This window comes from Delphinus delphis, chromosome 3 (assembly GCF_949987515.2).
Source record: "Delphinus delphis chromosome 3, mDelDel1.2, whole genome shotgun sequence".
Lineage (NCBI taxonomy): Eukaryota > Metazoa > Chordata > Mammalia > Artiodactyla > Delphinidae > Delphinus > Delphinus delphis.
The window spans coordinates 34,952,699-35,096,877 of NC_082685.1; the positions used below are offsets into that span (position 1 = coordinate 34,952,699).

At 37.1% G+C, this 144,179-nt stretch overlaps 1 protein-coding gene across 1 annotated transcript; it reads right to left on the reverse strand.

Moving 5' to 3' along the window:
* Positions 1 to 2,432: 2,432 nt before the first annotated feature.
* GABRA1 (gamma-aminobutyric acid type A receptor subunit alpha1) lies at positions 2,433 to 62,469 on the reverse strand. The gene is made up of 10 exons (XM_060008428.1): positions 62,320 to 62,469; positions 59,927 to 60,015; positions 56,472 to 56,584; positions 43,816 to 43,883; positions 36,302 to 36,522; positions 33,188 to 33,270; positions 25,593 to 25,736; positions 15,446 to 15,598; positions 10,306 to 10,508; positions 2,433 to 5,320 (listed from the first exon to the last, which is right to left on the reverse strand). The coding sequence occupies exons 2-10, from the start codon at positions 59,998 to 60,000 to the stop codon at positions 5,009 to 5,011; spliced, it is 1,371 nt and encodes a 456-aa protein (XP_059864411.1). The 5' UTR covers positions 60,001 to 60,015; positions 62,320 to 62,469; the 3' UTR covers positions 2,433 to 5,008.
* Positions 62,470 to 144,179: the final 81,710 nt, after the last annotated feature.

Consider the following 144,179-nt stretch of genomic DNA (forward strand, 5'->3'; position numbering starts at 1 on the left):
CTGGTGAATAAGGCTGAATCTCGTCTTTTTTTGGCAGGATCGCATCTGGTAGTGTGTTGTGGAGTGACTGTGGACTTATTTTGATTTTAGGCAAACTCTCTGCTAATGGGTGAGGTTGTATTCCTGTCTTGCTAGTTTTTTTGGCATAGGGTGTCCAGCACTGTAGCTTGCTGGTTGTTGAGTGGAACTGGGTTTTAGCATTGATATGGAGATCTCTGGGAGAGCTTTCGCCATTTGTTATTACATGTCGCTGGGAGTTCTCTGGTGGACCAATGTCCTGAACTCGGCTCTCCCACCTCAGAGGCTCAGGCCTGACACCTGGCCAGAGCACCAAGACCCTGTCAGCCTCATGGCTCAGAACAAAAGGGAGAAAAAAAAGAAAGAAAATAAATAAATAAAATAAAGTTATTAAAATAAAAAAAATTGTTAAAAATAGAAAAGTAATAAAAAGAAAAGAAGCAAAGAATGAAGGAAGAGAGCAACCATACCAAAAACCAAATCCACCAATGATAACAAGTGCTAAAAACTATTTAAAAAAAACCCCGAAAAACAGAAATGGACAGACAGAACCCTAGGACAAATGGTAAAAGCAAAGCCATACAGACAAAATCAAACAAGGAAGCCTACATGTGCATACTCACAGAAAGAGAAAAAGGAAAAAAAAAAAAAAAATATATATATATAATCATTTTAAAAAGGAAGAGAACAACCAAATCAATAAACAAATCTACCAATGATAATAAGCTCTAAAGTCTCAACTCAGATAAATATAAAACCAGAAACAAATTAGATGCAGAAAGCAAACCCCAAGTCTACAGTTGCTCCCAAAGTCCACCACCTCAGATTTGGGATGATTCGTAGTCTATTCAGGTATTCCACAGATGCAGGGTACATCAGGTTGATTGTGGAGATTTAATCCGCTGCTCCTGAGGCTGCTGGGAGAGAGTTCCCTTTCTCTTCTTTGTTCGCACAGCTCCTGCGGTTCAGCTTTGGATTTGGCCCCACCTCTGCGTTTAGGATGCCTGAGGGCGTCTGTTCTTCACTTAGACACGACGGGGTTAAAGGAGCAGCTGATTAGGGGGCTCCGGCTCACTCAGGCCGGGGAGAGGGAGGGGTACGGAATGTGGGGCGAGCCTGCAGCGGCAGAGGCTGGCATGACGTTGCACCAGCCTGAGGCGCGTCGTGCGTTCTCCCGGGGAAGTTGTCCCTGGATCCTGGGACCCTGGCAGTGGCGGGCTGCACAGGCTCCGCGGAAGGGGGGTGTGGATAGTGACCTGTGCTCGCACACAGGCTTCTTGGTGGCTGCAGCTGCCCGTCTCTGGCATCCACGCTGATAGCCGCGGCTCATGCCTGTCTCTGGAGCTCGTTTAGGTGGTGCTCTGAATCCCCTCTCCTCGCGCACCCCAAAACAATGGTCTGTTGCCTCTTAGGGAGTTCCTGACTTTTTCCTGGACTCCCTCCCAGCTAGCTGTTGTGCTGTTTTCACGCAGCCAACCCCAGTCCTCTCCCTGGCATCTGACCTCCCAATCCTGAGCCTCAGCTCCCATCCCCCACCCACCCCGGCGGGTGAGCAGAGAAGCCTCTTGGGCTGGTGAGGGCCGGTCGGCACCGATCCTCTGTGCGGGAATCTCTCTGCTTTGCCCTCTGCACCCCTGTTGCTGCGCTCTCCTCCGTGGCTCCAAAGCTTCCCCCGCTGCCACCCACTGTCTCCACCAGTGAAGGGGCTTCCTAGTGTGTGGAAACCTTTCCTCCTTCACAGCTCCCTCCCAGAGGTGCAGGTTCCATCCCTATTCTTTTTTCTCTGTTTTTCCTTTTCTCTTTTGCCCTATCCAGATATGTGGGAGTTTCTTGCCTTTTAGGAAGGCTGAGGTCTTCTGCCAGCGTTCAGTAGGTGTTCTGTAGGAGTTGTTCCACATGTAGATGTATTTTTGATGTATTTGTGGGGAGGAAGGTGATCTCCATGTCTTACTCTTCCACCATCTTGAAGGTCCCTCTCAGTGGTTTGTACTTTAACTTTGTGCTTATAGAAACATTAAGGAATGTAATAGATCTGTGGGAGGTTTAAAAACTATAATGCTGAGGCTCTTCCTCTAAAACAATTAAACCAGTCTCCCGGGAGTAGATCAGAAAACAAATCTACTGTATTAACAATAGATATGAACAAACTACTATTGTTTCAGTATGTTGACTCTTTTGTATTTATGCTTTACAAATTTTGCGTTGAGGTGCTACTAGCAGCACCAGATACCAGGTGTTTAACAATTCCTCTTTTTGAAAGTGATTCATTTAAAATCATAGTTTAGGATCATACTATTGATACATCTTCAAAACTCTTCTGAGTAGCCTAAATTCTTATTAGCACTCGGCACTTTTAGGTGCTCCTACTTGAAAATATTTTAAAACAAGGCAATGGTAGGTCATATTGATAACATGAAAAGAAAGTCAAGCATTCCATTTTTTACTGAATAATGTTAGCTTTATTATTATAATAGAATACAGTATGACATAAAGTTAAGAGCTTTTGCTAAACTCTGTAAAGCAATACATGCATCTGCCATAAACAATCTCGATTCATGTTAGGTTTTATTGCCACTTCACTGCACTAAGGTGCAATAAACATTCAGTGTCATCTTTAAAAAATTTTTCCTGGGAGTTTACAGGAACTGTCCTCTATAAGAGTGTATCTTTATTTTCAAGGAAGACTTAACTAGTATTACATGGTTTAGCAAAGCACTGTAGAAAAGCTACATAGAATCATTTGTCTTTGATAAGTTGTGCAATCAATTTATACAATAGAATACTGTCCACATATACTAACAAACTAGGAAATGATAGAAATGCAGTCATTGCATAGCAGAAAGCAGACTAATAAGAAATATTCACATCTAATGAGCAAAATACAGACCAAATGTTAGCTATGAGGAGTCTGGAAGATAAAATGCTCTTAATAAACACATTAGATTAACGCCCCAAAATAACAAGATTAACAGCAACACAGAAGTTAGAGCCATATTTTACTTTATTTCTATACATGATATCTACACATGATACCGAAGGATGAAATATCCTGGTTCACACTTTATTGGGCTAGCTCATTGAATTTAGGCAGGACCATATCAAACAATAAAGCACATTTAAAAACAAAACCAGAGTTTGTTTAGGAAAACACAACTGTATTTTCCTGCATCATTGGATAGCAGCTTTTTGAGACAAACATTGCTCAAAACTTGGGTATGGATCCCAACTGTCTTATTTGGTAATTACGATGACAGGTTTATGTCATAGTATTCTAAATGTGGTTAGACCATAGCCTGTGGATTCTGGACACTAATTTTAAATATCTCTGAAATTCTGTCAGACAAAAGGAGGCTTCAAAAATACCTTCTGCATAAATATTTATTTCTAAAACATCTGGGAAGTAATGAAACAGACTAGAATTTTCATAGGGAGTATTAATGGACCTCTTGTCATTAAAGCCCTTACGTAGTATGCCTACAAATATATTGCTACAGTATAAATGAAATGTAATATTACTCAATAAAAGCTATTTCCTGTACATTCTTTCATGTATTTTTATATTTAATGCTACATATGGTACAACACTTATTGAAATAGTTGGTATCAGCAAAGATAGCAATAATATACAGTTGATTTTCTAGCTCCCACTAGTGCTTTTCCATTTTCTTTCTATATTACAAGAGTTTAAAATAGGGAAATGTGGGATGACTTGAGCAGATAGCAACTGATTTACTGCTGTACACCGGACAATTACAAGCTTTCTCTCCATAAGTAGATTTTATACCCATATATTGGAACTTCCATCTGATTCCTTCAGGCTGTTCTGGTCTTAAATGCAGGCTCTAAAAGTATTTCCATAGCATTTAACAACATTCTAACAGCTAAGAGCGGTGAGTCCTACACAGTATTTTAAGAACACAACCTTTAAAAAAGTAAAAAAATTTACAATCTCATGCCGTATATTTACATATATAATTTATATATTCTATATTTGTTTACTAGTCATAAATTTCAATCTAAAGCTTTTAATGTACTGTTATATAAAATAATACATTCAACAATTCTAGAGCTTGCAAAATATTTTTGCCCCTCTAAAAACATCTTCAGAATGAAAATCCAGTGATTATTGGATGCATGTGCTATCTGGATATAGACAGGATGGAAAATAAATCTTTTAAAATTGTTCTATTTAAATTTATTATTTCTCTTTTTAGTTTTATTGAGTGTGTATCTGTTAAAATGACTCCTCATTGAGTCTAGTGGTAAAAGCTCAGATGATAGTAAAGCAGCCTATTTAAAGCATTTGTCTCCATTGGATTAAATGTGCTCTACAGTGAGGAACTGCACATTTGCCAATGCAATTTCCATAAATTTTAAAATAGCATTTAACAACAAAATAATGCATTAGGCATTTCTTAAAAGGAGAAAGAGTGGGGATCTTTAGCTTTGGAAACAGAATGTTAAAGCTATACATCGGTTTAAAAAACAAAACAGAAATGTAAGAAGCACATTGTAATTTGTGCAATAAAGACATAGATTTTTTAAAATGCTTCTTCTTTAAACATTTATAATTTATTCTTTTAAACACCTTCACATAAAAATATTTTTGACATATACAGTATCCTTTTCTCTAGAATATTTGGAAATATATATCTACAAATGACCCAGAGTTATAGAGTTAAGTTTGATTTTTCTTCTACTTTTTCTCATGTCTTTGGACCTACTTCCCCCACCTTTCCTCTCTCTTCCCTTCTGTCTCCTTCTGTCGTGATTTTTCTGTCTTGCTCTCTCTTTCAGAATCCTGTCTCAGCTATATGCTCTGCTCTGGACTGCCAGACAGGGGTCTGTTGTTCTTATATGAATTATGGAAATAAGGAAATCTTCAAATTCTTTAAGATAGAGGCAATAAAGCAGATGGGAATTACTGCGTTGAGAACAGAAAGCAATTCCCAGCGCAGAGGACTGAACAACAGAATGTGAATGACAGGACCTATTGATGTGGGGTAGGGGCTTTTAGCTGAGGCTCTCTGTTTAAATATGTAGCCCAATAGACCAAGTTAAAGATTCCGAATAACAGCGGGAAGGCTATTCTTGACAGTCGGTCAATTTTGCTTACACTGTTAAAGGTTTTCTTCGGTTCTGGTGGTTTTGTTTCCGTCTTGACTTCTTTTGGTTCTATGGTTGCACTTTTAGCAATGGTGGCTAAGCCGGGGTCACCCCTGGCCAAATTAGGTGTGTAGCTTGTTGCTGTTGGAGCATAAGTGTTGTTTTTCTTAATGAGAGGATCCTTCATTTTCTTTGGCTGTAGAAGGAAAGAGTAAAAGTATTTTGTTTAGTAAACTGTGGGAAGCATGTTTATAAGTTGCTGAGCAAAGGGACCTTTAGAACTCAAACATGTGCTTTATTTAAAATCTAAGGAACATAATTTACAACTGCATTTTGGGGAGAAATGAAAAACCAGATTGACAAGTGACCTTGCAGGACATTTGTTCCTGTCCAAAATGTCCATAAGACAGTTGGTCCGTAAGACATTTGGTTTACGCCAAGTCCTTGAAATGTGGTCCTATCCAAAATGTCCATGAGCATATCGTGTCCATGCCAAATGGTTTTGGACAGGATGAAATAACAAAGTCCTTTGGTGTGGACCAAACATCTTATGGATGTTTTGGGCAGGACCAACTATGACCACGTATCAGGGACTTTTTGGCATGAGCCTAGGTCAGACTAATAGAAATACCATCAGGTTTTTCCCAGCCCAAAATGCTTGGTCGTTGTTTTAGGTCACTAAGTTTTGGGGTAGTTTGTTTTGCAGTGAAAAACTGCTGAGCTAATTATTATTTGTTCCTTCTCCCCATGTTTCCAATGGGCAAATGGCAAAGCAGGGCTACGTAGTCAGGATACCCTGAATTCAATTCTTGCTCAGTGTTGGCTGCTTATCAACGTTATCTGTGCGGTAATTGACAAGTGCGGTATTTCTTAGAGTTTCTGTTTCTCAAAAATTAAGTGTATCATTGTTTAGAGCTATGTGCTCTGATAGAGTTGCCATCAGTAACTTGTGACTATTGAGCACTTGTAATGTGGCTAGTCTAATTTGAGATGTTCTGGAAGTATAAAGTACACATAGGATTTCGAAGGCTTAGTATGAAAAATAAAAAAAAGTACAGGGCTTCCCCGGTGGCGCAGTGGTTAGGAGTCCGCCTGCCAATGCAGCGGACATGGGTTCGTGCCCCGGTCTGGGAGGATCCCACATGCCGCAGAGCGGCTGGGCCCGTGAGCCATGGCCGCTGGGCCTGCGCGTCTGGAGCCTGTGCTCCGCGGCGGGAGAGGCTGCAGCGGTGAGAGGCCCGTGTACCGCAAAAAAAAAAAAAAAAAAAAAAGTACAATATTTCTCCTAAATAATGTTTAGAATTATTTATACGTAAAGAGGATATTTTTGACATATTGGCTAAAGTATATTATTAAACTTAATTTCACTGGTTTGTACTTTTTAAATAAGGCTACCAGAAATATGTTAATTATATATACGGCTCACATTTATGGCTCACTTATATTCCTGCTGGATAGCACTAGTCTAGAAGAGTGAGCCTTGTTTTTTTGTGCACACTAAATCACCAGTTAAAATTTTTTTAAGTGTAAATGTCTTGGGCACAATCTTGCATTTTGAATCAGAACTCCTAGGGAGTGAAGCCTGATTATTGACATTGTGAATAAACTACACAGAGAATGTTCATGAGCAGCTAAACTTGACCAACCAGACTCGATATACTCTGGACAATCTGTATTTTTAATATCAAATCAGAATAAACTATTACTTCTAGAAGAGCTGATATTTCTCACTCACAAGGTGCAATTTTAACAGGTTAATTTCTTTATTATCCAACTCCATGACCTATCTGCTACCTTTTCTCCTCTCCAAGTCCTTAAGCATACATTCACTGGGACTTAAAACCAAAAAAACGGCCAGATTTTTTTTTCTCCTAGTAGTACACCATTAAAAGTAAGGCCACTTAGTCCAAGTATACACCCATTTCATAGTGAAGGCAGATTTGCTTAAGCTTTAGGAGGAGTGACAGAAATTTCTATAATTATTTGTACAAAAATAAAATGAGTTAAATTGATTCTCTCTGAATGTGGTCCAAATGACTACAAGTCAAAAAGTGATATGAATTATTTCAACACAAACAGCCAGACTGAACTTGTATTGAGTCCACTGCTTAGAAAATAGCAGATCTAATATTAAAGGATACATTGAAAAGCATGTATGTCCTTTAGATAAAATGTATATGCACTCTGATGTTGAAGAGAGGCAATGGGTTCTAATCTAAACAAAATTTGTTGAGTGACAGACACCTTATTAGATAAACTGAAATGAATAATCTGCCACAGGAAGAATTCTTGGAGAAGAGTTTGTATTATTGGTAGATTTCGTCTCTCCTACTGCCAATTTATCATAATACCCTAATACTAAATTTTCTCAACTTAAGTGTTTTATTTCTTGCTTTCTTTTTGCAGCATCATGTTGAAAAGGATATTTAGAAATATCTGGTTGGCTTCTCAGGAAAAGTATAGTTTTTTTCATTTCTGAAAATATTGAGCTCCCCCATATTCATTAAGAAGTTGGGGGCTTCCCTGGTGGCGCAGTGGTTGGGAGTCCGCCTGCCGATGCAGGGGACGCGGGTTTGTGCCCCGGTCCGGGAGGATACCACATGCCACGGAGCGGCTGGGCCCACGAGCCATGGCCACTGAGCCTGCACGTCCGGAGCCTGTGCTCCGCAACGGGAGAGGCCACAACAGTGAGGGGCCGGCGTACCACAAAAAAAAAAAAAAAAAAGAAGTTGGTATTTCTTTCAACAATTAAACATATGAGGATGGATCTTGAGAAGGCTACTATATGCTTGCTTGAAAACATGATGCCCTATGTGGATTTTCTTTTTTTTTTTTTTCAAGTTATACCATGTCAGAGATTGAAATTTTACCTCTCCTGAAAACACTCACCTGGTCACAGGAAAAATATGTTATTTATTCTCTCTGAATGTCAAAATGAGACCTGGATCACACTGTGATCATGCTCCTTATTATAAGCTAATCAAACTGGCAAAGCCCTGGGGAAGATTTTTACAGAGACATAGATAAATTATAAAAAATATTCTCTTTCTCATTAGGATGACAGATATAGGCATTATGTATATGTATCTATCTATCTATCTATATATACATAAAATATATAGATATGACCATACCTATAGCTATATGTGTACACTGAATAACACGGACTGTAGATTGATAGAGATTGAAATATTTTATTTGAGACACAGCACTTGAAAGACTAACATACGGTCAGAAAGAGAGAAATGTAAACTCAACTATGAGCTCACCAATCCCTCAACCCAAATTCTATGCTTTCCAGATCAAGTTCAATTCATCTAACAAGTCATTAACCACTGATACTGATGAGCCACAATCAGAAAGACATTGGCCTCTTGCAGCATGCAAAGAAAGGATTAAGATAGAAAAGCAACTTTTCCCAGTGCTTGCATTTCATTTTTCAGTTGCATATCACCGATGTTTGCATATAATTAATTTTGAAGAACTTTAATAGAATATATGCCAGTGATTCTAAGATGTGCATTTTTAAAATGTCCACATCTATGACTTTGGGCTATGTCTTACAATTGGTAGTGTCTTATGATCACTCATCTTCAGTTTTGGTGCTCTTTCCTTTGGGACTGCCCTTTTGTTCTAGGACAAATGGAGGCCATCAATGGCTAAGGTAAGTATAGGACACAAACTCTGTCTCCACTCTCTCACCCCTTTCTCCAACTGGTAAATGCAGTCCCTTTTGTCTTGTCTCCTCTTTACTGAACCTGAGCCTAGGTCCTTGATTTGAAAATTCAGAGATTTTTTTATACTGGGCAAGGATGTTTCAAGGCAAGGTGAATTTTGAGGACTGGTTCTGGCCCATTTTGGTTGTGATAGTGCATCTGATGCAGAACCGTCTATGCTGTTGCTTGTGTACAAGATCATTGAGGTGTTCAACTGATTCACCTGTGGCTGAAAGGTAAAGCTCAAAGAGCTTTTGCTTGGCAGCATATTTTCTTTCTTATGTATACGCGTATTAGTGGTACATCGTATAAGCAGTAACGCTTTAGATTCTATTAAATGTGGTAGATGTTTCCAACACAAAGGATCCTCTTTTCAAGTATATTTGTGGAGCTATGGGAAAAACATCATTAAATGGATTTCTTTACTATACACCCTCTCAGACTCTTTACTATACTGTGACTTGGTGACAGTATGCAGAATTATTCAAGTGTATTTGACCACAGAACTGTATTTTTAGGGACTGACTCAAGACACTAGAATTCTATATTTGCTGTAGAGTGATTCCTCCTAGATTACTTCTAGATGTCTTAGAATCTCTGTGTCTCTGACTTTGCCCTTCTTTCCACCATCCCAAGGCTCCCTTGCATTTTGACATATTTTTCCTTCAAACCCCAGAAGTAGAAATATCCTCCCCAACTGTGCTTTATTTATTTACTTATTTATTTTGGCTGCATCCTGCAGCATGCAAGACCTTAGTTCCCTGACCAGGGATGGAACCCTCACCACATGAATTGGAAGGAAGAGTCTTAACCACCGGACCGTGGGGGAAGTCCCTCCCAACTATGCTTTAAAATTCACTCTAAAGTAGGTTCTAATTGAGAAGAACAGTGATATTCTTGACTTGATAATTTTCTACAGTGAAGAATTTTTCTGTGAATTCTGTGTGTTATGATTCTTAAAGCAAACCTCTATTTTGGAAAAAGAAAATGTGTTTCCTACCCTTGAGTGAAAATTAGAGATAATGCATTTTGCAAGCTCAATTCAATTGAGCCATTAAAGTAATAACATTTCTGACCAAAGTTATTAGGTTTGGAAAACAACCAGAAGACTATAATTTTCAAGTTACAAAAATTATAATGGCATAATTGCTCCTAATGTAAGGTTTGTTAAAACAGTTCTCACATCAATGGGGACCATAGGAAAGCATATTTGAGGAGAGATGTTTACCTTTGTGTTTCTCCTTTATCTCATTCATTCTACTCTGAACATCTATCCACTGAAACAACCTTTGCTTAGCAATAACAAAATTCTCATAGCACTTAATCATTTGTGACATAAGAAACAAAGAATCCTCTTTACCCTTTCTCTGCATTCTTCATCCATTTCCCCAAGTCCAAACATCCCATCCTGTATGTTTAAAAAGACATAATAGTGCTATATCACAGGAAATATTAAAGCATTTACCTTTTCTGGAACCACACTTTTGCCATCCCATGCATAACCTCTTTTGGTGAAATAGTTTACTGTGGCAAACTCAATTAGAGCTGAGAATACAAAGGCATAGCACACTGCAATAAACCAATCCATAGCAGTTGCATAAGCCACCTTAGGGAGGGAATTTCTGGCACTGATACTCAAAGTTGTCATGGTGAGCACAGTTGTTACTCCTGTAAAGAAAGAAAGTGAATTTGTAGGTTCATACTACAAACTTTCATCACTGAGGTCAGCCTACTTATGTAAAGGGAAACACAGACAGAGTGTGTTTTCAAGTTTATCCCATTTTGGTCTGGGATGGATGAGTTTTAATTTAACCCCAGTGTAGTTTGCAGTTCATGGTATGGCAGTATTGATGGAGAGCTCTTGGAGGGATAAACTCCTCTGCTATTGAGAAGCTGTTAGTAAGATAGTGAACTCCCATAAATAGGTGTCTTGAACATGGTGTCCTGGGTAGGAAAGGAAATAATATTCCTTCACTGTCCCCAACTGTAGGAAAAAGAAAGCAGGTATCTTCACTGTCCTTGATCCATAATTAGTCCTGGATCCTCAGCTCTGTTTAATATTCTACCTGTGTACTTTGAATATACAATCCAAGAGACCAATAACTTTTTGATAATTCATCATTGATAGATAATTAAATTATTTTAGGATAATATCTTGTTACATTATTAACTCTTTGGCTTTTATACTATATTTTCCTGATTCTTCAAATAGATACTCTTTTGAAGATGTTCCTGAAATAAGTTGCATGTAACTTGCTTGAGGTCACATAGCTCAGAAGTAGCAAAACCAAATTTGAACCCATTCATCAGATTCAAATGTCCACAGTCTTACTCTCTCTGCTAATGCTGCCCTATCTTCCCTATTCTGTGAATCTATCCCTACTGATTAAAATCACCTACATTCAAAGCAATTTTCACATCAGTTGCTTTTAGTTTACTTAGATTATTATAAGTGTTGGTATGTGAATGATGACATCCATTAATGTTCATTTAACAAATTAATATTATCAATCTACTATATGTAATACACTAAACTAGTTAGAATACTGTAAGTTCCCTTTTAAGCCATTTGAAAATGTATGAAAAAAAATCACAGGAGCCCAGTGGGGGTGGCTTAGGTTGCATGATGTTGAAAAAATCTTAACCTCTTCCAGTAACTAGTTCCTCACTACTTAGCTCTATAGCCTTGAGTAAGCGAGTTAACTTCTAGGGCCCTCAGTCTCCATAACTTTAAAAGTGATGATTTAAACTTCATTCTCTTGATTGTTTACATCATTGTTGAAATTCTAAGAGAGGAAAAGTTCTGCACATTTACAAGATTATTTGAGGATTAAATATAATAATATGTGAAAGCATTTTAAAGATAAGTAAATTATTGCCACAGAAGGTATTGTCATCCCGTGTGTCTAAAACTCATACCTATGATTCACCCTTTTGATTAATTTTAGAGATTCAGCAGGGTTACACAGCTGGTCGGTGGCTAATTTTTCTAAGCTGCTTTAAACCATAGAATATTCCCTAGTTTCCATGATTTTCAAGATAGTTGATCTTTAACTCTATTAGAAAGTGATAGGACTAAGAAGAAACACTGAGATTTTTATTAACTCATATTTTTGATACATGGTCACAGTTGTAGGAAATAGACTTACTATGAACATTGGAGGTGTTGCAGAAAGTTCTGGGGCATTAACCATATTATGTAACCAACAAATGGTTTCAGGAATGTTGGTGGGAAAATAGCCCCCAGATTTACATATCAATATTAACCTGAGCAAAGAGCAAGGTAATTAAATGTCAGTATTTGGAAAACAGAACAACCCAGTTTCAAATCCCAGCTCTGTAACTGCTGAGTGACGTTGGGAAAATTGCCTCACGGTTCTGAGCTTCTGGATGTTTTGTAATTATTTCCTTATAAATTAATTTTACTAAGTCTAACTCAGAGGGCTATTGTAAGTATTAAATAAAATAATGTAATAAAGTGTTTAGCACTTAGCCTGATACTCACTAAGGACAAAGTTAATAACATTTTTTTATTGTTTGGCTGTGTTGGGTCTTCATTGCTGCGTGCAGGCTTTCTCTAGTTGCGGTGAGCAGGGGCTGCTCTTCGTTACGGTGCATGGGCTTCTCATTGCGGTGGCTTCTCTTGTTACGGGCTCTAGAGCGCAGGCTCAGTAGTTGTGGCACACGGGCTTAGTTGCTCCGTGGCATGTGGGATCTTCCCGGACCAGGGCTCGAACGCGTGTCCCCTGCATTGGCAGGCGGATTCTTAACCACTGTGCCACCAGGGAAGCCCCAAAGTTAATAACTTATTATGATCAACTTCAGTCCTTTTGGATAAATCCCCGCTAAAGTGAATTCCATTTTTTATTTGAATTTTGGCTTATGTGGGCCACCAACTGTTAAAAGTAATTGGGGAATGGGTGTTCTTAAAAAAAATGTATCCATAAATTAAAAACAGTTAACAATAACATAAAGAGAGGTGTGTGTGTGTGTGTGTGTGTGTGTGTGTTGTCTTACAATTCCTGCTATAGGGAAAGGGAAAAAACCAAAAACATGCTGAGTATCTATTAAGTTTCAAGTATTGAGCCCGACAATTTACAAATTTTATTTTATTTTTCTCACTTAATCTTTTAAATGGCACTATTTTATTTTAATTGTACTCTCATTTTATACGCAACTGACACTTAGAAGACTGAAGATTGAACCTAAGACTTGGGTCTGTCTGGCAGCAAATTTACATGACCACAGCCTCCAAATGAGAAAGAGCATGGAAGGTTAAGAAGATGATGTTTTAAGACATGAAATGGCTCCAGCTTTGTTGCCTTTTGGATGCCATTTACTAAACTGTTATAAGGTACAACTTTTGCTTTATTTTTTCCCTCTGGTATTTTTTCTTTAAATACCCATGACCCTCTCAGGCATTCCCCACAGCTCAGAGGAATGTGCTGAGCACAGACTAGAAAGAATAGAGACGTGTACTAAATAAATGTTAGAAGGCTGAAGGTCTCAGAAAATTGTATTTGTGATTTTATTGAACTTAAAACATTAGAAATATATAACTTGATACACAGAAACACTTGCCAGGGTTGAGTTTACAGATATGCAGTTATGTTTACCAAAAGGGCATGAGTCAGCTGAGATAGCAGACTGTTGAAAATGTTAAGAACAAGGTTTTTGACTTATAAAACATTCCAAAGTGCTTTAGAGGATTTCCAAAAAGGAAGGGTAGGATTTGTTGGGGACCAAGGCGGGGGAAGTGAGCATTTTAAAAAATCATTTTCACTACAGTGCTGGGCTCATTCTACAAAAATAAACATAAAGTACATGTCTTTTGTTCTCATTTAAAAAAAATTCAACTGAATAAAGGGCTCAAACTACATACACATATAGAAGTGAGCATCTGACAAGAGTTCAATCTTCAGTTCTAATAAGTGGTGTAAACACTAGTTAATATTTACAAATTGTGTTAAGGGAAAAAAAGAGTTTTAAATGAACTACTCTTTTGCTCTGCAGGTGAAATCATTCTGGGTCTTAACTTAGCTGTTCTCAGGCTAATGTCACAGCAAAGATTTCGTGGTTTCCACCCCAGAAGCACCTTGCTAAGTTCAGAAGAAAAGATGTTTTTCTGTGCCCTTGTAACAGAGTCTTGCTTTTTTTCCTGAGATGACTGATGCCACAGGGGTCTCTGCACAAGAATAATCCTCAGTTTAGAATGTAAGCAGCTGAAGGCTTCTGTTTTGTAGTAAAGGGTTTTAAACATAGCATGTGCCTAGTTGATATTTTTGGAATGAGCCTTGATAATTGTACCTTTCACCAATTAAATATGTGGTTATAATTTCCAGATAAATTATGTTGCCCACGACAACCCCGTTCCATGCCTTGTCATTGCAGCAGGAAGTACATGGGTAGTTGTACCTCATCATCATTAAGTGCACAGACTCTAGAGCTAAGAGTCTGGGTCTTACTCCAGACTTCTTCACCTCATAGCTTCTGAACTTGGGCAAGTTACTTAATATCTCGCTCCTTAGCTTTCTTGTCTATACCACAGGGATAATATTACAGAGGATTCTTTTAGTGTTAAATAAGATAATATAGGGTTGTTTCATAGAACAAAGCCTGATATAAAAGCATTCAATAAGTATTCTGCATGATTTTATTGTTATTCAAATTTTAAGCTCCAGAATTTAACATTCATGAAAAAAATGGTTTATGTTAAGGTAACAGCTACATTCCATGCATAGAACATAGTAGGACCTCATAGTAGATTTCAAAGAAAAAGTCAGTTATTGAATGAGTGAATGAATGAATGAATCAGTAAGTTTTTGGTGATAAAATCTTGTTTTCATCAGCCTGAAAAGTACACTTAAGACAGTGTACTATGACACAGGCAGGAAATGCCTCTTTATATGAAATACAAACTTCTAAAATTATAAATTAGGGAGTGAGTTTTCCTATTAGTAAAACGTTATTACCCTTTAAACATTTTTCCATTAGACTGACTTAAAGCATCTAAGGCATTTAAAATATTTTCATAGAAAAAAATATTTGTACCTCTTCAGAAGTGCACACATTGGGTAAAATGAGATATTCCTGTACTGGTGTCATGGTCATCAATGAGTTCTTTCTACATAAGGACCCCTTGCTCTTATATATGTAAGGAAGTAGTTCTGCTGGTACTATATTTTCTCAGATTCTCAAAAAATACACTGACACATGATTCTAAATGTATGATTTAAGTATTAATGTTTTAGAATCATTAGATTCTAAATGATTCTAAATGTATGATTTAAGTATTAATGTTTCTATGTGTGTATTTTAATCTATCACAGGCATTTCATACCTGCTTCATTCCATTTTTCTCCTAAAATAGCAAATCACGTGTTCATTAATCCCATCAATTAACATGCACTAAAACAGCTTGCTATTTTAAAAAAAGAATTTTTTTACAATCATGTCATAACGAGAATGGTAATTCCTTGAATATTCCTATTGTATTAACTTCAGATTTTAACATATTATTACTTTTTTCATTCTATCTGCAATGTCACAGATATGATACAACTTGCCCTCCAGACCCTTGCATGTGCATCTTGATTGGCACTTACCAAAGACAGTCCTTGCTGGTACAGACTCTCTGTTGAGCCAGAACGAGACTTGGGAGAGAATAACCGTCATTATGCATGGCAGGTATGTTTGAATAACAAAATAGCCAATCTTTCTTTTCAGGTGGAAATGAGTGGTCATAACAACATATTCTCCTGGAGGGTAAAACAGACAGTAAGGTGAGCAATTTGACCTTGAAAATAAATTATCTGTGAGTTTTTCCATCAGCAGCAAGAACCTGGAGGTTAGACATAGCCTTTATCCATGTGACATCTGGTTCCTGGAGAGAAAAGCTTTTATCCAGGAAAGAAAAGAGACATTTAAAAAACACACCATAACACATTACTGTATATAAAATAGATAACTAATAAGAACCTGCTGTACAGCACAGGGAACTCTACTCAATACTCTGTAATGGCCTGTATGGGAAAAGAATCTAAAAAAAAAAAAGAGTGGATATATGTATAACTGATTCACTTTGCCGTACACCTGAAACTAACACAACATTGTAAATCAACTATACTCCAATAAAAATTAAAAAAAAACAAACAAACACCAAAATGGCACTGAGGTTGAGATTGATGTGCCAGAGATCTCATCGATTTTCTTATGTCCTAATCCCGGTACCTGATACATTTAAGAGACAAATCTGAGCATATGTTTACAGATTGGCTTTAATAACCCTGAAGGCAATGTGCTAGATCCTGATGGTGTACACCAGTGGATTAGAAGACACCCGTTTGTCCTCTGCAGAAAAGAGTCAGGCTGTCTAATGGAGCAGCTTTGGTGTCCAAGTCAGGGGAGCTGAATTCCAGCTCTTGCACTTTCTTTCAGTAGCTGTCTGACCTTGGATTTGGCTTACCCTGATTATCAAGGTGAGAAGAGTGTGATAGAACTCTCAGAATTTGTTTTGAGGAACACCTTCATCACCATCACCTGGGAAGGTTTCGAAACATGCAACTCTTCAGGTCCCACCTATTCACACAAACCATTCTTTAAGGTGAGGGCAGAAAAATCCTATTTGTCAGTAGCTTTTGAACTTGTCTCAATTCCTAGACCAGTCTGGGAAATAATGGAGTAGCTAGGCACTCTCCATGGTCTTTATATATGTCAAAGTCTGATTTGATTAGAGGCCCAAAGAAATAAACACACAGCCCAAATTGTAGGAGGTGTTTTCTGTTTTTAGTTGATGTTATTTCTTAATTGCAAGTCTTAGAAGTTTTTAGCTTTACTCACTCTGAATATATACTTAGTTATCTGTGTGTGGGTAGGAGAAAAATAGGTGTATTCTTACTAAGAAAATATTGCTGTCTTTGGTATTCACATTTCTCTAACTTCCTCCTTCCCTTCAACTTCAAACTTTTCCCTCCTCAACCTGTGATTTATGTCTCAGCTCATGGCCATCCAGCTTCAGCCCCTATAATGTGGTTAAAACTGCTCACGATCTCTTAATATCCATAACTGAACATCTCAGTCTTAAAGATCTCAATCTTCAAACCCACTGACCATCTTCTTTGTAGCACTAAAAATTAAGCAATGCTGACTGCCCCTACCATCTTGATAGCACTCTCTAGACTCACATTCTCCTTTTAGCTCTCATTTTCAGTTTCTTTTGCTAACTCACTGGATATTTCAGTCAGAGAGTTATGAGTTCTTCCTGTCTCTTGGGCACTAATCTTCATCTTTCTGCAAAGCAAATGCAGAGGTTCCTGTTATAGTTCTGTCTTTAGCTGTCATCATCTCTATATTTTTTTCTTGACTCTAATAAGGAATTTTCCTTCTCACCCCTGCTCTTAATGTCATTTTTATCCAGATGGCTGCGGGAATCTACATCTCTAAGTGACATTGCTCTCAAAAACCACTGTATTTCCGAATATCTACTAGACATCTCATAGATACTGATTTTTCATTGATATCACCAACTAAATATGTTCAAAAGTGATATTACTTAAACTTTTCCATAAAAAATAATGACTAGCGTATAGCAGGGCTTCTTTTCCACTTAGCATCCATTTCTAAATTCATGGCACTCTCATCTGTCTGTTCACTCAGGCTATTGATAAAAACCTGGAATTAATCCTTGGTTGTTAGTAGGACTTCCAAAAGAGAGAGAAAGGAATCAGTTGATCATCACAATTTTAATTTCACCTGTGCAGTATCTTTCAGTCTATCTCTTACCTCATGGTCATTGCTCTTATCTCCTTTGCAGATTTACAATGTAAATCTACCATAATCTATGAACTGTCTTGTTGGTCTCCAGTCATGTCCTAAACTACACTTTTCCCTAAATTTGAGGTCAGAGTGATTGTTTTAAAGCATACGTACATACCTTAAAACACCTTGATGGACTCCCATTATCCACATCAGGGTTTGTCAACCTCAGTACTGCTGACATTTCAGAACAGAGAATTGTTTATTGTGGGAGCTGTCTTGTGTAATATAGGATATTTAGCCACATACCTTGCCTCTTGCCCACTAGATGCCACTTGTAGCCACTCTCCCTTCCCACAATGTGATAATCAACAGTGTCTCCAGTGTTACATACTAACAAGCAAACTCCCTAACCAATCCCCAACACGCTCCACATCCTAGCTCTGACACGTGTTTCAGTATCACATCTCATGTCTCACCACACATTTTCATATCTCAGTAATCTGATCAACAAAATTCCCTACTTGACCTCTTCTATAGCCGAATATTTTGTTCATCTATGGGCTGGGCTCAGTCCATAGTAGAAGAGGAAGAAATGTACTGTATGGGGACACTTTATTAGCTTTAGAAGCAAATGAATTTGGGTTCAAAACCCAGATATGCTATTTTCTTGCTGTGTAGCCTTAAACTCTCTGATCCTCAGTTTCCTCATTATAAAATAGTGATACGTATATTGTGGGGAGGATACAGAATAAGGGCTCTAGTGAAGATCATTCTACATAAGAGTTTTAAAATAAATTTTAGTTGCTTTCTCCATTTCTTTTCTTGTTTCTCCAGTCAGAATTGGTAGAATTATTGGTAGAAGAAATGCTCCCTGTACTCTCTATAGTAGGAAATCATCGATACATTCAGTTATGTTTTCATGATTGTTATTAATGATAACACCTGCCATTTACTGATCAATATTAAGTAACTTCAAATTTATTTACAGCTTCTGTTTACACTTATCAATATATTATATACTTTTAATTTTAGTTATTTATGTACTTATACACCTCCACCAAACCGAAAGCTAATTAAGAAGAGAGAGAGTTCTTTGAGTATAGCATGGCTTTACATATCCTCAATATTCAGCAACTACCTATGGTGAAAAGGGATGAATGAGGCTTAAGAATACTCATTGCAATTAACATCCACTAGCATCTCTTTTTTGAAAGGTGAATAAAATGTTATCTAATTTTTTTCTATTTTCTGTAGATAACTTGGATAATGTCTCCAAGGTCATCTGAAATAAACAAGTGATTCAAATTTGAGAAAAATGCAAAAAAACACATTTTTTTCCTGGGACTCTGCTAAAATGTAGCCTTGGGTAGATATAGTCAGGTTACATCTCACCTCCCAGGAGTACGCATTATCATTCCTAACCATTCATTCAATTGTAGCCTGCAAAATGTCATCAGCTCAAAGAAAAAATTCCATCTGTCACATAATGTCAGAAAGGTGAATGTCTATATATATTCCATTATCATCTTTTGTTGTTCACAATGTGACATTTTGGGAAGATTCTGCAAAGATTATTTTTTTGGAGGAGCTATCATGTGACATTATATTTGTTTTATAAACCACTTCCTCACTAACAAATTAGAAAAAGTAGAGGAAAACTTCAAATCTTTTGACGTCACCTTCCTCAATTAAACAAAATCTAAGAAGTTTTGGTACAAAATGTTGATGGAAGAAATTTTCACATGTTGAGGCATGGGGAAGTCATTCTGGCTTATACATGAATTGCTTGATACTTTTTGCTAACCAGAACAGCCTGTCTTGTGGCCTGTCAAGCATGTATTGTACATCGACTTTAACCATTAAAGAAAAGAATTCATTTAAAAATCTAAATGGAATAACTGAGGTTCAGGCATCCAAAATGGATCTGGGTGGCCACTGTGGATGTGGTTTCAGATATATTCCTGTATCACTGAGAATTTCAATTTTCCGAACTCTACCAGACTCAAGGACACCACCAGCCATTCTCAAAATAATATCTGCTAGCAGCTGCCAGCTGCAACCTTATGGTCTCAATTTCTCCCCATGTAACTATGCATCCATTTCGGACCCCAACCAACCCTTGCTTAATAAACATCCTTACTTCTTGCCAGCTCCATCTATAATTTCTGACAAACAGCTTATGTAATTTTGCAGTTTTTGCCTTTGTAAGCCTCCCCCGTTGTTGTAGTCTGGTAGAGCACAATTTGAGCACTTCTTGAATCTGTGTATAATCCACAGATTGGCGCAAATAAAGCTTTTATCTATTCTTATTGGCGTAGTAAAATAAATAATCCACAGATTGGTGCAAATAAAGCTTTTATCTATTCTTATTCTATATTATTTATTATTTCCATCAATAACATTTAAATAAGGAGAGCAAAAGGCGGCAAAATCAGAATCACATTGTAATCATTTAAAAATGAAAGAAAAAAAAACCAAAAAAGTCATGTAAATTGGATTGAAAGAGTATCTCTAGACATCAAGTGCTTATGTACTAAGCATGTCAAATTATTTCCCTCTGATTTAACAGTCTAGAAGAATTGTAATTCAAATATCCTTTCACATCATGTAACCCTGAGGGAAGCTTGTAAATTAGATGTGACAATATTTCTTATACATCACAATACAAAATTAAAGAGAGAGAAGAAAAGAAGCAGGAATATAATTTTGTAAAGCAGCATTGAGGGTTTCTTTAGATCTGGCTTCCATCCTTTACTTTCTTAAATGTTGGTTACTTAGAGTAAATTCTTTGCTTAACTTCATTTGACTTCAGTTTTCTCATTTATTCAGTAAAAATGATAATGTGCTACTTAACTGTTTCCTGGGATGCTGTGAGGATAATATGAAATAACAGATGTGAAAGTTCTTCTAAAAAAGTCTGAGTCACATGCAGATTTACAGTGTAAAGGTAGAAAGGATAGAAATGGATTCTCTAGCTCCATTCATTTCTTTAACAAAATTGTAGTGGATACTTATTCCATGTAAAGCTATCACTTTCCTTTCAAGTATTCTAAATTTTATGTTTTCTAAGATGCTACTTTTTCCAAAGGAATGAGGAATAAAAAATGTCATTGAGGGAGGGGCTGGTATTTTAATATCTGCTTCAGAGAATACTGAAATAGAAATAAGGAAACAATGGTTATAGTTCTAGGCCACTTAACCCCTCTGGACCTATCTCCTCATCTGAAATATGATTAGGTTGACCAGATGACTATGTAAGTTTCCCTCTCCATCCTCCCTCCTAGAAACCTGTTTTCACGTCTTACAGTTTTATTATTTCTCTGGAGATCATGTATTAGGCAGCAAAAATAGAAGTCCTGAGGCTCCTTTGGTGAATGTCGATCACCACTATTGCTCCCTGGTCAGTGAAAACTGTTGCTTTCCTCATTCATTTCAACCCTGCAGAGTCATCCTTAACTCATCCAGAGAAGACTGTTTCTAGGAAAGAGGATCCTATAATTTTCCCTGGTCATCTGTTCTAAGGATAAACAAAAGTCATTCACAAAGAAGAGACATTCTTTTTTTTTTTTTTTTTTTTTTTTTTTTGCAGTACGCAGGCCTCTCACTGCTGTGGCCTCTCCCGTTGCGGAGCACAGGCTTCGGACGCGCAGGCTCAACGGCCATGGCTCACGGGCCCAGCCGCTCCACGGCATGTGGGATCTTCCCGGACCGGGGCATGAACCCGTGTCCCCTGCATCGGCAGGCGGACTCTCAACCACTGTGCCACCAGGGAAGCCCAAGAAGAGACATTCTTATTAGACAAAACTCACCTACGTTTCCTTTGATCACACCTGTCTATTGACTTAGGCAAATATGACGACTTTCCAGTCATCACTGTGTTTTAAAAAAAGCATTTTATATTACATTCTTCTTATTTTATAGCCGTGATATTATTCTTATACCTAATGCCAAATTTAACAACTTTGCATTTCTGTATAAGTCACATTGTCATGTCCCTTAATTACAATTATAATTTTTGTGTGGGCTTTCCTTAAAGAATTCCTTAGGAAGCATATTGTGGTATATTAGATTGAGTCGGGGGCCATGGCTGGGGTCTAGTTTCAAACTGCCTTCCCTTATACTTCAAGAAGAAATGACGTCTTCTTAGGTGTCATCATGTAGCTTTCTTGTACTAACTTCATCATTACTATTAATAGTAATATCTAATATTTATTATATAATTTTTACATGTCAGATACTCTGGTAAGCAGTTTACATGCATTTTTCTCATTTCAATTTCACAGTAACTCATGAAGTAGATCCTCTGATCATCTCCAAGTAGTACAAGAGAAAAGATGAACAGAGAAAGGTCACACAGTTAATAAGTGGTAAAACCAACATTCAAAACCTCACAGTATAACTCCAGAATCCACCCCTTAAGCTCCATGCTATACCACATTGTTGCATTTTCACATGTCTATCTTGCCTATTACTAGTGTGTCATGTGTGAGAGCACACACTCTATAGCTAGACTTCCCAAGTTCAAATCCCAGCTCTGCCACTGCCTAGCTGTGTGACCTTGGAATAATTATTAAACCTCTCTGGGCCTCAATTATGTCCCATCTGTAAAATGGAGATAATGATAATACTTACAACCTCGGCCTGTTGTAAGGATTAGAACAACGCAATGCATATTAGCTACTTACATCACTCAACCATGAGCTTCTTGAGTGCAGGAACTACGGGTCCTTCACCTCTCTTTTCCAGGCCCGATCACAGTGTCAAACAGAGTAAATGAGCAAATGGTTGAAGGAATAAGCGAATAAATGAATGGATAACAGAGAATTGCATCGGATGTGAAAACTGACTAGACTCATCCTTCTGTGTCCTTGTAACAAGTTTGCTCTGCCAGGTGAATAAGTGCACTTCAAACTAAGTCTCCAACTCATTTTTTCCCCCAAACTGATGGCAGATTCCAATGAAGGGACTGTCCCTCTAATATGTTTGCACTGAGAAAAATCCAAGTATTGGATTGAGCCTCATATCTTCCCTCCTATGGCACTGAAGTGATCTAGAGGTATTTGACCTGAAAGAGGTCACTGGTAGTGTGTGTGAGTGAGTATTCACACATGTGCTGGTTGCACGCAAGCGGGGAAACACCTTCTAACCTTCTAGAAGGTGACCTGAATTGCTTCTCTCCCCACAGAGAATTTTAAGGTAAGAGAAGATGCTTTTTATCTAATCATTCTCAATGTGTGTGTACTTTTCTGCCACCATTCCTAGTCTTCTGGCAGAAACAGGGAGATAATAGCACTCAGTGTCATTTATCTTAATGTTTGCAAGGCTCTGTAGGAGTTGTGAAATATGGGATTGAAGACCTTACAAAAGATCTTTGTTTCTTCTCATAGAAATGTAACAAGGTGGATTTTTGATGAGCTAAAGGTGACCCAGAGGAAGGGTAGTTCAGGGTTTTAGTGTGGAGGGGAAAACATACGTCAAACTGAGCTCCCACATTTGAGAATTTGCTCTTTATTCTCCTCCCCACCTCCCCCCATATCCATTATTGGAATGACAAGGAAAAGCTCTTATTTTGTACAGATAAACTTGCAGCTCTAACACGAAATGATGACTTTTAATGAGCCTAACTTATGAGGTCTAGCCAGCTTGGTGGTGGTGGGTTGGACCACTCTTTCTCTCCTATTGCCCTTTTGGGACTGTATATCTTTTCTGAGTAACAAGAATATAGGTAGGCTGATTTAGGAAACCAAAAGTGAAACAGGTCTCCAAGTTCATAAGACTAAGCCACTCATTTTGCAGACATGGGAACTAGAATATAAAGAGGGATACAGTGACACACCAAGTTCACTAGCGTTAGAAGAGAATGGAAGCACTCCTTCCTCCCAGCAACCGTAGTATATATTTGTCCTATTGCATGCATGCTATTGCACTTGAATTACTATTTCCCTGATATCCTCTAACCTCCATTCTAATGATAGTAGGGAGAGAATTTCTTGAGGGGAAGTTCTTTGTCTATTATTCTGAATGTCCTGGGCCTAGAATAGTGATTACTTGGATCCCAACAAATACAGATTGACAAAATGAAAGTCAACCCCTGCAGCAATCCTTCCTTGACTACCCAGGCTGGATTCATTTATTTTTTATTCATTAATTCAAAATATTTATTTAGTGCCTCCTGTTTCATCTACTGTAGTAAATCATAGGGATACAGAAGACGGACACGTACTTGCCCTCACAAAAATGTTAATCACAACACTTACCACCCATTTTGATAACTATAGTTTGTGTTTGTCTGTCTTCCTTTAGACTTCAGATTTCATGAGAGCGAGAGATGTCTTGTCTATCATTGACTGTAGCACCTGCCACAATATCCAGTTTATAATAGCATTCAAGTTTTAAAAAGTAAGCACTGCTCATTTTAGTATCTTTTCCAACATAACTTGGTGAGGAAGAAAAATTTTCGGTATTTTTCACGTTTGGGGATATTTTCAGGACAATAGCAACAGCTATTGCACACCATTTTGAGCATCTACTGTATAACACTCTGTTTAGCGTTTTATACTATCTCATCTTTAATGCAAAATTACAGACTCGCCAATATTAGAAGAGAACAGAGTTTCTAATTGGATAAATGACCTTCCCAAAGTCACCAGGCTTCTAAGAGGCAGGACTAGGACTTGAGCCCACATCTTTCTCACTGCAAAGCCTAAGACATTCCCACTATGCCATGTGCATTTCTAAGGTAGGCAAAGCTGAGGGAAAATCTTCTCCATTTTTCAAAGCAAGAAACATAAATATTTCAACTTCTATAGTAGCCATGGATGCTATAAAGTAAGCAAAAGACAGATCCTGTTAAGCAGCAATTATCCAATAATCAAAGTAAGATATATTGACCTATTACTTGAATTTAGAATGGTCAGATTATAATGATCATGGTCCTAATATAAAGTCTGAAATGTAAGGAAGAAATTTTCCTGAGAAAAAGAGCAATTCTGCCTTTACATATCACTTAATTGTCTTTTTTTTAGGAATTACAAATCAAAGTGAATGAACTAATTTCAAATTTTAGATACAGTCATAAAATTGTTGATCCTTGCTAAGCTTTCAGTAATTGAACAATTAAAAATATTGGTATTAAGGGAGTACATTTTCCTAATTGTTAGAATCCAAATTTTATTTATAATTATCTGACCCTATGATCACATATCCCTTAGTCACAAAAGGGATACATGCATAACTAAACTCATCTTATTTCTTGAAGCCACTTCAAAAGTTTAAAATTTTAGATACAGCTGCTTCATAGTATCTGATCTAATTCTGAGTATTTCATTGGTAAAACAGTTACAGTACCAAGAAGGATGGTGGTCCATCTACTTTTAATTCCAGAATGGAGTGATCAGTGTAGATTTTAGCTGTAGAAGATCCCTGGCTAGAGTTACAAATGGATTTGTGGGGAAAAAAAGGCTTTTTGGTATCCTATGCATAATGATTGCCGCTAGAAATTTACCAAGATTTATTGAATCATGACAATAAATGGGGCCTAGATGATATTAATAGCTAACATTTATTAAGAGTTTTTTATGTGCCAGGAAGTGTGATGATTACTCTTCATGGATTTAATTCATTCCTTCCAACAACCCTGTGAGGTGACCACAATTAACTGGCAAGCTGGAGGAATAAGGATTTAACCCGTATATTCATCTCCAAAAGTTCACATGTCTAAATACAATGCTACCCTGATCACATGGAACTACTTCTTCATTTTGTAAACAAACAAACAACAACAAAACCTCCCAGAGACCAAAAGGCATTAAATGTCAAATTCAAGGTCACAGGTCTATAGAGTTTATACTAGTTCCCAGTCCAACTGTTCCCCAGTTTAGTGCAATTTTCACTCTCTCTACTTGTGTCATTGAGGGACTTAACTGAATTTGCACATTCTTACAAAAACTTTTTCTGGTCCTTCTCCCCTATCTAAAGTAACTAAATGGCACTCACCTGTGCTAGACTGAACAATTCCAGAGTCTACTGTTTGTCCAAGAAGATCGTATTGGTTTAGGCGTGACCCATCTTCTGCTACAACCACTGAGCGTGCCGGCTCTCTGGTCCACTCATAAACAACTTCCGCTCTCGTGTAAGCATCTAAAAGGAAAGAATGGAAGATGGTCCATGTGTTTTGCCGCTTTGCTTCTCCTAGTTAGTTGGTGTGTTCTATCAGTTTCATATTTTCTAACACATGGTTCCAGAGGTCAGCCTAGGAAAGGAGAGCCCATATCCCTTAGTTTAGGAAAACTGACACATTTTCCTGATTCATTCAGTTATCAGTTCACTCATAACAAATGGTATTTAAGCATCTACAAAGGACTGAGTACCTTGCTGAGGATACAGCAGTGAACATAACAAACACCTGATCTTGTGGAACATGCATTGCAGTAGTGGGGACAAAAGCAGAGAAGCTAATGAATACATAATTCAAGTAGTGTTAAATGCAGTAAAGCCATATACAACAGATATGAGGATAGAGAATGGAGGGGATGGGGCCTATTCTAGGTAAGGGACTCAAAGAGGTTCACTGAGGAAATGACATTTATACAAATACATGACAGAAATGTGAGAGGGAGCAATGTCTTGGGGAAGGGTACTCTGGATAGATGAGCTAACAAGTTTCTTCCTCCAGGGCAGGTAAAAGCTTGACATATTTAACGAAGAACAAGAAGACTAATGTGGCCAGAATGAAGAGTTGAAATGAGGTTAGAGGCAATAGCCTGGGTCCAGATTATATCAGGCCAGGGGAAGGTCATGATAAATGTGATAACACGGGAAATTTTACTAAGCATCCTTTTTTTATTTTGACATGCTTATTGGAATATAATTGCTTTACAATGGTGTGTTAGTTTCTGCTTTATAACAAAGTAAATCAGATATACATATACATATATCCCCATATCTCCTCCCTCTTGCGTCTCCCTCCCACCCTCCCTATCCCACCCCTCTAAGTGGTCACAAAGCACTGAGCTGATCTCCCTGTGCTATGCGGCTGCTTCCCACTAGCTCTCGATTTTACATTTGGTAGTGTATATATGTCCATGCCACTCTCTCACTTCGTCCCAGCTTACCCTTCCCCCTCCCCATGTCCTCAAGTCCACTCTCTACATCTGTGTCTTTATTCCTGTCCTGCCCCTAGGTTCTTCAGAACCTTTTTTTATTTTTGATTCCATATATATGTGTTAGCATATGGTATTTGTTGGTTCTCTTTCTGACTTACTTCACTCTGTATGACAGACTCCATGTCTATCCACCTCACTACAAATAACTCAATTTCATTTCTTTTTATGGCGGAGTAATATTCCATTGTATATATGTGCCACATCATTTTTATCCATTCATCTGTTGATGGACACTTAGGTTGTTTCCATCTCCGGGCTATTGTAAATAGAGCTGCAATGAACGTTTTGGTACATGACTCTTTTTGAATTATGGTTTTCTCAGGGTATATGCCCAGTAGTGGGATTGCTGGGTCATATGGTAGTTCTATTTTTAGTTTTTTAAGGAACCTCCATACTGTTCTCCATAGTGGCTGTATCAATTTACATTCCCACCGACAGTGCAAGAGGGTTCCCTTTCCTCCACACCCTCTCCAGCATTTATTGTTTGTAGATTTTTTGATGATGGCCATGCTGACTGGTGTGAGGTGATATCTCCATTTTTAAAGTGTGTGATTTTACTTTCTTTTTAATTAATTATCCTTCTCATAGATATTTACTCTCATGATGCTGAGGAAGAGGAGGAGGAGGACCGTACAGCTCTTTCTACTTCTCAGTCATTCTTATTTGTCATGTAACACTTTAACCTAGTCATCCTCCTATAGGAGAAGTTAGGTCATAATCCTTATCTTTAATTCAGGAAGGTTAGATGGGAGATGTACAGAGTGAGAGAGACAGAGAAGGAGAAAGAGAAGGAATTCCATAGCTTTTCTGATTTCTAGTCACAGAACACCCACGTCATTTAGGTTGTAATGGTGGTACCTATTCTCCTCTGTTTAGATGTAGAGAGATAAACATCGAAGGGATATCGCAGTAGCAAAAACAGTTTCCAGGGCTTCTGAGTGTGAGATATGATAGCAAAAGTTAGCCTTATGGTGAAAGCTTTACCCCTTGGCCAACTTCTCCATTAGGGACAGTAGGCTCCATACCTAGGAGGCACAGACATGTTTCACTTTCTTTTAAAATCAGAAGAAAAAAATGAATATAATCAAACTTTTTATTAACATCGTATAAAATATAAAAATTTAAAAGAGAAAATAAAAATGAAAATACATTTTTAATATATATGTTTGGAGGAATGGCCCTCAAAGGCAAACATGCCTTTGGCTCAGAAGTCTTAATGAGTCCCTGCTCGACACAACCCTCACCCCATGGTAACCTGGCTTGGATACTTTGTCCAAATTTGTATTTGTCCAAACTACAATACTATGAGATGTAAAATAATGGTGGCCTTTTCACACAAACATGAGGCTGCCTAAAACCAGATGTGAGCCCGTGCCCCTCATTCTCTGAACCACATTCTCTTTAGAGTGACCACTTGTTTCTGGGTGATTGATGCAGAAAAATGTAGCTAGTGTTCCCCAGATTTTATGTGGGTATCCTATCTGCTCCAGCATCATTCCTGAACCAACTTGCTATCAGATAGCTTTTTAAACAAATTTTTTCAGAAGTTTGAGAGAATATACAGGAATTAATTTAGTGGTTATGGCTTCTTTCAGAAACATGTAAGAGTGACAGTAGATAATTTTGGAGTTTATCGTCATTGCCTTTTTTATTTTATTAATTGTGGTGGTCCTCACTGAAATTTTTTTAACTGCAGTAGTCTTTTATTTATTAATTTATTTTTAGCTTTATTGAGGTATAATTAACAAATAAAACTGTAAGATATTTGAAGTGTACAACGTGAGGATTTATTATACATTGTGAAAGGATTTCTCCCATTGACTTAACACATCTCGTTGACTTAAAAAAAACAAAAAAAAAATTAAGCATTTCAGAATTGTATATAGTGGCATGATTGCATTTGATAGGAGGGTCTAAAACTTTATTTATTGAAAAAAAAAATCCCTTTGGAGAGGCCAGAGCACACATTTGAAAGGAACCATATCACTTAAAATTTGTAGGTACCTATATTCAGTAAAATGTTTTTCTGGTCATGATAAACTCTTGTTTGTCAAGTGGAAGGGTCTTACCAAAGAGGACATACTGGGTTTATGGTGACCTGGAATCACTGAATGTTAATGGGGAAGAACTTTTAGAGTCACATAGTTTATTTCATTTTACAAATGGCAAGCTGGGGCACAGGTACATTAAATGACTTGTTTAAGGGTGCATAGTTACTTACTGGGAAAACCAAGATAAGAACATAGAATAGCATTCATTCTACTCCACTGCTGTTAGTAAGAATTTTCTAGGCAAAGACTCTCTAATATATGCTCAAAAGCCAAGCAAAGGTAACTGGTGGTCATGTAACTATTGATGAAACCAATTCTAAACCTTGTGTCATTTCGTAAAAATTAGAGTTCTTGCTACTTTATCACACTGTCATTAGCAACAGTGGCTGGACCCTATCTTTTTTCCTCTAACTATTGTGGCCTCTCCCGTTGCGGAGCACAGGCTCCGGACGCGCAGGCTCAGCAGCCATGGCTCACGGGCCTAGCCGCTCTGCGGCATGTGGGATCTTCCCAGACCGGGGCACGAACCCGTGTCCCCTGCATCGGCAGGCGGACTCTCAACCACTGCGCCACCGGGGAAGCCCTGGACCCTATCTTTTTATACCTTGTTATGTGTTGCCAATGGGCTGCTAATTTACTTGTAGAGGGAAAAGAAAAATGTGTTACCATCGACTTCTCATTTCATATAATTCAGGGTCTCATTTCTTGCAATTTTTAGAAACTCCATTGTGTATGAAATCTACTATAAATATGCTGTTGTTGTGAAGGTAGAGATTACTCATTGTTTACATCTCTCAATAGAAATCTTCCAAAATGAAGAGTAAATTCACATGATGAAATTTGCTGTTTTAAATATAGAAGACAGATACACCTAAAAGCTCAACCTAAAGTTCCACAATAGGCGATATATCTTATTATTTCTTTGTTTCCATATCTGGAAAGTAGGTCCTATGAAAACTTTTTTGATTTGACAGTATTTAGCATAAAGAAAAGAAGGTTAGAAAGAGTCTTCAGCTATGTAGTCAAAAACGTTAAGCTCAGATTTCAAATAAATCAGTAGATTACTTAAGAAAAAAATTTTTTAAACGACGGCATAGACAGTATCAGGAGAGCATCTGTCACTTCGGTTTTATGGGCCTTTGTTTTTCCATTTGTATGAGGCAGGTACACCAAATAATTTCTAGAATTATTTATTGTTCAGAATTCTTTTGAATTTCTATTTATCCCTTTCTCCTTGTTTATAAGACACTGCTTGATAATCAGTCAGGAAATGATCATTTATTATGTCCTGACTACGTCTAGCACTTGCCTAGACCTTATTGTCAGAATATAATCTGAATCTCTTCTTCTAGAATCAAAGCCTTATTTTGTAAATTCCTCAGAAAGCAGTTAAAAGATGTCAGCTGCCTTATGTATATATACTGTGTTTGAGTTATCTGGCCTTATACAGAGGGTGTTATCCCTAACAAGCAGAAAGTATAATGTAGCACTGACAATCAGAATCTAATGGCGAGTGGTAAGGAAAACATCTGCTTTTCCAGGTTTGGTTCTTATCAACATATGGATGAAGTTGCTTCTGCACCTCATGAACACTTATTACATAGTGCTTTACTAAATTATTGTGAAATCATCTTGCTTATGTTTTCCTTATTTTCTCTGATACTTTGGCAAGGTGTTTGCTTTAAAAGTTGGGTCAAAGCATTTTTATCTCACTTTTGCCCCAGTTTCTTTATCTCTGAAATACACTAGTTAGGCCACGTTGGAGAAATGACTATACAATAAATGGACCACTGCTGCATCTTCCCATGCTACTGGCAGGCAACAGTAATTCTCCATGGTGTTCCCTTCCACTGAGCATGTGCCTTCTGAGCCTATTCTTCAATATTAAGTCTTTGATGTTGAGGTTTCATTCCCCACAGTCCTTAAACCCTCTTTTCTGAGGCCATCATTTCTGAGGCTTAAACACTGAAGGGGCGTTTAAAACCTGATTATTATCATCTTTATCCATTCAATAAATATTTATTGAGTGCCTACATTGTATTAGGCTCTGTGCTAGGAAATGTAAAACAGAATAGATTCTGCTGTCATGGTGTTTGCAGTCTCCAGACAATAACAATGTTAACAGAACTAATAATTATTTCTGTGATAAATAGTATAAAATAAATGTGTATTGTGATCAAGAAGACTGATGGGAGCACCTACAAGTTTTGATAAGGGCTTCAAGAAAGGCCCTAGGAACCGATATTTATGCTGAGATGTAGGGGATAAATAAAACCAGCCACGGGGAATTCCCTGGCGGTCCAGTGGTTAGGACTCGGCACTTTCAGTGCCGAGGGCCAGGGTTCGATCCCTGGTTGGGGAACTAAGATCCCACAAGCTGTGAGGCATGGCCAAAAAAATAAATAAATATTTAAAATATATATATATATATATAAAATAAATATTTAAAAAATAAAACCAGCTATGCTAAAAACCAAGGGGAGAGTAACCCAGGCAGAAAAAAGAGCATGTGCAAAGGCTCTGAGGTGGAAAACAGCTTACTTGTTTTTCTTTAAATTTCAGTTTTCTTATATGAGACATTATTTGTTTTCTCCTCACTGTTGATTTTCTTCAGGATGACAATGTGCCTAGTTAAAAATATTTTTCCCCAGCCTCCTTTGCAGTTAGCATTGGTCATGTGACACAGCTTTAATTAATAAGATGTGAGAAGATACCTGTTAGGTCTTTAGGGAAAGATTTTACTTTTTTGACACAGGCACTACTCTTTTCTTCTTTTCCCACTATTCCTCTTCATCTTGAAAGCAGAGGCAATGGCTGGAGTTGCAACAACCATTCTGTCATCAGGAAGAATTTCTAAGGACGTCTTAAGACAGCATCCTTGTTAAGATGCTGAACTAACCAGCAATTAACCAACAGTCACTTACCTTCATATATCTTGTATAAAAATATAAACTCCTCTTTTTTAAGCTATACTCACTGCTTAAAAGTGAGTGAGCTAACTAATATACTAAACATAAAATTAATTGTCTAAAACAATATATTTTTGAAGCCAAAAGGAGGTACTATTAGTTATACCAGGATTTAGTCATGAATCAGTACTGTTTCAGGCAAACTATGATGTATGATATCCCTAACTATAAGATTATTTTGTGGATTAGATGAGCTGATGCATATACAAATATTTAGTACACTGCCTGGCATACAAGTAACACATAATACATAATATTATCGTTAAAAATGGAACCGGTAATCAGAAAAAAATAATAGTTCATGGTATAGAACATACATTAAATTGGGGAAGAAAATGGATAGGAGGGAGTTATCATCAAAGGCCTGTTTAGCTGACAGTTTTTGAAGTAGTCTACCCTTGGGTTTCAGTATAGAATGAGATTTATAAATAGAGAAAGTTGTCTTTCCATGACTAGCGCTGCTAGGAACCCGAAGGCCCTTTGCTATTTTCTTTGCTTGCTGTCTTCCTACACTACCACTATTTTTCTTCTGTGAATCATACCTTCACCAAAATAGTTGCTCAGATTGCCTGTCTAGTGAGAACAGAAAGCTGGTTAGGTTAGTCAAGAGGTTGACTCAGTCCTTATACGTAACTCCCCTGCAGGAAACCAGGAATACATTATTCCTCCTCACTTTATGCATGCACACTATAATCAAAAGCAGAAAAGCAGAGGAAGATAAGAGAACCTAACTCTGCTGACCACCGTTCTCTGGGCTCCTCTAACGTGTGCGCCTGCATATTTTCAAGTAGCAGAAACCCTGAAAGTTATCATAAAGGTGATTTATCTAAGATAGCTTCAAAAGCATTCATATATACATGAACTTCATGAGATATCCAAACATATCTAGAACTGTTTTAAGACTATAATTAGAGTAAATTCTTTTCTAGCATCATCTTTGGGTGTAGGCTTCATTATTAAGAGGACCTAATTATTGTCCTTTGCCACCTACCAATATTTCCATTTGATAAACAAGTCAAATTATTCTTAAGAACAAACCAATGTCAGTAATGATATAAAATAAAAACAGTGACCTCCATTTATTGGAAAGAAGATATTATCTATGAGGTATAAGCATCCAAACTCCATTTGGTTTTTTATGAATACTACTTGAACAAAAATAGAATTTTTCCACTAAATAGTTAAATCCCTTCCTTCTAGTTCAACAGATAGGGAATAACCCCTTCCTGAAAAAATATTAAAAAGTGAAGTCAAAGATTATTACTTATAGAAAGCACTTGCAGTAAATCACTGTTTAAATATTCTTGATGTTCTTTATCTGTCTCTTGAACATTCATAACTAACTGGAGGTTTCTTGCTTAAAGACATGCCTCTCATAAAAATAAAAATAAAATAAATTTACTCACAGCTCCCAAATTTTAGTGGGCAGGCATGGGCATCCATAGGGAAATCCTCCAAATGCATTGGACATTCAGCTCTCACCGTCAGCCTTATCGATTAAGGGAAATATGGGATACAAACAAAAGTCCTATAGATTAGATACTTTCTGATAAATACAAGTGGGATGTTATTAACTATAGCAAATATATTAAGAAAGCAGGAGAGACAAACACAAATGGCAATGCTATACCGAACTGTTAATAATCAAACGATCTAAAAAGAATTATTGGACTTCCCTGGTGGCTCAGTGGTTAAGAATCCACCTGCCAGTGCAGGGGACATAGGTTCGAGCCCTGGTCTGGGAAGATCCCACATGCCGCGGAGCAACTAAGCCTGTGCACCACAACTACTGAGCCTGCGCTCTAGAGCCCACGAGCCACAACTATGGAGCCCATGAGCCACAACTACTGAAGCCCACGCGCCTAGAGCCCATGCTCCACAACAAAGACAAGCCACCACAATGAGAAGCCTGAGCACCACAACGAAGAGTAGCCCCTGCTCACCGCGACTAGAGAAAGGCTGTGCGCAGCAACGAAGACCCAATGCAGCCAAAAATAAATAAATAAAATTTAAAAAATAAAATAAAAAATATAAAGAATTATTTACAACAATGACTGGATTCTATCCATTTTTTTGTCTGTTTTGAGAAAATAGGTGACACCTGATTTTGTATCATGGGCCAAAGATTACCAAAGATTACCAAAAGATAATTACCAAAGATTACCAAAGTTTTCCAAAATAGGCATCATCAACTAATCCACCTACCAGAGCAAATCCTTTGAGAATAAAATGGGATGTAAGCAAATAAATACTTGCAATAATACTAATTCATCCTTGGTTGAGAAGACATGGATAACAAGGAAGAGAGGCAAATTTCTCCATTCCTAAGTGCATCTCTCCCCACCCCCTTCCCTAATACAGCACCAAATGCATAAGACAACAAAGGAATAGGTGAGGGAGGAACTGTCCTCAGGTTCTGTGAAGCTGACATTCACTTAAAGTCTTCTTTATAAGTGATTTCACTATATTCCAACCATTTAGTTTTACCTACAAATCTACTGCCTAACTGAAGCCAGTACTCTGCTGAGCTTCTTTTTAGTCCCTATGTTATGGGAATGTGAATGTGAATTCTATTTATGTTTTAAAAAGGGTAGTCAAGAAAGGAATTCACTGAAATATATTTGATGTCATTTGGTGGAACTATGGAAAATTTACACCCAAATTCCTCACATAATTTTCAGGAGATATATTTACCCATATTATTAAGTAACTCTAATGTGGCAAGATGGCTTTATAACAAGTAAAATCATGAAGTGATTACAATATTAATTAAAGTAAATATGAAATGTGTAAATTAATGATTACACTCTTATACTTAAGTCAAACTATTCAGGGAAGTGGTAACACATTAGCAAAGGTGATGAGAAATTTAGGAGAAGGGGGATATAGGTTAGTTACTGAGAAAGAATATTACACATATCAGGAACTATTAACTGATAAACTGTTCAGTATACACAAATCCCTCCTTAGATAATTAGCAGCTGGCAGGAAAGGATACTAGATTTAGGCTCAAAAACAAGTGTAGGGTATTTTACAAGGGGAGAATATTTCAAATTTCAAATATAAATAGATCCTGCTTAGATGATCTGGAAAGTTCTCAACACATCTGTCCACTGATCCTCTACTTTCTCTCTTTTCTGGAATTTTCATTCTTTCAGTCCTATTACACTTTTACTAGTTGAGTCCAACATCTATCTAAAGTGGCTCTTAAAGCAGTTTTTCTTTCATTTGGGTATAAAAAGCTAGGAATTCTGGCAGCTTTCTCCAAAGTCAAAATATCACTCTACTCCCACTCGAAACACAATCCGCCAAGTCTAGGGGTTGCCTTTATTACCTTTTCATACCAAAGGAATAATTGGATGGTCTAAATTACCAAGTGCTGGCCAGATCTATAAAAACAACATTCCAACAAGTCATCTGGATATGAAAAAACTGCATCTCTTCAGAATGAGTCCTAGATAATTTTTTTAATATTTTATTTATTTATGTATTTATTTTATATTTTGGCTGTGTCAGGTCTTAGTTGTGGTACACAGCATCTTCATTGCGGCATGTGGGATCTTTCGCTGCAGTTCGTGGGCTTCTCTCTAGTTGTGGCGTGCGGGCTTTGTAGTTTGCGACACACAGGCTCTCTAGCTGAGGTGTGCGAGCTCAGTAGTTGTGGCGCACTGGTTTAGTGGTCCCGCAGCATGTGCGATGTTACTTCTCCGACCAGGGATTGAACCCATGTCCCCTGCATTGGAAGGTGGATTCTCTACCACTGGACCACCAGGGAAGTCGCAAGTCCTGGATAATTCTTAATTTCTCATAAAATAGGAATGTTTTTAAACAACTTTTTTTCTAAAAATATTCAAACCTTTATTCAATTCATGTTTCTTTCATTCATCCATAAATGAATGATTGGTATCCAGATTCTGGGCTTACAGTAATCTCAAAATGGGGAAAATGTTTATGGAGCAAAAATATATATGTAGTCTTCAGTTTAAGCAAAATTAAGAATATTTATATTCTCAGTCTAATTAACATCATTGTGAATTAATATACTTCTTCAAAATGTATACTTCCACATGAATTGATATATAAAAATTTTGAACTTCTTCTATTTTCTGTTTTTTTTCTCCTTTTTAAATAGAAACATTTTCAGATATATACCATGAGATAACTTCTAGAAATTTAATCTAGACCTTACTGGAATGCAGGAATCCACGAGGTTAATAGTAGGGAGAAGTCCTCTATTGAATTAGAACATATTGGGGATATATATATATATATATATATATATTGCATTACTTATACATTGTAAATTTTTTTTTCATTTTGTCTAATCATTTTACTTAACGCTTTAATACTTGCATAATATTTCAGCCAATTTAGTTTTCATAGTAGAATAATTATTAAAGTTGAAAAACAGGGAAAACAGGAAACCAGATGCTCTACAATGGCCCATCAGCGTGTTGACTGCCTACACATGAAAGAGAAGGTCTAGAAAAACTCACGAACGGAAACACAGTCATCCTTACCTCATGGTGTACAACAAGGTCCCATCCTCTGTGATCCGTAGGAGCTTGTTGGGCATGGTCATGTTGTGCGCCACTGATTTCTTTCCATTGTGGAAAAAGGTATCCGGAGTCCAGATTTTACTTGCCATTAGGTTATTTAACCGGAGTACCGTCATGGGTCCTTTAAATTTTAACCTTTCATCCTTCCAGCTTTGACGGAAGAATACATCTATTGTATATTCCTAGGTAATTTTGGAAAATGGCAAAGAGTTCACTGTGCTGTATTTTGCAATGCAAATGGCTTACACAGACGATGCATAATTTTTGCAACTTTAGAAGCAAAATATGACCTAGATGATATTCCTAGAAGTAAACTTGTGGTGGCCTGTACATATTGGTATCAGGTGAATCGTTGGTTGACATAATCACTTGAAAAATATCTAAATGCCTGAATTACTTTTTGGTGAGAAAACTTCTGCTGAGTATCTCCTCAGACATGTGAAAGGAAACTAGCACCCTATTCCCACCACCACCTGCACCACAGCAGTACTCGAAGAGATAGAATATATTGCAAGTGAAAACAAAACTCATGTTACAGATTATTATATACAGGAAAATGTTTAAGTTAGGCAATCCTAGTTATAAAAATAAAGCATTTGGGGGGCCCTCTTATGGTTTCTGAAAACCCCACACCCAGTCCCAAGACATCCTTGGTGCTAATGTGAATGTGATAATCCCATCTTCTTTTTGGCTAAGTGAACATTTTTTTTCCACAAATAATGTATATAGCTTTTCAGTTCTACACAGTGAAGAAGATTATGAAAATAAGAAATTGTTTCAGGTAATTTGCATACTTTCCAAGAAAAAAAGAAAAGAATGCAGAATATGCGGGTGTGTGTGAGTGTGTGCTTGTGAATATATATATGTGTGTGTATGAGACACAGGAGAAATGTGTGAAGCTCATCATCATTCACAGCCAGGGAATCTATTTATTTGAATAAGCACAGCATTCCTCATGGCAATACCCAGAGACAAACATCTGCTAATCTGAAAACAAGCAGTGTGATTTACCAGCTCCTAAAACTGAAAGGGGTAATAATATCCATCTTCTTTGCAGGACTTGCTACACTGACACTAAAATTGGAAGTCAATGGTTTGAAATAAAGATTACCACATTCTCCATTAATCTTAGAATGCTCCAAACTGGAAGGAAGACTAACTTGAAAACATCATGCTCTGTTTTCTTAATCCCCTAAACCCTGATGCATCAGAAAGCTGTTTTTTAAAATCTTTTATACGTATCGTCTTTAGCACATGCACAATAGTGTCTGTGTTCAGGCTTTTTGTGCATGAATTTTACGACCTGTCTCTTTCCCGGGGTTAATGCAAGTTTGGGTAAAGACTGAATGAAGATTTTCAAAGCACACATTTGACATTGCTGAGCCCTTACTGATCAGGTAACTAAGAATTATTATTGGTTAGTCTATAATGTACGAGGCATAGTGGTAAGTGCGATTGAGATAGGAAAAAAAAAAAATGTGTAACAGGACACCAGTCTATCTTTGCAGGCAGGAGAAGTTACTTTGTTTGTTTTCTCTGTCTGGAAGTGTCAGATGAGAGGCACTGGGATACCTGGCATAGGAATTTACTTAGACACATTTATTAAGCATCTGTTAAATTCGACAGAGGGAGAAACTGTTTGGACTTGGAAGCTATAGGAAAAACTTGTGGAGGAGTAAACTGGTTTAGAATAGTATTTTTCTTGAGGAGAGAAATGAGGGGGGTGCCTGTGGATTATATCAGGAAAAGATCCAGAGTAGCAGTGCTTGCTAGGGAAGCAGAGCGTATGGGTTTACTCTGGGCTGTGCATGTTCTCTTCTCTGGACAATAGACAAGCTTCTGAGATAGGGCTATGATGATGATGCTATTTCTATTACTCAGGAATCAGCGCTCTATAGTTTATGCAACTGAACAACTTTAACCTGGTCAGCAGTGGAGGCAACAGTCTCTCGTAAACCAAGGTTCCAAGGATGTCTAAACTGACCATACCCCCATGAATCTGAAACATTTGTTCACTTGTTGCTTGCTCCAAGGAGATTTTTGAATCTAAAATAAATGTTACATATAAAATAAACTTAAACTATATTTATCATCAAGCATTTGACAAGATATATCCCAAAGGCAAAGATTCCAAAAAATTATGTCAAAACTTGCCAAGGTCCTAAGGTTTACAAGTTTATCATATTTACAGCTAGCTTTATTTACCTGTGATAATGGTGGACAATGAAATCCCCAAATTCATTTAAGATACTCTCTTTTCGAATACCTAGTTACACAAGCATGCGTGTGCACACACACACACACAGACACACACACACACACACACACACGCAAGTACAAGGGGCAAAATTAACTGGATTAGCTTTCATTTCCATGATTTCCTCTGTTAGAAGTGGAAATGAAAACTGATATAAAGCAGTTGATCATGATCACCTCTTGCCTAAAAAAGAGTGTATTTGGTCTCCCATATCCTGAGAATGGCCCCTGCAATATTGCCATGGTAGCAGCATGCAGCTCCCAGCAGCTACTTGTATAGTGTGACCTCTCCCCATGGTTGAAATTCATTAGACCAAGCTGGGCCAGAGCCCCTTCTTTAGGAAGTTGGAACAAGAAGGAGAGGGTAGAGCCAGAGCATAATGGTTACACATGTAAATTCTAAGTCTGCTAACTAGAACTGAATCGTCCCTCTGCCAGATGAACGGCCTTAGGTCATTTTCTTATTTTCTCTAATGCCCTAGTTGCCAATTTATAAAGTGGGGATCATGGAAACACTTATTTCACTTTGCTGTTGTGAGAAGTGTCAACACAAGTGAACAGCTTACAAGAATGTCTAGAGCAGCGGTCTCCAACCTTTTTGGCACCCAGGGGCCGGTTTCGTGGAAGACGATGTTTCCATGGACCGGGGCGGTGGGCAGAGGGGTTGGTTCAGGAGGTAATGCGAGTGATGGTTCAGGCGAGAATGGGAGCGATGAGGAGCGGCAGATGAAGCTCCGCTCGCTTGCCCGCTGCTCACCTATGCCGCTTGGTTTCTAACAGGCCACGGACTGGTAGTGGTCCATGGCCCGGGGGTTGGGGACCCCTAGTCTAGAACACAGAAGTTCTCAGTAAACATTAAAAGTTATTGTCTCTCTCTCTCTTTTTTTTTAATCAACACAAATTTATATTAGATTTCTAGGTAGCTGGGAATGGAAAAAGTGCAATTTCTTTGGAAGGGTGGTAGGACAGAAAACCTGAAGAAAGTGAGAAAGTGGTCATAACTAAGCAAAACAAAAAAAGGAGGCAAAACAGAAGACTCCACAGAAAAGTGCCTGAACAAATAAGAAGCTCTGGTGAACACTTTGTTCAGGGTTCAGTGTCCTAGCCCACACCACTTGAGTGAAAATTCTCTCCAAGTTACCCTGTTGAATAGAGTAGGACCCTAGAGAATATGAGCCTTTTTCTGAAGACTGGGACAGAACATCCATTATATTCCTAAATAAATATTGTACTGTAGCGTTCCCGCTTGCACCGTTTATTACTGTCTGCGTGTGCTTTGATTTAATACATTTTAAGCGCTATGGAAAACAGGGCTGTATGATTGTGCTGCCTGGATATTTCTGTCAGAACCTAGTGCCCTGGGAATGTGAGGTTTGATTGCCAATTAATGGTTTTTAAAATAAAGTTAAGGAGTTGTCCTAATTTTGTTTTCTATTCCAGATGAAGTCAAATGCCTTGGGAGCTATGGAGTCTCTAAGGACGGACAGGCTGAGTTCAAGCTGCTACCTAGCTGGGTCACTTTTCTCCTCTGGAAAATGTGGGTAATAATAACACTTAGCTAAAATGTGGGCAGGAGGATTAGAAGAAATATGATCTATAAAACCCTTAGCACAGTGCCTAACATATTGTAGCATTCAATCGTGTTGAATGTTGTTATGGTTATTATTATTAATTAGATATTTTATCAGCGCTCAGTTTAAAAACTACATTTCATGTCTTGAAAAATAGCTTTGTCATTCTGCCTTTTAATTTTGATAGCCTCTAAATCATACTGCTCTTTCTTACGGATAATTCCCCAGTAATGTAGTTTAAATGATTAATCTCAAAGTGGTAAGGTACAGTTTCTGCTTGTCACTTAGGAAACAGGTTGCAGGCCTATGGCTAATTTGATCCCTTGATAGAACAATTCAGATATTGTCTTGTTCAAGAGTTTTAGGCAAAACGGTATCACTGGTTTAGACTCCGTTCCCTTCTTCCTACCTGATATTTGATCAAAGGCCATAAATAAAAAGTGATTCATGATAATCTTAGGGTTAATGGTGTATCCAAAATCCTAGAGTGCATCTTTTGTCTAAGACAAAAGACATCATTGGTTCCTAAGATCAAACTTAATCTGAACCAATAACTCAAAGGTATACCAAATATTTTTAAGAGAAAACTTTTTGATTGCATATGGCTTTATTTGGGCACTGTCCCTAACAACTTCTATCGAGCATCTACTCTTTGTGAGACATCATGCTAGGTGCCAGAGATAGAGAGAGAAAAGTTATTTATTATTATTATTAGGAGTAATATCATTATCAGTATGTGCTCTTTGTAATGCTTCATCCCCTCTCTTAGTGTTTCCATCTATGAGAAGAGAGCTTCACCAGTGTAAAACTTCTGAAAGTTCTCCTTTATCTCACGCTCTTCTATTTGGGGAGGGGAGAGAGGAGGAATAATTTAATTCGACAGGAGAATTTGGAAGGAGAAATCAGTCTTGCCTATCTCAGCCTCTTCCTCTTCTGCATTTTGGATGCTGGCTGTCCATTAGACTCACAAATGCAGCTGTGTTCCTCTATGCTAGAAGTTTTACATGGACAGTCTACACCCTCGCAGAGGGAAGCCAACTCTGCCTGCTGATGGGGTGGGTTAATCTGACTGGTGTTTACTCTCTGGAAACTCACTTGTCTGCAGATATAAGCCACCTTTTGCAATACCATCATTATTAGTAATAAAGATGATATTCTCATTTTCCATATCCCTTACACTGCAGCCTTATTTCTCAAAAGGCTCAAGATTCAGGTAAGAAAGAGAGTGTTATTTACTGAGTTTCAGAAGACCTTAATTTTTAAAAGATAATATAGACTCCTCAGCCTTTCACCAAATAAGTAGAAATTCAACACTTACTGTAAAACAGCAATGCACTGTTACTGTGAGGGATGCAAAACAAGAGTGCCTTTATGTTTTTTGGCGTCACTTTAGGAAAATAAGATATTTGTGGAAGATAAATAACTTTACAAAGCAGTGTGCAAAAGCTAAATTGTACCTTACAGTCAATAAATGTGATTATAATGCAGAAAGGAAAAGTTAACTTGTTATTGGATTAATTAAAAAAAGAAGTTTTCATCAAGCATTTGGGTCCTGATTAGGGCTTTTGTGGAAATACAGAATTTAGATGGGTGGAGAGTAGAGGAAATTTCCACAAAGAGTGCATGGCTTGATAAAGGGTTCAGAGGCAAAATAATAATAGCTACCATTTATTGAGCACCATCAATAGACCATTATTTACATATCTCATTTAAAATTCCTAACAGTCTTACAAGGATAGGTAATTATAATAATATACTCACTTTAGAGACTTTGAGCCTTACAGCCTTAACTGATTTGCCCAAGGTCATGCTGCTGTTAGTGAGGAATTTGAATTCAGCCAGCCTGAATCCTAGAGCCAGTCCTGCTAACCCCCAGTGTTATGCCTCACAGAAAGTAGTACTAACGTGAATGACTAAATAGTAAATATTGGGAACAAGTGAGGTCTAGTGGTAAATCGTGTATGGATTGTATGGGATACAGGCAGAGGAGTTTAAATTTGACCTTACACTTGACTAGGATCTATTAAATGTTCCTGATTCGAAAAGTTGCATGAGAGAATAGGGTGGTGGGAAGACTGAGTTCCAATATGGGAGAATCACAATAGGTCCTCAGACCGCAATCAATTTAGCAAAAATAATTGTATCACACAGTATTTCAATAAAGTGGTCTACGGACTGACCACAATGACAAAATGAATTGCCAGAGGAATAAATCCACAATTATGGCTAACTTTTATATTTCTATTTCTTACATAGTAATAATGGCTGACATTTGTTGAGTGCTCATGATACGCCAATGATTTTTAAGTGCTTTTCATGTATTAATTTGTTTAATACTTGTGATAACCCTATGAAGTATTATTATTATTACTCCCATTTTACACATGAAGAAACTGAGGCAGAGACATATTAAGCAACTTCCCCAAGGATACACTCTTATAAATGGAGGAGCTGGGATTATAGACCCAGGCATTCTGGTTCAGAGATCTGTATTCTTACCTAGCACTCTGCTGTCTCTCATATGCTCCACTGACTCTAATTTGTACAGTTGGTGCATTTCATAACCTCTCTTAGGCATAAAGTATCTAATTATCCTAAGCCAGCATTTCCCAATGTATGCCTCACAGAATGTCAACAAGTATCACTTGAAGAAAAGGGTTTTGGACAAATATGATTGGAACACACTAGATTAAATGCAGTTAAAAAGTTTACCTTACCTCAGGACTGGTCAGAGCTTTAACCCTGCCAAGCTGGATGCCCTGTGAATTTCCACACTTTGGGAAATGCTGGTCTAAATGGATATTTTCTGTAACTTTTATTCTGAATCTTCTGAGTTACTATGAAACCAGAAGACTTTAATGTTAAGGTGGTATCAACAAAAAGGCATTTCAAAAATAGTATTTAATTAATATATCTTCAAAATATCCATAACGATGAATCTTCATGGCCTCTTTATGATTTTTTGCTTATACAGAAGCTTGGCTGTTATGAGTTCAGAAATATTATACAATATCTGCAGAGCTCTACGGATTCACCAGCTCCCATCAGATAGAAGAGAAACTCATGTTAGTTCATTTGGGTTGGGAAAAGAGAGAACAGGTATGTATTCATTTTATTCTCACTCTTGGTAATAATTTAACGATTGCCTTTTGCAATGAAGCTGAACCTTTCCCACAGGTGTTATTTCATTCTCTGTCTAATTCTGGTCAAGTATTCACTCAGCTTTTAAACACATTTCTCCTTTTTAACCAAAAATAATTCAGCAATTGCAGTGTTTATGGCTGTTTTATAATAGCACTGGCTATCCAGAAACCTAGCATTCTTCAATCAGTATGTCCTCCTAACTAAAATATAAGGTAATTCACAGTACTTGTCTCGCAGAACATAAGCCAAGGCAAAGGAATAATTTCAGGGATGGAACAAAAGAAGACTGCAGTGGTTGATAACCATAAATAGGACTGGTCTGGAAAGTAAATGGGTATTTTCTACTACATAAATATTATATGTATTACATATTATGCATACAGAGAGACACGAAGATATAGCCAAGGCATCGCGAGCTGCTTCCTAAATACCTAATCTATATTTTTTCTTTCAAAAGTTAAATTTAGAAAATACCCCAGGAAAACCAAAAATGCAGTCACTTACCATATCATGGTCTGAAACGGGTCCGAAACTGGTGACGAAGATGTCAGTCTTCACTTCAGTTACACGCTCTGATGAAGCAAGAAATTGGGACAGTGAATGTCTATCAACAGCCCTTATTAGATCTCACCACCACAAACTCACACCCAAATGGGAAATTTATAGGCTTTGATTAGCAATTTCTAAAATTGGTCCACTGTGTAGTCCTGATAATTTACTGCTTACACATGAAATTTCACAGTGAATATCTTTCAGTGGAAAAACGGAGCCTAAATATGCCACTTTGGGAGATAGATTTTATGGAGAGGTCAGATGATGCTTAATGAATTCTTTAAGAATGGACACACTTTCCTGAGTGATACCAAGCCATTTCATGTTATAATAAAAATATGTTAGCATATGGATATGGTTTGAGCTTAAACAGTCTTATACAGCTCGTCAGATGCTCCAGGTACTTAGGCTACTCTTGGGAAGTATATAGTGTACTGTAGTGAGCTTTATTAACTGTCTAAGGACTCAAGGGTATGTTTTATAAATGATTGCTTTCTGGCACTAAATCATAAGTTAATTATCCAAATTACCCCCTGGGAAAAAAAAAATCTGACAACCTATATAAGTTTCTTCAGTTTTGAGGATAAGAAGAACATATGACGGTACAGCAAAAGTTCATTTAATAGATTCCATTTCAAGCTCAATGTGATTTTATGTTATTGGTCTCTGAGGCATATATTTCAACCAATAAAACATATGTATTATAGTTTGGTGACAACTCAACACAGATATTTTCAAGGAAATACAGTCACTCACTAAAAAAAAAAAAAAGAGAGAGAAAAATGTTGCCTGTATAAAAGGAAACAGTTTGTTAAGAGGTGAAAATGAAACAAGATGACTCTGTAATTTTCAACTTTAGCTCTGAGAAATAACAGTCCAGTATTTTAAGCAATTCATTTCATTTATCAGGACATTTGTATCTTTGGTGTAGGACATTAAAAAGGTGATCCAATACATGTAATAAGAATTCTTTTGAAAATCAAAAATTTTATCCCTTAGCAATTCACTTGTAAACAGGTAATACTTTCAGTATAAATTTGGCTCAACAAATGATATAATAATTTTGAGGTGGAGAGAGTCGCCTCAATAAGCAATCTAATATTTTTAGGCCATTTCCCCCCCAACAATTTGACTGGCTCCAAAATGCTTAAATGAGCCCCCTGACATAACAGTTATGTGGGGTTTACTGTTTAACGCTTCAAAATAGAGGAGGTAGTTTGAGACAAAGAGAATAGAGATGTGTTTTTAGAACTCATTTCCAACCTCAGCTTTAACATCCGACATCCTGCCGCAACTGCGTCGCTTAAGAAGAGCAGCTGTCAGCAATAAGTCTCAGCTGTATTAAACACTTGCCTCTCATACCAGTCCCCCTTCTCACCCCTTCCAGCAGTCACTTCTGCAATGTATACGTCTCTCTATTGCACACTCTCTTTCCATATATATATATATATATATTTTTTTTTTTTTTTACTAGACTGATTCTTTTCTTTTTTTGTTGTTTTTGGGTTTTTTTGCGGTACGCAGGCCTCTCACTGTTGCGGCCTCTCCCATTGCGGAGCACAGGCTCCGGACGCGCAGGCTCCGCGGCCATGGCTCACGGGCCTAGCCGCTCCGCGGCATGTGGGATCTTCCTGGACCGGGGCACGAACCCGTGTCCCCTGCATTGGCAGGCGGACTCTCAACCACTGCGCCACCAGGGAAGCCCTGATTCTTTTCTTAGTTTAAATATCTGCTATTTCTTATGACTCCATCAAGAGCTCATACTTTATTAGAATGTCAGGAATGACCTTCAGTTAAAAACCATAATGAAAAGAAAATATATGCTATCTAGTCACAAAAGCTAGAATCTATCTTATTAATTGAGCTCACTTTCATCTTTCTCTTTCAAGATTTCCCCTTCTAGATCAAGCAAAAAACCTCATTTTGTTCCCAAGTTTGAGTTTTGGTTCTCTCCAGATTATAAACTATAAGATTTATGGTGAATATCTTACAGATTTGAGTGACACTTATGGAATTAAAATTATGTCCTTTCTTTCATTTTTATTTTTACATCAGAGATCTGTCATTAAATGCATAATCATTTGGGAAATATATACGAATCTCAGTTTGCACACTTGCAAGTGCTTGGTGGTGTGGGATGGTTCTCTTGGACTCCTTTATCACTATTATCCATTTTGGGGGTGTGAGGAGGGTATAATTTCTACACTTTAAGGTAACTGCCCAAGGTAGCTAGCTTTACACAACTTGGCTTACCAGATATTTTAGGGGCAACCAATCTTTTTTTTTTTTTAAATGCTGGAGAGGGTGTGAAGAAAAGGGAACCCTCCTACACTGTCGGTGGGAATGTAAATTGGTACAGCCACTATGGAGAACAGTATGGAGGTTCCTTAAAAAAACTAAAAATAGAGCTACCATATGATCCAGCAGAGAAATCCATAATTCAAAAATATACATGCACCCCAATGTTCATAGCAGCACTATTTACAATAGCCAGGACATGGAAGCAACATAAATGTCCATTAGTAGAGGAATGGATAAAGAAGATGTGGTACATATATACAATGGAATATTACTCAGCCATGAAAAGAATGAAATAATGCCATTTGCAGCAACATGGATGGACCTACAGATTGTCATACTGAGTGAAGTAAGTCAGACAGAAAAAGACAAATACCATATATCACTTATATGTGGAATCTAAAATTAGGATTCAAACAAACTTATTTACAAAACAGAAATAGAGTTACAGATGTAGAAAACAAACTTATGGTTACCAGGGGGTAAGGTGGGGGAGGGATAAATTGGGAGATTGTGATTGACACATACACACCACAAATCTGTTTTATCTAGCATGATAAAATGGTCTGAAGAAGTGAGCTATCCACTTGCCAAATATATGGACTATTTCCCTCTGCTGATTTTAGATTGTTAGCAGATGATTCCATCTTCAACTTGGGGGGTGTAAGATAATCAGAAGAGAACACTCACTTTCTATATTTTCCCTTCTAATATATTTCCCTTGTCACACATCCAAACAGTTTTCTTTGATTTGTCATCAGCTGTTAGTAAGTATGCAGTGGAGCAAGAAGTTTCCATTGCTGTAAAACTCTGCTTATTATGTATGCCTCCGAAAGATTTGTCTTGCACATTAGCATGCTAATGTCTCTAAGAAACCATGTTTTAAATAAAAACGTGGTCAACATCATCTACCTCTGTGTTTCCCAAACTTACTTGGGAATGCTACTCTAAAACATTACAAAAGCTTTAGGGTAAGCATGAGGCCCACATAACATATTATGTTGTTTATAAAAATTTTTTAAAGTTCATAGTATAAGTTTAAAAACTTCAGAAAAATATTTTAAAAATTTAAATTCCCTGGAATACCACCTTCCACATAAATCCACTGTTAATATCTTGATGTATTCCCTTACATATTTTTTTCTATTCAAATATACACTTAATGATTATCCTCAAACCACATTCTCACTCAGTTGAGTACCATCTCAGAGACAAGGAATAGGATCCTTTGACCAAAATGTGTCTTTCACTCCAGCTCACCAGGGAGTCCGTGAGTGGCATGTGAAGTCATTCTGCTTTAAGATAGAAAGTTTATAATCTGGAGTGCAAAGGTTCAAGACAGAGGGTTGTTGTGAATCAACTTCAGCCAAACTGTAAATAGAGACATGGTTAACTTGCTTTTTTGACAAAGAAATGGTGGTTTGTAATCAAGTGCTCTTCAGGTGTACCAGGCTTAAATGGAAGATGAGCTCATACCTATGTGCTTTGGCTGAGAGCTAGGGCAACTGCTGAGGAACCTTATTTTTTCCCAATTCGAGAAAAACTTTGTCATCCCCCCATCAACATGAAATCCCTGTTGTAGGGATATATATATATATATATATATATATATATATATATATATATATATATAAAATTTATTATTTAAGGAACATTGAAACAGAATTTAAATCACGTGCTCTAATACTAGACTTTATTGACTTAGCGTTAGACTCTAAAGTGTTATTAGAAATACGTATAAAGTACTCAAGGCCTTTCTACGGGTCACATGAGGAAAAGTCAACATATTTTTTTGCTTTGATATATTCTATTTAAGAGCATACAGCATGAGTCAGGAACTTCTGATGAAGTTCAGCTAGGAAGATTATACACCTAGCCAAAGTTAAACATGAATGAATCTCTTAGGTAATGAGGAAATTGTATGCAAGTGGAAATCAATTAAAATAACTCAGTTGGAAGAAATGTTCAGAGAGTAGATAATTCAGCAAATAATTTTTTTCAATCAAATATTTTCATCACAATAATCCTTCTCTGTCCAATGTAAAAAAATCAACAGATTCTTTCAAATTAGTATAACTGAATACACATGTTCAAGTTTTCAAAGGATAAAGATAGAATGGAATTATATAAAATGAGATTATGATGATGATGGTTGTTATTGCAGTGCCTAAGAATATCTTAATATAGTACAGCAATGTAAATGAAGTTTATGATGATAAATTAATTAAAATCAGTCTTTAAACAAGCACACTCTTCAAAGATATGTTTTACATACAACATATATATATAATTTATAAACATATATGAGCACACACACATATATGTACACAAACACACACATATATGTATACACATATATATACACACTATATTATATCCCTCTATAACAGCTAGACAGCAGTAAATCTGTTTTTTACTGGGGATTTCCTACAATGTTGATATCCTGCTGATAAGTTTTGAAGTAACAGATGTTTTGAAGTGATAATTCAAAAAGATGATTAGTGCTTGAGGCAGAAATGAGAAAAGCAGTGCAGTATAGTGAGTAATAAGCACATTGGATTAAGAGTCAAAACACTTGGATTTTAACTCTGATTTTCCTAGAGAACAAGCTGTGTGACTTTAGGTACAATCCTTTAATGTCCCTGAGACTGTTTTATCACTTCTTTAATGAAGAAATAATACCCGCACAGTCAACTCCATTGCATTAGAGTGAGGGTCAAGTAAGATTTTAATGCCAAAAACACTTTGAGATGTATTTACTGGGTACATTAATTTAGTCAACGAATGTTTACTGAGCATTTTCTATGTGCCAGGAAGGCACTGTTCTAGGTAATAATAATATCGATACATTGATGAGCAAAAGTGCAATTGCTCCTTTTCTTCTGTAGCATATCTCACAATCTTAGGTAAAACATATTTTAGGTAAATAGGTTAGAAACATAGGTAGGTAGATAGATAGGAAGAAGTACATACGTAGTTGTGTATGAACACATATGCACAAATTATACTAGTTAATGTCATCATTATAAATGTTCTGAAAGAGTGTCTTTGAAGAGATGATATTTGAACTGCAACCTAAAAGGTGAGAAAAATTCAAGGATGAACAGAGACAGGGAAAGACATTTCAGGGAGAGGAAAGAATAAGGTGAAGAACTGAGGTGAGAATAGATGCGCTTGACTTAAGAAACAGAAAGTCCAGTACATCTGGAGCTTGGTGAAGCTGATGATCACGGTACAAGATGACACTCTAGAGGAAAGAGTGCCACACCTAAAGAGCTTCTTATAGAAGCAGCTGACCTTTGTTCTAATGCAATGTCTTTGGGTATTGAAGTGAAGGAATGTTACTTGCAGTTTAAGAAGACAGCTGATGTGTGAAGAGTGGATTTTAAGAGTGATTGTAATTTTAAAAATAATGGAAGAGGGAATCAATAGTGAAGAATTGTAGGTGGTGTTTCCTTAGGAATCCCTATTACAACAATTTATTTAATATGGCATTGGCCCTATTTTCACTGGAAATGCTGTCTATTGAGGAACTCAGAATAATATTCACTGGGCCCAGTTCTGTGTACTCATAACTTAATGAAGGAGGTTTATTGCCTCCTTCAAGCTACTTTGCTTCTATTAATTCACAGAGGCAGTCACTATATGGAGAATGAATTGGCTAACATTAGTCATCATAATAAAGTATGTCTTAAAACCCCACTTTGAAATGGTCCTGTTTGGAAATTGAAAGTATCCTGAGCTCCCTACATAACCATCAATTTATACTCCTGGATTGGACAATGTTTCAGCTCCCTGCCAATCTGCCTGGGGCAACATTTTTGCTCCTTGTCCTTCACTTCCATTCCCTTAATTCTTCAGAATAGTTGGCAATTTTCCCCTCCCTGATAACGTAGAGCAACTTAATGTTGGTGATATTCAGCTACTAAACCTGGATATGGGGTAGAAAATCACATTTCGAGGTGTCTAACCAATACCTGGTCCTTTGTGTTTTCAGATTCCAAGAACTCAGATGATACAAGAATCTCCCAGGGAAAAAAAAGGTAAAGTTTATTACAGGAGACATTTATTTCTTCTCGACTGAGAATTTGCCTCCTTCCCTCCTTACATCATGGCATTTTCTATTGGGAGAGAGCAAAGCTGTAGAGAAGAATGTGATTGCTGTGTTGGAGGAATAGGTTTCTTTTGGTCTGTAGAAGTCTTGATCAAAATTGCCTAACCTGCAGTAGCTTTGAGGTATCCTACTTTCTGTTCCTATTATTGAATTTTAATTATATGAGAATAATAATATAATATCATTATATATTATATATATTATGGAGGGATATGGCGTCCACTTAGGACTTGGTTTTAAGTTCTTCAAAATGGCAGAGTCCATGACTATTAACAATAAGATTCTTACTTCAAAAACACTACAAACACTATTTTTCAAATATGGGATTCTTACCTCAGAAACACTACAAACACTATTTTTCAAATAAAGAACTCAAGTTCAGGCTGCAAAAAAAAATCATATACAGAAAAAAAAAATGTATATTTTTTAATATTTCACATTGGTTCTAGAATCAAGATAGGAAATGGAAACTATATAAAAAGTCCAAAAGTAACTGCACAAAATATAAACTGCAGCTGTTTACTAATAATTTGGCCGTTATAACTTTAGCAAAATCCAAGTGGCTACATTTTATCTTAGGAAATGCTTGGCAAGATGATTTATATACAAGAGGAAAAGATGGAAGCAGAAAGTTTCTAAATATGCTAGAACATTCCTCTGGGCATCTCAGTTGGATTCATTAGATGAGCTGGCTTCATGAGCTGACTGGATTTCTCAGCCAGTAAAAGTTAAAAGGTGTTCTCTGTTCATTTTAACAATTCCTCTTGGGTTTTTGGTAACTGCTTTTTCTCTAAAATTCAACTGAATTATAGAATGTCTAAATATAGTATTTCAGTGTAAATAGATTGCATTATGCCAAAGCCTGAGCATCTGTTCCACACCTTGCATTAAAAGCACCAGATACACCTATAGAAAATTCAAAAAGAATTCCAGAGTAGAATTTCAAAAGCTGATACGAAAAGCCATTATCTGGTAAAGAAAATGTAACAACAGCAATAAAAAAATATTGGATAAATCTAACCTTTTTAAATTTGGGGGGGGGTATTGTCAGTAATTTAGAATCTTTTTATTTTATTGAAGGTGAACACATTGTGACACGGATATCTTGCCCTCTAAATTTTAGAAATTCTGGCTTTTTAATATAAATACAAAATGTGTGTTTTAAGTTAGGTGAACATGAATAAAATGGTTGCCTCTGATCTCAACATCACACAGGATACAAAAACATAATAAAAGATCACATGAATATCAGATATCATCTTGAGATAGAACAAAGTCTAGTCACCTAAAGTTTAGAGTTGCACAAAATTTCACAAGTTAATCTGATTTTTTTCTCCAGAACACTCTTAGTTTCCCACCTTTACTTATTTTGACCTAAAGAAACATAACCCAATATCCCAAGCTAATTCCCCAAGGAGCCCGTACCACCTTGCCAGTAGCACTCATATCGAACCCAGTCTCCTTGCCTTGTTGGAGATGCTTATATCTTAAAGCTAAGATCTCTGGCAATAATAGGGCTAAATGAAGTCTAAAAGTTCTCATACAGGCATAAAAAATCAAAAATTGGGAAAATTAAGAAGATAAGGAGTAAGTCTGCTTTGAAGCATAGATTGTTTGTTAAATAGTATGTCGTGCTAAAATACCTTGAGGGAAAAATCCCAGCTACATTCCAGTCACAAATACTCACCTAACTGATAGCTTCAATTAAGTAAAATCTAAAACAAACAAAAAAATTCCCCCAAATTCTGTAACACTTATAGGAAAAAGAAGAAAATCTTAACTAAATATGTTAAGCATATAGTAGGAATAAAGCCCATTCTCTACCTCCATTCCTACCTACCTATTTACTTATTTACTTCTCCCCCCATCCATCTGGGTTTGTCACATGATGAGTACACACGTGTACTCTTTCAAAAGAAAGAGAGATGTAGCCTGTTTATATGGTGTGGCAGAAAGGAAGGGAAAACTATCACTGGAAGGGCATTACTTCTTAAAAATCTGAAAACTTTCTTCAGAATGTAGTTTTGGATCTATGTTTCTGGATTGTTCTTACTCCCTCTCCCAGAGTGCAGGGAAAGCCAAAACGATGGTGGCTGAAATTTTACCCAGATAGGTGTAATTCAGGGGGAGCATCATTTAATTTTTTCGGAAGTTGGAGAAAATTCAGGCTTCTTTCGTTTATTAGATTCAGAGTCAATAAGCAGAAACCTTGAGGAAATGAATTTTCTCAGAAGGTGATTGGTTTGGTCTTGATTTAAGGCAAAAAGAGGAATCTTGATTAACCAAGGAGCACCTGAGCCTACCCAGCCTCCTACCACACATGCCTTTTCCATTTTCTCTAAGTTGCTCTCCTTCGCCTTCTCCAACCCTCTCACTTTTCTCTGTTCTTGTTTTCAGTACCCTCTTTTGCTCTCCTTTCTTCTGTAACCTTTTCTTTTTTCTCTTGCCATTTTTTTTTTCCTGGATTTTACCTCCTCCCCTCCCTCAACCATTTTATTCTTCTCTAGTGACGATGCTTTAGGCAAGAGCTTTTCAAAAACATTCTTCAGGCCCTGATTGCAAGGAAGAACCAGCCCTCCACGTCCTGTCCTCAAAGAAAGAGATATTAAATGAGAATGAATCCAACAATCACTGACAGTTTCGATTTGTATTTTCTGACTACTGACTATTTCAATTCAAGTCTATTTAAAGCTTTCTTCATTAATTTTATACTTAAAATATGAACTTGCCAACATATTTTTCTCTTTACATCCTTGAATAGAGTATATTATTAGAATTCCACACAGTCTATCCTTTTTAGTTCTTTTATTTTATTTAAAAAGATACGTGTCTTCCAGGATATCTCTAGGTTGCCCTTTTCTTTCTACTTTCTCAGGATTGCTCTTGACCCTGAAAAGATAGCCTTTTGAAATAGTGTTACAAAATCTGCAACTGATTCCTATCATCTCGATGAACCGTGTTATATATCTGTTTTCTTAGTTATTGGATCCAGGGTGTACATCTCCAAAGAATAATGTTACACTTTTGGATTCTGTGTGTGTTTCTGAAAAACAGGTCATGATGAATCTGCATGTACAAGAGTTTCTTACATTAGTCTCAAGTCTTAGCTTATCACATTTCTATATTTTCTCAAGACATTCAGAACAAAATATCCCTGCCTTCTGCACAATGTTGTTATTTTTATAAAACCAGACTTTAATCATAATAAAGAAGAGGGTGGGCTCCTATCTCTTGCGAGAGAAGATTATCCCAGCTGTGATCAATGAACCTACTAAGAAGAAATTTTTACCGCCTTATAAGCTAATGATAATCTTTCAAGTATTGCCTCTACATAGTTTTTACATCTGAAAGCAAATGGATCATGTAAAAAAATCCATTTTTATAATGGCAAGAGAGCTACTGGAATGCATGTCATACTTAGCTTACCAGAAATCTATGATAAAGAAATAAAATTAAATAATTTTGCAGAAATATATATATTAGATAATTTCAATTTATAGCATCCAAAAATCATGGTGTTAACATTTTTCTCTATTCTGTAGCTGATTATGTTTTATAAAATATCTAAAATCTGTGTTTAATATTTAAGATGTTTTCTGAAGACAGATAAAGATTCTCAAAATGTACTTAAACATGTTAAGATGTTTTCTAAAGACAGATAAACATTCTCAAAATGTATTTAAACGTGTTAATGATTCTGCAGATATATGTAGTAAACACATGCTATATATGTAATAAACACATGCCATTATATCCCTTAAGACTGAAAAAGCATGACAAAAAAATGACAAAAATTTAGTTAGTATTAAAGTTTTTTCATAAATCTCAAATCCATCAGATTTAATTGCAGTATGCTCCAGGATGATAGATAAAATAGAAATAGAGGAAACTATTTGGGCTACTTTTTAATTTGTTTTCATGTCTATCATAATCTCAAAATCACTGTTTCCAGAAATCATAAATATCAGAAAAATCATCTTTAGCAAAAATTAGAGCATATCCATTCTTTTTGATTTTCCTGAGCCCTTGAATTCTCTATTACTGTAACATATTATATCCATTTCAATTAAAAAGAATATATCTTGTCTATATTTAGCCAACTACTATTTCTTTTCTTTAAATATCTATTTTTGTTATTTTGAGGGGATTAAGTAGGTAATAAAGTAGATTCCACCAAAACTGCAGCCTGAATTAATGTAGTTGTTTCTGTTAATAAATCCACCATTATCTTGAGTCTTGAAAATTAGCTTTTTGACCCATTCTTAGTCTATATTATACATCCTCAAGGTCTGTGGCTCTCCAAGACTCAGGTATGCATATGAGGAGTAGGTGAAATGCTTCCTGCTTATACTATATTTGATTAAAGAGTTATTACACATAATTAAATGTAAATGAGCAGTCATGGGCTTGTTATTTGTACTCCAAATAACAATACGACCAAACAGCTGATTATTAAAGAAGGGGTGTGTGTGTGTGTATGTGTAAAATTGTTTAACAAACTGAAAACTATGCACAGAACTTATAGAGGATACTCACATTCACAAGGTAAAGTATTAAATGGGATTTCCTAAACTAGAATGAAGATAAGATTTTCTAGATGTGTTATAAAATTCTGCTGATTTTCTAAGGAGATATCATGGAGAAGGAAGAATAAGAAGTAAAGAAATCAGATGCATGCCCATTAGTACTTTAAAAGTCTTCTTTTTAAAAGTTATTATCACTGTCCTGAATTTCTTCTTTTTGTACATTCTTCCCCCACCTGCAGTCTTTGTAATTTATTTCAAATTTTATGAACCAAGAACAATTTTCCTGAAACCACTCCAGAGGTTTAGATATACACAGACCTTATATTAATACATCACATACACATTTATGCACTCCATTTTGTGACCAATGCATTTTGTTCCTTAATATTTTTTCAAAGAACTTAGTAAAAGGAAACCAAGTGGAGTACAAACCTGGAGGAATTTGTATAGTGTGTCCTAGAACGAATGCTTGAGATTGATAGGAAAGGACACCTGGTAAGACCTTTGACATATATCCGAGTCATGTCTTCGATAAAGGAGTTTTCCTTAAACCTCTGAGACACTAATGACATTTGGCAGCCTCAAAACAGACCTATGATCCATATCTGTGTCATTACACTGCCCAGAGTATTAACAGGAAGACTAAATCCATGTTACCATTCTGTTTTAAAATCAAAAATTGAATTCTTAACCTTCTTATTCTTTGCATAACTTTGCTGTCTAGATGAAGAGGAGATGAATTTCTTAATATTGTCATTTCATTGTAATTTAAATATTGCTATTAAATAGTTTCAACAAATGCTCTGGAGAGAGTGCAGCGTAAGTTATAGTTGGGAGTCATAGATTCTATCTTGGTTTCCTGTGTGACTTTGAACAATAATTTATTTCCTTGCTTCACTTGTTTTACTCTGAGATCAATATTTTGTTTTGGCTTCATTAGTCTTTGTTTAACTAAATAAGATAGGTTGATTATCTTACTCAAGGACTATTTAAATAAGTGTGTAATGCCTTGCACTATTTACTCTTATTGTTATAAATACTGTATTATTAAGTGCTAACTTCTTCCTGAGTAGAAATTCATTAGTAAAACCAATGAACTGGTATACAAAAAAAAAACCAAAACATTTTAACTATAGAAAATTAGGGTTTAAGTTTAAATTCACAGTCAAAACAAAACACACACTATCATCTATCTCATTCACCTTTTATCCTAGAGGTGGGGGTAATCTAACACAAAATAGTGGATCAATATGTAATATTCCCAAATAAATGTTTAGAGCAATAGATTCAGAGATACTCTACTTGAATTCAATGCAAACATAGCTATGCCTAATGAAACAGAGATGCAGTATTTGAGCTGGAAGAGATGATATTACCCCCCTTTTTCCCTTGTAAAATCAAATCATACATGGAAAAGATTGATTGTCAAGTAAATGTAACATTTATTTCATGACATTATGAGAAGTTTGAATCTGCCTTCTACTACGTACGGGTATGTGCATGGGATGACCGTGGAAAATTGAATTAATATTGAGCAATACACTAAAAATAGGATGTCATTACACTACGTGCTTCCATTCTTATTACTTTAACATGTAGAGGGAAGCAATAATTTAATAGTAAATGTTTAATATTGTTCTGTAAAATAAAAACACGATAATGCTACCCACCTCCCAATCCTGGTCTCAGGCGATTGTCATAACCATCTAGGAGTCGGTCCAAAATCCTAGTGAAGACAGTGGTGTTGTCTTTAAGTTCATCTTGTAATGAGGGTTGTCCATAGCTGAAAAAAATGTAAAGGGAGGCAATATCTAAATTATACATTTCTACTAAAACCTTTTTCCAAATAAAACCTTCTGCAATTTTCCAACTTCCTTTCTATTGAATCTTAATTTGAAAATTTCTTCTGGTAAAGTAAAAAGATGTCATAGTTTAATTCTTACCATTTTCTCGTATTTGTTCTCATAGATGATACACTCTTTATTCTAATATTTCTAACTATGGAAGGAAAATTACAGGAAATGAGTTGTGTCTTTACATTTATAATTCTCAGCATGTATACAATGTTGTAATGAATGTTTTCTCTGGGCAAGCAAGAACACTAATGCACTTTAGTAAAAAACCTAGATCTGGGAAACTTCTTCCCAAATTAAAAAAAAAAATGTATTTCTGAGCTACCAAAATACATAATAACTTTGTTTTCATTTAATTTAACATGTAGCATAATCCTAAGATTTCACCTACCAACAACCGTCCCTTTATCCACTTCATATATATCTATGTTTTGTGTTTTTGTTGTTCTTTCTGGTATTTAGATGAGAAAAATAGATAAAACTTGTTTCTTAGGACAATTACATGTTCACATCAGTGTGTAATTTCCATTCTTCTTAAGGTTTATGAACCAATTTTTATAATTTGTCTATTCAAACCTCTAATTAATTGAATTTTGTCATTTCTGGTCTTAGAAGTAAAAGATAGCTTGGAAAAGATATGGTCCAGTATTCTTAATTTATGGTTTTACTAAACTAATGCAGGATTAGCGTTTTAGGAAAACACAGCCATTTGTAGAGTTTGAACTAGAATCCAGCTTTCTTTAACTTTTAGTCTAAAACTTTATTTTCATTCTTCTATATCAGAGTAATTGTTCCTATTTAAGTCTTTCTATGTGAAGGTCTAGTTTTTATCCCTTACCAGTCATTACTAGTCTTTGAATTTGACCACATAATGACTGCAGTTCACATATTATTTATTTATTACATCAATCACATTACTATCTATGCTCCTTGAATCATATTTTATGTAATGATTAGAATGACACCTCCAAAATCCTTTGAGAGAAGAGTATTCTATGTTAGGAGGGATCACACTTACTGATATATTTCAATGATAGCTCTGACCTTGAGCAAAAAGAAAAACAAAAAAAGAATATAGAGTGTGAACTAAAAAACGGACACAAACATATCACTTTCAATTTAATATGCTTTTGGCATCTCTCTTGTGTGTTTATATTACTGATCAATCTAAGAAAAATAATAACATTTGAAACCAGGGTTCACTGATTTGACAGAAGCAAGAAATATAATCAAAGTGTCAATTCAAAAACAAACACTATTATTTGGGTAATAATGTTATACTGGCAAAATGCAAAACTTTTCTGATAAAATTTTAATTTAATAAGCTATTATAACTAAAAGTTATTCATGATATGAAATGTACCTCTATGAAACAGTTCTCCATTCTCCTAAATTCAACATTAATACTGTGCAGATTGAGGGTTTACTCTCCTTTGGCAGAATTAAAGATCTTACTAGTTTTTGAAATCAAATTTTCAACGAGCGCTGTGTCTTCCAGGATGTCTTGCTAGCAGATGACAGCAGTAAAGCAAAAATAGTTTTCTGAATACAATTATTTATAAAAACTCATTGTCACAAAACCTACTGCCATGCATGCATCTTTCAAGGATACTGGAAGGTCATCTTGATAAAGGTGGAAAAGAAATGCTAACACACTTTGAGTTGTGACGAGAGCCTGACCAAGTAGTCTAAGGAAGAATCACTAAAATAAGAAGGGAGAAAAAGATGAGATGGTGTGATATGACAGAGCAAATTAGATTGTTAATATGATTCCCAAAATATGGGGTGATCTACTACCTACACCTGCATTCTCTTTGTTTTCATAGCTTATGTCAAATTCAGGAAATGCTTTTTTTACCCCCTGGTTTTATTTTATAAATGTTGTACTCACCAATTGTTTGCATTGGAGTACAAATGCCAAAAGAGACTTTTCCCTCCCTCCCAGAGAACCAGTTCTGCTCTGCCAATTGGAATGATAATCTTTCTTTTATGTGCTTTTCTTAATCAGGTTATGCTTCATTTTTAATTCTAATTTACTATGTAATTGTCAGACAATGACCCTAGGATAAAGATCAAGATTATTTATTTGCTATTAAATACTCATGCCAATGTAATGTTTCCTAAACTGAATATATAATTTGTAGAGAAATGTCAGTTACAGTACGTGATTTTGATTCCATATGAACCACTATATAATAAAACATTGTGCACTAACTCCATCTACAGGTCATTACAATAGCAACACTTCATACAATTTTTCGAGAGCGGTGAAGAACATTTAACTCCTCAGATTAAGAGTATCTGGCAATAATGCACTTTCTGTTCATCTGGCGGTCATTATTTATCATACACAATAACAAACAATAAAAATAGACAACTTCTCAATTTAAAAAATCCTCCTTAGTCCTTATCTTTCCAGTCTATTCCACCTCTCTGCCTTAACTCATAAGGGTTCACTTTTCATTACATTATGGAGAATCTTAGATTTTTGTAATATGTCTAAGACTTTCTTTGGGGCCACAGGAGTGGACTACACAAAAAAATATAAAAGCAGATAAAGGAGAATCTGAAATATTTGGTCATTTGTATCTTTGTTAGTATAATATGTCTATGCATTTGATGGGATCATTAGCAAATATTTTGAATATGGTTAATCATATGATTACATTTTTTTCTCATAACTTGTCTCCACAGTAGTTAAACTTAAATAGAGAAGTTCAGTTTTGTCTAACGTTCTTAAATATGTGTGTAGTATATTCTACTTCTATTGGTTACATAAATAACAGTTTCAAAACATAATGCACATGCATTTATAAAAACTTATGACTTTCAAATTACAAATGTTATTCTAACCTTTCCACTTCCACATAGTTAGAAGTTACTCTATGATCTTTGCAACTGGTTAGAAATTTTCTTGTTGGAAAATCAACTCACATAGTATGCTGACATTAATTGGGGTAACTTTTTCTGTGAATTAGGAAACCACATGTTTTGTTCAGTTACAACTGAGCAGTGAAAAGTTCAATTTAAGAATTAAATGTTGAATTAATACGTTCCTTAACAGAAGCGTGTTAAGCGTATTCTAACCAACATGCAAATAAGTTGATTATTTTTTTCATATTGTTCTTCTTTATTAGCTGGAATTTTATTGCAGTTAAGTTTTTTGAATTCCCTTAGTCATGAATTCATCCAAGGACAATTTTCTTCCCCCTGAAAGAATAAATGAAAAGTTACAGAAATTCTCATGCAGATTTAAAATAAAGGGTCCCCACCTTCTTCCAGTCAATGTGCTCAGAAGGAGGGTCCAGCCCCAAATGTAGTCAGAGAGACCCGGACTTTTCTTCATTGCGGGCTTGTGCAGCTGAAAAGTAGAACAAGTAGAGATCAATGTCTCTTGCAAGAAACATCAGGTTATAACCACTAGGGCTGACTGAGGCAGTTCAGATAAATGCTTTGAAGTCAGGAAATGACCTCACTGGGCTATGACACCTCACTGGAAGCAATGGAAACCTGGACCATCCATTCTCCACTTTCACTTGCATTTCTCCATTCAGAAATATCAGTGTCTAAATTTCTCCTGTAAAAGAATACAAGTTGAAATTCTCTCAGGTGACAATATTGCTTAACATAAAAACTGTGAGTTGTTTTTCCTCTAGGTTTTATATTTACAATGTAGTTTGCATTACTCTCTTCTTGTTATCATCTGAAAAATTTGACCTTTCTTATTTGAGTTCCCACAACTGAACTGTGCACTGACAATTTTCAGCTGGTGTCTACAACAGGGAGAGCATGTTTGGAGGCTGTGATGGGGTAGGTTCATATGCTTTGATGACTGAATTCATCTTTGGATTCTGGGTGCACCTTGATTTCAGAAGCAACTGCTATTTATCTTTTTTTAAAAAAAAATAAAATCGTAGGAAACACTCAGTTGAATGCCGAAATCATGCTTGTAATTCTCTGCCTGTGATTGCCTCGTTAAATATGCTCGCTAATGCTTCTGTGAGGCTAAAGGACATACTTTATAGTCAAGCCATGTGCTGATCTCTCACATACAAACCACACTCACATAAATGCACACAAGCATGCCCTCACATGTCTTTTAAGCCCTCTCAGATTCTGCCAGGTTGCTGCTAGAAAATGTTTCATCTAAAACAGATGGAAGCTGGAGTGCTTTGCTTTGCATGAAAAAGGGAATCTTTTTTCCCTCTTAGGTAAAGTGCAATCAATCACCCTCTGTTGAATTTAGACTTGGTAGTGGGATGTTGGAGGAATGGAGGAGCATGGAAAGCTTAGAGGATTTTTAAAATTATAATCTATTTGTGTAATTCTTAAAAATCAGAGCACTACCTGGTGAATGAGCAGACATGGTAACACTATTTGAATGTGCTATAACTGATTCCAGTCATAATATGAGAAATGTTCAAGGTAAAATTTGTTAGCACTTCCCTGAATCTGTACTCCTTAGCAGGATCAGTGATTAATGGATTGCAAGTCTTTTAAAGCATATTTTCCATTAGGCACTCTATAGTTTGATGTGGTATGCCTTTAAATACATCTACACAAATGCTTTCCGCACTCTCCAGGATCATTTATATCAGTAAAAACCATTCCAAACAGGCATGTAAGCAATGAAACATAATTAAAGTGTTTAGAGTGAAATGGTCTAGACCTAGAGGTAAGAACTGTGAGCTTCATAGTTTTTCCCTAATTGAGTGACTGCTTTTGACATAGATGAGTTGAATACGACAAGAAATATTGGGTAAATATCCTTATGTTAAAATATTGCACCTAAATTGCATAATTATAATTCACCCTTTTATTAACCTTCAACATCCGTTATGAAGGAAAAACAACTTCTCGTACCCTTTTAATATTTGTTGGTCTTTATAAAAAAGGGTAATTCCCAAAGGGGTAAGTGAAACAAAACAAAACCCCAAAGCAAGATAGCATAGCTTTTTGTCCTCCTCTGACATTTTGAAAAGAAAAACAAACCTATCATGGCACTTGAGTTGTTGAGTAAGAAAGTTTCTTGCAAATGCAAACCTAATAGTTTAAAAGAAACGCTAAGCTGTCTCCTTACCCCTTTCCACCTTCAACCTCGCCCCATCAAACACACACTCTGAACACCCATATCTATGCCACCCACAGCAAATGATAACTTGAGTTTTTCGTGTTCGGAATGAGAGAGACCCCTACACCAGACGGCATTACGGCAGCGTCCACTGGAAAGGAGAAAAGAAGCATTTTTGCAGCCAGAAAGAGAGAGTGCCTTCCCTACGATGGAACATTGAGATAGGTTTTCTATCCCAGCGTCTTAACTTTAGACGATGCACCCAACGCCCCTCCCCACCTCACCCCAGCTCCGTCTTGCAAAAAAACAAAAAAACCCAAAAAAGACCAAAACAACATGTCACCACCCACCCCGCGGAATACATTCAACTCTGCCTAAGAAAGAGGGAAAGAAGAGAGACGGAGAAAATAATAATAATGCTCCTAGATCGCTGCGATTTTCACCCTGAAAGAAAAACATTCGTTCTTTCTACCTGCTGCGGGATCAGGCTCTTGTCCTGTTCCCTCCTTCTCTGTTTTCTATTGCATTCCTGTCACTCCAGCAAGGAAAAGGCACGTTCAAAGCTTGTGTGTAGCGGTCCGATGCCGCACTTACCTCGGGCCCCCTCTGGGCAGAGGATCGCTCAAGACCCGAGAAAAGTCTGCGAGAGAAAATCGTGGAGAGCTGGGAGCCAGCGCGAGTCCGCGAGTCCCGGCGCGCCGGCAGCGCAGGGGCGTCCTCGCTCTGCCGCTCACTCACTCGCTCTGAGCGGTCAGAGCCATCATGGACTCTGCGTGCTCCTTTGCTGAAGATTTCACACCCAAATTTGCTTCCCAGTATCCAATCTGCAGCTATACAACAAAAGATTTTTCTTTACCAAGACAGTAGTAATACGTCCCAGGGCAAACCGGATGTGAAATAGGCGGTGACTTCATGCCAGAGAGATTTTATTTTAGAAAGGAAGGTGGTACCAGCCTCTGGATCTGGAGACCAATCCGCCCATTTTTTATAGGCAGCACAATTTAACTTGCACCGCTCTGGCCCTAATCCCCTTCTCTCTAGCTGCAGACTCAAATCCTTCTACAATCTGCTGCAAGCTTTCCTTTTTTGGGGGGAGTAGACATGGGGGAGGGAAGAGTAGAAAGGGTTAGAGACATAGGGACGATACTCAGAATCTTTTCACACTTTCAGTTTATGAACCCTCTATTTTAAGGCGTGCCTATTAAAAATACAACTGATGAGTATAACTATTCCACCTTTGATCAAATATTTAACCACTGCATGCATATGAACGGACGCAAGCTATGAGACAGGGAGATGCAGGGTTCCACATGTGGAAAGCGCACTCTCCTGTCGCCTGTCTCCCTCACACGCACTCCCACACACGTCTGAGTCCCTGTGTCTTGCAGAGTCACGAATGATGAGGGCTGGTGGGGAAGAGTTCTGGCCGGTGGGGAATTGGCCACCGGGTTGAGAGAGTCCTCCGCACTTTCACAGGTTGTGAGCGCTCTCCACCGGCCCTCAGTCTGCAGCTTAGAGGACAGCAAGAACACGCTCCGGAACCGGGTTTTTCATCTTTGGAGGCAACTGTTTGTTTATGTCATGATGGAGAAAACACGGCCTCCTTTAAATATGAATTGTGCTGGGTTCCTAGCACGAGGAGTATTTAACTTTAAATAAATCGCCCAGATCATTTCTAGGTTTGAGAGTCATATCTGCATTTCCGGAATCATTCCCTTGCCTGTAACTCCATCATTCTCGGGATTAGGAAAATGAGAGAGGGGGACGAGAGATTAACAGAAAGCCTTTTAGAAGTCAGGTCAAAACCCGCTTCTACTTTTTTTTTCCCTCTTTCCTCTTCTGTTACCCTCCCTGGTGGCTCTTCACCCACGAATAATTATACACTGAGGGAAGGAGGGTGTGTTTCTACATCAGTCTAACTAAATTTCCAAGGAATCAGGGACGACTGTAGTTCTCTCCTCAGATTTTGTGAATGGGTGTTTGTAGCAGACAGGAGATGGGTGTTGTGTTCCTGGGAGCGCTTACTGAAATGACCTGAGGCTCTGGGAATTGTCCCTTTAGCACTTTCCCCTGGACTAGGTAGCAGGTGCTGAAAAGAAAAGGTGGGTGCCTCCGTGCAGTGCTTCTGGTGAATAAGGGCTGAACTTTGGTGAGCTCCCTAGTCATTTTCCGTGGATTTCTACCAGAGGAGACATTTCAGATAGGGTCAGATCTTGGCTAAGGGAAGAAAAAAATCCAAAATGGCCAGTCCATACCACTCATGCGTTTTTGATTCTGCAAGTGTTCATTGACTTTGTGCTGCAATGCAGTCAGCTAACATGAATAAAACTTAAGACAGGTGAATGAAATAATAAGGAATATATAATTGAAGACCACATTTAGAATTGGACTTGTTTCTTCTGAGTTTTGAAAGGGAAGTGTCATTGGGAAGTTATTTTAGAAATAAATCTTCAAGGAAGGGAGATTTGAAGATCATTTTATAATATCCCTGTTTCGTTGCCTACTCTATTCAGACACAACAAATGTAATGTATTTTTTAAAATAAATTTATTTATTTGTTTTTATATTTGGCTGTGTTGGGTCTTTATTGCTGTGTGCGGGCTTTCTCTTCGTTGGCGAGCGGGGGCTACTCTTCGTTGCGGTGTGTGGGCTTCTCATTGCTATGGCTTCTCTTGTTGTGGAGCATGGTTCTAGGCGCGCGGGCTGCAGTAGTTGTGGCTCGTGTGCTCAGTAGTTGTGGCTCGCAAGCTCTAGAGTGCAAGCTCAGTAGTTGTGGCACCAGGGCTTAGCTGCTCCGGGGCATGTGGAATCTTCCCGGACGCGGGCTTGAACCCATGTCCCCTGCACTGGCAGGCAGATTCCCAACCACTGCGCCATCAGGGAAGCCCATGTAATGTACTCTTAACAATAACCGTTGAAGGAACATCAGAGCTTCCTTATGTGACATTACCCAATTTTTATTTATTTATGTGCTTATCCATTAATTTGCTTATTTATTGAGCAGTTCTGAGAATAAAGCTCACATTGGTAAGGTTTTGAAACCCCGAGTTAATTAGAAAACATTATTTTCTTACCTGGCAATATAAAATGCAATTCCATAGTTTTGTTTTGATTCAACAAAGACTAATAGTCCTAAAAGTGACCTTTTAGACTTTTTTTTTCCTCCTGACTAAATTGTCACAGCTCATTTTACTTCCCTTTACAAATTGAGAATGACTTTATATCCTATACCTAATGACATACAACCAAATCACTCTACTGATTGTTTTTTCGAGCACAATTGCTGAAACGTTATCATTTGAACAATAATCTCTGAAAACAATGCCAGTCACATTTTACTTGAGACTAAAAGTGTTATGTGACTATCCAACAGGATACAATTGCACAGCATTTCCATACATTTTAAAACAAATGAATATTTATAAATAGCTATGGGTTTATCTTAAAGCTATGGTACAAATATGGAAATGGAAATTCCATATTCTGATTCTCTGTTTAAGATACAATATTCACAAGGTAGTTTTTGCTAGATGATGTACCTATAATTTGTTTTGGGACATGTATGTTTTTAATAAATAAATTTAATAAATAAATTGTGGGTGTTTAAAATATGGTAATTTGACTATTCCAAAAACAGCAATTGCAAATCTAAATTATGAGTATGCTTTATTATTTTCCATCTAAGGTATCAGTAACATGCACATAACACTAGGGAGTAAACCATAAGAAATTAATGGCAAGGAAATCACTTTTTTATATGGTCTTATTAAATTGACTCTTTTATATAATTGTTGAAATTCTTGATAAATCTCTTCAAAGTAAGTGTGCATCTGATTGAATTAAGTTCTTGAAATCACAATAACCATGATGTTTAATATTCTTAAAATATTTACTGAGTGCGAAGTAATGTGCTAACAATTTGCATAAATCATTCATTTAATTCTCAAAACCAGTCTGTGATAGTCTTATATCCCTCTTTTACAAATCACTCAATAATTTGTGGATTAGAGAGAGCGAGAGATTTGGTCAAGGTTACACAGCAAGTGAGTGTTTATGCTAGCATGCAAACTCGGATCTTCCAACTTCAAAGCTTATTCTCTTAACCATGTTTCTACATTACTTTATTTCCTTACTATGTGGTTGTGAGCTCATGTTAAGATCTGTTTTATTCGTCTTATATCTATGTTCGACTATCTTAATAGCTGTCACATAAAACCTACCTCTGAGTATTTAAAAAAGGTTATTTATTCATGATGAGATTCTTCCATTTGATGATCTAGTGCATCCAACTGCAACAGGGTGTCAGGCTGACTTTAGTATTTTGGAGTTTCCTGCTGTTCTCCTTCAGTCTCATGAGGCCAGTTTTGAAGGCCCTTTGAACAGTCACTAGTTTTGGGCAGAAGGGATTTGAGGTCAAACCTGGGACCAGGGATCCTGGGGAGGCCTAACAGCTCTATTTCCAGTGTTGCAGACTGGTACATTTTGCTTTTTCTGTCGATTTTGAATGGCAGGAAGCCCTGACCTAATTGAAGAAGTGTACTGATTCTTTTCAGCAGAAATGTTTTTACTTCATCCAACTAAATGTGAACCAAATGAGAAAAAAATAGCAAGCATGTTCTCATTAATTCAGTGTGGCTTTTTAACATTTACAAAATAATTTGAGATGAGGGAGAAGAGATAAGTAAAATGATAAAATACCAAATAAGCTTCAGCTGAAATCTAGGATAAAGTGGTCTTTTTAAATGTGTTTGCATGGCTCAGATATATACACTGAAAATATATTTTAATGCTAACATTTTAATGGTTATCAATCTGTAACAAGAAATGTACACGTGGCAGTTAAATATGATTTCACCCCCATTTATGTATATATATATATATATATATATATATATATTTGGATATTTATATGGAATATTTTCACCCACTAAACTAGCTCCCCTTTTTCTAATTTACCTGTATATAATACAGACCATCTTGTTAATGAACTATACACGTGTCCAGAGGGCTAGCCCTTCTCTTATAATTGATATTGAACTACTAGTTCAGTTCATAAAAAGAAAAGAACTGTGATAAGTAATAGAGTAATTTTTGTTCCTGAAGCGAGACTTCTTTGTCATCAGGTTAGTTAGACAAATTCTTTTTCCCAGGCTGGAAGGCTAGTTTGACATCTCAGCATAGTGAGAGACTTAGTGAGTACAGTAAAAAGAAAACCAAACTTTTCGCATACTTAAGTCATAAATGTTTGACATTCTAAAGGAATATAGAGATTGTTTGTTCCAACCTCTTTGACAAATCCAAAAGATTATGTAATTTCCCCCAAGATTTTTGCAGAAGAAGAACCCAGGTTAGGATGGCACCGTGAGTCCTCATACATGGATATAGATCTGAAGTCACTGACCCCTAATAGATGTGTGACCATTGGTATGTTACTCAACTTTTCTGAATCTCATTTTCTGAAGTTTTAAAATGAGGTACTATTATTAGCTGGTTGTGGGATAATATGGGAAAACAAATGCAAATCATACAGTCCTCTTGCATAGCACCTAGTAGGTATCCAGTGAATGCCAGTTTCCTTCTCTCTTTTTTATCTCAACACAAATTCATTATTTATCAAACATTTTAGCGGATTATCTACAGCATGTTCATATAACTCGCAATACTGATTATTTTATCCACATTTTCCATAAGCTTTAACTGAACCATAAAATTCTCAGTTATCAGACAAGCTACTATGGCAAGTAGCTCACATGCCACCTTAAATCCTAGGCGCATATTCTTAATTCTAAGGTATCCCGAGAAAAAGAATGCTTCTCACTGCTCCTGCCCTAGGCATAGAGTATTTTATACGCAATCCAAGCCATACATCTCAGTTCTTCTTATTTTCTAACTCTCTGTTAAAAACTTCTGACTTCCCGCTCTATGCATCCATTCTCCTCTCATGTTCTTTGATCATTTTTGGTATCATTACTCTGAACTTTCTCCGTAGATTGCCTGTCTCCCCATCACTTAGTTCATTTTTTTAAAAATTAATTAATTTATTTATTTTTAGCTGCATTGGGTCTTCGTTGCTGTGCGTAGGCCAGGGCTACTCTTCATTGCGGTGCTGGCTTCTCATTGTAGTGGCTTCTCTTGTTACGGAGCACGGGCTCTAGAGCATGGGCTCAGTAGTTGTGGCTCGTGGGCTTCAGAGCGCAGGCTCAGTAGTTGTGGCGCATGGGCTTAGTTGCTCCGCGGCATGTGGGATCTTCCCGGACTAGGGCTCGAACCTGTGTCCCCCTTCATTGGCAGGCGGACTCTTAATCACTGCGCCAACAGGGAAGTCTCTCACTTAGTTCTTCTTCTGGGGTTTTATCTTATTCCTTCATCTGGAACATGTTCCTCTGCCACCTCATGTTTTCTAAGTTGCTATTTGTATTTTTATGTCTGTGGTAGGTTAGATATGTTTCTCGGCCTTGGAGAAGTGGCCCTCTATAGGAGGCGTTCTATGAGTCCCAGCAGTCACCCAAGCTATATGCTCTGGGGGTTCCCCCTAAGAGGGCTGCACGAGTCCTTCTATTGTGGTGGCTAACTACGTGGGCTGTCTGGTAGGCTTGGTTGGCCCCTAGTCTGGTTCGCTGCCAGGCCCTGCCTTGTGTGGCTGCTGTTTAGTGGGGCCTGGTCACAAGGGGGCCGGTTGAGGAAACCTAGGAGTCCCAGGGCTAGTGCTGGCTCACTGGTGGGCAGAGTTAAGGTCCTGAAGACTCAGGCTGTTGCACACCTAGTGGCAGGTGAAGCCAGGTCCGGGGTTACTGCCAGTCTACTGGCAGGCACAGCTGGTTCCTGGAGTCTGGCTGCGGGCTCAGGGATCCCAGAGCTCGATTCAGATAATTGGTGGTGGGAGATGGTTCTCGCACAGTTGGGTAAGGGGTAGGGGGTGTCCCGAAGGTTGCGTTGGTCTGATCGTGGACAGAGCCAGGGCCCAGGTGGTCCCGGGGTAGGGTCTGACCTGGGTTGCTGATCTTAGTTTTCTTGCTTCTGGTGTCTGCCGCCTGGTGGGTGAGGCTGCTTTAGAAGTTTGTGTGGGCTTCCGGGTGGGAGGGGCCGGAGTCTGCCCCTGGTGGGTGGAGCCGGGCCCTGGCGTCACGTGGGCTGGGCCGTGTCTAGGGGCGACTGTAGAGAGAGCGGGGGGCTGTTCAGTCTTTAAGCAGCCTGCTTGCTCACGGGGAGGGCTCTGTTCCCGCGTTACTTGTTTGGCCCCGAGGCTTCCCAGCTCCGGCACGTGCAGGCTGTTGGGTGGGACCAGGTGCCGAATCGGTGCTAACGAGGCAAACACGCAGCCGCCATGTTCACGTGGATGAACGGCCCCAGGGTGAGGGACAGCCACCCCGCCTCTCCAGGGGACTCTCCAAGACCAGCAGGTAGGCCTGGCCCAGGCTCCTATCAAATGACTGCTTTTGCCCTGGGATTTTATGTGTGCCTTTAAGAGTGAAGTGTGTTTCCCTCAGTCCTGTGGGCTCCTGCAATGAAGCCCCGCTGGCCTTCAAAGCCAAATGCTCTGGGAGCTCGCCTTCCCGGTGCAGGACCCCCGGGCTGGGGAGCATGACGTGGGGTTCAGAACTCTCACTGCTGTGGGAGAACTTCTGCAAAATAATTATTCTCCAGCGCGTGTGTCGCCCGCCTGAGGGGCGGGGGATGGGATTTGATTACTTCGCGCGTCTGCTCCTCCTGCCTTCTCATTGTGGTTCCTTCTTTATGTTGGAGAAGGTCTTTTCTGGTAGGTTCCAGTCTTTTTCATTGATGGTTGTTCTGCAGATAGTTGTGATTTTGGTGTGCCTGTGAGAAGAGGTGAGCTCAGAGTCTTTCCCCATCATCCTGGCTGCTCTCCCCCAAACCAGAAAGATTTGAGGAGAATATGGTCCAAGATAGAACCGACCACACACACTCTGCAAGCACGGGCTACTACAGTCAGCCGTAGTTTTGCCCAAAGGTACAGTTAACAACATTATTTTTCCACAAGATTGAAGAAGGACCCAACCAATAACCATCAGGAATAAAATACACATGTGAGAGTCAGATTCTATTTAATAGTCATATAAGTAGGACAGTATCCAATTCTCTTCTGTGGCAGTTTTCAGTTATCAGCAACTCATGTGTAACTTAGGTTCACCCATTTTCTTTGAGTCTTTTCTTTGCATAGATGTCAATCCCATCAATCCAAGCAGGAAGCTGCAGTTTTATTCAAAGTTAAGAGTGATTATAGTATATGCTGATTGTTGAAAGAAATGATTTTCAAATACCATATAAATATCGATAATTTCTAAAACTTTGAACAAGGGTTTTGGACTCTGTAGATTCCATTTGCAACTTGAAGATTGCAGTGTAAGCCAGGAGGGAGGTAAGGAAACATACATAGTTTGTTAAAATACTGTCACAACCCTAGATTCGATATTTTTAAATGTTATATCCTATGTGACTTGCGTGAGGAAACATGCATTCTCTATTTTTATGGCAAAATTAAGGCATTCGCGATGTCTGTGTGTTTCCTTCAGTAAGCTTTGAGTGTGTGCATGCGTGCATATGGTCTCTGTGTAATGTCCTATAAACCATTAGTATGTTCATATATTCCTATTTTTGTTTAAGATAAACATAATGAATAGATAATCAGTATCATTTATTAAGTGCAGCATGGAAAAATAAAGTTCTGAGTCAGGGATCAATTTTCAGATATTAGTTATCAGAAATAATAAAAAAAACATTAGATATGTTGGTGCCAAGAAACTGCATTTAGTTTATGCAGAATCTTCTGGCAGGATTAGGATATGCCTAGTTTGGAATATTCAAAGATTTTTAGTGTGTCCTCATTATCCTGTTTGATCACCTGTGTTTACATATTTGTTTGAAATAGTAAAACACAAAAAGTGACATGAACATTAAAGCAGCATTTAAAAAATCATTCATCATGCCCTGAATGGCCATAGGATTTGTGCAAAGGATATGAAATGGAAGGATTTACTAGACCAAAGATCAAGAATTAAGACACTAATGCCCCATCTGTTCAATAGCTCCCAATTCTTGATGTTTATAATAATTGTGTTCTGTACAATGAAATGAAAACGAGTCTGTAGATATGAACGCATTTTTATTAGGTTGTTAATAAATGTATCCAAATGTAACTTATGTCCTTGTATTAAGTGTAGAAAATAGAACTAATTAGACTTTTTTTTCTATCGTTTACAACTAAAGAATCTCAACCTAACCCATTTCCGTTTTGCTTATAATAACAGTCACCAACCTTTTTCTAAGAGAATATTTCAAAACCTCCTTTAATTATATGTATTCTTGTAATATAATATATATTCAGTTATATATATTGTGTTATACATATATTCTTATATATATATTCAATTATATGTATATACACATGTATACATATGAGCTTGGGCAGGGGTAGGGAGGAACTAAAGAGTTTTAAAGGAGAATGATAAACACTTTTGAGTAATTGTATTTATGAAACAAAAAACCCATGCAAATCTTGGAAGTGTAGGCTGTTCACCATGAGAACTAGATACTTGGCCCAGTGAGCATTACTCTTGATGAGTAAAAAGATACATCAGAAATCATAAAGTCCAATACCAACTTAAAGACTCAAGATGACAAATGAAGAAATATTTATCTGTCCTACACTTCAACTGCTTATAAAGATGACAGCTCCTAATTGCCTTTGAAAGAGGTAAAGTGCGATTCTGAAAGCAGTTGAATGGGCTTACTGTTTGTTACTACTCATATTCCGTGTTAGAATTTCGACATAAAGTAGACCTTTCATAAATTTCATTTAAGGAGATGAGAGAATGAGCTCCACAATACTATTCTCTCCCCTCACAATAGAGGTTATCGCCTATTTAGTAGCTATAATATACAAGACACCCTCAACATAATCTTTGCAACTGCATTTTCACAGTAATGCTGTTTACAGATAGAGAACCTAGGTTCAAAAAGAATAAGGGACTTTCCCAGAGACACCTGGGGTATAAATCAGAGCCTGGATTTGAACCGAGGCATAGATTTTGTGGCTTCCAAAAATTCATAATTATAAGGCAATGAAGGTAGGTCCCTTCTGTGTAGCCTGGGGGTAGAACTGCCATGAGAGACTGATGAAAATATTTCTGATCACAAATGTTTGTGATAGTGAAATGTAGTTCTTATGAAGTAAAATGTTTAAATGTTTGATACAGAGAAGCAGAATAATATATTTAAGAAAGTAGAATTTGGAGTCAGACATTTTCGTTCCCTGTCAATGACTTACTGTTTGGTCACCTAACTTCTCTAAACTTCCGTTTCTTTATTTGTATTGTATTAACGATTAATAACTTTATTTTACATGGAACATCCATGATATAATACCTACAAAATATTTTCAACAATTGGTAGTTGTAGTTAACACAGTCTTTGCAATGTAATAATCTGTGATAACATATGACTTTTCCAGTAACTTAGTTTTTCAAATATTGAAATTAAGGTTTTGCACATGGCAAACAATTAAGTTGAAGCTTTGCAGTTGAACCAATACAGCCAAAGTGTATCAAATACCAGATTGATCATTCAGGCTTTTTCCTCATATAGTTGGAGGCTGTAGTAAGAAACCATTGGCCTTTGCAAGGAAAGTGAATTCATTATTTCAGAGAAATTAGACTCAGCAGGTGGTAGGACATGAGACATAAAATGCTTAAGGCTGAAGCATCTGCAAGACTCAGCCATAACCCCACAACAGGAGATGAAAAATTCTTCCCCATCCAACTTCTGCTCAACTATTTTGCCAGTAAGACAATGTACGTTTAGTGAAAATATAAGATGGCTTAATATTGAAATTAGATGAAACGGAATACAAAATAAATGGGGTGAAAATTAATGAATAAAAGGTTGAGGAAAATTATCTATTCTTGCTATGCTTTACTCTTTTCTGATAACTGGAGTAGATGCTGCTGAGGTAGGAAGCAGTTCAGAAACTCTAGAAGGAAACATTGAAGGACAAGCCATTTATTATGGATTCAGCAGATTCTGAAATTGAAAAGCAACCTTTACTAGACAAATAAGGAATCAGGGAAAACTCTTATGAAGATCTATTTTTATACCATGCTTTTTCTTCTATTTATGTGTGTGGGAATCTTTTAGCAGGGAAGTTCATTCCTTGATGAACCAAGCAAATCATATCGATGTTCTGAAATTCAAGTTAAACACAAATATCAACTATTATTGAATTGAAAATCATGCAAAACATTTTGTTTTGTTTCACAATTTTCAATAGATCCATCTGAATTAAAAGGGTGCTTATATTTCTTCTAAACGAGCCAAGTGCTATAAAGCCAGAACTTAGAAACAGTGTCTGAAAAGCAACTTACTAGACAGAAGTTCTGTTCTTATCCTTCATTATTAGTGCGGTGAACCAGGTTAAAATACTATAGTTACACTTTAGGTGACCTTGAGAGACTCCATACCTCTAGGAAAACTAGCTATTGCAGGGATTGAACTGTCCTAAGTTAGTCTGACAGCCATATGTTTAAATCATGATTTCATTGCCTAGAGAAATTTTTGTCAGGCTCGCAAGCAAGTCAGCGAATTCAGAACTGCCCTGTGGCATTGGAAGAACAGGGCCGGGGAAGGTCAGTCAGGGTTCAGAAAGCCTTTCTCAAAGGCTTAAGGAGGATGCAAATACAAGCCCTGTTCTCAGACAGAGCAGCGTCTATAGCCCATATATATGCTCATGGGAGGCCCCATAAATTATGAAAAAAATTCCATTACAAACTGTGGCCTCCTCCCCTCACATTTCTCCAAATCAGTGTATAACTTGGCCCTGAGCAATATATAAGAGCAAAGGAAAATAAAAACAGGAGACAGGCTAATACCTTCCTTGAGAAGAGCTTGTGAGGTACCAGGAAAATGTAAGATGAAAAAAAACCAAACATTTTAGGACTAAATTTGTTTAAAGCTTATAGTAGCTCGTCTACCATAATGCAGGGATACAGGTAGAGAAAGTGTTCGTAAAATTTGAAAATGTAGCCCTTTCAAATATCATTCTTACTCTAAAGTTGCTAAAATCCCTTCTCTTTTGAAACGTTGATTAAGACATAAAGATAGGTAAGGTCTTCAGAGCTCAGCACATCAAATATATGGAAAAATAAAATTTTATATAAAAATTTAAAAAATGACACCTGGACAGTATTAAGTAGTGATTTGTTCATGTCATTTTTATTTGAAGAGGCCTCAGTAACCACCCTTTTTACAAATCATAATTTCTATTTAGTTTTCAAATTCAAATTTGAGATTTCTTTATTTAACAGCATACTCTGTTGAAGGACACACCTGCTTAGGACTACTAGTTTCACTCTCTCATGCCCATTTGCAGAATTCAATCTATATATATTACTGCCTTGGACGTTCCAGAGTTTATTTCATATAAAATCTTCACAAATGTACTAAATAGTTAGTCAGATTATTCTTAGAACTGGTGAAGTCAATTCACAAGTTCTTCTGAAGGAGTATATGTGAACAAAATCATCAAGAATTTTTTGGGGGAGAAAAAGTCTAGGCACAGAGATTGTTCTACCACATAGAAAAATATACATGAAAAGCTATAGTAAATAAACTCAAAATTTCTGGCCCAGAAACAGATTCATGCACTTATGAGAAATTTTATATGAAAAGGTAGTATTCCTAATCAGTAAAATAATTTATTATTTAATACATGAACAGGATTATGAATCGTACATTAAAATCAAACAAAAACCTTTAAATTAGATTTACACCTCCAACTGTAAATAAAAATGGATTCCTGGTGAAGGAAGGAATCTACAAATCCTCTATATCAATTAAATCAATAATAAAAGACAAACAACTCAGAAAAATGAGTACGGAGGATGAAATGATACATCAGTATGGAAATTCTGCTAATAGAAACATGACAGCAGATATTTAACTGCAATTGTGATCAAGAAAATACAAACTAAAGCAAGATAATGTCTTGGTTATCAGATTAATAAAAATGTTTTAAAGAATTTGATGTTCTTATTTAATGTTCATCTGAAATGTTGCTGGTAATAAAATTGGAAGCATTCTGTTAGTATATATCAAATGATAAATACATATATACAAAATTTAAATAAGTAATACTATTTCTAGGAATTCATTCTTTAGATATTTTAGTGCAAGTGGGAAAGGGTGTATGTAGATGGAAGTTTAATGTAGAATCATCTGTAAATACCTCTGAAATTAGAAGCATCTTAAAAGTTCAAAAATAGGGGAATGGTAGAATAAATTTTGGTGTATTCACATCATGAAATTATATGCAGTGTTTAAAAAGACCTAAGTAAATCTTTACCCATTGACACCGAAAGATACTTGCAATGTATAGCTGAATCAAAAAGCAAACATGTAAATAGTATGATTTCTGTTTTGCAAAATACATATAAAAACAAGATAAAATATAGGTCTGAAATGGCACACATTTCAGATACACAAAACCATCAACAGAGATCGCACCTTTTTATTTTTTCCTTTCCACATAGTACAATTTTTAAGTAAGTGTGTGCATCTTCTGTAAAATTTTTAATAAAACAATAACCAAAAGAAAAAGGATAAGACAAATGCCTGGATACAGAAGAAATAAATCAACAACACCTGAGTTCACTTAAAACCCCAGAAGTCTGACTCTTATGTGTTTACAGAGACAGGTTTGTTATTATAATTGTCACTCAGAAAGAGTTGGATTCTCAGAATTGCTGAGGTTTCATTCACTTCTCTTAGAAGTGGAGGAGGAAGTGGCAGCCTAGTGCTAGAAGCTCAAACTCACTTTTTCCTAATTACCTAGTTATCCAGGAGTAACAGTTCCCTTCAGAAATAAGATAACCTGTTCAGAATTTTAGGCACTGCTCCAAATAATGTGCTTATAGGTTTACTGTAAACTCCATAACAAATGATGGAAAGATAGAGGCTGTCAAACAACTGAACAGACATGGTTGAGTAGGAAAGATGCTGGGGTTCATGCTATAAATACCAGATCAGTTTACAGTATCACCAGTATGGAGACTTACAGCCCCCCAGCCTTTCTTTCTTTTTTTTTTTTTTTTTTGTTTCAGGGTTTCAGGCAGAATTTATTTTGTGCTTGCCTCCTACCCTAGAGAGTATTATGTTTAAATATGTTAGCATCACATTGACGGGAACCAGAGTTCTTTGCCTAGTTCTCTGTCTGCAGACTTTGGAACTCTTCACTAGTATGTAATTCTCATAGGCTTATTGTTAAATAAATCCCCTTTTATCCCTTACTTTGAAAGATGTTTAAGTTTGGTTCTGTGGCTTTGCATAACAGGTATGTAAGTAAACAACTCCAAATCCCTATCAAGCATGTTCTTTTCTCTCATATGGAAGGTTTTATTTTTGTTTTTGTTGTTTTTGTTTTCACATAGCCTCAGCAAAGAGAGTAAGCTTTAAAACAGAGAGTAAATTTAAATGTCTCAAGTTTCTTTGTTTTCACTCCTAAAATATGTAGCATCATAGTTCACTTCTTACGGAAATTTAAAAAAAGTTAACCTCATGGTCAAGAGAAAAGTATAATTCTGCTTTGCATCTTTGTACAGGGAAAGAAAACAATTCTTCCATAATGAACATACATTACATTTTGGGCATCTATTTTCTATGGATTGAAAGCATAGCTTTCTGTCTAAAGGATGAAAGGATCAGGCTTAATCATTGATAAATATATCTGCAGGATTTTATTGAAACACTTCTAAGTTAATGAGGATATGGGGAGGGGGAAGGGTGAGCTGTGACAAAGCGAGAGAGAGGCATGGACATATATACACTACCAAACATAAGGTAGATAGCTAGTGGGAAGCAGCCGCATAGCACAGGGAGATCAGCTCGGTGCTTTGTGACCGCCTGGAGGGATGGGATAGGGAGGGTGGGAGGGAGGGAGACACTAGAGGGAAGAGATATGGGAACATATGTATATGTATAACTGATTCACTTTGTTATAAAGCAGAAACTAACACACCATTGTAAAGCAATTATACTCCAATAAAGATGTTAAAAAAAAAAAGATGTTAAAAAAATAAATTAAAAACAAAAAAACCAAAAAAAACCCCAAAACTCTGTTACATTTTACTATTGCATTGTGGTAGATGAGATTAGCATTTCTTATTTCCCACCCAACTTAAATAAATTTGCATTTCAAAAGAGTTTAAGTGAGTAAAGCTTAGCTTGATAGTCAACGTAGCATGATCCAGGAAAGTAAGGCATGCATCAGTCTCCAGACTGGTTATAAAGAGGACTTCCCTTCTGCTCTTAGATGAAGATAGAGTAGAGTTTGCAGGTAGGGGCTAGATGTCCAATCTTGGAAGGGCATAAAGGTGACTTAGAGGTTTTGTTCAAAACAAACTGCATGAAATAAATGTCCAAGTAGAGGTACAGCAGAGCAGTTTCAGGGAAACAGGGGTCATGTCTTGGCTCAGCTAATTACTGAGCTAAATCACTTAACATTTCTGTGTCTCTGATTATTTGCCTGATAATTAGGAATAAGAGCCACTTCAAATTTTTTCCTATGAGGCCTAGATTGGATAGATAAAGTGCTTAGCACAGTGCCTAGCACATAATAAATGCTCAATAAACATTTTAAAAAAGGTAACTGATATTATTTCTATTCTTATTAATATTATTATTATCACTACTATAAGAAACCTTTCTGAGACTCAGTTTCTCTATAGACTGAGATTAATATTTGTTCCTCACAGTGAGGTTAGAAATCAATAATCTGAGGGAAATTTCACCATAGGTACCATTACCGGAGACAGTGACACTAATAAGATTTTTATTTAGGGAACACAGCTGTGTCACCATCACTTGAGAATTTACAAAATAAGCATGCAAATGCCACACATCAATGAACACATGTCTCTGAATGCACTGTACAATTTAGGATTTAATTGATGAATTCAAGATTCCTAGAAGAAGTGATGCTAATGTATATCAGCATGGGCAGTCATTATAGGCTTTAGATAACCCTATTTTAAAGACTACACTCTAGTGATAAATGTTTAGAAAGATCAAGATCATACGAACACTGGTTAGATCAGTCAGAATGCACAATTACTTCTCCTTGGCTCCATGAATCTGTGCATAAGTAAAAGTATGTTAATGTTGCAGTTTTCAAATTGTATATGCCCCCATCCCCTTCTCTACTTTTTGAATTCTAAAGGCTATGTCCCTCATTGCAATTATTAGGCAAGAAGATTGTTTTCCTGTATATCAGCCCATGTATCCCTTATGTATAAGGCAAAAGACCTTACTGAGCATTTTCAAAAACTTGACACTCCGGTATAGGTGCCTAGGCTTCTACTGGACTAAAAACTTCCCTCCCCTAATCCTGTCCTTACAAATATAGACAGATTACATTGCAAACTATGACAGGCATGTTTCCAGCTCCAAAGTATTGGAGCCATACTGATTAGGGATATTCTGATTATTACAAATATCAACAATTCACATGAGGGGATTTTTCTCAGTGCAGTCATTTTTATTTTTTTTAATGAAGCGGTTCTTTTTCGTCATTGTTGTTGTTTTGGATGTGGACCATTCTTAAAGGCTTTATTTAATTTGTTACAATATTGCTTCTGTTTTGGTTTTTTGGCCACAAGGCATGTGGGGTCTTAGCTCCCCAACCAGGGATTGAACCCACACCCCCCGCGTTGGAAGGCAAAGTCCCAACCACTGGACTGCCAGGGAATTCCCTCAGTGCAATCATTCTTAAACTTCTCCTGCCAAGTTTAATATTTCTAAGTGCTTCAGAAGATAGCCAGCCTTCTATTCTCACTGAAAAGCATTACATGACTACTTTTTGTCTAGTATACCTAGGGAGATAGCCCTGAGAAACAGTGGCCGCCACTTCAACTATTTAGGGGGCTGTACTCACGGGGTGGGGTAGGTAATACTGGTTTTGGAGCTGGAAAACCTGGGTTTCCTTACTCACTAATATTAGACTATTCTGCAAAGATGCTTCTGAGAACCAGAAGCATTCAGAGTAGACAAATGGATTGAACAAGTCATATATAAGGTAGAAGCTAGAAGAGCAAAATAGACATTGGGGTGAAACGTGAGTAAGAGTTAGAGGGGCTTGTTGGGAGACAATCCTCTGTTGTTTTCTAGCATTTCTGCACATCTTATGAGCAGAGGACAATCGTTGCTTTATTCCAAATTATTTTTTCCTGGATGTTTCTTTAGTAAACATCCTTATAAGAGAGTGTCTCTCTTCAGAGCAAAAAGCATATTTTCTTATAGTCTTGGAAGGTAGAGATATTGTTCCCATCTGGAACAGAGGGCAAGCATGCTCACTTCTCATAGTAAGAGATGTGGGTTCCCTAAGTTGAAAGTTCTTCTCCTATAATGCACCCCATTCAATTTGCAGATGTTACCTGGCCCTGTGCGTGTGACCCTGTGGAAATTGGGGCATGGAGCACTGATGCAAACGTGATGCTCGTGCTGCTTGCTGTGCCTGGAATAATAAAGTCCTTCATCTTTGATTTAGGAGTCTTATGTCTTCTGCCAGCATCCATGAAACTGCAGCAGAATAAAGTGTTAGCTTACAAGTACGATAAAGTATTAGATACTTCATGGTTCTTGACAGAACATAGAAAAATAAAGAGATACGGCATATAAAAGAACTGGATAAAAGAGCAAGGATAAAAGAGCAAACAATACCCTGTGATTCCCTTTTTTCATGCTTAATAAATGTTTACTTAGCATTAGTTCATTGATTCAAGCGTATATCAAGCACATTGCAGGTGACAGGTATTATTCTGGGTACCAGGAATAGAGCACTAGCCATGACTAACAATTTCCCTCCTCTCGCTGCATGCCTACTAGTGAACAGGGACAAATACAAATAGGTGAATAAATAGATTTTAAAATCCCAGATGGTTATAAATGTTATGAAGCTAAATGAAAAGGATAATGTCACTAGGACAGCTTCTTTAATTAGGGAGGTCGGGGAAGGCCTTTCTGAAGTGATAGCATTTAGGATAAGATCTGCCATGTAGAGTTTTGGGGAAAGAACATTCCAGGAGGACAGGGAGAAGGAGGGGGAGAGAGAGTGAGAAGGTGGGAAAAAGAGATAGAGGGAGAGAGCGAGAAGCAGCAAGAGTAAACACTGAAGCTTGAAAAAGAGAAAGAAAGGCAGTGTGGCTGGAATATAATGAGTGATTAGAAAAGGGATACAGGATGAATTTAGCCATTTGTGCAGGAGCCAGATCTTGTTGAAAATTAGAGTACAGTAGGCAGTCAGGTGGGGTAGATGCTGTCTCTGTTCCTTTGTGAAGTTAAATTGACTCACATTCCTCATTATTATTATTATTTTGCGGTACGCGGGCCTCTCACTGTCGTGGCCTCTCCCGTTGAGGAGCACAGGCTCCGGACGCGCAGGCTCAGCGGCCATGGCTCACGGGCGCAGCCGCTCCGCGGCATGTGGGATCTTCCGGGACCGGGGCACGAACCCGTGCCCCCTGCATCGGCAGGCAGACTCTCAACCACTGCGCCACCAGGGAAGCCCCCTCATTACTTTTAAAAAGACACAAAGTCTATTGATGCCATGAGTTTTCTGAAAATAAGGAATACATTTGCACGGTGGAATGCAGGTGTATGGACTGTGAAAAAAATGAGAAAAAACATTCCTTTACCTGAAAATGTTTGTAGAACAGGATGAAGTATATTTGCAACTAACTTTCTATTACTACTAAAACACTAATACTTCTACTGCTACTAAAAATAGCAATCTAAAAATGAGGAAAAGGATGACGAGGGGTAGGGAAGGAATAAGAAGATAAGGAAAACAACAAATTATGGAGGAACACGTGTGCCAAGAACCATGCTCAACACTTTACTGGCTTTTTTCGAAACCTTGAAATTACTCTGCAAAATGCTTTGATGCTCCTTTCAGAGATGGAAATTCAGGCTCATAGAGGTAAAGCTCTTTGACTGAGATTTTTCCATCTACCCAATGGCTGAGCCAGGATTTGAACCTTTGAACAATTTGGCTCCAGAGCCAGGATCTTTGCAGAATAAGCAGCCTGTATTTTCATGCATCATCTTTTATGCTGCAGATGTTTCTTCCCTTATAAAGCAGGCAGCTTTGTCATCAGTTGATAGAGAATTGTAGTATCCCAACGATTGTTAGGTTCAGTCATGGGACAAGATGATTGGTGGTTTTTATCTGCATTGTTTGAAAAGCCTGGCTCTATACAGCAGCTGAAATACAGCACATAACAGTTTTTCTTCTAGTGGATGCCATAGCAGACAACAGATTGTCTACATAATAAGATGGGCAGAAGTGCCAAAACTGATCATCTAGCATGAGGAAATAGCTGACCCATGCTTTATTCCAGGTGCTTCTAGACTATGGTCCTTTGGAAGAAAGATGATGCGTTTCTGGAAAATATCTCTAAAGAGAAAAGATCATTATCATCCTAGAGAAATGCTTCACAAATGCACAGAGCCAAAGGGAACACAAAAATTTATCTTAACTAAAAAGGCAGGTTTTGATCTAATAGAAGAGTAGAATATCAAATCTGAGGGGATCTGAAATTCACTCCTTGGGTAACTAGTAATTAATGACATGTTTTTACACTGGGAAAAGTGTTTAAAAGAGATTACCTAGACCATTGTTTCCAAAACTGTGTTGCAAAGAATGCACGTTTCTAGAAATGCTAATGTTTTATGAAATTAGGGTTTCATAGTTTGAAACACCTCTAGCAGAATTTATTTATCCACATCTCTTCCTTCTTAGTAACAGAACACCGTTTTTTATGTTTTATTTGGAGAAGGAGTAGAACTAGGGTAATATATATATATATATATATATATATATATATATATATATATATATATATAATAACCAGGTGACTATATTTCCCAGCCTCTATTTCATTGAGGAGGCCAATGAAATGTAAATCTAATTTCGGATTGTGTTATGAGAAAAGTTCTTTAGAGAGGGCTGTAAGTAAGATTGGAAGGGATCCATTTTGCCATTTTCTTGTTTTACTTTTCTGGTTGGTAGTTATATGTGAAGGCTGGAGTTCCAGTAGTTCACACTCTTGTGACATTGGGTTGTTTTTAGGATAAAATCCAAGAAGTTAGCATGATACCACTGTTTTGTGCCAGTCTCAGCCTACTGATAACCAGGGTTGTGGCTGGACCAGCCCTTGTGGTTCTTATTATGACTGCAAGTGTGCGGGAGGAAAAAACTTTCCTCTGCCCTTCCAGGTTCTTCTGGCTGGTCTAAGAATTTATTTAATTTTTTTTTTGGGGGGGGCGGGTGTACGCGGGCCTCTCATTGTCGTGGCCTCTCCCGTTGTGGAGCACAGGCTCCAGACGCACAGGCTCAGCGGCCATGGCTCACAGGCCCAGCCGCTCTGCGGCATGTGGGATCTTCCCGGACTGGGGCACGAACCCGTGTCCCCTGCATCAGCAGGAGGACTCTAAACCAGTGCGCCACCAGGGAAGCCCCTTCTAAGAATTAAATTGACATGAGACAGATTAACAGGAGAAAAATGAGCAAAAAATTTAATAATTTTAATTTAATTTCCTGGGTCTCTCACATGCAAGAGACCCAGGAAAAACAAGTAACTCACTAAAATGGCCCAAGCCCTCACCTTAAGCACTATCTATTTACAGCTAAAGACAAAAGGGAACTTTGCGGGTATTGGATTGGGACTTCAAAGGGAAGGAAGGCGATTCACATGGAGATGGAAAAACAAATGTTTGATAAACAAATGTTTGCTGGGCCACACAGAGACAATGGGACACAGACAGGACTTTACCAAGGACTCTCCAGGCCCTGCCAAGTTCCTTTCCCCCACGTAGCCCAGTTCTTGGTAGATACCTTTGGTGATAGTTCCATTCCTGTTGCAGCCCCTTTTATCTAATTCTGTAGGCAGCTTAGGGGGAAGTAAAAAGAAAGACTTCCTGAGTCTTCTTTCTCTTAAAAATAGTCAACCTAAAATAATCCTCATGTCAAAGAGACACACATTGGGGTGCAAATTTTGCTTCCCTACACAAGACACCCCCAGCAATAACCATCAGGAAACTTTAGGGGGAAAAAGAAGGTTTGTTACTTACAAGTCCTGGAAATTACTTGGCACATTTAGGGCCCCATGGCAGGTCTCAGAGAGAGAGAGAGAGAGAGAGAGAGAGAGAGAGAGAGAGCCAGCGCACTTGGAGTTCAGCTTGATTGGGGTCTAGGGTGAGGGCCTATGGTTTCAAAGACTCATTCTGTATTGGTGAATTTAAAACCTAAGTGTGGAAATTTAAGGCACAGGAAGAGAAAAACAATGTCCCAAATAGTCGGTTATTGAAATTAACCAAGATCTCTAAAACAAAGCGGGTAGGGGGGCATGGCCTGGCTCTTTATCTGGCCCTGTGGTTGGCACTGTGTTTATTCCAGACAGCCATCATTGAAGTGGATGCCTAGGCAGATTTTAAATCACGCACTTGCATTACAAAAAGAAAAACTGTCAGAGTTTTTTCTTTTCTACAAAACACTATAAATGAAACTTCAGTTTACTCTGTGGCATTACCACATCAGCCCTACCTCTTATCTTGATTTCAGTGAGAATATAAAACCCTACTGTGTTTAAGCCATTCCAACCAGGTCTGTTACCAGCAATTGGATGCAATTCCTGATACACCCTGTACGTTCCACACTCCTCTTATAGGATTGCAGGCACATTTGTTCATTAAAGATCCTGAAAATTACTGTCATTAACATTACGTACATAAATAAAACAACCATTAAGAAATTACCATGTACTGGCTACTGTGCGAATGTTGAGGATGTGGGAAAAGAGAGAATGTTTGAGTATGTCGTGGAAGTTTTTCCAAAAGAAGCTCACTTAAGTTTTGAGGGTTGAATAGGCATTTTGCAAGTAGAGAAGAAATGGAAATACAAGATGGGTACAAAATGTAGTAAATGAAAAGAGACAGCAGTATGGTGTCTCCCAAGAACTTCAGCATCTTTGCTATAGCTAGAGAATAAAAGTGAGTTGGCTTTTGAGTAGATACATGGTCCTGGGACAGAAGTACACATTTAGAGAGGTAGACAGAGGCAAAACTGTGAAAGACTTTTAATGCAAATCTAGGGAACTTAGGCTTTATATTCTAGGCAATGTGGCACTCTTAAGCAATTTTAGGCAAAAAGAAACATGATCAAATTTGTGTTCTTCAAAGACCTCTCTGACGTCACTGTGAAGAATGCATAAGAGAGGCTGATTTGAGGAGGTGAGTGAGGTGGGGCACGAAACTAGATATTAGAAAGCCAAGTTGGAATCTACTGGAATGGTCCAGAGCAGATATCAAGAGGGGACAAACTGCTGCAATAGTAACTTCTTTGACGGGCTAGTAACAGGCCACTAGTATTTATTCATGGAGCAATGCCAATTCCATGAACCTAACCAACAGTCATAGGAGAAAAAGGCATGCTGACTTATTTTACCGATAGAAATCCCATGTTTGAGGAAACTGATTCTATGAAATAAAAGTTTTTTAAAAAAAATTCCAGGGCTTCCCTGGTGGCACAGTGGTTGAGAGTCCACCCGCCGATGCAGGGGACGCGGGTCCGTGCCCCGGTCCGGAAAGATCCCATATGCCGTGGAGCGGCTGGGCCTGTGAGCCATGGCCGCTGAGCCTGCGCATCCGGAGGCTGTGCTCCGCAACGGGAGAGGCCACAACGGTGAGAGGCCCGCGTACCGCAAAAAAAAAAAAAAAAATCCATTCTCCAATTTTTTAAAGAACCACTTTTTTAAGAGCACAAAATGCTGATGCTTATTTGATCTAAACTGGTTCTCCCACTAACACTCAGCTTGCTCCATGCTGAAGATGGGTTTGATTTCTCTGCCACTTTGCAGACCTCCCATGATCCCAGGATAGGAGCACAGAATCTACGCATCTCTTCATATCTGTAGTCAAGGAGATTTCCATTTTTCCAGGGCTCACCATTCCTGGTATTGAGAAGATGCTGAGAAACAGGCCACTGTGGCATTTGAGCATTGTGACTGAAGCCAGGGTTCTTTTCACTGAAGTAGTACCATTTAAGCTAATGAACCAGTGACCACAGCATCAACAAAAATCTGCACAGTCCCAATTTCAGAGAAAATGATTATTTCCTTGGGAGACAATAACATTTTTAGGATCCCTTAGCCTTTCTAAAATTAAAACAACGACGTTGCAATTATTTATATCCCATCCACAACTCTCATCACCTCCATCCACCTTGCCAGCTAGATTTCTGGGAGAAATCAGTCAGCATATGAAGAAGTAGAACTCAAGTTCATCCATGCTGCTTTCGCCTACCATCTATCTTCCTTTAAAAAGAGTTCTACCTCTGACATTATTCCCTTAGGAAACTTTTTCCTTTTGAGTTCATGAAATACATACCCTTATGCAAGAGAATGTATCCAAGAACCACTACTCACAAAGCTTTTGGCAGAAAGCAACACTACCTCCATCAGGTTATGGCAGAGGCTGAGTGAGTGGAAAATTGTGTCATGCTGTTGCATACCCAGTGGACTTAATAAATAAATAAATAGTTTGACTACAAAATAATGATTAGGTAGATTAGACATATATTTCAAGAAAGTAGCCTACTTACTGAACATAATATAAGAACATAGTCTACTTATGTTTTGTTTATTTTTATATGGACTCCACCTAGTTCTCAAAGAGAATATGGCATGCCTTGTGGCATTCACTACCTCTGTTTTATTATCGTTATTCTATTAAAAGTTTTACTGATGTCCTAGAGCACAAATTCAGAAGAAGAGGACATTATTGCACACGGTAGAACCTTCTCTTTTATATCAGTTAAATTCATCTGTTTATTTCCATAAGAGAAATATATTCAATGAGAAAAAAAGGCAATAATATTTCGATAATTTGGAAATTAGGAAGATGAAGAGCCAGGAAGCTTAGTGTTTGTTTTTCACAAATGGAAAAGAAAACAGTGAGATAAAAATCATGGAACTGAACCTTTAAAACATTGATAAAACAAGAATTTTCAAGGCTTAAAAGCATTTCCCTGTGTCTGGAAAACATCCTGACTACAGTCTTATAAAATTAGTAAAAATCATGAAATCCCACAGGTCTTGAGATGAATCAGCTTATGCAATGATGATTCTTAGAGAGCATTTAATCCAGTGCCTGAACTTCACAATAAGGAAACAAAGATCCCAGGGCAGTTAAGCAAATTTTCCAATGTCACACAGTAACAGAGGCTAACTGGGGCTTCCTGAACCTTACTTCAAATTTCTTACTATGTGAAGTGCTCCCGGCAACTTATTCTAGGGGGAAAGCCCTGGTCCAGGACTCTAGTTTTGCCCCTTCTACCATGTAGACAGGTGTATGTATGAACTAGGATACATTTATTTTCCTGAAATTTTGATAGAAGATACAATCCTGGTTTAAAAAAAGAAAAAAAAAAAAACAAAAACCAACTAAAGAAACAACATTTGAACCAATGTCAGAGATCAAAGACTGAAGTGTCCTCTGTTTAGAAACTAAATGTGACATATTTCAAATCAGATTTTAAAAACCAGGTAGAACACTGTATGTAATTACTTCCCTTAAAGAAGGGAGACATGAGAACACATTCCTTCAAAAAAAAGGCCTTTATTATATTCAGTTAAGCTTCCACCAGTTAAAAGGTTAAAGAGTCTTCCCTAGGTTTCTAGAAGTACTTGGTAATCCAGTTTCATAAGATTCCATTACATCACAGCAGGGTGCATGTTTGAGAGCTCTTGGATGTAAAAGTTTAGCCTAGGGGAAAAGAAAAGCCAATCTAGTGGAAGGAAAGTACTCTCTTTTCTTGAATTTCACCTTTAGTAATTAAATTAATCAAATAGATATTTTTCACTTTCCTTCCATAAAATACCTATTTAGGTACCATTCAAATATAAATTGCTCTCATAATCATGCTAATTGGCTCTCTGGTAATTCAGGAGATGACTTCTTGATGAAGATAATAATGATAAGCTCTCAAAGGAATTTAAGAAAATTCAATTTTTAAGAGCAATCCTACTCATATTTTTTTCAAGTTGTAAATAAGAAGAAACACTTCAGAATAGAAGCTTGAGAAGGGTTCCTTAAAGGTGTAGTAACATTGATATTCATTATCTCTAATCCTCTGGGTAAAAAAAAGGAAATCTCTAAATTTCAATCTCATAAATTGAGTAAGAATCACAGACTATCAGATAATAGGATGAAAGTGTGTGTTCTACTTAGCTCCACCATTATGATTTTCCCAAAATGTAAAAACTTTGCAATTGCTTATATCCTACTATTCTATATGGAAGAGAAAGACCATTTTCCTCCTTTGCAATGAAAAAAAAAAGTTTAAAATTTATAAAGCAGAGAAGTAGAAATGTTCCTGGAATCCAGGAGCCTGGCAGTCTCAGTTGGTTGCCCCATCTGCCTATTTCTTTGCTGCAGAATCTCCATTTGATTGGATGTTCCCCTTCATATGACTCAGAAAAGAAAATAGAGGGGAAGAATTCTGATAGGTCTTCTACCCCTTGACAGTCATTAATTAGGCATGAATGAGCGACCCAATCTTGACCAAATGAACAGGCATGTAAATCTGTCAATGTGGCCTCACCATTAAAAGAGAAGCAAGAGTAGAAACATCTCTTTTTCACTAGATCAGGCCAGACATCAATATGATACCAAGAAACTGCTGTAAACATCTTACAACCATGAGTAAAAACATCAACTTGCTAAGGATAACAGAGAACCAAAGTTCTCTGGACCACTGGGTCCATGATGCTATTGCTGACTTGCTAAAGCCATCCTGGAATCAACCTGAAGCTAAAGCCTTGAGAGACAATTTCCCATGGGTCTTCTGCATTTCTGCCTATCTTGCAAGCAGTGGTACTGACAGCCTTTGTGTCTTATTAATTTTTCAAGGATGTTTGTATAATGAACAGGTTTGGAATATAGAAATTGCATCTCCTTCTGCAACAAAGAGCTGGTTTGTTTACTTTTCAGTATGATGAAGATAATATTTACCTGTAAGATAAAGCTTGGGCAAGATTACAGCCTGTTAAAAAAGATTCTGGTTTCCTAAGCTTAGAATTTCTCTCCTGTAATGCAACCAACTTTATGAACAGGCATCACCCAGCCCTTTGATTTTCCCTGTGGAAATGGGACTCATGGGAGTGGTGCAAAAGCTGATACTGTGGCCCGTGTTATTGCTGTGATTAATAAAGCCTTCTATTTCTGACCCAGAGTCTTGTGTTCACTTGCATTCATGAAACTGTTACAGGCCAGTTTTTTTACAGGTAGAGTAAAATCTCAGACCCTTTACAGTTATTGACAGTAAGCTTCCTGTTGTGTGAAGTAGTATAATCCCCAATGATTACCCCTTATTGTGAAGTTCAGGCATTGGATTAAATGCTCTCTAAGAATCATCATTCCATAAACTGATTCATCTCAGGATCTGTGAGATTTCATGATTCTTACTAATTTTGTAGGTCTGTAGTCAGGATGTTTTCTAGACATGGGATATTTTATTGTTTATGGCTCAAGTCATCCATCAAGATATTATCACAATACTGTGTATTTTTGGAAGAGAGGAGCAGAATACTCTAAGTGTAATTTTATGTTGTCTTAAAGTCAGTTGTGTGGTATAGTGAAAGTGGAAGAATTTGATACTTCTGAGAACTTATAAAACTATTGTTGAATAGTGACAGTAAATATGACCTACCTACATATGGTCTTATATAAGGGCTGTACTTTGCATATAATATATATAGTTGCCTTTATTGAATTAAAATCGTAAGATTTTATGTGAGTATTCTCTATAAAGAAACTTATAATTGTTTATATAATTAGTGTTGCACCACAACCTTTTTTATTCTAATTTCAGGGTTTACAAGTGATAGAGTTCTTGAATTATAAAATAAACACCTTTTAATTTAATTTAATTTTTTCCTCTGGGGATAGAACTGCAAAGGGACAAAGTCTTAGGTACCATTGTAGAATTATTTCTTTAGTTGACTCAAATTTACATATATAACCCCAAAAGCAAACAGAAAGAGCTATGTATTTTTCCCTCTTCTTTCCTTTCTCTTTCTGTTGGTATTCTAGGAATGTGCAGTGTGAACTATGATGAATCTCTTGTGAAGTACTCATCAGTGGACAAAAATGCTATTAAAAATTCATGTGTAGTTTTTCTTTTCCTTCTCTTCCCTGTGTAAAGGACAACATATGTCACCTAGCATGTGAGGTGGTGAGGGGACAGGGAGTTGCATAACTGCATGGAGCTGTGGGATTGTAGGATTGATGGTGACCAGGAAGGCAGGGCACTGGAAAAGGGCTAGAGATACACATTGCTCAGCAGACTGGAAGACTTGATGACCAAGAATGGGAGTGATGTGAGAAGGTTGGAGATGACAGAAGAGATGACCTGCATGGCTAGAGTGTGGTTACATTGAGCAAATAAATACATGCATTGAGAATAATACGAAGGCTCTGGAAGCAAAAGAAGATATTAACAAAGAAAAGTAAAGGATGAAAAGAAGCATGAAGTGTTAGACTAAAACTGGAGATTTCAATATGGACTCATGATTTTGTAACACATACATACAACTATACATATAAGTAATTGTAGTTGTATATGGAGTCATATACATATATTTCCAAGCTCTGCCCATTAATTAATAGGGCAACAGCAATCTTATAACAATGAGTACAGTGAGTGCCAAGACATCTAAATGATGTCTTCACTAAAAGGAACCAGGGCTTCCTGGAGAACTAACTATTCCTAGACTAGGCAGGGAAAGGATGAGATAAGCCTTGAACATCATATTGTACCTGAAATTAATGTAATGCTCAGTGAATTTTGGGACTCCTAAAGCACATAGGAGACAGTTTGGGATGATTTTGGCATCAAAATAAATAACAATGATAGATTGCAACCCCAATGAATAAGATGTTAACTCATGATATTATACTGATAGAATATATGAACAAATGAATGAATGAATAGAATTGTGGGTTCTATTATAGATAGCCTATATATTATGCTATAGCTATATAAATAAACCTATGTAGAAATAAAATTCTTCCTTACAATAGATTGCCAACAAATTTTGTAGGGATAATGGAAATAGAGAATTGCCATTTGGCAAACATGAGAAATCATGGTTAATTAAGAAGATGCTGTTAATGGATACCAAAATTATTTGGTGGTGGTTTGATAAGGAATGGGTTTATGGAATTATTTTTAAATACTTTCCTACAATATAATACTAATCAATTAAACTGGAGAAATGATGACTGTAAAGGGGAAGAACTTGGCAGAGGCCAGTATTACTAGGTAGTTAAAGTTAAAGTGACCAAAGGAAGGATTGTTCACATCAAGTGTCCCCTCAAGTGATGCTCCAAGAAGTGTGTAACACCATTTCTGTGGAATTCCTACCAAAAATGCATGACCTCCATCAGGACAAGAAGAATCATCAGATGGACCCAGGTTGAGCGTCATGCTATAGAGTTTAAGACCTGCCCCCTTTAAACCCATGAAAGACAAAAAGACATGAAAATACTGAGGAACTGATTCAGGATGGAGGTATCAGAAGAGACCTGACAGTTTAAGGCACTATGGTGTCTTGGATAAGAATGAGAACCAGAATGGGAAAGGAGTCATAATTGTGGCGGCTGACAAAATTTGAATGGGAATGTGGGCTTGAATTTTGTACCAATTTTAGGTTCCTGATTGAGGAACTTAAATTGAGGGAGGGTTATATGATTTTTATTCGAGAAAGTATCCTTGTTTGGGGAACATAAATACTGTATTGTTTGGAGTGGGGACATTCTGCATACATCTTACTCTTGAAAAGTTTAGGAGAAGATGAAAGATAATGGCTATATATTTATATATAGATTGGGCGATAGAATAAATGTGGCAAAACTTAACAATCAGAGGATTGGGTAAGAGAAATAGCAGAGCTATTTTCAATAAAAACACTCTCTCAGCAGTAGGAAGAAAATGTTCAGTTGGAGGACCTACAGTGGAGAGATGATGAGTTAAGAAGAAGGTAACAATGGAAATGGGAAGACACAGTCAAGATTTGGTGACAAAGTAGATGTCAGGGATGCGATAAGAACCATTCAACTGATGGGGGGGGGATGGACTGGGAGTTTGGAATTAGCAGATGCAAACTATTATAAATATATAGCATGGATAAACAACAAGGTCATACTGTATAGCACAGGGAGTTCTATTCAATATCCTGTGATAAACCTTAATGGAAAAGAATATGAAAAATAATGTATAAATATATATATAACTGAATCACTTTGCTGTACAGTATAAATTAAGACAACATTGTAAATTAGCTATACTTCAATAAAATAAATTTAAAAAACAAAACAAAAAAACCTTTTAAAAATATATATGTATACATATATATGTATATATTTGCATGACCATTGGAAAGAATAGAGTTATCTCCATTTATATTTAAGTTGGGTATTCAATATATCATTCATTAGTCCAACAAATACCGAGATTCCACTGTGTTTGTTCCACTATTTTAGGTACAGGATCTGCAGGGGGAACAAGATATAAACAAAGATCCCACCCACAAATATCTAGAATCTAGTGGAATTCACATAACCATGTGAGGTCTGTGATTCTTTTTCTGAAGTAATTAATTCATTAGAACATTATTTTTATTTATATTATTTTTAGACATTCCAGTGGCCTTGTGAAAGGAGGCGAGGAAATCTGAGGAAGAAATAACATTCAACAGAAAACTATATCCACCTAAACCTCTTCTTTATGGCAAATGTATTCTCTTTTTTAATTTCTGGGATCTTGAGTCTAGAAAGTATGTTATATTCTATTATTATTACCAGGATTATGGATGGATGAGGTTTTTTGTTTGTTTGTTTGGTTTGGTTGTTTTTTTAACTTTTCCTGTACCTTCACAAGCTCTGATCTCTTTTGTCAGAGTGAAAATCAGCCTGGTTATGCACTGCCACCTCAAATAATAAATAATGATTCCCTCCCAGTTCCTTGAATTTCAAAGGTCAGCAGCATTCTGAACAAAAGAGTAAAGACCATAAACCTTTATAAATTGTGGTAGAGGCCTTCAGTGGAAACATTATTTTTAAAGTGCTTTAAATCAAAACCATAAAAAGGTGGTAGCCACAGTATATTGACATATTTCTTCCAAGTTCAGTTCTTTTAAACAGTAAAGCTTGTTTTGGACTTTTAATTTATCCATTATTCTTCATTATCTCTTTCATAAATATAGACTTTCAACACCACAAAGAAAAAAAATGCCTAAGAATGTTTGCAGTCTCACTAAGAATTTATGTTGTGTTTCCTTTTGTCAAGTTGCAATACTTTTTTGCAAGGGGGACTGGACAAATGACTAATAATAATTATCCTGGTTTCCACTTTTACTTCATGATCTGAATTTACTTTATTTGCACATGCATAGTAGTTATTCAGAATATCTGTATAGATGAAAAGTAGAATTCAATCTAGAACATATTCCTTGAATGGCCAAACTGCCTCAAGCCCAATGCTGCTAGACACAAGAAGCATAAAACAAATGAAAAGTAATCCCTTAACAGGAAATTCATTCTGGTAATAAATAAATACCAATTTGATAAGTGAATTCATTAATATATCCATAAATAAGGTGTAGAGAAAATTTAGAGAAAAGTATAACTGCCTCCAGTTAAAGGAGTACCAGGGATGGCTTTCTGGGAATATGACAGCAACTGAGCTTTTAAGATTGAATACAAGTTTGTCGAATCAAAAAGCAAACATCCCGAAAGCATGGGAAAAATCATAGAATGCAATGACTATATTCATTACTGCTTCAGCACAAAGTGTGTGTGTATGCATGTTTGTATGTGTGTGGTGGATGAACGGGAATTGCTTATAAAGGTGAGAACAGAGAAAGATACAGGGACCAGATCATGAGGAACTTTTTTTGAAAATTTATTTTACCGAAGTATAGTTGATTTTTAATGTGTTAATTTCTGCTGTACAGCAAAGTGATTTAGTTATACATATATATATTATTGTTCATATTCTTTTCCATTATGGTTTATGACAGGATATTGAATATAGTTTCCTGTGCTACACAGTAGGACCTTGTTGTTTCTCAATTCTAAATATAATAGTTTGCATCTGCTAATCCCAAATTCCCAGTCCGTCCCTTCCCCGCCCACTCCACCCCTTGGCAAACACAAGTCTATTCTCTTCATCTATGAGTCTGTTTCTGTTTTGTAGATAAGTTCATTAGTGTCATATTCTAGATTCTACATATAAGTGATATCATATAGTATTTGCCTTTCTCTGAATTACTTCACTTAGTATGATAATCTCTAGGTCCATCCATGTAGCTGCAGATGGCATATTTCATTCCTTTTTATGGCTGAATATTATTCCATTGTATATATGTGCCACATCTTCTTTATCCATTCATCTGTTGATGGACATTTAGGTTGCCTCCATGTCTCGGCTGTTGTGAATAGTGCTGCTATGAACATTGGGATGCATGTATCTTTTTGAATTATAGTTTTCTCTGGATATATGCTCAGGGGTGGGGTTGTTGGGTCATATGGTAGCTCTATTTTTAGTTTCTTAAGGAACCTCCATACTGTTCTCCATAATGGCTGCACCAATTTACATTCCCAGCAACCGTGTAGGAAGGTTGCCTTTTCCATGAGCAACTTTAAATGCCTGAATTTTATGCTAGAAAATAAAAGAAAACAGAGAGCTGGTAAAAAAAAAAAAAAAAAAATAGAGGTAAGAATTACCCGGCCATAGAAAAAAATTAAAGAAAACCGTTGTTAACAATTGGATAGAATTCAGGAATAAAATGCACCTTAACAATAGAAAACACGTAAGATGTTACACGCTGAATGTTTTGCATATGAAATTATGTCTAGTTTAGTGTTCCATTCATATCAGAGTTGCCATCTGTAGGGTAGGGTCCCATTCCCCGTGAGGTTTCTCATACTGCTGCAGAGGGCAGGCAGCTTGGACAGCGAGGGAGACACACCTATATCTGGTGTTCAGAGACGTGGAATGCTATCATAAACTCCACTGTCACCATGTACCTAATGCTATGCAAAACACTCTCTTTCCCCATCCTTTACCCGCTTCCACAGGTGACATGTGGGGTGTGAAGGTGTGGTGTATGTATGTAGATTTTTCCCATTCTTAGTTCTTTCTCCATGCAATAGCCAGAGTGACTGTTCAGAAATTCACGTTAGATCATGTCACTCTTTAACTTAAAACCAGTGGCTTCCTGCTGTGCTTAGAATAAAATCTGAATTCCTTTATATAACCTACAGGACCATGTAGGATCTAGACTTTGCCTACCCTTTAGTCTCATTTCAAACACTTTCCTTGTCAGTCACTCAAATTCCAACTATGTTGGCCTTTTGTCAGTTTCTAGAATAATCTGTACTCTTCCCTGACATATGGGCCCTTGAACTTACTGATTCTTCTGCATAACATAGCCGCCTACCTATTAGCAGAGTGACTCCTTTATATACTTCATGTTATAGATTAAATGGCACTCAACTCAGAAAGGAAATTCCATATGGCTCAAACTACTACTACATTATGCTGCTCTCCACGGACATGGTGACATTAACTGCTGGAAGCAAGATGGAAACAGTTGGCGCAGTGGAAGGCGCACAGGGTTTGGGCTGAAATCTGTAGTTAAAATTCTGGTTGTACAACTTATAAGTTGTGAGTTTCTGGATAAATTCCTTAAAAATATGTTTCTCTTAGCCTCCTTTATTCTGTTTTGCACAGGTTCATTCATTCATTCAGGCACTGTTCTAAATACTGGGGTTTAAGCAGTGCCTGAGACAGACAATACCTCCACATTATTAACGGTGGGAGTTACAGTTTATAAATGTATATTACAATTTCCGGGAGTGATATAACTTGGGTGGAGCCTGTTTTCCACAGTTTGATCAAGAAAATTCTGTCTTTCTTAAGAAATGGCATTTTAGCAAAGTGGCAATGCCATGTTTCTCTTTACACTAGGTGTAAAGTAAAATTAGGGGCAGACAGAATGTCAGCAAGCACCAATCCAGAAACAATACTGGAGTGCTTCCGGATTAAAATGTGCAGTTACTGAGACCATTTTACAACATTGCTGTTTTGGAAATCAAGCGGAGTGTATCATTTGGTCTGCTATTCATTCCTTCTGGTGTGTTTTTTATTTCAGCTATTGAATTCTTCATTTCTGATTGGGTCTTTTTTATTTTCTAGTTTCTTGTTAAAGTGTTCACTGATTACATCACTTATTTCCCCTAATTCAGTTAACATTTTAATTCCCAATGCTTTGAATTATTTATCTGGTAAATTGTTTATTTCTGTTTCATTATTTTTTCCAGGAGTTTTCTCATGCTTATTCAATTGAGAGTAGTTCCTCTGCCTTTTCATTTTGCTTAACTTTCTCTGCATCTATCAATTTGAGTGAAACAGCTACTTACTGTGGTCTTGAATGTGTGTCCTATGTGGGAGTGTCTCTGTACAGACCGTGTGTGCCCAGTGCCTTTGGTGGGAGAGCTGGATTTGATGTGGATGCAAGTCATATCTTGCCTCAGGGTGTGCTAGAGCTATCACCTTGGTAGGAGGGGACGTTGGAGGTGGAGGGGTTAGAGCTGGAGCCAGGTGTGAGGTGGGACTTCCTCTCTGCTCAGTGACAATCACCACCCTATGAGGGTGCGGTCTGAAGCCCAAGCAGGCTCTGTTCCCTTGAACTGTGTGTTTTTCCCTCTCCCAGCACCGGGACCTTTGCCCCAGAGAGGGTAGTGCTGAAGTAACTGGGGCCCCTGCAGGTTCTCCGCTTGTGTCAGACACAGGCAGAGGTTCTGTGTGCAGGCACCGGTGCTTTCTCTCAAATGTATCCTTGGATGCAAGTCCCCTTTGTCCAGCACAGCTGATCGCTCACCCCAGCCTCTGCTGCCCCTGCCCCATTGTAGAGCTGCTTTTCAGTGTGGACAGGGCCCACGTGGACTCTCAGCATGTCTCAGGAGGGGAGCTGTGGTTGTGCGGCCGCCGTCAGAGACCTGGGCTGCTTCTGAGACACTGCTTGAATAAGCACCGACCATGGCCACTGTCCCACTCAGGCTCTCTCTCAGGACCGGGTCACCTCTGTGTTCCATGGTCCAGCCTTTTCCCCTGTCATAGCCACCCCAGATATAGTGCTGCTCTGTGATGTGGAGTAAGTGGGGCCGAAGTGTTTGCTCAGCTCAGACTGGGATACACAGAGAAGTAGTTGCTGGAAATACAGTAGCCTTCAGAATAGACCTCTCTCCACCCTGCCTCGGGGGCAAGCTAGCATGTAGGCACCTCATGAGTGGCGTCCAGGCTTCCCACAGCCCTTCTGTTATGTCCAGTGGTCCACCAGCCAACGGGGATAGTCTCCCTCTCATGGGACCCCAGGATCCGGGTGCCCAGTCTGTGGCTCAAACTGTACACTACCCAGGGTGGGAGTCCGCCCTTGTTATCTCCTTTTTCCTCTGTGTCCCTTCCCAAGGGCACAGGTCCTGACCCGACTGCCTTTCTTCCCTTCCTACTCAATTAGGTGTGTATCTTTCTTACAGCCTTGGTTGTACAGAAGCCCTTCTGACAGATTCCAGTTAGATTTCAGTGAGGATTGTTCCACCTGTAGATGCATTTTTGTTGTGTTCATGGGGGAAAGTGAGCGCCATGCTCCTTTAGCTCCACCATCCTGATCTGAACTGCCTACTACATGTGTATAGTAAAACTTGAGGTCACGTAGTATCAGTCCTCCAACTTTGTTCTTCTCCTTCAGTATTGTGTTGACTATTCTGGGTCTTTTGCCACTCCATATAAAGTTTAGAATCAGTTTGTTGATATCCACAAAATGACTTGCTGAGCCTTTGATGCAGATTGCATTGATCCATGTTAGTATGATGATAAATAGTCTTTACATGTTTTTAAGTGCCATTTCTATCCTGAAGTGTGAAACAAACATCTTTAGATTTGGTTTTAGTCTAGACCTAAGGATAGGAGTGCCATCTGCTGAGTTTTTGCCTATGTTTTCTAGCTGGCCCAGATTAAAATGTGGAGACAGCGAACTCTAGAGTAAGATCATGTGGTACATCCATATTCCATAAAAGTCAAAGGCATGGCGGGTCACTGCCGTTTTTTGAGTGTACAGTTAAGCCACTAAATTAGTCATCTTCACCAAATGTTTCAGTACTTATGGATTTTTAATTATTTTGTGGTGTTTTTCTCTTACAAGTTATCCTCAGACCTTTTCTATCTGGTTCTATATTACCTATAGGTAAAAAAAAATCTACCAAAGAATCTTTTTTTTTTTGTACTGTATTTTATATACAGCAGGTTCTTATTAGTTATCTGTTTTATACATATTAGTGTATATATGTCAATCCCAGTCTCCCAATTCATCCTACCACCACCCCCCACCACTTTCCCCACCAAGGAATCTTATGAGAAATCACCTGCTTTAGTTTTGTTGTTGTTTTGTCTGTTTTTAAGTCGTGGTTGTTTTTCCAAATGATAGGTACAATACATACTAAACCAAAAATAGTGAAAAATTTAGAAATTTAAAACATAGAAAAATATGACGATAATCTCATTGTTCAAGTATGTCTACCATTAATATTTTACTTCTCATTCTCTTTAACTTTTGTTGTCCATGGAAAAATAAATACCCACACATAAACATTAGCCTCTTTTCCTCTTCCTAAATGCTGTAAAATAATGAACACTTTTAGAAAGCCAGATTCAAGTTAGTGAACAGTATTAACCTGGCACTAAAGTTAATCCAATATTCCATAAATGGGATGGATTTATGTTTAGGATGGCAGCAATTTAAAGGTTTTATTTAATTAATATTTTCATAATGCCTCTAGATTTTAAGCACATTTTACCAGAACTAGAGTCTTTCAAAAATTTAGTTACTATCATTCATATTACAAATTCATAACATTTTTTCAAGTATGTAAATTTATTTGATTAGTTAACTGTCCCATTTAATACTTTTCAAATGGCGTTTTCAATTCAGATTAATCACTAATTTCTAACTAATTGCCAAGGAAAATACAAATCATTAAGTATTTTTTGATGATGGCCATTCTGACTGATGTGAGATGATATCTCATTGTAGTTTTGATTTGCATTTCTCAGATAATTAACGATGTTGAGCATTCTTTAGTGTGTTTGTTGGCAGTCTGTATATCTTCTTTGGAGAAATGTCTATTTAGGTCTTTTGCCCATTTTTGGATTGGGTTGCTTGTTTCTTTTGTTATTGAGCTGCACGAGCTGCTTATAAAGTTTGGAGATTAATCCTTTGTCAGTTGCTTCATTTGCAAATATCTTCTCCCATTCTGAAGGTTGTCTTTTGGTCTTGTTTATGGTTTCCTTCGCTGTGCAAAAGCTTTTGTTTCATTAGGTCCCATTTGTTTATTTTTGTTTTTACTTCCATTTCTCTAGGAGGTGGGTCAAAAAGGATCTTGCTGTGATTTATGTCATAGAGTGTTCTGCCTATGTTTTCCTCTAAGAGTTTGATAGTTTCTGGCCTTACATTTAGGTCTTTAATCCATTTTGAGCTTATTTTTGTGTATGGTGGTAGGGAGTGATCTAATCTCATACTTTTATATGTACCTGTCCAGTTTTCCCAGCACCACTTATTGAAGAGGCTGTCCTTTCTACAGTGTACATTCCTGCCTCCTTTATCAAAGATAAGGTGACCATATGTGCGTGGGTCTATCTCTGGGCTTTCTATCCTGTTCCATTGATCTATCTTTCTGTTTTTGTGCCAGTACCATACTGTCTTGTTTACTGTAGCTTTGTAGTATAGTCTGAAGTCAGGGAGCCTGATTCCTCCAGCTCCATTTTTCGTACTCAAGATTGCTTTGGCTATTTGGGGTCTTTTGTGTTTCCGTACAAATTGGGAAATTTTTTGTAGAACATCATTTTTTTGTATGCTTATCACATTGTGGCTAAAATATATTATTTATATATTAGCCACATATATATATTTATATAAGTGTATATTTTATATATATATATATATATGTATATATATATATAAAGGGTATATAAGGTCACTGTACCATTACCCTTAAATTCCTGTGCTTACAGAATATGAGCACTCTCAACTTTTACAAATATAGGTAAATGTAAATTCAAGATTCAGTGGCTATTTATGTAAAGGCTTTAGAACAGATCTTTTTTTAAAAATTTAAAAGATAATTTAAATTGTGTTTAATTTTACAAGCATTTTTTCAATTTTAAGTAAAGAGTATTTAAATGAAATTGTTTTTACCAGTAGAGCCACCATGCCGGGAAGAAGGTGGGAGTGAAATCAGAAATGGAACCCACACTGAGGCCATACACTTTCTAATTTATGTTCTGCTGAGGAAACTTTTCCAACTCTAATTCTTTTAGTCGCAGTAGCCTTAAAGGATTTAAAGAAATTCCTAGTTTTGTTAGAAAGAGTTTTTCACAAATAACATATAAATCCACTTCAGTATTGCTGTGACATAGTATTTCTGCTATGGTCACAGTTTTTTTAAAGCATGAGAAGAAACTAAAAAATATAGAATCTTAAGTTTAAGTGCATTTAGTTAAGGAAAACTGTACAAAGTTGTTTTTTAATTGTTTTCTTCCCTGAAGTAGATTTTTAACACATGATCTTATCCCAAAAGTCTTCCATACTATATCACCTTACAATTCCCTTAATATTTGATCCAAGACCACTTCAATAATCAAGAGATTGAGAGAAAGATGAGTTTCATTGAAAAAAGTAAAGGAAAATTCTAAATTGAAAATAATATCTAATAGTAAGTAACAGCTAATAAATGCGATTAGAATTCCATACCGCATTTAACTAGCTCTGTAACTTTGGGCCTGTCACTTCCTCTCTCTGAGCTTCAGTTTCCTGACCAATAAAACAAAGATATTGAACTAGAAGTGATCTGTAAAATGTTTTCTATTTCTTATGTCCAGTTACTCGTAACAGTCTACTTAAGTCAAGTAATCTTCCTGACTTTGGAAGAAATCACATTATACCATTTGCAGCTCCTGCCACCCCCTTCCCACCCTCCAGTCTTTGAGGCAGAATTAACTACTCCCATGACACAATGATTACACCTCCTGAAGAGCACTTATGCTCTCCTGCCTTATTCGATAAAATTGTTTCCATCACATCCTACACTTTCAGACCTTATGACCACTTGTGCACTTCACAGTCCTAGGGATCCCCACGGAGGGAGCAATACTACGAAGGCTCCCAGGGGAGTCGTCAGGGTATCGCCACACACAGCTTGGATTTTCAAGTTGTTATCTCCCATAGCATGTAAGTTGCTTGAAGACCAAGATTGTGTTTTGTTCTTCTTGCAGGTAGCACAAAGCCTAATGTTTTGTACATAGTGGGCTTTTGCTAAATACACACACACATACATGCATACTGAATGAATAAATACAGGATGAATTAATATGTAATCCTTTATTTGGCAATGAATTCCTAGTCAGGTTTAACATGGAAAACAAACTCATACATCAGGTTTGATTGCTAATGTCTCTTTGAAAACAGATCTTATGAAGCTGGACCCACCACCAGTAAATGCAGGCAGATAAACACAGGTGGGAGAGACTGTGCTAAGAGAAAAAAAAGTCCATAGTATGTGAGATTGCAATGTTGTTATTTTCTCAGGATGTAACTTTTGTTTTGTTTTGCTTTTGGTCTTTCTTGTTTTAGTAGTTTTCAGTTAATGATTGAAATTAGGTAAAACTCTATTATAATTTCTTATGGACCCTTTTAAAATGTAAGGAAAAAAGTTCCTCTTTTGTTACTGGGAAAATATTTTGAAAGCAATAATATCCTTTAGGCTAAAATATACCTTGCAAAACAAATTTTGAAAGATTTCAGGAACTGATGCCTAAATCCATGATAAATTATTCCTTTTAAAATTAATGCAGCCTTCTTAATTTTTAAATAATTCCCTAAATATGGAATCATAGTATTATAAGTATTTAGACAAGTATCCTTGATTATTGCTTCTATTAGAGTCCCTGATTACATGTAGTTTACTAAAATGAATCTAAGATATATGTAGTTATATTTATATATTGTTCAAAGTTTCTTGTATTAATAACTTTTACTTAATGCTATATTTGTATATATACAAATATGTGTATATTAGATGTAAGACAGTGTTCTAAGTTCTGATTAGTATTAGTAAAAAAGCAGCTGAAAACCTCTGCCCACATGGAGCTTTCATCCTTGTGGATGGAGATCACGTAAACAACGTAAAAATTATATACTTTCCTATAAGGTGTTAAGTTCTGGAGAGAAAAGTAAAGCAAGGAAGGGGAACAGGAAATATCGATATGGAGGTGACACTTTGAATAGAGTGACCATGGAAGACCTCACTGAGCAGATGATATCTGAACAACATTGTGAAGAAAGGGAGAAAGACCTGAACTGGTTTGAAGACGTATTCTGGACAAACGGAACAGCAGGAGCCAAGTTCTAACGCACGGTGCCGCACAGGTTGAAGGTGCTAGGCTGGCTTGTGAGCAATAAGTGACTTTAAAAATAATTTTAAAGATTATTTACAAATAAGGAAAACACCTTTCTCTTAAAAGTCTCATACATTGAACTAATACAAAATCAATAAAGCACATGTCTCTCCCCAAATTTTATATCAGAATACCACAGGAACAGAGAACAGTTACTTTCTAATTATAACCACTAATGAAATAGAGCTAGGATAAAGCTCACAGAACCTGTTTGAGAGAAAGCTTTTAAATCAAGGACCAACAAGTATTTTGCTTCAATCTTCCTTCCTTCCGTCTATACTGCATAAAATAATGTGTCTTTATATTAACCCACATAGAAACCAGCCACAGAAATCATATTTGATCCCATATTTTTTCCTGAAACTTCCCCAAAGGCAGTATCCCTGCTTGAAAAATAAAGCCTACCATTATGATGTGATGGGGTTCAGGGGAGGCTGCCCCAGAATGTGCCACTTTGGTAAGTGAGTTATTTCTAGCTGAAGACAATCAGGGCCCAACAGATTCAAGAAGAGGCTAGATCTTTTTTTTTTTTTTTTTTTAACAGAAGATGTTGGGGGTAGGAGTTTATTAATTTATTAATTTACTTTTGTTGTGCTGGGTCTTTGTTTCTGTGCGAGGGCTTTCTCTAGTTGTGGCAAGCGGAGGCCACTCTTCATCGCGGTGCGCGGGCCTCTCATTATCGCGGCCTCTCTTTTTGCGGAGCACAGGCTCCAGACGCACAGGCTCAGTAGTTGTGGCTCACGGGCCTAGTCACTCCATGGCATGTGGGATCCTCCCAGATCAGGGCTCGAACCCGTGTCCCCTACATTAGCAGGCAGACTCTCAACCACTGTGCCACCAGGGAAGCCCCCGAGGCTAGATCTTATAGTAAGTGCTGTGATCACAAAAAGGGAAAACATATAAACAAACAAGCAAAAAACACAAGGGGGGCAAGAGGAAACTTTTGTAAGTGATGGATACATTGGTTTCAAGAGTGTATACCAATCTCCAAACATCAAGTTGTATAAATTAAATATTTACAGCTTTTTATTTGTTACTCATACCTCAGTAAAGCAGTTAAAATTGTAATTGTTTGCAATTCAAATTTTACAAGGGAAAATGGTATTTTAAATAAATGTCATACTATCCACACATATCATTTAAAACAGCATATCTTGCTTTTGCCCTCAACAAAGAGCAAAATGTATGAATTAAAAAGGAGCAGCTCTTGGGACTTCACTTGTGGCGCAGTGGTTAAGAATCCACCTGTCAGTGCAGGGGACATGGGTTCAATCCCTGGTTGGGGAAGATCCCACATGCCATGGAGCAACTAAGCCCTTGCACCACAACTACTGAGCCTGTGCTCTAGAACCCGTGAGCCACAGCTACTGAAGCCTGCATGCCTAGAGCCCGTGCTCTGCAACAAGAGAAGGCACTGCAATGAGAAGCCCCAGCACCGCAATGAAGAGTAGCCCCTGCTTGCTGCAACTAGAGAAAGCCCACGCACAGCAACAAAGACTCAATGCAGCCATAAATAAATAAATAAATAAATAAATATATTTTAAAAAAAAGGAACAGCTCTTAAAGGTACAAATCCCTAAAATGGAGTTAAACAATCTTACCATCAAATAGTTTCTTTCCAACGTCTATAGCACCAACTAGAGAGATGCAGATGTTGCTAAGATCAGGAAACATGTGAGTGCTATTGTGTGGACTTGTTCCCAAGGGGGTTATTCAGAGGACACTCAGCCTGGTGAACATGGCACACATATGTCCTGTTTTCTTAATCTGTTGCAACACTTAAAATGCATTTGGCAGTCTAAGCACATTGATTCTTTCTGAAGGAGGTTTTCTGCTGAAGGTTATGCCATGCTTTCCTCTAAAATGTAAATCCGTTGGCTGTTCGTTAAGCCTCCTGTTCAGTGAAATCAAAGCAATCATCAGTGGATATGGTTCACTGGAAAATGTAAACTGGCTTCTCTACCCAAGAGAAATGGATTAAGCAATGCAGGAGATCTTGCACGCACACTCTCTACACACAGCATCTCTCTTTGTAGGGAAATTTTTACTGCAGTGCTTCTCATTGCACCTGCCAACTCCCTCTCTTCTCCTGGAAACACAAATTCCCATTCCACATCGAAGAATGAGTAATGCCTGTAAGTGCCCCAAATACGTTTATAATAATTGATATTTCACCCTTTGGTGCCAGGGCTAGACAAATGAAGGGTTTTATGTAAAAGCTCAGGAATGTGCTTTTGTCCCTTTGGTATCCTGCCCAGATTAAATATGCCCACAATCCACACAGGACTAATGGAATGAAGTCCGTAAGAGACAGCATCTCACAGAAAGAGGAGCACTGGAAGCTTGCATTATATGTCAGAGATATCAAAGTTTTCTTTGGGGAGATAAAAATAGGATACAGGAAAATAGGATACAGGAAAACAAGCACTCAATTTTTCTAAGGAAATCAGATCTATATTTATAGAGATAACAGGGCAAGAAATTTAGACTCCGAAGCTTATTACACCTCTAAACTTTGTTTAAATCAAGTATTTCTATTCATTGTTGTAAACTGTCTCTGCTCTTTACTCAAGGAAAAACATTTACCATCACATGAATCTCATCTATTATCTGATGAATATAGTCTTTAATAATTTGAATAAATTTTATTCAGTCATTTAGATTTCTCTTGGATATTTTTTTAATTGAAATATAGTTGATTTACAATGTTGTGCCAATCTCTGCTGTATAGCAAAATGACTCAGTCATAGACATATAGACATTCTTTTTTTAATATTCTTTTCCATTACGATTTATCCCAGGAGATTGAATATAATTCCCTGTGCTATACAGTAGAACTTTGTTGTTTATCCCTTCTAAATGTAATAGTTTGCATCTACCAACCCCAAATTTGTGAACCATCCCTCTCCTTCCCCTCCTTGGCAACCACAAGTCTGGGCATTTTTCACAGAAATAGAAAAATATTCTAAAATTTGTGTGGAAGCACAGAAGGCCTCTACTAGCCAAAGCAATCCTAAGAAAGAAGAACAAAGCTGGAAGCATCATATTTCCTGATTTCAAACTTATTACAAAGCTATAGTAATTAAAACAGTATGGTACTGGCAAAAAAAATACACAATGAAGCAATTGAACAGAATAGAGAGCCTAGAAATGAACACTTCAACTGATATTTGACAAAGAAGTCAAGAATACTTAATGGAGAAATGATAGTCTGTTCAATAAATGTTGTTGGAAAAACTGGACTACCACCTGCAAAAAATAAATTGGACTCCTATCTTGCACCACTCACAAAAAATATCTCAAAATGAATTAAAGACAAACATAGGATTTGAAACTGTAAAACTCTTTGAAGAAAACAGGGGAAAAATATTCCTTGACATTGGTCTTGGCAGCAATTTCTGGATATGACACAAAAAGTACAAGCAATAAAAGCAAAACTCGATAAGTGGGACTACATCAAACTAAGAAGCTTCTGCAGTTTTTAGTTCTGCAAACTAAAAAGTAAAAGGAACAATCAATACAATATAAAGGCAACATACAGAATGGGAGAAAATATTGGCAAACTGCCTATCTAATAACAGGTTAATACCCCAAATATGTAAGGAACACATACAACTCAATAGCAACAAATCAAACAATCGAACTAAAAATGGGCAGAGGACCTGAAAAGACATTTTTCCAAAGAAGACATACAAATGGCCAATAGGTATATGAAAAGATGCTCAATATCACTAATCCATCAGGGAAATAGAAATCAAAACCACAATGAGATATCACCTCACACCTGTTTGTTATCAGAAGGTTAAAAAATAAGTGTTGGTAAGGATATGGAGAAAAAGGGCCCAGTTGGTAGGAATGTAAATTGGTGCAGCCACTGTGGAAAACAGTATGAAGTTTCCTCAAAAAATTAAAAATAGAACTGCCATGTGAGCCAGCAATCCTGCTTCTGTATATATATTCAAAGGGAATGAAATCAGGATTTCATTTCATTCTCATGTGCATTGCAGAATTATTAACAATAGACCAGATATGGAAACAACCTAAGCGACTGTCTACATATGAATGGATAAAGAAGATGTGATATATATACTCCATTATATTCAGCCATTACTTTTTTTTTTTTTTTTTTTTTTTTTTTTGCGGTATGCGGGCCTCTCACTCTTGTGGCTTCTCCCGTTGCGGAGCACAGGCTCCGGACGTGCAGGCTCAGCGGCCATGGCTCACGGGCCCAGCCGCTCCGCAGCATGTGGGATCTTCCCAGACCGGGGCACGAACCCGTGTCCCCTGCATCGGCAGGCGGACTCTCAACCACTGCGCCACCAGGGAAGGCCCATTCAGCCATTAAAGAGAAGGAAATCCTGCCATTTGTGACAACATGGATAGAGCTTGAGGGCATTATACTAAGTGAAATAAGTCATTGAAAGACAAATACTGTATGATCTCACATGTGGAATCTAAAAAAGCCAAACTCACAGAAACAGAGAGTAGAATAGTTGCCAGGGGCTGAGGGTTAGCGGAAATGGGGAGATGGTGGTGCTATCAGAGAGGGATGGGCATGAAGTTGCTGTCACATCAGACGATATGAAAAATGATGGCCAACGTGGGGTACCAGGAAATGTCCTTTAAGATAGGCAGAACATGGCAATGGGAGAATTTGAGAACAAGCATTATATAGATATTAGGACTGGTTTTATTCATCATAAAATTCAATAATTAGATATGTCATTATTGAAGTATTTTTTTGAGAAACATCTTAACAAATGATCACCATCCCATATTTCACACAATTGTGCCCTTTGGAATAGCAATGCTGCTGTCACCAGACCAGCAGTGCCATCTACCACAGGAAATTTTACCCTGCAGATTTTAACCAGAAAGTCTGGATTTTCCATCAGTCTAGATTTTATATAATTTCAGTGGACAAAACTAGCATTGCTTGAAATATTACTCCTCTTACAAGTAATTTTAAATATTAATAGTATTTATTCTTTATTCATTTCAATACAATGACTGATGTTAGCTTTGGGCTATTATTTTATTCATTCATTTTTAAAAATTCATTGTAGGAACAAATATTTGTCAGTTGCTCATTATATGTCAGGATTATGCTAGTCACTGGTGATATAAAGGTGAATCAAGTTGGTGAGGTTTCTGCTCTCAGGATTCTAACAGTCTAATAAGGGAAACCTTAATCAAATAGACCTTAATCAAATAATCATAGAAAACTTGTGACTGAAAAATTTGCTAAGTCCTATGAATACTAATAATTAACACTGAGGGCTTGTTCTGTGCCAGACATTGGTGTAATACTTAATTACATTTAATGTTAATATTAACTCATTTAATCCTGACCACCACCTTGTGAGATATATACTAGTATTATCTCCATTTCACAAGTAAAGTAACAGAAGCCAAAGACATTAAATAATGTGATATCTTAGAACACAAAATACCAAGTGGCAGAATGGACATCGAATATAGGAGTTTGAATTTAGAGCCTGTCTAATACTACCATGCTCTACTTCCTCTTATTTATAAAAAAAAAAAAGTAAACTATGACAGTGAACTACTCAGCTTTCATTACATTATATTCAAATAACATATCTCAAGTCTCTGTGACCTACAACCATAAAGGTTTAATTACTTATTTATTACTCATATTAATGTCCCTTGTGGGTCAGCTGCAACTCTGCTCCATGTCCTATTTTTCTGGAATCCAAGAGAAAAGATCATCTCTTATCTTAGCTATATCAGCCTTGAAGCCGCTTCATGAACATGCCATCAGCACTTTCACTCTCATTTCATTGTATAAAGCAAGCCTCATCGTAAAATCATGCATCAGTGGGAAAGGAAATACACTCCTGCTATAAAAAGCAACACCAGAGAAGGGTCCCACCGAGAATATTTTAAACAAATAATGCAACCCACAATAGACATGTGAAAGAGATCCTCAGCCTAGTTGAGGAGGCAAGGAAAGCCTGAGGGTAGCACTGTCTCAGTGCTGTTCTAACGGATGAGATGTAATTAACTGCAAACTGTGGTCCACAGAGAACATTCCATGCAGTACAAACAGCAAATGGAAATGTTATGAGGTGCAAGTAAGCATGACCTTTTGGAAAAATGAAATAAATAAAGCTGAAGTAAAGGCAGAGATGGGGAGGTTATCCTGAGATGAATATGTAGCAGTGAGTAAGGCATTTGTAGCCTCTTTAGAATTTAAACATTTATGTTAATGGGGAGCCACTGAAGTATTTTAAGCAAGGGAGTGATTTCTCTGGTAATATTGGCTGCTTTACAAAAGAATCATTCTAGGTGAGCTTCATTAACCTGGAGATCTCCCCATCCCCCAGATCTTCCTAAGAGTATTGTTTTAACTCTTTAAGAAGAGAAAGTGAGCTATATTTTCTATGAAGTTACCCTAGCAGAGCTCACTATCAGGTACATCCAAATATAGTGATTCAGAAGGAAGTCAGTAACTTCCTCCCTTCCCCTCACAGGGAGCAGTTTATACCTTATCACCTTTATGGTTCACGTTCTCCCCAGTCACAGATATCATTCTGTATTCCCATCTAGTCTTCCTAATGAGCTGAAAAGGGAGTGAACAGTGACATGGCAAATGTGTGCTGAGGCTTTTTGCCCTTTATAGTAAGGAGTGGAGCTCAGCAGGGAATTGTAGCAGTTTAGGGTACGGAATCTGGGCAGATAACTTCAAAGTAGAGCATTCAATTTGGAAAAGGTGCTGCATGTGCTTCAGATATTTTCAACAGAAATAAATGCTACCACCCTGTTGCCGTGGCAACATTACATTCTGATGTGAACTCAGGTCTGCCTCAAGCATTCCATAGAGAATTGTGCCACCCCCAAAAAGATGTACTGCTCATCGTAGCCTTTCTTCCTGCTATTAGTTATATAGGGTTATTTTATTTGTCTCTTCAACTGCTACCATCAACTTCCGGAAGCTGGTCAATTAAGAGGAAAACAAACAAACAAAAGAAAAAGCACCCATCGTATATTTTGCTAGTTTAGTACTTGGAAAACCTATCAGTCAATATTTGCATCTGCTATGGAGAGCACATAGTATTTGTTAGGGTAATACCAGGTTCTGTATCTGTGACCATCAAACTTCCAAATTCCACTCCACATTAAATGATGGCGTTAAATGCTCCATTGTGTCAGTTCACTTTCCAAGATCATTCAGGAAACCAGCATCCTTTCCTCTTGTGAGTTTACAATGCTCTGTGGCCTTTTAGTCCTTTCATTGAACCACTAGATGAGGAAAAAGCATGGAGGAACTCTGGATGGAAGTATTTTATAGAGAAAGTGTGGAAGAGAAGCATGTTAGCTTCCACTCACACCCTGTATTCCATGGGCTACCATCCAGCCATATGGCCACACTAAACTAATAGCACAGCTGGGAAATAAATGATAGCACTAAGTACAAGAAATAGAAGAAACAGATTTGGAGAACAGCAAAGTAGTCTCTACCATATACATTACATCTTTATTTAACCTTAAAATTTGGGGATAAAATGGTAAATTTTATTTTATATATTTTGCCATAACCACAACAAAAAGTATTGGGGGAATGGGATCTTCAGAAATAGTCAATTTCTGGTTCATTGAAATTTACTAAAAAAAAATCCTTTGGGGTGGTCCCAATCTCATTGTTGAAAGTAACATTCAATTATTTTATTTTCGTGATTTCGTTTAGTATAACATGGTTTGCAATTTCTGACATCCAGATTGAGGGTCCAGAGTCTGATTAAAACTTTTAGTCATCAAAAATGGAATAATTTTAGATAACCACCCAGGACCTACTATATAGCACAGAGAACTATACTCAATAGTTTGTAATTACCTATAAGGGAAAAGAATCTGAAGAAGAATATATGTATATCTGAATTACTTTGCTGTATACCTGAAACTAACACAACATTGTAAATAAAGTATACTTTAATTAAAAATAAAAATAAAAAAATAAAAGGTCAACCAAGAAAAAAAATTATTATTGTTCAGTATTAAAATTCTGAAGTTGCAAATATTTAATTCTGGAAATTTATATGAGGTTATATAATCCTATATAATATAATGGACAAAACCTGTGATTGTGTTACATTTAGTGGAGATGGATGCCAATACTGTTAAGTTAAAATTGGTTCTTTACTTAACATTGAACCTTAAAAGATCATTAACTTGAGAACATTGAGAACTTCATTTAATCAAAATTTCATTTTCCTAACTTTCTTACCACAATATTGACCATCAGACTTGCATGTGTGGGAGACTGAAAAAGAATTGGATTTTTTTTCTCTGCACTATGACCCCAGATACTCATCCTTGAAAATCACTTAAAATTGTACTAATTATGAGTGGCTTATAGCATATTTTTTCCTCAAAAACCGTCATTTCATTTATTTTTCCAATAAGTATTTATTGTGTTTATTATGTTCAGGGACAATGGGAACATAGAGATAAGCAAATGGATAAATCCATGACCTTGTGGAATGTATATCCTGTAGAGGAAGAAGAATATACCACAAGGAAAAAAAAGTTTATTAACAACTATATGATATTCGTTACAAAGAACACGGCCTGTCATGAACATGTAGAACTAGGAAGATAACTGTGATTTGTGTAGCCAGCACCAGCTAGTTGCAAGAGGGGAAATGGATTAGAAAAAGCATTTCTGTCACTGCTAGTACATAGACTCTAGTTGAGAAGAGGTAACAACAGTAGAACAACATGGTTAGGGAGAGAGAAAGGGACATGAGATAATAATGGGGAGTTAGGTAAAGGCAGATTAAGCATGGACTTAAAAAAATTATAGGACTTTGGACTTGCTCCTGAGAGCAATGTGGACCCATTATATTTTTAGAGCAGGACATCAATTACAATTTGGAAAGATGACACTGGTGGTTCTTTAGATAATATAATAGAAAGAGGGGAGACCTTCAAGATGGTGGAGGAGTAAGATGTGGAGATCATCTTCCTCCCCACAAATATATCAGAAATACATCTACATGTGGAACAACTCCTACAGAACACCTACTGAACTCTGGCAGAAGACCTCAGACTTCCCAAAAGGCAAGAAACTCCCCACGTACCTGGGTAGGGCAGAAGAAAAAAGAAAAAATAGAGACAAAAGAATAGGGAGAGGACCTACACCTCAGGGAAGGAGCTGTGAAAGGGGAAAAGTTTCCACACACTAGGAAGTCCCTTCACTGGCGGAGATGGGTGGTGGGGTGGTGGTGGGGAAAGCTTCGGAGCCACAGAGGAGAGCACAGCAACAAGGGTGCGGAGGGCACAGTGGAGAGATTCCTGCACAGAGGATCAGTGCCGACCAGCACTCACCAGTCTGAGGGACTTGTCTGCTCACCCTCCAGGGTGGGTTGTGGCTGGGAGCTGAGGCTCCAACTGGGGTTGGCTGCGTGAACACAGCCTGAAGGGGGTAGTGCGCCACAGCTAGCCAGGAGGGAGTCCGGGAAAAAGTCTGGAACTGCCTAAGAGGCAAGAGACCATGGTTTTGGGGTGCATGAGGAGAGGGGATTCAGAGTACCGTCTAAATGAGCTGCAGAGATAGGCACGAGCCATGGCTGTCAGCATGGACACCAGAGATGGACATGAAATGCTAAGGCTGCTGCTGCAACCACCAAGAAGCCTGTGTGCAAGCACAGGTCACTATCCACACCTCCCCTCCTGGGAGCCTGTGCAGCCCAGCACTGCCAGGGTCCCATGATCCAGGGACAACTTCCCTAGAAGAACACAGGGTATGCCTCAGGCTGTTGCAATGTCATGTGGGCCTCTGCCGCTACAGGCTCGCCCTGCATTCCGTACCACTCCGTCCCTCTGGCCTGAGTGAGCCAGAGCCCCTGAATCAGCTGCTCCTTTAACCCCATCCTCTCTGGGTGGGGAAGAGACGCCCTCAGGTGACCTACACACAGAGGCGGGGCCAAATCCAAACCTGAACCCAGGGAGCTGTGCGAAAAAGAAGAGAAAGGGAAATCTCTCCCAGCAGCCTCAGGAGCAACGGCTTAAATCTCCACAATCAACTTTATGTACCTTGCATCTAGAATACCTGAATAGACTATGAATCACCCCAAAATTGAGGCAGTGGATTTTAGGAGCAAATATAGACTTGGGGTTTGCTTTCTGCATCTAATTTGTTTCTGGTTTGATATTTATCTTACTTTAGTATTTAGAGTTTATTATGATAGGTAGATTTGTCTACTGATTTGGTTGCTCTCTTCATTTTTTTTCAATATATATATATATTTTTTCCTTCTTTTTCTCTTCTTTTGATTGTGTATGTGTATGCTTCTTTGTGTGAATTTGTCTGTATAGCTTTGCTTTTACCATTTGTCCTAGGGTTCTGTCTGTCTGATTTTTTTGTTTTGTATTGTTTTAGTATAGTTTTTAGTGCATGTTATCATTGGTGGATTTGTTTTTTGGTTTGGTTGCTCTCTTCTTTCTTCAATTACTTAAAATTTTTTTTTATTTCTAATAATTTTTTATTTTAATTATTTTCTTTCTTTCTTTCTTTCTTTTTTTCCCTTTTCTTCTAAGCCATGTGGCTGACAGGGTTTTGGTACTCTGGTCAGGTGTCAAGCCTGTGCCTCTGAGGTGGGAGGGCCAAGTTCAGGACAGTGGTCCACAAGAAACCTCCTGGCTTCATGTAATATCGAACAGTGAAAGCTTTCCCAGAGATCTCCATCTCAATGCTAAGACCCAGCTCCACTCAGTGACTAGCAAGCTACAGTGCTAGACACCCTATGCCAAACAACTAGCAAGACAGGAACACAACCCCACTGATTAGCAGAGAGGCTGCCTAAAATCATAATAAGGTCTCAGACACCCCAAAACACACTACCAGACATGGTCCTGCCCACCAAAAAGAAAAGATCAGTCTCATCCACCTGAACACTGGCATCAGTCCCCTCCACCAGGAAACTACACAACACAGTGAACCAACCTTAGCCATTGGGAGCAGACACCAAAAACAACAGGAACTACAAATGTGCAGCCTGCAAAAAGGAGACCCCAAACACAGTAAGGTAAGCAAAATGAGAAGACAGAAAAACACACAGCAGATGAAGGAGCAAGGCAAACCCCACCAGACCAATCAAATGAAGAGGAAATAGGCAGTCTACCTGAAAAATAATTCAGAGTAATGATAGTAAAGATGATCCAAAATATTGGAAATAGAATGGAGAAAATACAAGAAATGTTTAACAAGGACCTAGAAGAGCGAAAGAGCAAACAGACAGTGATGAACAACACAATAAATGAAACTGAAAATTCTCTAGAAGGAATCAATAACAGAATAACTAGGGCAGAAGAATGGATAAATGACCTGGAGGATAAAACAGTGGAAATAACTACTGCAGAGCACAATAAAGAAAAAAGAATGAAAAGAATTGAGGACAGTCTCAGAGACCTCTGGAACAACATTAAACACACCAACATTTGAATTATAGGGGTCCCAGAAGAAGAGAAAAAAAAGGGACTGAAAAAATATTTGAAGAGATTATAGTTGAAAACTTCCCTTTTATGGGAAAGGAAATAATCAAGTCCAGGAAGCGCAGAGAGTCCCATGCAGGATAAATCCAAGGAGAAACACAGCAAGACACATATAAATCAAACTATCAAAAATTAAATACAAAGAAAAAATATTAACAGCAGCAAGGGAAAAGCAACAAATAACATACAAGGGAATCCCCATAAGGTTAACAGCTGAACTTTCAGCAGAAACTCTGCAAGCCAAAAGGGAGTGGAACGACGTACTGAAAGTGATGAAAGGGAGAAAGCTACAACTAAGATTACCCTACCCAGCAAGGATCTCATTCAGATTCCATGGAGAAATTAAAACCTTTATAGAAAAGAAAAAGCTAAGAGAATTAAGCACCACAAAACCAGCTTTACAACAAATGCTAAAGGAACTTCTCTAGGCAGGAAACACAATAAGAACCCAAAATCAATTAAGAAAATGGTAATAGGAACATACATATTGATAATTACCTTAAATGTAAATGGATTAAATGCTCCAACCAAAAGACATAGACTGTCTGAATGGATCCAAAAACAAGAACTGTAAATTTGCTGTCTACAAGAGTCCCACTTCAGACCTAGGGACACATGCCCACTGAAAGTGAGGGTATGGAAAAAGAAATTCTATGCAAATGGAAATCGAAAGGAAGCTGGATTCTCATATCAGACAAAATAGACTTTAAAATAAAGACTATCATAACAGACAAAGAAGGAAACTACATAATGATCAAGGGATCAACCCAAGAAGAAGATATAGCAATTGTAAATATTTATGCATCCAACATAGGAGCACCTCAATACATAAGGCAAATGCTAACAGCCATAAAAGGGGAAATCGACAGTAACACAATCATAGTAGGGGACTTTAACACCCCACTTTCACCAATGGACAGATCATTCAAAATGAAAATAAATAAGGAAACACAAGCTTTAAATGACACATTAAACGAGATGGATTTAATTGATATTTATAGGACATTCCATCCAAAAAAAAACAGAATACACTTTCTTCTCAAGTGCTCATGGAACACTCTCTGGGATAGATCATATCTTGGGTCATAAACAAGCCTTCATAAATTAACAAAAATTGAAATCTTATCAAGTGTTTTTCTGACCACTACACTATAAGACTAGATATCAATTACAGGAAAAAAAATCTGTAAAAAATACAAACACGTGGAGGCTAAACAATACACTACTAAATAACAAAGAGATCACTGAAGAAATCAAAGAGGAAGTAGAAAAATACCTAGAAACAAATGACAATGAAAACACGATGACCCAAAACCTATGGGATGCAGCAAAAGCAGTTCTAAGAGGCAAGTTTATAGCAACACAATCCTACCTCAAGAAACGAGAAACATCACAAACAACCGAAATTACACCTAAAGCAATTAAAGAAAGAAGAAAAAAAAAAAAACCCAAAGTTAGCAGAAGGAAGGAAATCATAAAGATCAGATCATAAATAAATGAAAAAGAAATGAAGGAAACAATAGCAAAGATCAATAAAACTATAAGTTGGTTCTTTGAGAAGATAAACAATATTGATAAACCATCAGCCAGACTGATCAAGAAAAAAAGGGAGAAGACTCAAATCAATAGAATTAGAAACAAAAAAGGAGAAGTAACAACTGACACTGCAGAAATACAAAGGATCATGAGAGATTACTAAAAGCAACTCTATGCCAATAAAATGGACAACCTGGAAGAAATGGACAAATTCTTAGAAAAGCACAACCTTCTGAGACTGAACCAAGAAGAAATAGAAAATAGAAACAGACCAGTCACAAGCACTGAAACTGAGACTGTGATTAAAAATCTTCCAACAAACAAAAGCCCAGGAACAGATGGCTTCACAGGTGAATTTATCACACATTTAGAGAAGAGCTAATGCCTATCCTTCTCAAACTCTTCCAAAATATAGCACAGGAGGAATACTCCCAAACCCATTGCAGAAGGCCACCATCACCCTGATAGCAAAACCAGACAAAGATGCCACAAAGAAAGAAAACTACAGGCCAATATCACTGATGAACATAGATGTAAAAATCCTCAGCCACACACGAGCAAACAGAATCCAATAGCACATTAAAAGGATCATACACCATGATCAAGTGGGATTTATCCCAGGATGCAAGGATTCTTCAATATACAAAAATTAATCAATGTGATACACCATATTAACAAATTGTAGGAGAAAAACCATATGACCATCTCAATAGATGCAGAAAAAGTTTTCAACAAAATTGATCACCCATTTATGATAAAAACTCTCCAGAAAGTAGGCATATAGGGAACTTGCCTCAACATAATAAAGGCCATATATGACAAATCCACAACCAACATCATTCTCAATGGTGAAAAACTGAAACTATTTCCTCTACAATCAGGAACAAGAAAAGGTTGTCCACTCTCACCACTGTTATTCAACATAGATTTGGAAGTTATAGCCACAGCAGTCAGAGAAGATAAATAAAAGGAATCCAAATGAAAAGAAGAAGTAAAGCTGTCACTGTTTGCAGATGAGATGATACTATACATAGAGAATACTAAAGAAGAAACTGGAAAACTACTAGGACTAACCAGTGAATCTGGTAAAGTAGCAGGATACAAAATTAATGCACAGAAATCTCTTGCATTCCTATACACTAATGATGAAAAATCTGAAAGAGAATTTAAGGAAACACTCCCATTTACCATTGCAACAAAAAGAATAAAATACCTAGGAATAAACCTAACTTAATAGACAAAAGACCTGTATGCAGAAAACTATAAGACACTGATGTAAGAAATTAAAGATGGTACAAACAGATGGAGAGATATACCATGTTCTTGGATTGGAATAATCAACATTGTGAAAATGAGAAAACTACCGAAAGCAATCTGCAGATTTAATGCAATCCCTATCAAACTACCACTGGCATTTTTCACAGAACTAGAACAAAAAATTTCACAATTTGTATGGAAACACAAAAGACCCCAAATAGCCAAAGCAATCTTGAGAAAGAAAAACGGAGCTGGAGGAATCAGGCTCCCTGACTTCAGACTATACTTCAAAGCTACAGTTTTCAAGACAGTATGGTACTACCACAAAAGCAGAAATATAGATCAATGGAATAGAATAGAAAGCCCAGGGATAAACCCACACACTTATTGTCACCTTATTTTTGATAAAGGAAGCAAGAATATGCAATGGAGAAAAGACAGCCTCTTCAGTAAATAGTGCTGGGAAAATTGGACAGCTACATGTAAAAGAATGAAATTAGAACACTCCCTAACATCATACACAAAAATAAACTCCAAATAGATTAAAGACCTAAACGTAAGGCCAGACACTATAAAACTCTTGGAGGAAAACATAGGCAGAAGACTGTATTGCATAAATCACAGCAAGATCCTTTCTGACCCATCTCCTAGAGAATTGGAAATAAAAACAAAAATAGACAAATGGGACCTAATGAAACTTAAAACTTTTGCACAGCAAAGGAAACCATAAAAAACATGAGAAGAGGACCCTCAGCATGGGAGAAAATATTTGCAAATGAAGCAACTGACAAAGGATTAATCTCCAAAATTTACAAGCAACTCATGCAGCTCAATATAAAAAAAAACCCAACCCAATCCAAAAATGGACAGAAGACCTAAATAGACATTTCTCCAAAGAAGATATACAGATTGCCAACAAACACATGAAAGGATGCTCAACATCATTAATCATTAGAGAAATGCAAATCAAACTACAATGCAATATCATCTCACACCGGTCAGAATGGCCATCATTAAAAAATGTACAAACAGTAAATGCTGGAGAGGGTGTGGAGACAAGGGAACCCTCATACACTGTTGGTGGGAATTAAATTGATACAGCCACTAAGTAGAACAGTATGGAGGTTCCTTTAAAAACTACAAATAGAACTACCATACGACCCAGCAATCCCACTACTGGGCATATACCCTGAGAAAACCATAATTCAAAAAAAGTCGTGTACCACAATGTTCATTGCATCTCTATTTACAATAGCCAGGACATGGAAGCAACTTAAGTGTCCATTGACAGATGAATGGATAAAGATGTGGCACATATATACAATGGAATATTACTCAGCTATAGAAAGAAACGAAATTGAGTTATTTGTAATGAGGTGGATGGACCATAGCGTCTCTCATACAGAGTGAAGTAAGTCAGAAAGAGAAAAACAAATACCGTATTTTAACACATATATATGGAATCTAAAAAAAAAAAAAAAAAAAAAAAAAAAGATCATCGAGAACTAGGGCAAGACAGGAATAAAGACGCAGACGTACCAGAGAATGGAGTTGAGGACACGGGGAGTGGGAAGGGTAAGCTGAGACAAAGTGAGAGAGTGGTAGTATATATATATGGACATATATACACTACCAAATGTAAAATAGATAGCTAGTGGGAAGCAGTTGCATAGCATAGGGTGGTCAGCTCAGTGCTTTGTGACCAGCTAGGATGGTGGGATAGGGAGTGTGAGATGGAGAGAGATGCAAGAGCGAAGAGATATGGGGATATATGTATATGAATAACTGATTCACTTTGTTATAAAGCAGAAGCAAACACACCATTGTAAAGCAATTATACTCCAATAAAAATGTTATTAAAAAAAGATATACAGATCAGCAACAAACACATGAAAGGATGCTCAACATCTGTAATCATTAGAGAAATGCACATGAAAACTGCAATGAGGTATCACCTCACACCAGTCAGAATGGCCATCATCAAAAAGTCTACAAACAATAAATGCTGGAAAGGGTGTGGAGAAAAGGGAACTCTCTTGCACTGTTGGTGGGAATGTAAATTGATACAGTCACTATGGAGAACAGTATGGAGGTTCCTTAAAAAGGTAAAAATAGGGGGCTTCCCTGGTGGCGCAGTGGTTGAGAGTCCGCCTGCCGATGCAGGGGACACGGGTTTGTGCCCCGGTCCGGGAGGATCCCACATGCCGCGGAGCGGCTGGGCCCGTGAGCCATGGCCGCTGGGCCTGCGCGTCCGGAGCCTGTGCTCCGCAGCGGGAGAGGCCACAGCAGTGAGAGGCCCGCATACCGCCAAAAAAAAAAAAAAAAAAAAGGTAAAAATAGAACTACCATATGAGCCAGCAATCCCACTGGTGGGCATATACCCCGAGAAAACCGTAATTCGAAAAGAGTCATGTACCACAATGTTCATTGCAGCTCTATTTACAATAGCCAGGACATGGAAGCAACCTAAGTGTCCATCGACAAATGACTGGATAAAGAAGATGTGACACATATATACAATGGAATATTACTCAGCCATAAAAAGCAACGAAATTAAGTTATTTGTAATGAGGTGGATGGACATAGAGACTGTCATACAGAGTGAAGTTAAGTCAGAAAGAGAAAAACAAATACCGTTTGCTAACACATATATATATGGAATGTGAAAAAAAAAAAGGTCTGAAGAACCTAGGGGCAGGATAGGATTAAAGACACAAACATAGAAATGGACTTGAGGACACGGGGAGGGGGAAGGGTAAGCTGGGACAAAGTGAGAGAGTGGCATGGACATATATACACTACCAAATGTAAAATTGATAGCTAGTGGGAAGCAGCCACATAGCACAGGGAGATCAGCTTGGTACTTTGTGACCACCTAGCGGGTGTGTGATAGGGAGGGTGGGAGGGAGACACAAGAGGGAGGAGATATGGGGATATATTTATATGTATGGCTGATTCACTTAGTTATAAAGCAGAAACTAACACACCATCGTAAAACAATTATACTCCAATAAAGATGTTAAAAAAAAATAGAAAGATACCATCTAGGTGGCTGTTATTTTCCTTCAGTTAAAAATAGCCAAAATAAATGCTAAAAGTTTACTATTAAGGAAGGAACGAAGAAAATTAGGCAGAGAAAATGAGGGGGTGTTAGATTTATGATTATAGAAAATGTAGGAAACACATATAGGAAAGCAGAGGAAGCAGGTGAGTTAAGACAAATATGAAAGGATATTTATCTTTTCTCCCGTATCAGTTTGCTTTTAGAAATCAACTATGCGGTCAAGACCTGTAAATGTGTGTCCAGTTCTCTGCTAAGTTACACAAACGGATGACAAAATAAATCAGTTTTCAATGGCTTCAATAATCTCCCCAGTCTGATGCTCCCAAAACTCACCTACACTGTAAAATGCACTGTATTATGTCTAGTATGTACCAGGAACTGTGTTACGTCCTGAAGATAACTTAAATGAAGAAGATAGTTTCTCCACTCATAGATTTAGTAGCCTATTGGGTTTCCTGGCTGCACCTACTTAGATAATTTTACCCAACTGAATAGTATGCCTTTCTATGGTTTATTTACTTGTTTGTTTGTTTATTGGTGAAATGTCTTTCTACATTTTATTCTAGGCCATGGCCATAGCATTTGAAATTAACAAAGTTCACATTAATGGAATCTGTCAAATGCTTTGGACACACTGACTCTGGTGACAAGTTGAAATCCAGAGGTTTATATCTTTGAATTGGGAATACTCAGTTTATAAACTAAATGTACAATATGAGTACTTAAATTCAACTATATAAAATTTTAAACACATATAGCTGCCAAGATATGGGAGGAACCTAAGTGTCCATGAACGAAGATGTATATGTATTTGTAGACACACACACACACACACACACACACACACACACACACACAATGGAATACTTAGCTGTGAAAAGGAACAAAATTTTGCCATTTGCAGCAACACGGATGGACTTGGAGGACATTATGCCAAGTGAAATCAGTCAGAGAAAGACAAATACTGGATGATATCACTTATACGTAGAATCCTAAAAAATGCAACACACTAGTGAATATAACAGTAAAGAAGATATAGAGAATTCACAGATATAGAGAACAAACTAGTGGTTATCAGTGGGGAGAGAGGAGGAGGGGCAGTATAGGGGTGTGGGTGTGGGAGATACAAACCATTGGATGTAAGATAGGCTCAAGGATGTATTATACAACACGGGGAATATAGCCAATATTTTGTAATAAGCGTAAATGAAAAGTAATCTTTAAAAATATTTTAAATTATTTAAAACATATAGCTGTAATATTGAATCAAAATATACTCTAACTTTTGTCATTTTAAGTTAAAGCATTGGGTCTTCAGACTTGCTAGCCTATTTTCATCACTAAATATCCTCTTTTCTTCCTTTATCTTCAAACTCTCCATCCTCAGAGACTTTGCTAATCCATAATTTCATTCCACTATGAAATCTCTTATAACTATGATTATATATAGTCTTTACATCACCATCAAATTTTTGAGACAGTAGTTTATATTTTATCTAATTCTCACCTACCATTCTTGACTTTTTATACTACAATGGGATTTATACCTCCACAAAAGCCACTGTAAATGGCTCAGGTCAGCAGTGACCTCCCATTACAAAGTATTTTGGGTAATTTTAGCTCTCATTTTACCCAATCTGTCTGCTGTGCTTGACAAAGTTGGCCATTCCCTCTTTTCTGTGCTTCTGAAACACTTATTCTCTTCTAGGATAGCACTGAGTCTCACTGACTCTCAGTCTCCTTTAGCTGCTCCTTTCTTCTGTACAATTGTAAAAACACTCATTGTTCCTAGGGTTCCATTTTATACCCTATATTCTTCTTACCCTTTATACTCTCCCCTGCTTATAATTTCAAATACGATTTATGATCTATGTGCTATTTACTCTCATATTTTAATCATTGTTTTCCACTTCTCTATAGAATTCCAGATTTATATACACAAATTCATATTTTTCATTCACTTCAAACTTAGTAAAGCCCAAACTGACTGACTCTGCATTGTATCCACAGATCCACCATGTACTAATCAACACACTGAGACAACTCTGCTTCCAGTTTTCTGAAATCCACATCTGATTGGTTGATAAACATCGTTGACTCTCTCTCTCAAATATTGCCAAGTCTCTTCACTGCTTCCCAGGGACTCAGCAGTATCAGCAACACTTAATCTTTCCCTGGATCACTCCAACAACCTCCAATTTGCTCTAGCCTTCAGTGGCTTGTTCTTGCTTTCAAGATAAATTCCGAACTGTTTGATAGAAACTTCACTATCTGGCCGAATCTCTTTTTTTTTTCTCTTCTCCAACTACAATCTTAACCAGTTTGCGTTTGCCTAGTATTTCAGTATTAATATCAAAGTATTATCATTTTCCCTGTGAAGCCTCCCTTGCTTGTCTCTTGTGGCAGAGTTAGCCACCTCTTCCTCGTGGGTCCCGTAGCTCTGTGTATATTCTTATATCATATCACTTAAAACATTGCATTGTAATAGGTTGTTTCCATGTCTTTCTACCACCTTGGGATTTGGGGATATGGAAAAACATTTTATTCATATTTGTTTCCCTAGTACCTAGCACAACCTAAGCTTACAGTTGACGTCTGATGTTTACTGAGAATAAAAAAAAATAAATGAACAAATAAATGAATTAATTTTAAAATGTGGGGACTTGGGTTTCCCTGGTGGCGCAGTGGTTGAGAGTCCGCCTGCCGATGCAGGGGACACGGGTTCGTGCCCCGGTCCGGGAAGATCCCACATGCCGCGGAGCGGCTGGGCCCGTGAGCCATGGCCGCTGAGCCTGCACGTCCGGAGCCTGTGCTCCGCAACGGGGGAGGCCACAGCAGTGAGGCCCGCGTACCGCCAAAAAAAAAAAAACAAAACAAACAAGCAAAAAAATGTGGGGAATTATATTGATGGTCTGTGTTCTAATATCCTATGTTATTAAAATTTTAAGAGAATTTTGATTATGTAGTTTGCCTAGACTATTACAAATCTGAAAGCAACTCCAAAAGAGGAAATATATTCTCATTTGATTCTAGATTTCAATACTTCAAGCATTAACAACCCACTCTTCCTTTATTTAGAAATCCTGTCTTTGAACTTTATAGGAACAGTCATTAGCCCCATGCTTGGGATAATTAATGAGGATTAAATGATAGCTTCTTACACAATTACTGAGAGTAAAAGTAAACAAACTTTTCTGAAAGCAATTTGGCAATATATTTCAATAGCCTTTAAAAAGTTCATGCCAAGTTATCCAGTAATTTTATTTCTGGGAATCTATCTTAGGGACCTAATCAGAGTATATAGAGACATTTAGATAAAAGGATATTTGCCACAGGTTATTCTGTCTACAAGTCTCTTGGCAGGAATTGGGGGCAGGGAGAGTAAAAGATGAATTTCTAAGAGAGAATATTATATAGTCATCTAAATCAATTATTTTTCGTAAGAGGAGTAAGTAGTATAAATAAGCAGCTAGAAATGGGAGATCTACCAAAATACAGAGTGAGATCCCACATCTTTTTTAAAAAAATGTATACAGTACACAATATTGGAAATATATGCATGAAAATAGACTGAGAAAAATATATTAGAATACATGTAATGATTCAGTGTTTTAAAGATAACCATGAGTTATCTTTAATTATATATTGATTTTATAATCTGAAAAAGTAGCGAATAAGTAAATGTTTGCACTAGATCTCTTTTATGCCTGTCCACTTTTCCATGGTTTCTTCTCAGAAATCTGTAATTATTTACACCCCTGAAGAAAGATCAGCATGCTACATGACCCTGAGCCACAAATTGCCCTAAATTTAGTTTATATATTGGGTGGCTAGTTACTTATTGTCTGAACAGAAGATAGAAGCTTGTCAAAGGAGACATTTCACTTGACATTTAAAAAATAGGCTATCAAGGTGTTAATCAGTTATCATTTGGAACAAAATTACAAATGTTATAATAAACAGTCAACAGAACCCAAGGAGGTAGAAGAAAACTACAGTTATGGTATACAAAAAGCACAAGGAAGCAGAGGCAGTGATTTGACATTGAGAGAGAATTTGACTGGGTAAGATTAGCAAGGCTGGACCACCCATCATTCAGCTCCCAAGAGGGACAGAAAGAGCAAGGTCTAGTTCTATGCTTCCCGGCTATATTGTAGAGTCATTTCTGTACTTCAATACCCAATGAAATATGTCATATTAAATAAATTCCTTCTTGCTCCTTCCTTGAGATCACTTTTATCACTGCTCCTTGCAATTGAAATAATCCTAAATAAAATGAAGTTTTCCTGTTCATATAGGCAGGATATATAGGAGTATTGGTCATTAAAAGATTTAATGATTCCTCATTTCTATTGATTTCACCTGTTATTACTTTCACTTGTCACATAGGACTTTAATCATTCCTTAGAGCACTTACGATATTTGATCCTGCAAGACAACTCTTTCTATACCATCACCCCCAGTAGAGGGCAAGGTTCATGCCATTCTTTACTACTATTTAGTTTATTTATTCAGTCAACAGTTATTTATCCAGTGCCTACTTTTTCTCCAGCACTGTACTGGGCTCTGGGGATACAATAATGAATAAGAAAAACATTGTCTCTGATATTGTGGTACTTAGAGTCCAGTGCAGGGAGGTCAATTCTAGGTGTGACAGTTAATGAAGCCTAAATTAAACATCACTCAGTTAATTGGGAAAGTTAGATGTTCTTCAAATGTTTCAAAGCCAATTCCATCATATTTTATCTAAAATGAACTGGGAAGAAATTTTGGTCTCAATTGGATTTTTATGACTTTTTAAAAAAATTTTTTAAATTTAATTTAATTTATTTTTTTATACAGCAGGTTCTTATTAGTCATCAATTTTGTACACATCAGTGTATACATGTCAATCCCAATCGCCCAATTCATCGCACCACCACCAACACCCCTCCACGGCTTTCCCCCCTTGATGTCCATATGTTTGTTCTCTACATCTGTGTCTCAATTTCTGCCCTGCAAATGGGTTCATCTGTACCATCTCTCTAGGTTCCACACATGTGCGTTAATATACGATATTTGTTTGTCTCTTTCTGACTACTTCACTCTGTATGACAGTCTCCAGATCCATCCACGTCTCAACAAATGACACAATTTCGTTCCTTTTTATGGCTGAGTAATATTCCATTATATATATGTACCACATCTTCTTTATCCATTCGTCTGTCGATGGGCATTTAGGTTGCTTCCATGACCTGGCTATGGTAAATAGTACTGCAATGAACATTGGGGTGCATGTGACTTTCTGAATCATGGATTTCTCTGGGTATATGCCCAGTAGTGGGATTGCTGGGTTATATGGTAATTCTGTTTTTAGTTTTTTAAGGAACCTCCATACTGTTCTCCATAGTGGCTGTATCAATTTACATTCTCACCAACAGTGCAAGAGGGTTCCCTTTTCTCCACACACTCTCCAGAATTTGTTATTTGTAAATTTTCTGATGATTTCCATTCTACCTGGTGTGAGGTGATCCTTCATTGTAGTTTTGATTTAAATTTCTCTAATAATTAGTGATGTTGAACAGCTTTTCCTGTGCTTCTTGGCCATCTGTATGTCTTCTTTGGAGAAATGTCTATTTAGGTCTTCTGCCCATGTTTAGATTGGGTTGTTTGTTTCTTTAATATTGAGCTGCGTGAGCTGTTTATATATTTTGGAGATTAATCCTTTGTCCGTTGATTCATTTGCAAATATTCTCTCCCATTCTGAGGGTTGTCTTTTCATCTTGTTTATCGTTTCCTTTGCTGTGCAAAAGCTTTTAAGTTTCATTAGGTCCCATTTGTTTATTATTGTTTTTATTTCCATTACTCTAGGAGGTGGCTCAAAAAAGATCTTGCTGTGATTTTTGTCAAAGAGTGTTCTTCCTATGTTTTCCTCTAAGAGTTTTATAGTATCCGGTCTTACATTTAGGTCTCTGATCCATTTTGAGTTTATTTCTGTGTATGGTGTTAGGGAGTGTTCTAATTTCATTCTTTTACATGTAGCTGTCCAGTTTTCCCAGCACCACTTATTGAAGAGACTGTCTTTTCTCCATTGTATATCCTTGCCTCCTTTGTCATAGATTAGTTGACCATAGGTGCGTGGGTTTATCTCTGGGCTTTCTATCTCGTTCCATTGATCTATGTATTTGTTTTTGTGCCAGTACCATATTGTCTTGATTACTGTAGCTTTGTAGTAGAGTCTGAAGTCAGGGAGCCTAATTCCTCCAGCTCCATTTTTTTCCCCTCAAGACTGCTTTGGCTATTTGGGGTCTTTTGTGTCTCCATACAAATTTTAAGATTTTTTGTTCTAGTTCCATAAAAAACGCCATTGGTAATTTGATAGGGATTGCATTGAATCTGTACATTGCTTTGGGTAGTATAGTCATTTTCACAGTGTTGATTCTTCCCATCCAAGAACATGGTATATCTCTCCATCTATTTGTATCATCTTTAATTTCTTTCATCAGCGTCTTATAATATTCTGCATACAGGTCTTTTGTCTCCTTAGGTAGATCTATTCCTAGGTATTTTATTCTTTTTGTTGCAGTGGTAAATGGGAGTGTTTCCTTAATTTCTCTTTCAGATTTTTCATCATTAGTGTATAGGAATGCAAGAGATTTCTGTGCATGAATTTTGTATCCTGCAACTTTACCTTGATTGGCTCTAGTAGTTTTCTGGTGGCATATTTAGGATTCTCTGTGTATAGTATCATGTCATCTGCAAACAGTGACAGTTTTACTTCTTCTTTTCCAATTTGTATTCCTTTTATTTCTTTTTCTTCTCTGATTGACGAGACTAGGACTTCCAAAACTATTTTGAATAAGAATAGTGACAGTGGACACCCTTGTCTTGTTCCTGATCTTAAAGGAAATGGTTTCAGTTTTTCACCATTGAGAATTATGTTTGCTGTGGGTTCGTGGTATATGGCCTTTATTATGTTGAGGTAGGTTCCCTCTATGCCCACTTTCTGGAGAGTTTTTATCATAAATGGGTGTTGAGTTTTGTCAAAAGCTTTTTCTGCATCTATTGAGATGATCATATGGTTTTTATTCTTCAGTTTGTTAATATGGTTTATCACATTGATTGATTTATGTATATTGAAGAATCCTTGCATGCCTGGGATAAATCCCACTTGATCATGGTGTATGATCCTTTTAATGTGTTGTTGGATTCTGTTTGCTAGCATTTTGTTGAGGATTTTTGCATCTATGTTCATCAGTGATATTGGTCTGTAATTTTCTTTTTATATAGTGTCTTTGTCTGGTTTTGGTATCAGGGTGATGGTGGCCTCTTCGAATGAGTTTGGGAGTGTTCCTTCCTCCGCGAATTTTTGGAAGATTTTGAGAAGGATGGATGTTAGCTCTTCTCTAAATGTTTGATAGAATTCACCTGTGAAGCCATCTGGTCCTGGACTTTTGTTTGTTGGAAGATGTTTAATCACAGTTTCAATTTCATTACTTGTGATTGGTCTGTTCATATTTTCTATTTCTTCCTGGTTCACTGTTGGAAGGTTATACCTTTCTAAGAATTTGTCCATTTCTTCCAGGTTGTCCATTTTATTGCCATAGAGTTGCTTGTAGTAGTCTCTAGGATGCTTTGTATTTCTGCAGTGTCTGTTGTAATTTCTCCTTTTTCATTTCTAATTTTATTGACTTGAGTCCTCTCCCTCTTTTTCTTGATGAGTCTGGCGAAGGGTTTATCAATTTTGTTTATCTTCTCAAAACCCAGCTTTTGGTTTTATTGATCTTTGCTATTGTTTTCTTTGTTTCTATTTCGTTTACTTCTACTCCGATCTTTATGATTTCTTTTCTTGTACAAAATTTAGGGTTTGTTTGTTCTTCTGTCTCTAGTTCCTTTATGTGTAAGGTTAGATTGTTTATTTGAGATGTTTGTTGTTTGTTAAGGTAGGATTGTATTGCTATAAACTTTCCTCTTAGAACTGCTTTTGCTGTATCCCATAGGTTTTGGATCGTCTTATTTTCATTGTCATTTGTCTCTAGGTATTTTTTGATTTCCTCTTTGATTTTTTCAGTGTACTCTTGGTTATTTAGTAACGTATTGTTTAGCCTCCATGTGTTTGTGTTTTATGCGTTTTTTTCCCTGTAATTCATTTCTAATCTCATAGTGTTGTGGTCAGAAAACATGCTTGATATGATTTCAAGTTCTTAAATTTACTGAGGCTTGATTTGTGACCCAAGATGTGATCTATCCTGGAGAATGTTCTGTGCGCACTTGAGAAGAAAGTGTAATCTGCTGTTTTTGGGTGAAATGTCCTATAAATATGTATTAAATCTATCTGTCTATTGTGTCATTTAAAGCTTCTGTTTCCTTATTTCGTTTTGGATGATCTGTCCTTTGGTGTAAGTGAGGTGTTAAAGTCCCCCACTATTATTCTGTTACTGTCGATTTCCTCTTTTATAGCTGTTAGCAGTTGCCTTATGTATTGAGGTGCTCCTGTGTTCAGTTTATATATATTTATAATTGTTATATCTTCTTCTTGGATTGATCCATTGATCATTATGTAGTGTCCTTCCTTGTCTCTTATAACATTCTTTATTTTAAAGTCTATTTTATCTGATATGAGTATTTCTACTCCAGCTTTCTTTTTTTTTTTTTTTTTTTGCATTTCACAGGCCTCTCACTGTTGTGGCCTCTCCTGCTGTGGAGCACAGGCTCCAGACGTGCAGGCTCAGCGGCCATGGCTCACAGGCCCAACCGCTCCACGGCATGTGGGATCTTCCCAGACCGGGACACGAACCTGAGTCCTCTGCATCGGCAGGTGGACTCTCAACCACTGTACCACCAGGGAAGCCCTCCAGCTTTGTTTTGATTTCCATTAGCATGGAATATCTTTTTCCATCCCCTCACTTTCAGTCTGTATGTGTCCCTAGGTGTGAAGTGGGTCTCTTGTAGACAGCATATATATGGGTCTTGTTTTTGTATCCATTCAGCAAGCCTTTCTCTTTTGGTTGGAGCATTTAATCCATTCACGTTTAAGGTAGTTATCGATATGTATGTTCCTACGACTGTTTTCTTAATTGTTTTGCATTTGTTTTTGTAGGTCCTTTTCTTCTCTTGTGTTTCCCACTAAGAGAAGTTCCTTTAGCATTTGTTGTAGAGCTGGTTTGGTGGTGCTGAATTCTCTTAGCTTTTGCTTGTCTGTGAAGCTTTTGATTTCTCCATCGAATCTGAATGAGATCCTTGCCAGGTAGAGTAATCTTGGTTGCAGTTTCTTCCCTTTCATCACTTTAAGTATATCATGCCACTGTCTTCTGGCTTGTAGAGTTTCTGCTGAGAAATCAGCTGTTAACCTAATGGGAGTTCCCTTGTATGTTATTTGTCGTTTTTCTCTTGCTGCTTTCAATAAGTTTTCTTTGTCTTTAATTTTTGCCAATTTGATTACTGTGTGTCTTGGTGTGTTTCTCCTTGGGTTTATCCTGTATGGGATTCTCTGGGCTTCCTGGACTTGGGTGGCCATTTTCTTACCCATGTTAGGGAAGTTTTTGGCTATAAGATCTTCAAATATTTTCTCTGGTCCTTTCTCTCTCTCTTCTCGTTCTGGAAGTTTGCCTATCTCCACTTCATTTAGTTGTTTTTCTGGGGTTTTATGTTCTTCCTTCATCTGGTACATAGTCCTCTGCCTTTTCATCTTGTCTATCTTTCTGAGAATGTGGGTTTTGTCCACAGCCTGCAGGATTGTAATTCTTCCTGCTTCTGCTGTCTCTGGATCTTTATGACTTTTGAATAAAATATTTCGCCACTGTCATTTTCCTTTTTGTCACTACTGAAGAACTTCCATTTTTCAGTTCGTGAAAAATAGAGAAACATAGTGTATGAAACTTCATTAACTACTATTTGGGTGCTACATGCAGAGCTCACAGGACCAGGCATATTAAACATGAATGTTTAGTCTAGGAATGTGCTTTTTGTTTGTTTGGTTTTAACTTTCTGACGAGAGTTATTTAAAACTTTCTCACTCAGGCCTCATCCAAATTACAGAAACACAGTTAATAAATTAAAAAGTGATTCATATCACTAGGGTATCAGTTAAATATTACAGTACATTTGTACTGTAGTACAATTAGTACATAGTACAATAGTACTATGAACTATTATGAAGCAATTAAAGACAATAAGGTAGAGATGTAGAGATGTATGATGGCATAAAATATGTTCAAGATATATATGTATATTTATATGTCTAGAGAGAGAACTATTTATTTGTGTGTAGTAAACATTGTAAACTGCTACTTAGCATTTGTACCTTCCTGTCTTCTTACCAGAATACAAACTGTCTTCAGAAATTCACATTTCTTCCGTGCATCCCATGTGTCTCCATGGACCTAAGACCCTCCATATGCTTCTTCCTTACCAGTGATTCTTTCAGGAATATGATCCAGTAGAGGCCTATGTGCTGTGAGAGGAAATTTTCTGGGGACCTTCTAGGAAAACGCTTCTTCCATTTATGGGATAGTTTCTGAGAACAGCTCTCTCTTTCTGAGGATGTTTGTGTATGTGGATGTAAGACCCAGAAGTACTTAACCCATCCTACTAAGAAGCTCAATGCACAGGGGAGGTAGAGTCCAGCAGGGAGTCACAGGAAATATAGCCAGAGGCACTGGATTAAATCAACCAGGAAATCTACATTTATCTAGACTTTCAGTAAGTGAGCCAATAAATTTCCTTAGTACCGAGGCTGGATTCTTTTGTATGTTTAGCTTGTTACATCCAAAATCACTTTGAGATTTTACATGTTAGTGTATGTGGATGAGCACATCAATTCATTGAAAAAAGATGGGCAGAATGCATATCAGTTAACAAAGAAAAATAATGGGAAAAGTGGGTTTAGGAGAGAGAAAGGAGTTTGCTACTTTTACTCTATGTAAGTTTTTATAGTTAAATAATGGATTTTAATGATATGTTTAAAACATAAAATGGAAATATTATGAAAAAAATGTATTTCTAATAGTATGCTCTTTCACTGTTCCCTGAGAAAACCACCTTCTAATTTCCAATAAAAACACCAGTGAATCCACCAGAGAGTTCATTGATGAATATTTCAAATTTTAAATGTTGGCAACATCGTGTATTGGAAGGGAGACAGGAGTCAGTGTCAGGAGACATAGGTTTCTGTTCTGTTTCTGCCTCTAATTTAGGTATCTGGCCTCAGGTAAAGCATAGAACCATTTGGTCTAGTTTCTATCATCTACAGAGTGAGAAGAATGAAACCAGACATCCATTCTACAAATTTTTCACCCTTCTCTGATTATTTTGGTTCTAACTTGTACCCACAAATGAAATAGTTTAGATTGGATACTAGCTAAAGTCAAAGAAAGGAACCAGATAAATTGGCAGTGTTTATTTCCAGTGATTCCAGAATTGCTGTATCTTGTGGTACATGAGGGATGATGAGCAAAAGCACATAGAAACACCATTCATTTCCTTAATTCATTTATTGTCAAGTTAATGTTTTGCAAGGGGCATTAAAATAAAAACTGCAAAAGGAAGTGGGTGTTTTATCAATTAATTCATTTTTCTATAGTTTTGTAATTTCATTTATATAATGATGTTTTCTTCTATAGGCCAAAAACGTGTCCCCTTTAATCTTAAGTATTAGCCTGTTTTTCTTTTTTATTTTTTTGGTCTTTTATTCCCCTCTTTTATTTCAGGTCAGTGAATAAAAGATAGGTCTTTGGAATGACAAAGTTAACGCTTTGACAATCAGCAAAGTTGTTCAATTACTTTCTTATCATGTTCTTGCTCAGGAAAAGTTTAGTTAAATATGTCAATGAAAAATATTAACATATTCCAACTGTATTTTCTTCTCCTCTGTCATTTTTTCTTATACAAACAAATGCATTTATATTTGATTATCCAATTAATTTCTGAGCATAATGTAATTAACTTCTTTGTTGGCTAGTTATTCTAACTTTTTAAACAAATAATTGTTGCTAATGGTTTCTTACAAGGTGATATTTTATAATCCTCAAATGTGGCTTAATATACTTTTTCTTAGGAATCGAAAACTCTTGAAAAATCATTCCAGGGAAATAAAGTCTCCAACGTACAGATGATGAAGTGAAAGTCTTAAGATGCTAATTATTTTTCCTAATTAGTTAGCTAATTATATGGCCAGTCAGCCCAGATTTTAAAATGAAATGAGACTCAAGTTCTTTTCTCCCTCCCTTTTTGTCCTTATGTTTTCTAAAGCATCATCCAATTTACTTTCTGGCAGAAAAATTATGAAGTTAAAATATGTCCAGATATTTGCAAGTATTATTAAAATGTGCTTCAGGTGAGAAAATATAACTGTTTCAGTTTACAGTATTCCTGTATTCACAATTAACACTTGTCTCTCATAATAATGAGGTTGCCAGGCCAGTGAGATGATAGGTGGACAGTATAATATCTGGACCCTAACAAAGTCCCCAGATAATGCACAATTGTTCCGTGCACTGATGAGAGTGATTGATGGAAAAATGCCACAGACACAGGAAAATGATTCGATGTCCTTTCAAGTAAGTGTGATTACAACCTGGCTCACACAGAAGCGCACAGAGGGTAAGGGAGAGTGCACTCAGTAAGAAGGGAAATTGCCCATGTCCTCATGTCCATTATAGTGCCTGACTGCCAGTGATCCTCAAGACAGTGAAGATCCTGTCAGGAAGCTTGGTCTTGTCATTATGAAATTGACTGGCATGGGATGAAGAAGGATTGCATTCTTCTGGATATTCCTAACTGATTTTGAGACACTTACATGTAATGCTCATTGGTTCAAATAACAGAGAACCACCTGTATTACTGTACATCATGAATTTTTAAAGCACTCCAGGTGCAAATTAACCAAATCGATATCTCTTGGCTGTCACTGGTACTAGAAACAAATAAGAATGCAATCAGGACTCACAAAGTATTGGGTTGGTCAAAAAGTACCTTCGGTTTTTAAGTAAAAGTAAAAGACACATTTTTCATTTTCACCAAGAGCTTTATTGAACAATCTATTCACCCTTTTGTTTTACTACCTTCTGCCACTTTTCAGGCAACTTCATAATTCCATCTTCCCCAAACTTTTTATCTTTTTGAGCAAATAACTCTTCCAGGTGCCTTTTCCAGTCTTCCAGGGAATTGAAATTTTTTCCATTAAGAGAATTTTATAAAGACCTAAATAAATGGAAATCTGAAGATGCAATGTCCGGTGAATACGGCAGATGAATCAGAACTTCCCAGCCTAGCTGTACCAGTTTTTGCCTGGTCATCAAATAAACATGAGGTCTTGCGTTATCCTGATGGAAGATTTTGTGTTATCCTGATGGAAGATTATGCCTAATCTTATGACTAGGCAGATTATGACTAATTCTGTACGCTTTTCGTCGAGTGTCGCTTTCAGTTGGTCTAATTGGGAGCAGTACTTGTTAGAATTAATCATTTGGTTTTCCAGAAGGAGCTCATAATAGAGGACTCCCTTCCAATCCCACCATATACACAACATCACCTTCTTTGGATGAAGACTGGCCTTTGGTGTGGTTGGTGGTGGTTCATTTCACTTGCCCCACCATCTCGTCCATTCCACATTGTTGTACCGTATCCACTTTTCATTGCCTGTCACAATTTGTTTTAAAAACAGAATGTTTTCGTTACGTTTAAGTGGAGAATCGCATGTGGAAATATGGCCAAGAAAGTTTTTTTTGCTTAACTTATGTGGAACCCAAACATCAAAGCAATGAACATAACCAAGCCGGTGCAAATGTTTTTAGATGCTTGATTTGGATCCTCTGAGTATGTCGGCTATCTCCTGTGTTGTATAACGTTGATCATTCTATGTTATTGTTTTGATTTGATCGCTCTCAACTTCAACTGGTCTATCTGACCATGGAGCATCGTCCAGAGAGAAATCTCCAGCAAGAAACTTCACAAACCACTTTTGACACGTTCATTTGGTCACAGCACCTTCTCCATAAACTGCACAAATCTTTTTTTGGGTTTCGGTTGCGCTTTTACCTTTCTTGAAATAATAAAGCATAATATGCCAAAAATGTTGCTTTTTGCTTCCATCTTCAATATTAAAATGGCTACACAAAATTTCACCAATTTTGACAAGTCTTTTTTTAAATACATGCTGATGTGACAACTGTCACATACAATCTAACAGAATTGTTTTGAATGAAGTTAAAGACAACTAAGTACTACTAGAGTCATCTTACAGGGAAAAAAAAAAAAAAAAGAATGAACTTTTTGGCCAACCCAGTAGTTATGAAATTTAAGGACACTTCCATGTGCTGCTCGATTTTCCAAGCCAGGAAAAAGAGCCATCTGACTTTTTGTGACAGGTAACTAAGGTTTCTGCTAGACTCTGTTAAATGGGAATTTCATTTAACCAGATGCCTACTCTCAGCATAATTCAAGCATTCATGACTCTGCCTTCACCAGCCTATGTTCATCTACCAAGACTCCTCAAGATATAGATTCTCAATCTTTGTTTACTCTCTTGATTCTGATGAGTGTCAGTGGGGGTAGATTTTTAAACACCATGTTCTGTGTGGAGGGAATTCTTAAATAGTAATGCTATGTGCAATGCTAATTCTTTTGAAAGGTTAAAAAAAGCCTCAGTGTGCCTTATATAACATGATCTATTTATACTCTGTCACTAAGGAGAGTCAGCTGCATTTATGTTTGGGGTGAACAGAACAATTTATTTGTATCTTCCCATCCAGTTGATCACTTCTGGTTTACCCAACTCACTGACAGCACTGAGTTAGGTCTTGAGAATTTTTCAGACATATTAATATGTTTGGAATGGAAATATTTAACATAAAAATTAACGTAAGAATTCCATAAACAGAAATTTAAGCATCAGTGTTTCTGTATCTTCCTCTAGTATCAGTTAAAATATTAAGTTCTATTGGTGGATGCTATGCATGACAACAGTTACTAAGAGACTCTTACAGTCTCCAAATCAGATGCTTTTAAACCTCCTTTAGTATTTCCAGCAGCTGGTAGTGACTAGTGACACCCACGTGAATTTTTTAAACCAATAAAAAGCTTTTTAAGTGACTGATGTAAAATTCAGGAAGGGAAGGAGGCAGATTCAGGGTTACACAGCTTCTGAAACTGAAATCCGACTATAATTTCATACGACTGTTAATCATGTCACCTTCATTTATGTGTGGGAACCCCCATGGTACATCAGTGCTACTATATTTACATCCCTCTTTTCTCTGGGCTTCTCTTAATAATTCTTATATCTGCTTCTAGTACTTATTCAATGTTTAACATATACGCTCTTCTGTTTTAATTTTCCTCATGACTATGAACATGCTGTATGCTGCATTGTCTGGAGCACATTACATGCTACATTTCAGTACATCTTCACAACAACCTGCTCTGGTAGGGACTACTATTATACCATTTCACAGATGTAGAAACTGAGGTTTGGAAAGTGAAATAACTTGCCTAAAGTGATGCAGCTTGTTAGTGATGGAGAGAAGATGTGGGTCTTGACTACCTGACTCCAGCTTCCATAGTCTTATTATCCTTTCGCCTTCCCCGATGTTTCTGCTTCCCACCCTCCCACCCTCTGCCACCATATGACAGCAGAACCCAGGTGTTGGGAGCTGGGGACTAGAACAAAAGAGAAGCTAGTGTCTACGTAATGAAAGTCATTGACAGAATTAACAATAAATTATTGTAGAATTAGACTTCATTTCAATGGTTCCCAATTTTTAACTCTTTTCTAATAGATGCAGGGGAGCTACTGTTATGTATACGGACAGCATGGTTCTTCTTCTCTTAGCTGCAAAGGCAGAGGATTACTTGGCACGTGCAAGGACACATGGAGGAGGCTTCCCACCACAGTCAAACATTTATTACACAAAGGAACACTCTTTGAAGATTTGTTACTAAATCCTTCCACTCACTTTTGGTGTTGTTTCACAATTCACTAATGGGCTTCAGTTTAATCCAGTGTTATTTATTCTTTGCTTATTTTATTACAGTTAAAAGATGCCATTTATAACCTCACAAATTACATCCTTCTTTATATTCGTGTTGTGTGGGAGAGTTTTGTAAACCTTACAAAGCAAGGCGCAATGAAAAACAGCTTGCAATACAAAAAAACTAACTCAAAGATAAAAGCACTTTGAAGAATGGAAACAAATGCAGAAAAAAATCAGCCAAGTCTACTGTCATCACTACACTTTTTAAAAAGATATTAAATAGTACATAATGTCTTTCTTATTGTTTCCTTTTGTACTTTTTTCTCCAAACACGACGATATTTCCATGTCTTTTGTAATACATACGTCCACCTCTACCAGTCAGAGATGAAATAAATAAATTAGACATGAACTAAACACTGCAAAATTATTTAAATCAGACAACTTAAATATAACCCAGAGATTTTATCAAAGTAACAGAATAGATTTGCTAAATAAATATATCTTTTAAAAACAGTCTGAAAATTGGCAGATTTATAAGGCTGCAAAGACAAAAAACTAGCTCTAAACTTTCTGTGTTGCAAATCCCATGCAGTCTCAAGACTTTCTCTATAGTATAAACATTATTTTAACTGCAATGAGCCCAATAAGGAAATTATACGAAAAGGGGTGTGAAGAGTCAGGATATAAAGTATATGCATAAATTTGCATCACTTACACGTCCAGAAAAAATTCACTCACCAGCCAAATTTAGTTTAAGAGATGAGAGCATTTTGATTCCGCCTCCAATTTTTACTGCAACATTTGCTTAGGAGAGCCCTGTATCATCTACTCCTACAAGTGCTTTTGCTGCTGCTTCTGCACACATATCACAATCTATTGCACACATTTTGGGGAAAGTATTTGCTTAATATCTATTTTCTTCTGCTAATCTAGAAAATTCCACAAGGGCAAAACCATTGTCAAGTTTTCTCCTGTACCTCTCAGAGCTCTGTTCAGTGCTGAGTGAACAGTGGGTGTTCAACAGATATTTTTTAAATGAACAAATAAATGCATTGGATGTCTCATTAAACTTGTCAGGAAAAACAAAAAGCAGATCATCCACTGACCTACTTTAAATCTTTTTATTCCAGTGCTAATGCTGGTTTCTTGTTGAGTCTGGGTCACTGTGATGACTGGGTGTAACATGGTTTGGAATAACTGGAACTGAGCAAGGGAATTAGAGCCACTGACTCACGGTGAATAGTTTTGGCTCAGAACAGATTTTGAAACGGTTTACACAATGTTTAGGTTTGGCCAATTAATATTGGATTAGCATTTTTAATGGTCCTATGAAAATGTTTTGCGCTGTGATATGGTTTGGGATTCAGCTTTGAGAACGGTTTAGTTCAGTTTTTAGTTAATTCAGATTAAGTTCCTTAGTAATAACATTAGTAATACACACACACTTAAGTTCTCAGACGCATGCTGAAATATAGGTTATTACTATATATATATATAGTATACTATATATGTAGTATATATACTATATATATATCCCTGTGTCTTCTATAAAGATATGTATTCAAATGCACAATTCTGGTGCTTCATGCCTATATCTTTTGGAGTGTGATATTGTCAAAATAATGTAAGAGGCAGAACTGGGGGGAACCTCTTTGTACACATGGAGTTATTGCTGCCTAATTCCCTCATATGTTACATGAAGATGGAGATGTTTAACTTAGTGAGATATGGGTTTCTGTTAAGTTTTAAAATTCTGAAAAAAATCTGTGTAGCCTATACTCATATTTGTGAAACGTACACATCTACATCAAAGTGTGCCAAACAAAATCTCCCTATTCAAGTTATAAATACATATCAATTTCCAGATGTAAAAAAATATATAGCAAATACTGTGCTGCTTAAAAAATACATCATAGGTCTCAGAAATTAAATTTATTTTATCTAGCTATATAGTTTATTTCTCTCCAGGCTGTTTTGTTAATGAAATTAATTTCTGGTTTATAGAATCAGAGAAACATGTCTTCATTAATTTCTAATATCTAATTTCACTTGGAATCCCTGAGCCAAAGCTTAGAATTGCCTCACTGGGCAATTTCCACTCCATAGTCCAACTTCAAGCCCCATCTAAGTGGTGACTCGTTGTGTGTCTCTCCCTTTACAAGTGAGCAGAGATAATGAACAATGATCAAGTGATGTGTTCAATTAATTAATACATATGTTTTAGTCCCTCATTTCATTTATTTCACTATTTTGCTTCAAAGTCCTCTTCTTGAAACTTGGCAGAGTGGCCAATTTCCTAACTTCTTTTTTCTTCCTTTCTTATCAGCTAGTGTCTTTTCTAATTCAAAAATTCAAATGTGTTATTGTACTTGCTCGCATTTAAACTTTCTGCCATTTTTCAAACTGTGCCTGGACACAGCCATAAATATATGCTTCACAGTATGTGAATCTCAGGAACTCCACTACCATCTTAAGTCACCATCACCCACTGTGACCTCACTCCTTTTGAACTCACAGCAAGTGAATGACCCATGATACTCAGTAATTAATCATGCCCACCTTGCGACATTTCTGATGATGTATATTTAACATCACACAGTTCTATAACTTGTCAGTGTATCCATCCCCAGCCGCCTCAGTTAAATCACAAGCTCTTTGAGGCAGATTCAACATCTATCTTACGGAATGCATTGTAAACAAGGAAAATGTGTGCTGATTGATTATTTAATTGATTGACTATATCCATTTAGCTATGAAGGAACTCAAGCAGCATGAATAATAGAAAGTTAAAAACGTCTTCCCCTAATCAGGTGTTCTTGAACGTATTAGTGTCTGGGAAGCAATTGTGAGAATTCTCAATAAAGTGTCCACAGATTTCCTTGTCCTTGTCTGAACAGTCAAGAACAAGGTATGAAATGACATAGGAGAAACATTATGCTTTATTTCTTTAACTGACTTGTTATACCTCCAGCCCAAACTTTTCTGCATTTAAGAAGATGCCATTTCCTGAAATGTGCCCTGTGAAGTTAATAGTGTGGCATCCATAATGGGACCAAGGGTCAACTAAATTTGAGAAAAACTCACATAAACAACGTTAGACAGGTTTCTTCCTCGTAGGAATTCATGGAGGCTTTGATGCTCTCATATTTCCAAAGGAGTGGGACAGAGAATATGGTACATCAATATACCCAAATCGGTGTAAGCATAGGTTTTTGTTTTAAGCACCTTACAAGATCTGTGTGCCATAGTAATCACTTTTGGAAACTCTGAGGTAGAAATTTCAGGTTCATCTTACACAATTCATGCTGGATTATCAATTGCAGGGGACCATTTCTTTTTTTGGACAAAAATCCAATACTGAGTTTGGTTATTCATTTATTTCATACTTCATTTATCAGCATACAGCAGATCCTTCAACCTTCCTCTTTCCTCTGTGGCCATTTCCTCCCATTGTGTTACTGTACTGTGATACTATGTTATTGCTTTTCTAAACTTCGCCTTATTTAACCGACTAACTTTTAGGAACCTATATCAGTCTGTCTTCTTCCACTGCTTTTGATGTCCTCTTACAGATAGCATAAGCATGCATGCTTACCCGTGTTAGTTCGGAGTCTTCAAGGCGGAAGATCTATATCAAAGTCCTACCCCACAGACACTAGTTATGTGATCTAATTTGTCACTTTCCTTTCTAAGCCCCAGTTTCACCCTCTGTACAAGGTTGGATAAAGATAACAAATTATATGAGAGTTATTAGTAAATTGTAAAATACTTTGCACAAGCAAGAAATTATTTTTATGTCATGTTATAATTTCTTATATTTCTTCATATTTTGGTTAATGAGAAAGTGCTAATAGTTAAGTCGGGAGTAAAACAGGAGGTGGTAAAAAGCACAAAGGAAACATTTACATTATACCTCTCTGTGCTTTTAGAAATTTTACTATTTAAAAAATTTTCCAGACTTATAAAGAAGTAATATAACCTCAAACCAAGTGTCATGAGAATATCTATTTCAAGTGACCCTAGTCTAAAACCATAACTTAAACAAACGTGGAACTTGCAAGGGCAGGGCTAAATATTGATCAAAATGTTAATAGCCTATTTAGTTGTTTATAACTCGAGACTAAAAAGGAGCCAGCTAGTGCCATGTCCGAAGGGAATGCACAAATGGTCTGCCAAAGCATTGTTCTCATCCTTATACAGTACATGTTTGATGGGGGAAGGCAGTGTCCTCTCCATTTTCTTTTACAGATTTGACAAAAACATTAATCATGGCTTTTGTTAGTACTATGAGAGCATCATTTTTTAAAGGAAACTCTTGTGTTTCTCACATTCAGATGCTAATCAATTATGTCCTTCTTTGCCTTTGGATAAAAATCAAACAAAACATCCATTAGCAAATTATCCTCATTAGACTCTGGGGAAACTTTGAATAACACTTTTCAGAGACCCATGGAGCCCCCAGGGGATATAGTTGCTAAAGGGGCACTGGTCATGGAATTAATGTTGGTAAAATTTTACTCTTACTACTGAAGGTTTTTATGTTAAGTGGTGTTTTCATTTACTAAGAGATACAGTTTTCATTTCTCAGGTTAGAAATAGATGTTTTCTACATGCTTTTTTTTGTTTGTTTTTGTTTTTTTTTGCGGTACGCTCAGCGGCCATGGCTCACGGGCCCAGCCGCTCCGCGGCATGTGGGATCTTCCCGGACCGGGGCACGAACCTGTGTCCCCTGCATCGGCAGGCGGACTCTCAACCACTGCGCCACCAGGGAAGCCCTCTGCATGCTTTTTAAAAATCTTTTCAGAGAACTGTAGAAATGTCTGCCTTATTGCTTATGTCAAAAAATGGGTTATATTTTGTTAATGTTAATAAGAAAAAAATTAACAAATAGATTTTTTTCCAAAAGTGTAAGCATTTATGTGCATAATAAGGGTAATAAGTGATGGAAATATCTATAGCTCTGGATGAACTTCTGTGTATGTTCTTTTGTAGCACTAGAATCAGGTCTATCAAGAAATCTAGAACCCTTATACTTACTGTATTTTAATAATAGTTTGCTTCTTCCACTGCCTTTAGCCTTTAACTACCCTCACCTTTTTCATTTCTATGAGTTTCAGAAGATGTTTGGTATCAAAGTGATGCAAGTTTTATTTTAATTTAAAAAACGTTTTTCAATATAAATAAAATGACGTTTACAATCTGAGGCCTTCCGAGATCTTGACCTTTCAAAGAAGAGCTATGGATTTCTTTAACTTTTAAAGAAAGTCATTCCAAATTCCTCCTTATCCTAGTTCAGGCCCATTACTGGACAATCACAGAATTACTTTAACAAATACCTTTAATTCTCGACTTTTCTCTTACACATTCTACCTTTTTTCTCCTTTTCTCTATTCCAAATCCATTCTGTATCCAATGCATAAGCTTCTTTGCTTATGTCACTGGTATTCTCCCCCAATTTTCCATGTCCCATCTCCCCCCACCCTACTACAGGATGAAGCTGAGATTTAAAATGTGTAAGGGCACTCCAGAATTTGACCTTCCCGACCTCATTAGCATTTCCCCCTATTCCTGGTCTACTCAAGGACTGCCAAACATACCCCACACCTTTCTGATTTCACCCCTTTGCTCCCATTTGCCCTTTATCTTGCCTCTTTAATCTCTCCCTCTCTACAATCCTCATATTCCTGAGCCAGGAAGGAATCTTTCCTGTGAAAGCAAATCCTGACAGACCCTTTACCTTCTTCACTTCCTTAACCAAGTCAGACCTCTTTATTGCCTATTTTCATAATATCCTGAGGTTTCTTCATAAAGTTTGCTCAGATTAAAATTACTTATTAATAACATAACGTTTATTTTCTTTCACAATGGCAAAGACCATATTTATTTTATTTACTTCTGTATGACGGTGCCCAATGCAATGCTTGACACATAGTGCTGATAAGCAAATGCTTATTGAATGCAAAAATATCTCTAATTGGAAATGGTTTATTCCTTCTCTGAATAGTAAAGGATCAGTAATATGCATTCATTATACATGGCCTGGTAGAGTAGTTATATCATTCATCGTTTCAATAAACACTGTGAGCTCTTTCCATTTGTTAAGAACTCTGAAAGAGTCATCAGAGAATCAAACATGGACCTAACCTCAATTTGTTTACAATATAGTAGAGAAAATAAGTCTTGTAAATATTTCTAATACAGAATCAAAAATGACATGTACTACAAAGAAAGGTACAGATAAAGTATTTTATCAGAGCTAAAGAGATTTGAGTAAATGACTCTACAATACGAAAAACATATTGAAATAATATATGAAGGAATGCACTCAGAGATACAGACTCTAAACATGCCACTTTGTATACGTGCCATCATTCTAATTAAGTCGGAGAGTAGAAAATTTGTTCAGTCTAGTCTTATACCTCTGTATCTGTCCCAATGTCTAGGATAGAACATTTTATGTACTAGGTACTCATAATTACCATAAAATACAGATAAACTTGTCCTGATTGATGAATTCAACAAATGCTTATTAGCACCTCATATGTAGTAGGTCTTAAAAATGTAATGAACGATAAGAACTCTGCTCAAAATATAATGTCGAACCATTCTGTATGTTAACATAGGAAGACCAAAATTAAAGGTGATCATTGTAATGAGACTTTTCCTTCAATGTCTTCTCTATAGTAGGAGTTAATTTTGAGAATGAAAGGAGACACCAAAACTAATTAAATTATATATTATTTGAAAAGATTTATTTATTTACCTTCCAAATTGTTTTATTATATTAATGGATACAAAAATATTCAATGTTTTTTTCAAAATAGATTATTTTACAAATATAAACTAGTTTGTGTCAATGATTATTAAAGCAAAATAAAAATCTTTATAATAAAAACTCACATAAGCAGAATAATTATTATTACAGGTATTTTTGTCTATTAATCAGTATTTTAGCTGTATCTGTCTCTAATATTGTGATTCACAAGCCATTCTATGATCTGACATTGAAAGAAAATATTTGCACTTATGATTCAATTCTCCTCAAACAAAAATCAATTCCTTCTGAAAAGCACAGCAGTAATTACAGACTTTTTTTTAGTAAGGAAAAAATTCTCTTTTTCAGCTCAAGGCATTTCCTTGAACAAGAGGGCTTCTCTAAAACTTCAGTTCAAAAGATATGTGCAAATATCCCAAACTTGTTAACAAAGCAGATTATAATTTTAACTAGCTACGACAGAAAATTTTCAGGATTCCTCTTTACAGTTGTAACCAGAAAAATAAAAAGGTCTATATTGCAAAATACAGCAAAACACATCAAGTAAATATAAGTATGGACCTAATAATTCTGTTAGATAATACGTATTTTGTTATTGTTTTACTATAAAATAGCATTTGAAAAATTTCATGTCAGACATAATATTGTAAAATTTTAAGCTATTTGTCTGACTGTAAACTATTACTTGTACAAACTAAAGGCAGAGAGTGTGATCTCAAAATCTGATGGACTCTGTCCTAAAGCATTATAGCAATAAACCCTTTGCTTAAGACTGACTACCAGTGTAACCTTGTCTTTTCCTTTTCCTTTTCAAGTGAAAGGAAAAGAATGGCAAGAGATGAGGCTGGAGAAGTAATTAGGAGCCAGCTCGTATAGGGAATTATAAACCATGGCAAAAGGACTACACTTCGTATTTGGATCACTGGGGAGCCATTGAAGGCATTTAAGTAAGATTTATATGATCAAACTTGTGTTTTACAAAGATCAGCATAGCTTCAGGGTGGGGAATGGATTATATAGAAGACAAGAGTGAGTCAAGTAGACCAACTTGGACATGTTTGGAGCAATTCTAGACAGTTTATTTTGAGGGGGGGGTTGGAGAGGTTTTAAGGTGGAGAATTAACAAAACTCCTGATGGAATTATGTGTTACAGGGCTCAGAGAATGAAAGCAGTAGATCAAGAATGACTCCTATGCTTGAGCAAATGACTGGATAGAGAGAGGGGCCATTCACTGCTAGGTAATTAGGAAAAGGAAAAAATTAGTAATGCCTCTATCATATTGAACAATTTATAAATTGTGACTATAGCCTATTACGTGACACCTCTTTATATTATCATGCTTTGTATTATAATACAAATATCACTTACATAAATTTTATATAAAAGGATATTTGAAATACTTTAAAATATGTTGAGATGCCATTAGTGGTTTTACATAATGGAAAAACACATTTTATCTTGTCATGAAATTCATATATTTTTGCACATAAGAACTTGTCAAGTTCATAGTTGTCTTTATGGTAACAAAATGCATCATAATTCCCCATTTTCTTTCTGAGCCTCAATTTATGTAGATTCAATATAAACTCCTCAAGTTCTCTGTTCTTTTTTTCTGAAGTGTCCAAACTGCTTTTAATGTCATCCAGTGAATTTTATAATTTCAACATTGGATGTTTCAGTTTCAAAAATCCCATTAGGTTCTACTTTATGACCTCTACTCATCTCCTCATTCTATTAATTTTTTCTTTTAGATCCTTGGGTATTATAAATTCCTTGTTTGCTAATTCTACCATCTCAGTAACTTCTAGGTCTTTTCTACTGACTGATTTTTCTCCTGGCTATTGCTCCTATTTTCCCCACTTTTTCACTTAATAATTTTATAGGGGTTGCAACAAATTTTGAGTATTACATTGTTGACAGTTGTATTTTGGTGTTTTCTTTATAGATTAATGCACTTCTTTCTGGTTGACAGGAAGTTACTTGCAGAATATCTGAATCCTTTTAAAACATGTTTTTCTGCTTTGTTAGAGCAGATCTATTGTAGCCTTTACTCTAGGGCTACTTAGACCCTACTACAAATTTATGATCTTCTGTGCTCTTTGCTTAATGGCGTGTGAGTATTCAATAAAGACTTCTTCTGGCTGCTTGAACTTGAATTCTCCTAGCCCTGAGTGAACTATGAGAATGTTTTAGTTTACAGCTCCCTAGTTATTTTGTGCCCAGCCTTGTAGAGGTTCATTTGATGTATGCATATTTTAGTGTTCAACAACAGACGCATGGGGACCCCTTTGTAGATTTGTGATGCTTTTTCTCTGTGTAGCTCTCTCTTCTCTGGCACTCTGACGGCAAATATCACCTGCCTCAAGCTCCTCCCACTCCATTCTCTGTCTACTCAACTTAGTGATTTGCTGGGTTCTGCTTAGTTTCCTTATTCCTATATTATGGTCCAGAAAGTGCACCCAGAAAACCAGGGTAACTGTAGGGCTCACCTCACTTTTTTTCCTCTCTTCTAAGGACTCAGAGTCCTACTCAGTGTGTTGATCAAGGTCTGCAAGAAATTTACTCATACATTTACTATTTTTTTTCATTTCCCATTATGGGACATCAAGACTGGCTCCAGTTACTTCATCGTAGTTGGAAATGCCACAGCTTGTTTGGTTTGGGATGATGACATAATTCTCTCATTCTCATTTTATTCACTGATAAATATGAATCTGA

Excerpts from the sequence above, each read along its gene's own strand:
- GABRA1 (XM_060008428.1), bottom strand. The coding sequence starts at position 60,000 with ATGAAGAAAAGTCCGGGTCTCTCTGACTACATTTGGGGCTGGACCCTC. Across the intron at positions 56,585-59,926 it reads AGCACATTGACTGGAAGAAG|CTATGGACAACCCTCATTAC; the intron begins GTGGGGACCCTT and ends CATTTTTTTCAG. Across the intron at positions 5,321-10,305 it reads AAAGTGTGGTTCCAGAAAAG|CCAAAGAAAATGAAGGATCC; the intron begins GTAAATGCTTTA and ends TTCCTTCTACAG.